The 109953-nt window shown below is 37.5% G+C and overlaps 2 protein-coding genes and 1 pseudogene across 2 annotated transcripts; 1 reads left to right on the forward strand and 2 right to left on the reverse strand.

Annotated features, from left to right (window-relative positions):
• Positions 1-916: 916 nt before the first annotated feature.
• Positions 917-101725, reverse strand: PSMD1 (proteasome 26S subunit, non-ATPase 1). The gene is made up of 25 exons (XM_068544251.1): positions 101551-101725; positions 97440-97483; positions 96730-96803; positions 96369-96538; positions 92830-93035; positions 89868-90011; positions 87504-87730; positions 84943-85003; positions 83756-83884; positions 82511-82599; positions 81957-82035; positions 81289-81462; positions 79308-79419; positions 78560-78756; positions 77487-77582; positions 75390-75454; positions 39026-39140; positions 29751-29867; positions 22729-22831; positions 17456-17625; positions 15620-15712; positions 14097-14183; positions 13381-13527; positions 3052-3207; positions 917-1133 (listed from the first exon to the last, which is right to left on the reverse strand). Exons 1-24 carry the CDS (start codon positions 101564-101566, stop codon positions 3061-3063), a joined length of 2862 nt encoding a protein of 953 aa, XP_068400352.1. The 5' UTR covers positions 101567-101725; the 3' UTR covers positions 917-1133; positions 3052-3060.
• Positions 52878-67705, forward strand: HTR2B (5-hydroxytryptamine receptor 2B). Its single transcript, XM_068543739.1, has 3 exons — positions 52878-53400; positions 62301-62501; positions 66816-67705. The coding sequence occupies exons 1-3, from the start codon at positions 52878-52880 to the stop codon at positions 67703-67705; spliced, it is 1614 nt and encodes a 537-aa protein (XP_068399840.1).
• A 6980-nt stretch (positions 101726-108705) lies between the features above and the next one.
• On the reverse strand, positions 108706-109308 carry LOC137764698 (ATP synthase F(0) complex subunit C3, mitochondrial pseudogene; annotated as a pseudogene).
• Between the last annotated feature and the right edge of the window lie 645 nt (positions 109309-109953).

Raw genomic sequence — 109953 nt, forward strand, 5'->3', positions numbered from 1 at the left:
AAGGACATAGCTAATGAGAGGTTAGGAAATGAGATAATCTCTTTTAGAGAATCATCTGATATTGAGGAAACAAGGAATTTACAAAGGAGGGGATACAATGAAATTAACCAATGAGTGGAGCCATCCTCTGGGATCAGTAACCTTTAGACCTGGACCTAACAACAAACCTGTGGTAGATGAACGGATAGAGCTGATCTACCCAGGAGTTTGTTTCCTCTAAAAATAGGTGTGTCTTTTTTCAGACTCAGAAGGCTATTATCTTAAATTAAGAAGTGAAAGAATCAAGGTTGGAATAAAGAACTATTCGTGTATAAATGTTGGAAACTACCTACTTTTACTTTAACAGTTGAAGGCCAAGGCACAAAAGACCCTACATAACCAAATGACTGCATTTTTTATTACCTTTAAATTATACCTCAATAAAAAAAACTATGAAAAAAAAAAGTCAGAAAAGGAGAAAAAAAGGGTGCATTATTAGATCCTGTGGCTAAATAAATTGAAATAATTTATATCTATTGTCCTTAACAGGATCAAAAGCAGGAAGCAATAAGCAAAGCTTATATACATTAAAAAAAAAAAAAAAGCTTCCGAGCTGCCTAAACAGACTACATTTCCCTTGGATCATTAAAGGGACTTCCTCAATAAGTGATGCCACCCTACACCCTCAATCCCATTAATAAAAATGCAGAGAATTCTTGGAGTAATAAACAAGGGTGGTTGTTCTTCTCTCTTCTTTTTTCCATTATTTCTCAAATAATCTATAAAATAGTTTAACTCTCTCACCAATATTAAAGTCATGCATACTCATCCCAGCAATCAGAGATTTAGCTCTGTGGGTTTAGGCGTTTCATGGTGGGAGGACAGAGTACTAGATCCATTTATTGAAAATCCAGGCTGAAAAACAAACAAGAAGTCCTTGTCCGCCTGAAGATCTTAATATATTTATTTGAAAACCAAGTTGTGTGAAAGAGAACACTAAATCGTCATATACCATCTCTTCAACCAAAGACTTGGACACAAGGTCAGCACAGAGGCAATGATACACGCGGTGAACAGCAGGTCTCAGCGTGAACTTCCTCACAGGCGTTCCCAATATGAGCCTGGACAGTCTTCTTCAGGTGGGCAATAAGATCCTGGGGAAGGGGGGAGAGGGAGAAGCTAGGGTTATTCGTTATTTTAAAAACATTAAAAGAACCCAAAACAAACTACTAGATGTTGAAGTCTAAAACTAGCCTATAGACTTCCCTGGTGGTCCAGTGGTTAAGACTCCACGCTTCCACTGCAGGGGTAATGGGTTCGATCCCTGGTTGGAGAACTAGAATCCCATATGTTGCACAGCGTGGCAAACAAACAAACAAACAAAAAACCACCCAAAATAAAAAACCAAAACAACAAACAAAAAAAACAAACTAGCCCCTAACCCTGCTGATGCAGTCCTAATATGACAGTTTGTGCTAAGACAGACTATAGTTTTCGAATTCTCATTTGACTGGATATTTTACCCTTTTAAAAACTAACAAGGGGAACTTCCCTGGTGGTCCAGTGGGTCAGACTCCACGCTCCCAATGCAAGGGGCCAGGGTTCGATCCCTGGTCGGGGACTAGATCCTGCACGCATACTGCAACTAAGAGTCCGCATGCTGCAACTAAAAGATCCTGCATGCCGCAACTAAGACCCGGCGCAGACTAAATAAATAAATACAAAAGTAAATAGATACATAAATAAATACAAAACAAAAAACCTAACAAGAATCCAATTTCCAACTGAAAACTTCTAAGCCATTTTGTAGTTAGCTGTCTTGAAAGACTTAATCAGGGGGTTTTCAGTAAGGTATTGTGAAAGGCTGAAGAAGGCTAATGTGAGTTCAGTTCTGCACACAGACTGAGAGCTCAGGGTATTAATATTGTCATGTGCTGGTTGGGTAAGGCTTAGGAAACCATCAAGAGCTGGAAGACAATTTTCAAAAGCAGGAAGGGAAGTTATAAATCTCCAAACTGTCTCTTGGGAGGCTTGAATATATTTTTTCTACTAATAGCAGGGTTTCTGCCTTAACATTTATCTGAGATTTCTATAAAAGCTTTCATCAATTGCTACTTAGTGTGTAACACTCACAGCGCTAGATTTGCAACTTGACATTTCAAATGTATTTTTCTTCTGTCCTAATGTAATAAATGATACTGATCTTACTTTCTTTAACGAGTAGAATAAATTCATATTTGTTTGACAACGTACTTGTAACTTGTAGTAGGGTGGAATTAGAGAACCTTGATTATACAGTTTATATGCATCTTCCGACACGTGATGACCATTCAAAAAAAATTGGAGGAAACAGAACGACAATTTCGTGAAATTGCAATCTTTTGCATCTAAAAACCCCCTTCAACGTTGTTAGGACACTGGCATAATAATAATCTTTTTCAGCTGGACAAAACTTTGTGTTACAGTCTAACTGACCCCAAAGTACCTATAAGCACTATGTCTTATACATATTAGATGTTCAATAGCTTCTCGAATAAGTGAATGGTAAGGCTTTTAGTGCCAAAAGTATCGCCAAAGGAAAGGGAGAGAGAGAAGAATCAGTGAGGAATTTAGACCTGTGCTACTCAAAGTGTGATTTACCGACCAGTGCCCGCCCACAAACTGTAACGGATCCACAACAAGGAGCTTACATCAAAATGGAAGTCACCTCCATCACAGTTCAGCTGACTTTTTTGGGGTTAGTGGGTAACAAGGCTTTTTTGATGAGAGAGGCACTGAGTTACATTCTGGGGCAAGCTCCCTACTTCGTCATGGACCTATGAAATCAGTTTGCGGTCCAGCCACTCTGAATAGCACTGGCAGAACACTAGAGGGTAGAGAGTCAAAGAAGGAAAAAAGAATTGGTAGTTTCCATACTCACGAAGAGGTCAAAGAAGGGAAAATTTTAATACCGCTTAGGTAAACGGGGAGTAAGTACAAAAGGGAAAAAGTGAGACCACGTCTCTGTATAAAACATTTGCGAAGAACCGACTAAGAGATTTCCCTTGATATACAGTTTTGTTCCACACACACCTCTGGTCCTTAGTCATCGATATACTCAAATGGTTCTGGGGGTTCCGGCTCTTGCTCCTCCTCCTCAATTTTCGGGCCATGGGCTGCCACAGGTTCCACCAGCTCTTCAATGTCTTCACTGGTATCCTTCAGAATGATGATGCCTCCAATGGACAGCTATTAAACAGAGCAAGGAATGAAGAAGCACAAGCTCCACTCATATTTCCAGAATGCTCCAGAATCTTGAGCGCATATTTGTTAAATGGTACCCCAAGGCTACTAGAATGGTTTGGAAATAAAGAACTGGGATGGAACTACACTTTCCTAGATGAGAGTCAGGAAACCTGGGCATTTGTGCTTGTGTGATGCTACACTAGTGACTTAACTGAACTGTTCAAACGTAAGAAGGGGCTAATAAAATCTTCCTGATCTACTCCTTCAGGTTGATCTGAGGACTGAATGAGGACATCATTGCCAATGTGCATAAGAAAGGATAAAGATAACTGTAATCTATAGGAGTACCTACAAATTTAACCCAGTGGCTCTGGATGGTAGAACATGTGGTGTTGCTGTTTGGATGACGCATCCCAATTTAAGAAGTATTTCTCAGTACCGTACTAGCCTCAGTTGGACTGCAGGGAGAATGTTTACTATCCAAAGACGGGATTCTAATGCCTTGCTACTCAGGGTGTGGTCCTGGACCAGTAGCATTCTCATTACCTCGGAGCTTGTTAGAAATGCAGAAAACTTGGCCCCGCTTTAGATCTCTGAATTTGTGTTTTAACAAGATCCTCAGGTGATTTATATGCATGTTAAAGTTTGAGACGCACACGAGTCTAACAGATACTTTATCATTTGTGAGAAAACCATCATACTGGACACAAGAGACAATCTAGAAATGAAAAGCCAATTTTTCTCCAGCAATTCCAGAATGATAGAGCAATATGAGTATCACAAATATCTGAGTGTTTTTCACTATAATCTACAAATCCTTGTGATGTGAGACGGTGAAAAACTAGACCGGAAACAAAAGGGAAGTAGAGTGTAGAAGCAATTCTATTAAGCCCTCTCCCAAACATATTAGTGAAAGGTAAATTAAAAAATCAAACTGTCTGCCCATCTCTGGTGTGTTAATCTTATTCTATTTGCTTGCCTGTGTCAAAGGAAATGGAAAGCTGCTCTCTGTAATTAAATCAGTCAACAGTGGAGGGAACATCTGGAAAAAACATATTTCTACCAAAGCACATTACTGGGAAGGAAAAGAAGCCCAAGCACGTTAGGCAAATGATTCATATATGTATAAGCATCTCTGCAGTTCAACCTAATCTAATTTTTACTCATTAGAACTCTGCTCTGCCACGCCATAAAACTGGTGTGCCTTCATGAATTTCTAAACTATTTCCCTTCTCTCAATACATACATATTCAAACACATTAATCTATAACCCTTTCACTTAAAAAGCTTGCTTTCCTTGAAGAAAAGCCATTTTATGAATGGACCCTCCCTTTAATACCAATATTCATCCAAGAACAGAGTAACATGGCCACTATCCTAATACTCCATGGTCTAAAAGTTTATTTGAACCTTCTAAAGGACCAAATGGAGATCAATCTTTTACTCAACAGAAAATACCCATCCATGTTCACTAAAGGACTTCCTGCATTTTGGAAATACATGGCTCCAGATCATAGTGGTACTATTTCATGCTTAACTGGAACGCTCCAGCCCAAATCCTGCAATATAATCAACATATGGGAAGAGCTTTTTGTAGCCAAATGGTTTAGATTTATTAATGCCTTATATGTTAGAGAGAAAGTTCACACTCTCTAAGCAGAGAATAAGATATATGACATTCTGTTTTCTGAGAAGGCTAGTGACAATGGAAGACAGAGGCAATGGGACACTTCCGGGTGCCAAATGTTCCACACTCTCTATAAGACTTCTTTTAAGATGGACAGCAAACAGAGTAGGAATGCCACCCATTTTCAAAACTAAAGCTGCTGGAACTTCCCTCGTGGTCCAGTGGTTAAGAATCTGCCTTCCAACACAGGGGACGCGGGTTTGATCCCTGGTCGGGGAACTAAGATCCCACGTGCTGTGGGGCAACTAAGCCCACGCACCGCACCAACTGAGCCCACGTCCCACAAACTACAGAGCCCATGCACTCTGGAGCCCACATGCTATAACTACAGAGCCCACGCGCCGCAACCAGAGAGAAGCCCACGCACCACAACAAAGAGCCCGCGTGCTCTGGAGCCCGTGCACCACAACTAGAGAACAGCCCGCACGCCACAACGAAAGAGCCCGCATGCCACAAAGAAGATCCCGTGTGCCACAACTAAAGACCCGATGTAGCCAAAAAATAAAAAATGAAATAAATAAATATTAAAAAACAAACAAACAAAACAACCCTAAAGTTGCCTCTTTCAAATGCAATGTCTGAGGAAGGATCTGATGACCCTGCCATTGAGGGTTCTGGAGGGAATGAGTCAGGGGGCACCCCTTTCTTCACTGCACACAGAGGCAGTCTTTTCTTCCTTGTTTTAAAAATTGAGATATAATTCACATAACATAAATGAACTCTTTTAAAGTATACAATTCAGTGATGTTTTTTTAGGATACTCACAAAGTTGTACAGCCACCTCCACTATCTAATTCAAGAACACATTCATCAACGTAAAAGAAACTCTGCACCTGCTAGCCGTCATTTTGCATCCCCCACTCCCAGCTCCTACAACCGCTAAAGCAACTTCTGTCTCTATGGATTTGTCTGTTGTGGACATCTCAAATAAACAGAACCATACATTATGTGGCCTTCTGCATCTGGTTTTCTTCACTTAGGATAAGGTTTTTAAGTTTCAAACATGGTGGAGTATATATCAGTATGTCATTTCTTTCGGCTGAATAATACTGCATTGTGCATATCATATTTTGTTTAACCATCCACCACTTGATGGACGTTTGCATTGTTTCTACCTTTTGGCTATTATGTATAAAGCTGATATAAACATTAGTGTACAAGTGTTTGTGTGGACATAGTTTTCATTCTCTTGGGCATATACTAAGGAGTGGAATTGCTGGGTCATATGATAAGTCTACATTTAACTTTTCGAGGAACTGCCAAACTGGTTTCCATAGAGGCTGCAACACTTTACATTCCTACCCATACTTTATGAGGGTTCCAATTTCTCCATATCCTTGCTAACTTTAACCTACAAACCTATTGTCTTTTTGATTATAGCCATCCTAGGGTATTATGAACTATCTCCTTGTGGTTCTGATTTCCATTTCCCTAATGATGAATGATGTTGAGCATCTTTTCATGTGCTTTTGGCCATTTGTAAATCTTCTTTGGAGAAATGTCTATTCAAATACTTTGCCCATTTAAAAAATACATTTTTTTTTAAATCATTGAGTTTTAAAAAATGTATTTGGGTATAAGTCTCTCATCAGGTATGTGATTTGAAAATATTTTCTATTCTCTGGGGTTTTTTCCCACTTTCTTGATAGTGTCTTTTGTAACACAAAAGTTTTTAACTTGATTAAGTCCAATTTATCTTTTTTTGGGGTTGCTTCTGCTTTAGATGTCACATATGAGAAAACACTGCCTAATCCAAGATCATAAAGATTTACAGATAGGGTTTATATAGTGTTAGCTCTTACATTTAAGTCTTTGATCCATTTTCAATTAATTTTTATATATGCTGTAAGGTAGGGATCCAATTTAATTCTTTTGCATATGGATAGCCAGTTGTCTTAAGCACCATGTCTTGAAAATATTATTCTTTCCCCACTGAAGAAAATCAGTCGACCATAAAATGGATTAAAGACCTAAATGTAAGACTGGATACTATAAAACTTCTAGAGAAAAACACAGGCAGAACACTCTTTGACAGAAATCACAGCAAATTTTTTTTTAGATCCATCTCCTAGAGTAATGGAAACAAAAGCAAAAATACACAAATGGGACCTAATTAAACTTAAAAGCTTTTGCACAGCAAAGGAAACTATAAAACAAAAAGACAGCATACAAAACAGGAGAAAATATTTGCAAACGATGCGACTGACAAGGGATTAATTTCTAAAATATATAAACAGCTTATACAGCTCAGTATCAAAAAAACAAACAATCCACTCAAAAAATGGGCAGAGGACCTAAATAGACATTTCTCCAAAGAAGGCATACAGATGGCCAACAGACACATGAAAAGATGCTCAGCATCACTAATTATTAGAGAAATGTAAATCAAAACTACAATGAGCTATCATCTCACACAGATGAGAATGGCCATCATCAAAAAAACTACAAATAATACATGCTGGAGAGAGTGTGGAGAAAAGGGAACCCTCCTACACTGTTGGTGGGAATATAAATTGGTGCAGCCACTATGGAGAACACTATGGAGGTTTCTTAAAAAACTAAAAACAGAGTTACTATATAATCCAGTAATCCCACTCCTGGGCATGTATCTGGAAAAGACAAAAATTCAGAAAGATATATGCACCCCAATGCACATAGCAGCACTATTTACAATAGCCAAGACATGGAAGCAACCTAAATGCCCATTGACAGATGAATGGATAAAGATGTGGTATATATATGTGTACACACACACACACACACACACACACACACACACACCCTGGAATATTACTCAGCCATAAAAAAGAATGAAATGATGCCATTTGCAGCAACATGGATGGACCAAGAGATTATCGTATACTCAGTGAAGAAAGTCAGATAGACAAAGACAAATATAATATCATATCACTTATCTGTGGAATCTAAAAAAATGGTACAAATTTATTTACAAAACAGAAGTAGACTCACAGATAATACTGTAGAAAGCAAACTTATGGTTACCAAAGGGGAAAGGGTGGGGGGGGGGAGGGATAAATTAGGAGTTTGGGATTAACAGATACACACTACTATATATAAAAGAGATAAACAACAAGGACCTACTGTATAGCACAGGGAACTATATCCAATACCTTATAATAACCTATAATGGAAAAGAATCTGAAAAAGAGTAGATATATACACAAATGTATAACTGAATCACTTTGCTATATACCTGAAACTAACACAACATTGTAAATCAACTATACTTCAATTAAAAAAAAAAGTCAAATTGACCATAAATTTTTGGACTCTCAATTTAAATTCATTTATCTGGATGTCTATCCTTATGCCAATACCAGTTTTGATTACTGTAGCTTTGTAGTAAGTTTTGAAATTGGGAAGTGTGATTCTTCCAACTTTGCTCTTCTTTCTCAAGATTGTTTTGGCTACTCTGGGTCCCCTGTATTTCCATATGAATTTTAGGATCAGTTTGTATATTCCTGTGAAATAAGTCAAAGACAAATACTGTATGATATCACTTATATGTGGAACCTAAAATATAAAACAAACTAGTGAATATAACAAAAAAGAAAGAGACACAGATATGGAGAACAAACTAGTGGTTACAGTGGGGAGAGGGAAGGGGGAGGGACCAGATGGGGGCAGGGGATTAAGAGGTACAAACTACTATGTATAAAATAAACTACAAGGATATATTGTACAGCACAGAGAATATAGCCAATATTTTATAATAACTAGAAATGGAGTATAACCTTGAAAAATTGTGAATCACTATGTTGTAACCTGAAACTTACATAATGTTGTAAATCAACTATACCTCAATTAAAAAAATTAACGGAGGAAAAAAAAAGAGGAAAAAAAGAGTTACAAACAAAAATACACTTATACTATCGTTTATATTTATATTTATCTATATAATTATGTTTACCAGTGCTCTGTATTTTTTCATGTGGATTCAAGTTACTGTGTCCTTTCACTTCATCCTGAAGGGTTCACTTTAGTACTTCTTGTATGGCAGGCTGGCTAGCAACAAATTCTCTTAGTTTTCATCTGTGAATGTCTTAATTTTGCCTTCATTTCTGAAGGATAGTTTTGTTGGATACGGCATTCTTGGTTGAGACTTTTCTCTGAGCACTTTGACTATATCAACCTTCTGCTTTCTGGCCTCCATAGTTTCTAATGACAAATCAGCTGTTGATCTTATTGTGGCTCTGGCTACATGATGAGGAGTTGTGTTTCTCTTGCTGCTCTCAAGATTCTCTGTCAAATCTGTTGCATTTCTGTACGATAACAACAAACTAGCAGAAAGAGAAACTAAGAAAACAACCCCGTTTACAATTGCAACAAAAAGAATAAAATATCTAGGAGTAAGTTTAATCAAGGAGGAGAAAGACCTATATACTGATAACTGAATAAGACACTGTTGAACGAAACTGAAAATACAAAGAAATGGAAAGACATTTCATGCTCATAAATTAGAAAAATTAACAATATTAAAATGTCCATATACCTAAAGCAATCTATAGATTCAATGCAATCCCTATCACAATACCAATGACATTTGTTTTTACGGAAATAGAACAAAAAAAATCCTAAATTTTAAAATGTAAATACAGAAGACCTGGAATAGCCAAAGAAATCCTGAGAAAAAAGAACCAAGCTGGAGGTGTCACACTCCCTGATTTCAAATTATACTACAAAGCTGTAGTAATCAAAGCAGCATGGTATCGGCAGAAAAATAGACACAACAGACACACAGATCAATGGAACAGAACTGAACATTCAGAAATAAACCTACATATACAGACAACTAATTTATGACAAAGAAGCCAAGAGCATACAGTAGAGAAAGTAAAGTCTCTTCAATAAACCGTGTTGTGAAAACTGGACAGCCAAATGCAAAAGAATGAAACCAGACCACTCTCTTACAGCATACACAAAAATTAACTCAAAATGTATTAAAGACTTGAATGTAAGACCTGAAACTGTAAGACTCCTAGAAGAAAACACAGGCAGTATGCTTTCTGACATTGGTTTTAGCAATATCTGTCTGGATATGTTTCCTCAGACAAGGGAAACAAAAGCGAAAATAAACAAATGGGACTACTTTAAACCAAAAGTTTCTCCACAGCAAAGGAAACCATCAATGAAAAGAAAACCTACCAAATGGGAGAAGATATTTGCAAATCATATATCCATCATACAAGAGGTTCATATCCAAAATATATAAAGAACTTTTACAACTGACCAACAAAAAAACAAATGACTAAATTTAAAAAAAGGCAAAGGAGTTGAATAGATATTTTTCCAAAGAAGATACAGGTGGCCAACAGGCACATGAAAAGATGTTCAGCATTGCTAATTATTAAGTAAATGCAAATCAATCAAAACCACAAGATATCACCTCATACCCATTAGAATGGCTATTATCAAAAAGGCAAAAAATAACAAGGGTTGGAGAGGATGTGGAGAAAAGGAAACCCTGGTACACTGTTGGTCGAAATGTAAATGGATGTAGCCATTGTGGAAAACAGTATGCAGATTCCTCAAAGAATGATCCAGCTATTCCACTTCTGGGAATATGAAAACACTAATTTGTAGTGTTAACATGTACCCCTATGTTCATAGCAGCATTATTTATAACAGCCAAGATATGGACACAACCTAAGTGCCCATCGATAGAAGAATGGATAAAAAAGATGTGATACACACACACACACACAATGGAATACTTACTACTCAGCCATAAAAAAAGGATGAAATCTTGCCATCTGCAATAACATGGATAGACCTTGAGGGTATTATGCTAAGTGAAATAAGTTAGATGGAGAAAGACAAATACCACGATTTCACTCATATGTGGACTAAAACAAAAAAATTAATGAACAAGCAAAACGAAACAAAGCAAAAACAAAACAAAGCAAAAAACCATAGAGAATACAGTAACTTCTGGGGGGGTGCGGGAGGGTGAAATGGAGAAAGGGGGGTCAATTGTATGGTGATGGATGGAAACTAGAGTTTTGGTGGTGAGCATACTGCTGTGTATACAGAAGGTGAATTATAACGTTGTATACACAAAACTTACACTTGTTATAAACCAATGTTACCTCAGTTAAAAGAAGAAAAAGAAGAAAAGAATCCTTCTTTGTCTTTCAACAGTGTGATTATGATGTGTCTAGGTGTGGATCTCTTTATCTTACTTGGATTCACTGAGCATCCTGGATATGTAGATCAATGTTATTCATAAAATTATGGAAGTTTTCAGTCATTATTTCTTCAAATATTCTTCTATACTTTTCTCTCTCTTTTTGGGACTCCCATTATCCCATTTCTGTGTATGATGGATGGTATGCTTGGCTTTTAACAGGTCTGTTCATTTTTTCTTCACCCTTTTTTTGTTATTGTATTTTTCAAATCCAGAATGTCTATTTGATTTTTTACAATTTCTATCTCTTTACTGATATTCATGATTTGTTAAGACCACATTCTTATACTTTCCTTTAGTTCTTTAGACATAGTTCCTTTAGTTCTTTGAACATATTTTAGTTGATTTAGTCTGCCTATTATGTACAACATCTAGGCTTCCTCAGAGACAGTTTTATTAATTGCTTTTTTCCTGTGTATGAGTCATGTTTTATTGCTTTGTATGTCTTGTAATTTTCTGTTGAAAACTGGACATTTAAATAATATAATGTGGCAACTCTGGAAATCAAATTCTCACCCCTCCCTAGGGTTTGCTGTTGTTGTCTGTTTTGTGACTTTTCTATAAAGTATTTTCTGTTGTATGTGACCACTGAAGTCTCCTCTCAGTTACCTGATTGGACAGCTAATGACTAGCCAGGGATGTCCTTAAACACCTGGAACAATAAGTCTCCGAGTCTTTGCCGAGGGGCTATGTGTGTGATTGGGGCACACCTTCAACAGTCAGCCAGGCACAGACAGAGGAAATCTTTTCACTTGTAGATGAACAACTGTTACAGCTTCCTCGGATTTATTTTGAGCAAAGGCTTAACAATCATTTAAGTTCCAGCTGAGGAAAACCAGTCTCCTCAGATGGCCTCATGACACTGAGCATATACTTTGCTCTCTTTAGTTCTTCATAATTGTCAAAATCACTAGGTGTTTTGTGTGCTTAAAGTATTCACTAGTTGTGTACTAATGTACCTGTTCTGGCACGAGCAGTTTTGAAAGGATGCTGTTAGAATATATTCTCTGGAAACATGTCACTTTAGCGAGCTGGGTTGCAGATTAGATAGTGACTACATTTAATGTGTCCACTGGTGGTTCTATTAATTCATTCATTCGACACTACAGACCAAGCAGTATTAGGTCCTGGTAATGCAAAATTAATAGGAGATGGGAGAAGACCTGCAAGCTATTCTGTCTTTCCTGGCCTGACTGCCTGCTGCCCACAGATGGCTGATGACTTGTCACCACCACCAAGTAATATTCACTGACTGAGGATTTACCATGTTGCACATGTTGTTTTAAGTGTTTCACATCTAACAACCTATTTAATCTTTACAATATTCCTAGGCAGTAGGTAGTATCACCATCCCAATTATTAGATGAGGAAACTGAAACACGAAGCAATCAAATGACTTGTCTCAGTTACACAGCTAAGAAACGGCAGATCTGGAATATAAACTCAGTTCCGCCCAATTCTAGCTCTTCCACTAAATATCTTCCATCCTCTGCCCTTGTCTCCTCTAGCTGATAATCTAGTCAGGTAAGAGCTTGACTCACAATTGTGGGTAAGAGTTGTCACCACCATCAGGGACCACCTTCAAGCTGATGAGAATGGGTTTACTTTTCTATAAGGATCTAGAAATCTTGTCTATGACATTTTAGACAGGTCCAGGATTTGAATGTATTAAATATGTCTACTAATGGTTCTCTAGTTTTCGAGATACAAGAACCTAGAAAATAAAGACATTATCACGGCTCAAATTTCTGATCAGCATTTGTTTCTAACATGAAACATTCTGCCCTAGAATAAATTAAATGGCATGAAGATCCTTTTCTAATTGTAAAATAGAACACTCTAAGTGCGTATGTATTAACTGTATTACCTTGTTCAATCACATTCTTATGAGTTAAGGACGATAATTCTTATTTTATAGTAGTGAAAACTGAGGAAGAGAGGATTAGTACTTGGCTTAAGGTCTCACAGGCTGAAAGTGGTAGAATCAGGATTCAAACTCAGGATGTCTGGCTCCAGAGTCTGTGGTGCAAATCACTATGCTGTATTAGAAACTTCCATGATGTGAGCCTTTGGTAGATGAAGGATGTTTGCAGGGTCACACAAAGAAAAGTCTCCCCAAATCTACATGGAATGGAAGGGAATGTTCTCTTTTGCTAAGAGATTTATTAGTACTACAGAGCTTTTCCCAATACTTTGGAGATTTATCCTTCTCTATAAAGATTCCATTGCCCTACAGATTAACATCCTACTGGTATATAGCTAAGGGCCACTGGTGACTTACTGGTTTGAAAGGCTGGTATCTGCAGGTCTCTGGCATGCTTAGGACCTTAAGTTGGGCAGGCATAACTCGGGCTGGGTTATCCAATAACTGGAAGTTTGGCTCAGGTTCTTTTTTCTTCTCTTTTTCTTCCTTTTTCTCTGCCTCATCCTAGGGGGGAAAAAAATAGCCCCATAAAGGTTCACTTCTGTTCTACATCACTGAATAATGTTTAATAAATTTACTGAGCAACTATTAGGTGCAAAAGGTAGTTAGGATTAGACATAACGGAAGTAGAAGTAAAGTGATACCAGACTCAGACAAGAGAGATGGTAACTCTGCTTGGGGGTGAGAATGATATTTAACTTAGTTGTAAAGAGTAAGGTTTTTCTATCATCAGAGATATTCAAAAATAAACGATGTTCCCTTTGCCTGAAAGGGCTTTTCTCTCTACCACCATCATCTCACTGTCTGATGAAAATCCTACTAGCCCTTCAAAACTCATTTTAGTTGTCATTGCCTCCAAGAACTCATTTTTGATTTGTACCCTTCTATTCTTCCCGTGAATGGGTATAACTTCTAAAGTCTCTTCCAATTAAAATTTTGAGTCTCCATGCTTGGAACAGGATAATGATTTAAAGGAAGCCAAGAGCAAGGTATAACAATGTTCAACTAAGGAAGAATCTGGACCATGACAGAGAAAGCTACATCAACCCAAATGACCACCAAGTTATACCTACCACTTCCATTTTCTCCTCCTCCTTTTTTTCCTTTTCTTTTTCCTTCTTTTTAGCCTTGGCAGTTATAGATAACACAGCAGTGGAAACCTAGAGGAGTGAACAGGGTAAATCATTGTAATCCCTTACTTACACGCAAATGTACAAGCCCAATGAGAATTCAGTTCTACAGTACTATTCTGTTTCCTGGTAGTAAGTATCATAAAGAACAAAATAATCTGGGAATATAAAGATAACTTACTGTTACAGTCATCAGGTAAATCTTTAGTTCCTAGAGGCCTGTGTCCAATATAACTCTAATTTTTTTTGATCTGTAGTATACCTTGGATGTGAATTTGCTATGATAAGTTTCTAAGATAGAGATTTGGGTGCCACATCCTTTTTTACTTCATAGGGAAAGCACTGGAAAACAAAAATTTTCTCCAAACGTGGTCGTAAAGATCTCTCACTGGACTAGATGCCCTACAATGGTAATCCACAGTGGGTGGGTGGTTAACCTAGAATTATCCTCCTTGATGGGTCTCATTGAAATCAAAGGTGAAACAGGTACTTCGAAAGGCTGGGCAGTAATGGTGTAAAGCTGCCTTTGTTTTAGACTCAAAAGGGAGGGGGCCCTGAAACACAGCTGATGAACAAGATACTGTCGTCAAAGGGTATCATCACCTACCACCCGCAAATCTGGTCAGTTATATAATTATCCCTACCTAACTATAACATTTACAGCAAATAGTCAACTGGCTAATATGGAACATTCTCTTGAGGGAAAAAATCATTTTCCTAAACCTCAAGTGTCATAAAGGATAATTTTACTGAGAAAACTCCAGGGGCAAGCACAGCTCTCAATTTCACCATACGTTAACTTAACACGTATCAATGAGTGTCTTCATGCTGGTTGGGAGGAGTATAAATTGGTTATATCCATTTTGAAAAGAAATTTAATTAACACTTATAAATATAAATAATGTGCATTACTTTTGATCAAGCAATTCCATATCTAAGATCCTAACCTATAGATATACTTGTACAAGTGCACAAATATACATGTATAAAAACTCTATTCCAGTCCCATTTGTAACAGTGACAAATCAGAAATAACCTTAAATGTCTATCAGATAAAGAACTGGTAAGACAATGATATATATATAAAGGGATTGCTCTGCAGCTTTGGAAAAAAAGAGATCAATACACATTGAAAGTTTTTCAAAAAAATTGTTAAAGTGAAAACAATAAGATGCAGAACAGCACACAGAGAATAATTCGATTTGTGGTATAAAAAGTATAGCTATGTGCAGAAAAAACATTTGGAGGGATTCACAAATTGTGATCCCTGCAACACGGGACTTGGATGACCAGGAGAGAAAAGGGCTTTCACTTTATATTCCTGTGTAACATTGGATTTTACTATGAGAAGTATTAGTTTAAAAATACCTACTTTAAAACATAACAATATTTAAAACAAATCCAAGTAAAACACTAAGCAGCTTCTATATAGGTATAAATGATGCTCAAAGTAACAAAAAACCTACCTTTTCCTTTTCTTTTTCTTTTGGTACTTCCAGAGGGGCAGGATATGCAAATGTTGATGGTTTACAGTTTGATTTATACTGAACTTTCGGCATCTGAAGAAATAAGAGAATTCCCCCCCTCTATTAAAATAATCAAAATCAAGATTTAAGTATTATATGCTCTTAACAAGCATACAGATGCCAAGGGGTGCCAGAAGTTTCAATCCTGGCTAAATTACACAGTTATTCAATTATGTTACCACTCCTCCCTTAAAGGCATCTCTCTTCTTTCACTGAATTAGTTTTGAGGTGCTTTACAGAACTACTGTGGTTCCCTATACTTTCTTGAAGCTCTGTGCCTTTGAACAGGCATCCCTTTCATTTTTACTGACCACACACCCTGCTTCAGAGGGTTAAGTCCCACTCATGGTGTGAGCGTCAGATCAACTGTTACCTTTTTTGTAAAGTGTCATCTGATTATCTAACCTGCATACCTAACTTCCATGTCCCTTCCTTGTACCACAGTAACAACCTATACACGTCCATATACAGTTTCTACACCATATAATCACACCTTACAAGAGTCTAGCATGAGCCTAATGGAAAAGTCGGCTTTGCATTACTTACTGACCAGGTTTAAAGTTCTCTAGTCTGAATTTTTCTCTATTTACCCAAGAGAATGGTAATGAGCATCACATTTACTAGGATAAGCAATCTTGTCTTTTCCATCCCACTTTCACTGTAAGGAATGGAAACAGAGATCATAAAATTGTGTGCCAGAGGAAAAAGTCCCTAAAGATTATACAGTATGTTTAACCACAATGTTAAATGTTAGGGATTGGGAAAACAAAAGATTCTTGCTCTGAGAGATAAAACTGCTCAATATTTACAAATGTGAGTAGTTTAATACTGAAACACTTAGAGGATAATTAATTGGTTATACAGCTATACCGAAAAAAATCAATTCAATGAAATACTCAATCTTTACCAGCCATTTTTTGGCCTAAAATTTTTCCACTCTGAAAACTTAACAGAATGTTTTAACAATGGCGATGACCAAATGTAAGAGTTATTTAAAGATCAAAAGCCTCTGAGAGGATGCAAGACCAAGAAAGTGAGTCATCAGGCCACAGGACTGAGAGAAAAGACATAAGCAAAAACCTCATTTAAAAAAAAAAAAAAAAAAAAGTATAGTGTGATGACAGGGAATGTATCACCTTAAGTCTTTGACTAAAGTGACTAGTTTCTTTCTGTCAGTGTCCCTGGCTCCTCACTGCTGGTCTTGCTTTCTGCCACTACCAAAGGGACATCCTCCTATCTTGTTTTCCCTTTAGCAACAATCCTTTCTTCCATCAAATGCTCTAGCATCACATAACACTGAAACATATCCCTGTCTCAAACCTTCCTTCCTTAGTAAGATTTAGTTTAGGTCTTCCTTGCCCAGATTATTGCAATAGCATTGTAACAAATTTCCACTGATATCAGAATGTTTCTAAAATGCAAATCTCATCATGTCACTTATCTGCATGAAATCCTACAACAGCTCTCACAGACCTCCAATATTAAATAAAATTCATCAGTGATTATAAAGCCTTTTCATATTTTTCTATTTTGCCCCCCCTTACCAATCCCTCTCAGCTGATTTACCCAAGGTTACACAGTTATAGTGAAAAGACTTGATTTTCAAAACTTCCACCAACACACTCCTCTTAATAAGGTGATGACTCAGTCTGAAGGGAAAATACTTTATTAATAAGATGCCAACTGATCTTTAAAATTTTATGAAAATCCTCGTGAGTGGGTGGCAAATAGGATACGGTGAAGATACAATATAAAACTGAGGTCTCACAAACATACCTTTAAGTCCTTGTTAAGGCCAATGACACAGGTAGGGGTATAAGCCAATGACAGGAAGTGTGAAAGAGGAAACCAGAACCAGAACTGGGTAAAGACAAGCACGCCAACCACAGAAGGCATATGGGTGTGCCCAGTTCTGGACTGCAAGGAGATTGTGACATTATGTCCACCTGTAGAAAAGGAGAGAAATCATAAACATGAATCTAGTTGAGCAATAATAAAGATTTCTAAGTACTACACTAGGGAAGAATTTGGTGATTATTTCGAGAGTATAGTTCTAAAATCTAATATGAAGTCACTGGAATTAGTTAGCCAATGAGCTATCTAGGGTCTCCAAAATTGGAAATACTGGACTAAGGGTAATTTAGAACTTCTTTCTATATAGGTAGGCATTTTTCAAAAACTAAGCCTGAAGGATATCAGAACTTGTATGCTAAATTAAATATTAATCTATATTGTACATTGGCTTTTAATGTGCAAACAAAAAGTAAAATTTTAGTACATATTTGTAAACAATGGCAAAGAGACAAGAGGTAAATACTGTTTGCTTATTTTTATTCTTTCTGCTTTAGTCATGTCTGAATGCAGGCAGCTCCAAGATTAACTAGCCTTGTGATCTTGGACAAATCACTTTACCTCTAAAAGTTTTTTTTCCCATTGGCAAAATGACAGTTTGAACTTGAGCATTTGAACTAGAGCACTACCACTAACAAAAGAAAAATTTTAATATCCAATCCTTGATTCAACTGAAAAATTTTTTTGAGGAAGCACAATATGTAAAATAATGAAATCAGAGCTAATTCTGTTAAATCAGAAGAGATTTTGGGCTTGAATCTGACCTGTTAATCTACCTCTTTCCACGTCCCCTAGACTACCCCTTGAGGGAGTGCAGAGAAACACAGTTTGAAAGCTAGTGAACAAGAACTAAGATCCAAGTATCAGTTAGCTAGATCTCTACTGGGCCCTCATAAGGCTGAGATTCTAGGAGGCTTCAGGGGTTGCAAACGTGAATGTCTTTAGGAACTGGTCAGGTAAACAAATGAGAAAAGTTGGACTGAAAGCAGTGTGGATTGAAGCAAACTGAAAAGTTCATGTCATATTTAAAGAGGACATGTTACTAGGGGTGTTAGATCCAGGGTCACTACGTAATTTTGTTTTTAAAAGTACACTTGAATCTGGATTTCGGACAAAATTTTGCTAGGCAGACAAAAACGTGTTTAAGGCAGGTATGGCCCACGGGCTGTTGTGTTGCAGCCTCTGGCCTACAGTAACAGTGTCCGTGTTGGACCCCAGAACTCTGAGACACGAATCTTTTAGTTTATATAATATATAAAGCCCATACAAATAAGGCTTGTTTGTGCCCAGTCACCATCCTAATATGAATTCCAATTCTGGATCTCCACTGCTCACATTTCACTTCTCTTCACCTCAATATCACACAGACACCTTCATGTTTTGCATGTATTTATTTATGGCTGTGTTGGGCCTTTGTTGCTATGCAAGGGCTATCTCTAGTTGCGGTGAGCAACTATCTCTTTGTTGCGGTGTGCGGGCTTCTCATTGCGGTGGCTTCTCTTGTTGCGGAGCACAGGCTCTAGGTGCACGGGCTTCAGTAGTTGTCACACGTGGGCTCAGTAGTTGTGGCTCACGTGCTTAGTTGCTCCGTGGCATGTGAGATTTTCCCAGACCAGGGCTTGAACCCGTGTCCCCTGCATTGGCGGGCCGATTCTTAACCACTGCGCCACCAGGGAAGTCCTCCCTTCATGTTTTGCTTGGAGTTAGGAAGTGAGTACTAACTTTACTAAGCCAAAAAGCATTTTTTATAAGAATCAGGGTTCTACTGTTCAACCAAATAGCCTAGATTTTCTTAATACTCCCTCTACAGATATTTCATTTAAGATTTTACCTAGAAATAAATCAGGTATACTTTAATTGTGTTTTTCCAACAGGAATGAGTTATACTTCTACTGTCTGCTTACATTCTTCCCTATTCTAACCCCTATATTCACAGAATGCTTACTATATATTAAGAATTTTGAAATACTGAAAAAGATTCCAAGGAGCCTCCAATCTAGTGAAGACAGATAATTAGATAATTAAAATAAGGCATAAAAGTATTATGATAGATATAACTGGGTACTAGGCCCACCTAACCCATGGTGGAGGCTGAATACAGTAGAAGAAGAGGGGGGAAAGGCTTCCTAGAGAATGTGATATTTGATCTAAGTTTTGAAGCTGAATTTTATTTTAATGAAACCTATCTTCTTCAGACTTAGAAACTAAACTAGCCTTTAGTTCTAATAGTTTGAGATTTAATATAAAACAAGGGCAAGTTTATTCTATTGATAGTGTTTGCACAGTTTTACAAACTTCACCATAAACTTTCTTAATCTTCAGGTTTTCTCCCTGAAGAAACCAAATCATTGAGTGAGTTCTCATAAACTTCACTCATTCCTTTGAAGTTGCCCTCTCCAGATTTTCTCTACTACCATTAACTTCTGAGAGATAAATTACAGGACCAAAATTTTTTCTAATGCAGTTGCAGAAATGTTTTCCAGGATGAAAGGATATTAGCAAAGTGAAAAAGGGTAAGAAAATAATCTTATGCTCCTAATAGCAAATATGGCAGTACACAACTTTTATGTATTTAATAACACTAAAAAGAGAAATGGAAAGAAGCATCAAAACTTGATTGGTTCATCACAGATCAAATAGAGACTCACAAAAAAAAAAAGATGGAAGGAGAGAAGGGCTCAAAGAGGAAGGAAGGGAAACCAGAGAGAGGACTTCTAGTAAAGATGGCAGAATAAAGCTAAAACAAAGAATTATTCTCTCCCCAATTTCTTAACAAATGACTCTAATTTAGTAGTACTGAATGAATGAGTAAAGGGTTGAAGCCTAAAACCACAAACTTCAAAAACTAGCAGCTAAAAGAAAACATAAAAGATTATGGAGTGGTAAAATGTTACTTCTAAATCCTATTTAAAAACCAGTTACCAAAAGTAGCCAATCTGAAAAGGTCATATACTGTATGATTCCAACTATATAACATTCTGGAAAAGGAAAAACTAAAGCTATAGAGACAGCAGAAAGACCAGTGGTTGCCCGGGGATTGGGGGGGTGGGGAGGGAGGGAGGGAGGGATGAAAAGGTAGAGCACGGAGGATTTTTAAGGCAGTGAAAGTATTCTGTATGATACTGTAAAGGTGGATACATATCATTACACATCTATCAAAACCCATAGAGAGTGAACCCGAATGTAAACTAGAGACTGACAATATCCAGTCAGTTAAGTGTCAAGTCTTAGTATAGATACCTTGGAAAAAGAAGCAGCAATAAAAGAAATGGTGGTGAGCACTGAATCCCTTTAAATATGAAACTAAGACCAAACTGTGAGAATTATGATTTCACAAGAGTATGTAAATGTTACGAGCTATGACAATGTAAACATAATATAAAAATTTTGGAAGGTGGCAAAGAATGAGAAGGGAGAAACTATGGCATGTCAATGTCTGTATCATTTATACATGGGAGAGAATCAATACCATCAAGAACTGAAATGGTTTACTTCATCTAAAGTATCTATAGAATACTGTCCTTATTTATATACAGCTGCAATGACCTATCTTTAAATTAAAAAGAGAGAAAAATATAAATTGTACGTCAAACACTAAAAATTTAAGCAGAAAACTCTCAACTTCTTGGAAAATTAAAACAAAACAAACTTTACTAGACAAATGGATTAAAAGAGAAGGGTATTTGCCTCAAAAATTTAGAAAACGAGGACTTCCCTGGTGGTCCAGTGGCTAAGACTCCATGCTCCCAATGCAGGGGGCCTGGGTTAGATCCCTGGTCAGGGAACTAGATCCCACATGCATGCCACAACTAAGAGTTCGCATGCCACAACTAAAGATCCCCCATGCTGCAACGAAGATCCTGCGTGATGCAAATAAGACCCAGCTCAGCCAAAATAAATAAATCAATGAATTAAAAAAAAATTTAGAAAACAGCACCAACATTCTAAAAAAAAAAAGAAAAAGCACGTAAGAGTCAAGCAAAAATAAAGAATTTAGGGGAAAAAAAGACTAGCAATAGCATATAAACAAAAAGAGAAATCTCTAGCAAATCTAATTAAGAAAAAGATAATATAATCAAATTAGAAAGGAGACAGATTTTTTTAAAAAGCCTTATATATAAGGGAGATTACCTAAAATTAAAAAATAAGGACACTGAAAATCTTAATATGACTAAACAATACTCTAAGTACAAAACCTGACAAGGTTAACAAAAAAACTTACTATATCAAAAACTTCAGCTTCTTTCTCTGATTTCCTTCACTAGAAATATAAACACATTTCTAGTTGACCAATAAAAGAATGGTTGCAATAAATATGACTAACAGTGTTTTTATTAGAAGAAATTAAGATAACCAACAAGTTTTAGAAAAGCTCATCTAGTAATAGAATTACTATGAAAACCTTGAGATACTATTGTTTTACCTTCCAAATTAGCAAAGATTAATGAAAAAGATTATATTCTACATGCCTAGGGTACAGTTAGAAAAAGAATCTCACACTTGAATAATGAAATAGTTATGCTTCCTCCCTTCTACCCTACCGAGGGAGATATCACCAGTAATAACAGTTAAAGAATAGGTTGAATGAACCCCAAGTCCAAGGTACTAAAGCACACCATTCTATCTTGAAAGGGTAGCCCATCTCTTTCTAAATAAACCATAGTGTAGTGGTGAAGAATGTGAATTCAGGAGCCAGTTGGTACAGTGTGCTATGCATTTACTAGGCAAATATTCCATGTATCTTATTTTAGGATGATTTAGCTGCTAGAATTTGTCTAAAACTTAATTTTTTCCTCAAAAAATTTCCGATGTCAACTTGTTTAAAACTGATATATACTAAGAAAATTAAAGGAAAAGAAATCAGCCAACACTCATTGACCACTTTACTAAGTGACTGGGACTGTTTTAGTTGTTTTACATATATTTTTAATCCTCCCAACACTATGAGGTAGACCTTACGAAACAAGAAAACAGACATGAAGAGGGGAAATATAGCTAGTACTGTAAAGGGACTGGGATTCAAACCGTAATAGTCTGCAGTCTTAACTCTACTAAATTATTTCTATGAACTGCAGGGTCCAAATTTTCTCCAGGAATAATTTGTCCCAGACTAAATTTCTACTTTGTCATATAGTTAGAACAGATATTTCATTAGATTTAAACAGACAAATTAATCTGGAAGATTTAAAAACATTTACCTGCATCCAGTATGCCCTGGGCCAGAATAGCGCCAAACTTGGCCATGACATCATCATGTTTATCATTGATGACTTTGGAATACAGCTGTCTGAACTGATTCACCTGAAGGAACAAGAAAAAGAATTATAGTCTAGTTCTATTCACTTGCCGTGTCATTTTCGAGCGGGGAATAGACTGCTCAAATGGCAATGAAACCTGAGTTCTGATTCACAACATTCAAAAAGAGAGGGATCTGGACCAGATTTGAAGGGAGAACAGTCCCATGATTGAAATCATGGATGTCATGACTTTTCTGGTATGGGAGCACCAGCTCTGTTTTCAATCCTCATTCCACAGTGGATGATTCAGACTCAGGGGAATGCTGAGTGTGATTTCGTATTGCACCACTGTTAGTCAGCAAGCTTAAACAGCTCAAGGGAACACTAAGGCTTTCAGTGAGCTTTGAATTACACCTCTTCTGTTCACCATCAACCTACAGATTTCCTAATGGGCACAGTCCTTCAATTCTACCTTACAACAAATTACCTTTCACTGCAGCTGTGTGAGGTATATTTTGGATTTATATTCACATATACAATAAAGATTTTCATTATGCATACACATTAATTTTCAGAGGACACATCACAATAATTACTCTTACCAAAAGAATACATCAAGGGACTTTCCTGGTGGCGCAGTGGTTAAGAATCCACCTGCCAATGCAGGGGACACGGGTTGGATCCCTGGTCCAGGAAGATCCCACATGCCATGGAACAACTAAGCCTGTAGGTCTCAACTACTGAGCCTGTGCTCTAGAGCCTGCGAGCCACAACTACTGAGGCTGGTGTGACAACTACTGAAGCCCAGGCACCTAGAGCCCGTGCTCCGCAACAAGAGAAGCCATCGCAGTGAGAAGCCTGTGCACGCCAACGAAGAGTAGCCCCCGCTCGCCGCAACTAGAGAAAGCCCACACGCAGCAACGAAGACCCAATGCAGCCAAAAATAAAATTAATTAATTAAAAACAAAAAGGGAAAAAAAAATCGTAAAAAAAAAAAAAAAGAACACACCAAAATGGAATACATGCTGACTCATTCAGGGAGGGATTACTGGTAATTTTTGTTTCTTTATTATTTTCTGTATTTTCTAAAATTAACATACATTACTTTTATAATTAGAAAATAATATTTATAAAATATATGTTCTCATCAAAATATCGGATTTTTGGGTGACAATAAGGGAAATATTTTATGCTTCCTCCATGTCTTACACTTCTCTATTTTCCCACCAAGTGCTTTTCAAATGGTAAGCACCCAGAAAGAAGTTGGCTTGTTCAAGAAGCACATGATCACAGAGCCCCCCCAAATCTGCCAAAGGCAGGAAATATTGAATTTGAGTTTCCCAATATAATGATTTCATCTGCATTACATATTCTTTCAGAATCTCTTGCCCTTTTCATTTATCTTGGTCCAGGAGGCCACACTGTGATACAGTGCAGAGTTAACATAGGGTCAGACAACACTGGCTTATAAATACCTCTGCTCTAATAAGCTGTTTGGGTAAGTTACATGGCTTTTCTGAGTCTCAGTTTCTTCGTCTCTACAGGGATTACAACACCTACACGGTTGTTGTAAGGACTATATGAAGTAATACATATGTAAAGTAATGTGTAAAAGGCATTTTATGATTCAGTAAGCATGGCTGTCTTACCATATCAGAGCAGAGTCCTATCAGTCCTCCATGACTATCCTCTCTGCAACCTAAACACTGCTACCAAAATGATATTCCTTAAAATGGTTCTCACTTATTTATTCATAGGCAACAACAGAATGTGACAGGGAAAACAATGAACTAACTCTGCCACTACCCAGCATATGACCATTAGGCAAGCCACTCACTTCTTTACATCTTACTTTCTCTAACTATAAAACCCTGCACGATGAGATCATCACAAAATTCCCTTCTAGTTTTAAAAATCCTAAGGTTTGATGCTTTTACTCTGGTTCAACAGGTCAAATTCCTTTGATTCTTAACTTATTTTAGATGAACACTTACATTACCTTATATAGGATGGAAATTTTATGTGCTAACAGTTTACGAAATAGTTCATGAACTTACAAAAAGAAACGCTGGACAAAGCACTGTATGTACATTATAAGGAAGAATTTAAATATAAAACCACACCCCAAACAATAGGATAACATTTGGTGAAACTGAAAGATGGAATTAAAAAAATCAATGCAAATACATAATGGGTTTATCCAATCAATATTAAGTAGACTAGTACTTTAAAAAGCTAGTTTTTGTTCATCACTTAAAAATTTTTCCTCACATTACTTATGCAGCAGTAACTTAATTTTCATTATTATGATTCTTCATAAAGAATTATTATATTAGTAGGTTAGGATAGTATCTTACATTTGGAAGGTGACTTTGAGCCCATCTGGTCTACTCTGCCTAATTTACAGATGTGAAAAATGGAACCAAGATAGGTAAAATGACTGGCTTGCTTGTGATCACAAACAATTAATTGCAGTCATGGCTAAGGATCATTATTTTCTGACTCAATTTCATCGCTATGAATAGTATGGCCCCCACATAAAACAAATTAGAATTTGTAGGAGAAAATAATATTAATTTCCCATTTTATATTATGATAATCTCACAGAAAAGAATTAAATTTCAGACAATGCTGTGAACCATGCCTTCTGCTGTGCCTGATTATCTAAAATCTACCTTCTCCAAATCCTGCATTTTAAACACTCATCATGTTTTTAACTCTATACACCTTATACTGTTGGAAAAAAACAAAACCCATACATCTACGTCAGAGAGAAAAATAAAGGATGGGAGAAGGGCATAAAGTTCCGTAAACGTTTTTTCTGTGGTTACTTATCACCTAGGTATGTCTCTTCCTGTTTTTTTTTTTTTTTTCCTGTTTTCCTGGATATAGAAATGACGCTGTACATCAGGGATCAGTTTTAGAGTTTTTTTTTCCCTTTTCTCTTTCTATGACATTACATTAGCTCTTATGACTTCAACTAGGTATATAATTCCTTCCACGAACTCACTGAGGCCAGATGAATTTTGGAATTCAGAATTTAGAAAGGTGACATGGTGCACACACCATAAATTATGCAATATCCTCAGTGGAGCGTGGGGGTAATATCCCGTAATCAACCAAATTAATATTTCTGAAGCAGCAAAATGAATATTTACTAAATGGGATAAAGGCTATAAATGAGTTCATAGTGGCTCAGATTTTACAGCCAAACGAGTCCTTAAAGACAGACAAAACTCTTAGTTTTCAGACCTTTCTGTAAATTGGAGTTGCAGATAAAGGGGCATGAACTTATATAATTTATCTGGGCTAGCTCCCATCTCTTTCTTTAGTTCTGATTTTTTTCCTATGCTCTCATCTTGTCTCCAACTGACTTGCTATAATCTCAAACTTAACACGCCTAATGTGAAAATTATCTTTATTCTTTTTCAAGATTCCTGGCAATGCTATCATGATTTCCCCACTATCAATATCCCAAGTGATGTTTTCAGCTCCCTCCTCAATCTTATTAGTATTATTTTGTTCATGGTAGTTGGTTGTGCCTTTTCTTTATATTACCACCAACACTTTTAGGGTCCAAATCCCTGTCTTACTTAAGGCAACAGTATGGTAATACAAATTACTACTTAAAAATGTGTTATGCTGTAAAATAAAACCTTATAATATAAAAGTTCATGCTGATTTATTTTAAAACTGCAAAAGCTGATCAAACTTTGCCAAATATGATCCTACTTCCAAAAAGGGTACATATCAGTGGTGGGAGAAGCTTCCTTGTTAACAGGCCTCAGGCTAGATGATATTAGGCAAGGAGGAGCACAGGATCCCATTCTTACACTTTAATATTTTTATCTGATTCTATATATGATACTTGTTATATACATGTTCAAATAACTGCTAACAGTGGAGTTCATTTAATAAGAAAAACAGAAGACAGATCCTTCATAAAGAGTTGGGTTCTGGAGACAAAATAACTCCAAGGACCTATAAAAGAACAGTATTCTAGTTAAATGGTTCTGAACCTCTGGTCTAAGAGCCTTCTAAATTGGGTTTGTAATCACCCAAGGGTGTATGCGTGTTCTGGGGTCTATGTTTGTGAGAGTGAGTGAGCAAGAAACTGGCAGAAGAAAAGCAAAGATGTACTGGAGTTAAACTAAGACCACAATGTGTAGAGCTTAGTGTTAAGACAGCGTTTTGTAAAAGGATGTGAAGTAGATCATGACTGCATAAAAAACATTTCCTTTGGAAATTTCCATTAAAAATCTCACAAAATATCTGAGAAATGTCCCTTCTGTATTCCTTTGAGGAGGGGTTATAGTCTTGAAATTAACACTTGATCTTTGATTTCAAGGCATTTTCATGGACTGGTTTGTAACCTTGTGACTAGGACTCTGTAGCCTTGAGAACTTACTTCTCTTCAAGCTTGTTAACAGCTTTTTCTTTTCAGCAATATCACATACCATCCCAAAAGAATATCAATTTTTTAAATTTTGGCCATGCCACGTGGCTTGCAGGATCTTAGTTCCCGGAGCAGGGATTGAACCCGTGTCCCCTGCAGTGGAAGTGCGAAGTCCCAACCACTGGACTGCCAGGGAATTCCCAGAATGTCAATGTTGCCTTCTTCACAATTATCAGGTAAGAGAGAGATATAAACTATAGTCTACAAAGCTCTTGATCACATGCTTAAGAGCAGAAAACAATGAAACAGAACTTAAAGTTTAAGGATTCATGAACTGAGTAACAATTTTACTCTAAGGGATAGCGTTTCCAGAAAGAACATTTGTTGTATACACTTTTGCTTTTGTAGTCACTGGGGTACACATTTAACTTTCCCCATTGAGTTTATATTAATGGCACAGCCTACCAGCTATAACTGCATTTTAACATTCTTATCAATACCCAAGATTCTGATACAATGTGAAGATGCAAGTGTACACCACATATTCACATCAGCTAAGACTTCATTCAACAAAATTTATGGAATGATTACAAAATACTAATTATTTAAACTGCTGTATTTTTTACATTTTCTAAATATGAAAAAGTTTTATTTGTTTATTAGAATAAATAGTTGAAAGGTTTTTGAAACTATACAGCCTACCCTAACCTAACCCCACCCCCATTACAAAGTACTCTGCCATTGTTGGTGCAGAGCTTATGGTTATAAAATCAATGAAATCCTACAGCAGAGGATGGGAAGATGGCAAAACATTTGTCATGTTCACAATACATATAACAAGAAAGCAACATGCAAGGTCAAAGTGAATAAATATCTATATATTACTGTTAGGGGACGTGCATTCGATGGCCAAACTTCCTTCTTTAATGACATTACTCAGTTGGATAACCTCCAGCTGATAAAGCTCAACAGAAGATCAAAAGTAGAAATAAAAGATGCAAAAGCTACTCATAACTGTTCTATTTAAAAACAAAAACCAAAAAGAAATGTGGTCTGTTTGAAAAGATGTTTATATTCTAGAAGATATAATATATTAAGTAATGTATTATTAAAAGAGGATGAGAAGTTTGATTCTATTTTTGCAATAATCCAATTTTTATAAGTCTTAAAAGTGATTTTAGGAGAGAGTAGGACTGGATTAAAAAAAAAAAAAAAAAAAAAGACAGCAACAAAAATGATAGCAACTGCTCAGAAAAGGAAATCTACTAAAGTTCCACAGAATAATCAATGAGTTCTGAAATATTTTTCTCCTCCCCCCCGCAGTCTATCTATTGATACTTTGCTAAAAATGAATCTGCTTAATGAGGCAGAAGACAGTATACCAGTGGCTTTTTCTGTTGTCAATTTCTTTGACTGTTTCTTATATAGGAGCAGAATTATACAAGGTTGTTAAATGCCCTAACTTTAAGAATTAAAGATCTGAAATTACTGCATAAGCTATATACATCTATTAAACATGTCAAACATGGTAATTTTTAGTATATGTAATAAGATTTATGCATTTTCTGGTTCTCAACAAAATGAGAAGTTCTGGGTGAGGTGCCAAGATACATTAGATACCAAAGTCTGAAATGAGGTCTGAGAGACTATCATGAGGAAATTTTAAAACAGATGCCTCAAAATCTGTTATGGGGTCATCCACACGGTATATATGAGGACTTGATTGTATCAATAGAAGGATATGTGAAAAGGATTTCTCTACGGGGAAAACTGGGCTTTAAGTCTTTCCCACTAACTCTAAGCCTAGAGATGGGCTTCAGAGAGACCATGTGGTGAGCATGTGGTGAGCCTAGTATGATCAGTGGTCACTGTGCACTGACATCTGACACATGAGTTATGAGGCATTAGCTACTGACTGAGGCACAAGCAATGAGAGAGGGAGGGAGAAGAAGAGAGGGAGGGGGAGAGAAAGGGAGACGCAGGCAAAGCTGCACTGAGAGCCTATTATACTCCTACCTACAAGAAGGGCAAAAAAATGCAATAGTGTTTCTGTGGACAGATGTGGGTCAAAGAAGAAAGAAAGCCTTCCTGGAGCCATCTGAAACCCTGCCCAAGGGATCTCCAATGAGGGCAATGACATTCTAACAGAGAATCTGGATGTACTCATTTCTAAACTGAGACTGTATATACTATATAAAGTTTTTATTACCTCAGAAGGATGGCTCCAAAAAAAATCACAGACCACTTAGTTTGTATCTTGTATCACAGGAACGAGTTATCCTACCGAATACATTTTAAAAGGACAGCAGGAGGCATAAATTCAAGTTGATTTTTATGATTTTGTCAACCCATGAGTTCTAATTTTTCAAGTATGGCTATATAACTGAATTAACAAAGTGACCATACATTTATAAAAAATGCAATCAAAGAGTATTATATACTTAAAGTTTTCCCATTCTCCTACCTCTTTACTTTCTGTGAGTTCAGTGTACACCATATTTGAGGTAGAAATGTCCTCAAAAGAAGATAAGCTACCAAAGAAAAGCCTGAACCAGCTCTCTTCTAGAGAATTCTTTTGTTTTCTCACCTTGGGACAAGTGATTTCAGTCTGCTGGATCATGATGAGAGCCGAAGCTATGAGAGCTCCTTGCCTCACATAGTTCACAGGGTCATTTGTCATTGGTTCTAGCAAATTAATTGCTTCCTGAAAGCATTAAAAAAAAAACCATTTAATAAAGTTTATATAGCTAAATTTTCAGATTAGTTACTGTCTTTCTAAGTCAATATTTTCATTTAACATTGTAATCACAAGTTAATTTAAGACTACTTGGATGCAACAGTCAGAACTGAGTATGCTTTAAGTTTCAATATAATTGATGGTAAGTGAAAAGGAAGCTTACAACACAAGTGCTCCTGTCTTGGGGTAAAAGAGATAAAAAAGAAAGTAGAAAAAATGAGATTAATGTTTGATAAACACCTATTATTTTCCAGGTGCAGTGGGAGGTATTTTATATATATTATCCATTTAATCCTCTTCATCCTAAAACAACAACAACAGCAATACAAAACAATCTTTATAAACAAAGAAACAGAGTTAGGTAAAGTAAATTGCCAAAAATCACATAAGTGTAGCAAACTCAGGCCAGTCTGACTCTAAGTATCCAACTTCCTTCAAATACTAGAGTAAGATAATATCTTAAGATGATTTTACAAAACCTAATTTAAAAAATTAAATAAATCGAATGTAAATTGAAACAAACAAAAAACAAAGAGAAACAATACAAAACAAAACAGAAAAGATTTTACCTGCTAGGAGAATGGCAACACAAATTAAGTCAAATAGGACTAGAAATGATTCCATGGTTACACTTCCCACGTATGGTGGGATTTTCCAAAATGTTTACCAGGATATCCCCAATATCATATTCTTCAGAATACCAGTTCTATGAAAACAGGATCCCTTGATTAAATAAGTTTGGGAGCTCCTGCATACTGTATATCATCCCCTCTTGCAATTCAAAAATGTACCTAGCACACCAAGGGCTCCAGGAGTGTACATATCATAACAAAAGGTTCAAGAAACCCTATTAAAGAAACTACTAGACCTTTGCATAGCCCAGCATCTGTTCATTGTATTTGACCAAGAACTCTTTTACTCCATATAACTTCTATTACACACCCTGCAGGACCTTTGTTCAGTGCCCCTTACAAGATCGTTAGGTAGGTATAAATTTGGAGGAACAAAGCAATTAGTTTATATGATTATCAAACTTATTTTAATACAGTATGTCATTTCTCAAATGTCTTTTGTTCCAAAGCCAAGTAAAGGAAGAATAAATTGAATCCTTTTTTGGGGGACATGGGGGGAATGACTTCAGCTTTCCTTTCATGTCAATTTATTTATTTAAAAAAAATCAGAGCGAGAGACTGGTTCAAGATAGCGGAGTAGAAGGATGTGTGCTCACTTCCTCTTGCGAGAGCACCGGAATCACAACTAACTGCTGAACAATCATCGACAGGAAGACACTGGAACTCACCAGAAAAGATACCCCACATCCAAAGACAAAGGAGAAGCCATAATGAGATGGTAGGAGGGGGCCAATCACAATAAAATCAAATCCCATAACTGCTGGGTGGGTGACTCACAAACTGAAGAACACTTATACCACAGAAGTCCACCCACTGGAATGAAGGTTCTGAGCCCCACGTCAGGCTTCCCAACCTGGGGGTCCGGCAATGGGAGGAAGAATTCCTAGAGAATCAGACTTTGAAGGCTAGTGGGATTTGATTGCAGGACTTCGACAGGACTGGGGGAAACAGAGACTCCACTCTTGAAGGGCATACACAAAGTAGTGTGCACATTGGGATCCAGGGGAAGGAGCAGTGACCCCACAGGAGACTGAACCAGACCTACCTGCTAGTGTTGGAGGGTCTCCTGCAGAGGCGGGGGGTGGCTGTGTCTCACTGTGAGGACAAGGACACTGGCAGCAGAAGTTCTGGGAAGTACTCCTTGGCGTGAGCCCTCCCAGAGTCTGCCATTAGCCCCACCAAAGAGCCAGGGAGGATCCAGTGTTGGGTCGCCTCAGGCCAAACAACCAACAGGGAGGGAACCCAGCCCCCCACCCCCCACCCCCGCCCATCAGCAGACAAGCGGAGTAAAGTTTTACTGAGCTCTGCCCACCAGAGCAACAGCCAGCTCTACCCACCACCAGTCCCTCCTATCAGGAAACTTGCACAAGCCTCTTAGACAGCCTCATCCACCAGAGGGCAGACAGCAGAAGCAAGAAGAACTACAATCCTGAAGCCTGTGGAACAAAAAACACATTCACAGAAAGATAGACAAGATGAAAAGGCAGAGGGCTATGTACTAGATGAAGTAACAAGATAAAACCCCTGAAAAACAACTAAATGAAGTGGAGATAGGAAACCTTCCAGAAAAAGAACTCAGAATAATGATAGTGAAGATGATCCAGGACCTCAGAAAAACAAAGGAGGCAAAGATCAAGAAGATGCAAGAAATGTTTAACAAAGACTTAGAAGAATTAAAGAACAAACAAACAGAGATGACCAATACAATAACTGAAATGAAAACTACACTAGAAGGAATCAATAGCAGAATAACTGAGGCAGAAGAATGGATAAGTGACCCAGAAGACAGAATGGTGGAATTCACTGCTGCGGAACAGAATAAAGAAAAAAGAATGAAACGAAATGAGGACAGCCTAATAGACCTCTGGGACAACATTAAATGCAACAACATTCGCATTACAGGGACCCCAGAAGGAGAAGAGAGAGAGAAAGGACCAGAGAAAATATCCAAAGAGATTATAGTCGAAAACTTCCTTAACATGGGAAAGGAAATAGCCACCCAAGTCCAGGAAGCACAGAGTCCCAGGCACGATAAACCCAAGGAGAAACACGGCAAGACACATAGTAATCAAACCGACAAAAATTAAAGACAGAAAAATTACTGAAAGTAACAAGGGAAAAACGACAAATAACATACAAGGGAACTCCCATAAGGTTAACAGCTGATTTCTCAGCAGAAACTCTATAGGCCAGAAGGGAGTGGCATGATATAGTTCAAGTGGTGAAAGGGAAGAACCTACAACCAAGATTACTCTACCCAGCAAGGATCTCATTCAGATTCGATGGAGAAATCAACAGTTTAAAGACAAGCAAAAGCTAAAAGAATTCAGCACCACCAAACCAGCTCTACAACAAATGCTAAAAGAACTTCTTTAAGTGGGAAACACAAGAGAAGAAAAGGACCTACAAAAACAAACCCAAAACAATTAAGAAAATGGTCATAGGAACATACATATCGATAATTACTTTAAACATGAATGGATTAAATGCTCCAACCAAAAGACACAGGCTCACTGAATGGATACAAAAACAAGACCCATATATATGCTGTCTACAAGAGACCCACTTTAGACCTAGGGACACATACAGACTGAAAGTGAGGGGATGGAAAAAGATATTCTATGCAAATGGAAATCAAAAGAAAGCTGGAGAAGCAATATTCATATCAGATAAAATAGACTTTAAAGAGTGTTACAAGAGACAAGGAAGGACACTACATAATGATCAAGGGATCAATCCAAGAAGATATAACAATTATAAATATATATGCACCCAACACAGGAGCACCTCAATACATAAGGCAACTGCTAACAGCTATAAAAGAGGAAATCCACAGTAACACAATAATAGTGGGGGACTTTAACACCTCACTTACACCAATGGACAGATCATCCAAACAGAAAATTAATAAGGAAACAGAAGCTTTAAATGACACAGTAGACCAGATAGATTTAACTGATAGGACATTCCATCCAAAAAGAGCAGATTACACTTTCTTCTCAAGTGCACACAGAACATTCTCCAGGATAGATCACATCTTGGGTCACAAAACAAGCCTCAGTAAATTTAAGAAAACTGAAATCATATCAAGCATCTTTTCTGACCACAACACTATGAGATTAGAAATCAATTACAGGGAAAAAAAAAAAAGTAAAAAACACAAACACATGGAGGCTAAACAATACGTTACTAAATAACCAAGCGATCACTGAAGAAATCAAAGAGGAAATCAAAACATACCTAGAGACAAATATGATGATCCAAAACCTATGGGATGCAGCAAAAGCAGTTCTAAGAGGGAAGTTTATAGCTATACAAGCCTACCTCAAGAAACAAGAGAAATCTCAAATAAACAATCTAACCTCACACCTGAAGGAACTAGAGAAGAAGAACAAACAAAACCCAAAGTTAGCAGAAGGAAAGAAATCATAAAGATCAGAGCAGAAATACATGAAATAGAAACAAAGAAAACAACAGAAAAGATCAATGAAACTAAAAGCTGGGTATTTGAGAAGATAAACAAAATTGATAAACCATTAGCCAGACTCATCAAGAAAAAGAGGGAGAGGACTCAAATCAATAAAATTAGAAATGAAAAAGGAGAAGTTACAACAGACACCGCAGAAATACAAAGCATCCTGAGAGACTACTACAAGCAACTCTATGCCAACAAAATGGACAACCTGGAAGAAATGGACAAATTCGTAAAAAGGTATAACCTTCCAAGACTGAACCAGGAAGAAATAGAAAATATGAACAGACAAATCACAAGTAATGAAATTGTAAATGTGATTAAAAATCTTCCAACAAACAAAAGTCCAGGACCAGACTGCTTCACAGGTGAATTCTATCAAACATGTAGAGAAGAGCTAACAGCCATCCTTCTCAAACTCTTCCAGAAAACTGCAGAGGAAGGAACACTCCCAAACTCATTGTACGAGGCCACCATCACCCTGATACCAAAACCAGACAAAGATATGACAAAAAAAGAAAATTACAGACCAGTATCACTGATGAATATAGATGCAAAAATCCTCAACAAAATACTAGCAAACAGAATCCAACAACACATTAAAAGGATCATACACCATGATCAAGTGGGATTTATCCCAGGGATGCAAGGGTTCTTCAATATACGCAAATCAATCAATGTGATACACCATATTAACAAATTGAAGAATAAAACCCACGTGATCATCTCAATAGATCCAGAAAAAGCTTTTGACAAAATTTAACACCCATTTATGGTAAAAACTCTCCAGAAAGTGGGCATAGAGGGAACCTACCGCAACATAATAAAGACCATATATGACAAACCTACAGCAAACATCATTCTCAATGGTGAAAAACTGAAAGCATTTCCTCTAAGATCAGGAACAAGACAAGGATGTCCACTCTCGCCACTATTATTCAACATAGTTTTGGAAGTCCTAGCCATGGCAATAAGAGAAGAAAAAGAGATAAAAGGAATACAGATTGGAAAAGAAGAAGTAAAACTGTCACTGTTTGCAGATGACATGATACTATACATAGAGAATCCTAAAGATGCTACCAGAAAACTCCTAGAGCTAATCAATGAATTTGGTAAAGTTGCAGGATACAAAATTAATGCACAGAAATCTCTTGCATTCCTATACACTAATGATGAAAAATCTGAAAGAGAAATTAAGGAAACACTCCCATTTACCATTGCAACAAAAAGAATAAAATACCCAGGAATAAACCTACCTAGGGAGACAAAAGACCTGTATGCAGAAAACTATAAGACACTGATGAAAGAAATTAATGATACAAACAGATGGAGAGATATACCATGTTCTTGGATTGGAGGAATCAATATTGTGAAAATGACTATACTACCCAAAGTAATCTACAGATTCAATGCAATCCCTATCAAATTACCAATGGCATTTTTTACAGAACTAGAACAAAAAAGTCTAAAAATCTGTATGGAGACACAAAAGACCCCGAATAGCCAAAGCAGTCTTGAGGGAAAAAAATGGAGCTGGAGGAATCAGACTCTGTGACTTCAGACTATACTACAGAGCTATAGTAACCAAGACAATATGGTACTGGCAGAAAAACAGAAATATAGATCAATGGAACAGGATAGAAAGCCCAGAGATAAACCCATGCACCTATGGTCAACTAATCTATGACAAAGGAGGCAAGGATATACAATGGAGAAAAGACAGTCTCTTCAGTAAGTGGTGCTGGGGAAATTGGACAGCTACATGTAAAAGAATGAAATTAGAACACTCCCTGACTCCATAGACAAAAATAAACTCAAAATGGATTAGAGACCTAAATCTAAGGACAGACACTATAAAACTCTTAGAGGAAAACATAGGAAGAACACTCTTTGACATAAATCACAGCAAGAGATTTTTTGATCTACCTCTTAGAGTAATGGAAATAAAGACAAAAATAAACAAATGGGACCTAATGAAACTTAAAAGCTTTTGCAAAGCAAAGGAAACTACAAACACGACGAAAAGACAACTCTCAGAATGGGAGAAAATATTTGCAAACGAATCAACTGACAAAGGATTAATCTCTAAAATATATAAACAGCTCATGCAGCTCAATATTAAAAACACAAACAACCCAATCCAAAAATGGGCAGAAGATCTAAATAGACATTTCTCCAAAGAAGACATACAGATGGCCAAGAAGGATATGAAAAGCTGCTCAACATCACTAATTATTAGGGAAATGCAAATCAAAACTACAATGAGGTATCACCTCACACCAGTTAGAATGGGCATCGTCAGAAAATCTAGAAACAACAAATGCTGGAGAGGGTGTGGAGAAAAGGGAACCTTCTTGCACTGTTGGTGGGAATGTAAATTGATACAGCCACTATGGAGAACAGTATGGAGGGTCCTTAAAAAACTAAAAATAGAATTACCATATGACACAGCAATCCCACTCCTGGGCATTTACCCAGAGAAAACTATAATTCAAAAAGACACATACATGCACCCCAATGTTCACTGCAGCACTATTTACAATAGCCAGGTCATGGAGGCCACCTAAATGCCCATCAACAGATGAATGGATAAAGAAGATGTGGTACATATATACAATGGAATATTACTCAGCCATAAAAAGGAATGAAATTGGGTCACTTGTAGAGACGTGGATGGACCTAGAGACTGTCATACAGAGTGAAGTAAGTCAGAAAGAAAAACAAATATCGTATATTAACACATATATGTGGAATCTAGAAAAATGGTACAGATGAACCGATTTGTAGAGGAGAAACAGAGACACAGATGTAGAGAAGAAACGTATGGACACTAAGGGGGGAAAGTGGCGGGGGGATGGTGGTGGTGGTGGTGTGATGAATTGGGAGATTGGGATTGACATATATACACCAATATGTACAAAATAGATAACTAATAAGAACCTGCTGTATAAAAAAATAAATAAAATTCAAAAATTCAAAAAAGAAAAATCAGAGCGATTAACAGATAATACAAATACCATATAAATGTATTCTTTCTCCTCACTTCCCTGAAAAATGTAGTGCCGTTGTTTAGAAGAGAAAGTTTTGCAAACGTTACTCATATTGTCAATATTGTTTATAAAGTAGTCATGATAAAAATATAAGAAAATTTCCAACTTGTAAGTTAAAAGACACTAACTTGGCCTTTGAGGTATGTGATATGACCTCAAAGATACATTTTAGAATAAATAGGTGTTTCAGGCTTTTAAGAAACAAAATTAAAGTGCCAAGCTTCAGACAGATAGGTATTGATACGTAGATCATACAAACTATCTAGAAATAAAGCAGACTTGTTTAGTATGAGTAATGAAGAATTTTCATTGAATTAACTTGTCAGATACTGTGTCTCAAAGAACATTTGCTCCTAGATACCATATTAAGCTTAGAATAAACTGGAAAGAAAAAAATCTAATTTACATTTAACTTATGAGGTCTGACATAAATGTCTACTAAACACCGGAGGGAGAAAATACTTAGTAAAACATCCAACTATATTTTTCCTTTGTTTATAGAACAGATGTGCCCTAGAAAAAAATGAAGGCCAATTTCTATAAACTGTACTTTATACACACAATGACTTTTCTAATAAAACTGAAGATACATTCTCATGTAAGAAACTCTCCTCCAAAAGAAATGAAAGCATTTAAAAAACAAAACTGTGAGGACAGAGACCATGTCCAACTTGTTCATCATCATATCCTTAAAATGATCTTCCCTTCATCATTCATTTGACAAATATTTACTGAAACTCTACTACGTGCCAGGTCTGACTTTAGGTTTTAGCAGTGAACATTCTGTTCTCAGGGACCTTACATTTCAGTGGAGAGAAGACAGACAATAAATAAATAGGTGTAAAAATATGTCAGGTGGTGATAAGTGCTATGAAGAAAAATAAAGCAGGGTAAGGAGACAGAATGAGAATATTGGAAGGTCATGTCTCTATAAATTTTTATACAATTCTCGCCACATATAGTGAAAATGCCTATTTTAATTCCTAGCTTCAATAATGTTTTATGTGACTAGAAAAAAAATTATTTGTATCCAATACTAATACTATTTATTAGAGAAAAAGTCAAGCAAGTTAAAATCTAATTCCTGGAATCAATCAATAAACTAATAATTATGCTTTGCTTTACTTTAGTTTGGACAAGAGATGATTTTTAAAAAGTGGCTCCTTTCTGATGTAAAGACACTGGGAATATAACCATGTTCTTGTTCCCTCTCTCTCTCTCTTTCACACACACACACACACACACACACACACACACATGCCTGTGTGCTATTAAAAGAAAAGTGCACCTTTTGGGGAACTGGCCAAGGTGTGTTCATGTGCTCTATGAAAGGCAAAATGTGGTGATTTATGTTATTGCTGTGAATCAAGAATACTTGTTATTAAAGCATTGGTGCATTTCTTTATGACTCTCATGACAAACTGTTTTCAAATCATCAATGTACCTAACCCAACTCTTTATTTTGTCACTTTTGTGGGCTTAACAAATACCAGGTTATCTGTTATGTTCTTGAGGAGAAAACAGGCAAACAGCAGTTAAATATATACTTAAAACAAACACACAAAAAAATCAAACTGAGTTGACTGTGGTGGCCTCAAATAAGAACTTTGATTTCCACAATACTTATTATGCAAATTAAACATGTAAAATAACAATGTAAAATGGCCAGAGTAGCTCTTCAAAGAAAAAAATACTATTTCTTCTTTTTAAAGAAATCAATGCTTTCATAAAAAATTCAACAGCATTGTTTTCATTAGAGCCATCCATGTAATGTGGTGGTTTGTTCTTAAACGGCTTTGAGCAATCCAGCATAGTTAAGTGAGGAAGTTCTGGGAAGCTTAACTTGTGAGGCAAGTTAAGTCTTACAGATCACACCACACTTGTATTTTTACAACTGTTACATAAACTTTTCGGCTAGGGAAAACAGTCTGGCGCCAGAAAAGAACTGACCGCATTGGCTTTGGCCTTTACCTTGTTTCCTGTACCAGCACAGCAGATACCCAGGGCCATTGCAGCTCCATAACGCACATGAGGATTGTAACTCTCTGACAACAATGAAACGACACTGGGGCACTGTTCAGGGGTCCTGATGAGAAACAGAGAAAGTGAAGACAGTGTTATAGATAACATATTTTAAATCAAGATGGAAGAATTTTAATCAATTTTTTGAAAGTTATGGGAAACAACAGAGTTATATTTAACACAGAAGTTGCAGAATTAAAAATCTCCAACAGAATTCTAATTATTGATACTAGAAAGCTATCTTCAACATTCAGAGAATATATGCAAAGAAAGAGGAACATATCAGTGATCCCTCAACCACAGCTCTGCATCACAGCATTACTCATTCCCTTGTGTCTTCTCTAGGGTGGAGAACAGCCATGGGAGATGGGGCGGGCCGGGGCGGGGGGTGGGTAATGGGGACGGGGGAACGCTGCCCTACGTCCATTCTTATAACTCCTGCTTACTCTGTGTCTTGTTTCAGAAGACAAAAGTCACTTACAGAGACTCCAAGATGTTTCCAAAGCTGCACAAAAGATTTAAATATCCCAGTATTACTCTGATTGAATATTAAATTGTTAAATAAGACTTGGTATGAAAAAATTCTGATTTTTTTTGTCTTCAGCAATTATTTTTGTGTTGATAAGAACAGAGAAATTGTTCTTTTCTCATCTTCTTCATATTTGCAGCAAATACAGAAGAGAGGACAACCTTGACAAATGAAGTATCTGATCTCATCTTAAAGGACTATCCTGTTATAGTGGTCACTCCTGAGGGGGCAGCAGGATGGGGTAGTAACTAGAAGAGAGTGTAAGGGGAGTTTCTAGAAGGCTGGTACTGATGTTGAACTAGGTGCTGGTTACACAGGTGTGTTCAGTTGTGAAAATTCATCAAGCTGTAGGCTAATTATGTTCATGTTTTTAGATGTATATTACACTTCAATAAAAACTTAAAAAAGAGACTATTAATATATTACATTTCAATAGAACGTTTTTTAAAAAAAGTATCCTGTTGTGAATGAAAGCAGTTATTACCTACAGATCAATTTAAATCTATAATTCTATGTTGAAATTGCCCTCTAGCCTCAAACTCCAGTGAATGGTAAATTCAAATTTCAAATGGAGTAGAGCCAAGTTTATGCAACTGTCTATAAAGGTGGAATTTTGGGGGAAAGGCAAGATAGGGGTAGGGGATTAAGAGTACAAACTACTATGTATAAAATAAATAAGCTACAAGGATATATTGTACAACACAGGGAATACAGCCAATAGTTTATGGTAACTATATATGGAACTTAATCTTTTAAAATTGTGAATCACTATGTTGTACACCTGAAACTTATATATTATACATCAACCATACCTCAAAAAAGAAAAAAAGGTAGAACTCTGCTATCACTCTTTCTTGAAAATGTTCTTTCTCAGTTTGATGAAGCTAGTTCCTAGTACGAAAAATCTGTAAACAATCTAGTGGCAACAATACAGAAAAGTAGTATAAAGAAAGCAATGTACTAAGAAACAGAAGATCTGGGTTCTAGTCTTAGTTTTGTTAATTTCTTAGTACACGACATTAGGCAAATCACTTAAATTTTCTTTTCTGTAACTAGAGATAATATTTCTTGACTATCATGCAGGAATAATATAGAAACAAATGAGCAAATACACATATGCTTTCAGTTAATGAGTACTGAGGTAAATAACAGTAAGTTATATAAGAAGTAAAAAAACCCATGTTCTAGTTCCTGTTTTGCCTCTAAATAGCTGGGATAATTTTAGACAAGGTTCGATTAACCATACACTCTGGGATCCCTTTTCACATCGGAAAAAGAAGGAATTGGACTAAAAGTTCCATAAGGTCTGTTCCACTTTACGATTCTATGGCTTTTAAAAATGAACCAATCATCAAAGGTTTTAAATCAGTGTTCATTATTACAGGACATTTCATCAATGAGAAATATTCCTATGAAATAAAAATGAAATTTTAAAGGTGATATCATACCAAAGAGGTTGCTGGAGAATTACTGTAGTTGACAGCATCATTGTTTAACTTTTTAAAAAAATTAATTAATTAATTAATTTATTTTTGGCTGTGTTGGGTCTTCGTTGCTGTGTGCGGGCTTTCTCTAGTTGTGGCGAGCGGGGGCTACTCTTCATTGCAGTGCACGGGCTTCTCAATGAGGTGGCTTCTCTTGTGGAGCATGGGCTCCAGGCGTGCAGGCTCAGTAGTTGTGGCTCACGGGCTCTAGGTGCGCGGGCTGAGTAGTTGTGGTGCACAGGCTTAGTTGCTCCGCAGCATGTGGGATCTTCCCGGACCAGAGCTCAAACCTGTGTCCCTTGCATTGGCAGGCGGATTCTTAACCACTGCACCATAAGGGAAGTCCCATCATTGTTTAACTTTTATTTTTCACTTGCATTGGGCTAAGAACTTAAAAGTTCTGTCCATAATTTTTTTTAATGTATTTATTTTTATTATTTATTTTATTTTTGGCTGCGTTGGGTCTTAGTTGCTGCACGCGGGCTTTCTCTAGTTGCGGCGAGCGGGGGCTACTCTTTGTTGCGATGCGGGGGTTTCTCATTGTGGTGGCTTCTCTTGTTGCGGAGCACGGGCTCTAGGCGTGCAGGCTTCAGTAGTTGCGGCTTGCGGGCTCTAGAGCGTAGGCTCAGTAGTTGTGGTACGTGGGCTTAGTTGCGCTGAGGCATGTGGGATCTTCCCGGACCAGGGCTCGAACCCGTGTCCCCTGCATTGGCAGGAGGATTCGTAACCACTGGGCCACCAGGGAAGCCCAGTTCTGCCCATACTTTGATACTCAAATCCTCTGACAAACTCAAACATCTTATCACATAACAAATTATAAATAAAACCACTCAAGACTGCACGTGTCTCAAGGGGCAAGGATTGAGACTGTGTCTTCCGTACTTTTTCCCATAAATTAGTAGCACAGTGCTAGGTACCAAAGATAAAATAATTTTTATTACTTAATAAAAGACAAAGGCAGCCAAACTAAATATATATTTACAGACTTGACCAACAAGTATTTCCTACTAGGTTCAAGGCCTAAGGGTTAATCACTGGGAAAAATATCAGGCACTTCCTTGTTTCCCCTCCTCACTTAAGTTTTTAACTCAAAAAAGAGAGAGTTAACAAGTACCTCTGAGTTACTTCAAAAGGGCTAACTGAGTGTCTTTTAATTTTATGTGCTTTTAAGTTCCCCGCAGGGAGACCACATAAAGGGCTAGGGAAGGCCTACTTTAAAAAGTAAAACACTGGAACAGGTAACTAAGTTCTGATTTGTTGTTTCAATAAAATTTCTTGGCTTGTAGCTAACAGTCATCTTACCAACTTACTATGTGTACAACCTTCCAGAGAGCAGGAATTGTGCAAGGGCATATGCACAAGTCACTGCCATGTTATCCAACCATAAAGTGCGCATATGAATTCCTTTTTTTTTAAACATACTGGCTATTAACTACTGTTTATTGAATATTTTGTGCAACCTCAATATTAAGTCGTATTAATAAATCAAAATGCTTTCGAGAATATGTGTCTTTTTTCTAATCTATCTTCCCTAGAAGAGGAAAAAATATAGCACTATACGTATATAGGCAGAAACACTGTTCTAAGCACATGGGTTTGGTCCCTCGCAGTGGGAATTTGGTGAGGACATAAACCTCATGGTAGTCCCTTGGTAGAGTTATGAATTTATATTTTCATTAGGTAAGTGACACAGGATTAACGTAATGACGCAGGAATTAAGAGTATTCCCTCTGTTTAATTCCCTTGTACTCCCTACCAACAGACTCCAAATAATCTGAGCAGCATCCTGAATTTTGAAGTGCTTGTTGAACGTCTTTAACTAAATAGTCCACAAATACCTCAGTCAGTACACAGAATTCTGTACAGAAAGAGGAATAAAGGCACCCCTCCCCTAACTGCTTCTCTTTCCACCGTGACTATTCATCTATACACCAAGAAAACTCACATTTTCATTCTATTCTCTCATTCCCCACATCTAATCTGCCCAATCAAGTGAAACTGTTAAATCTTGTTTCTGTTTGCACTGCTTGTTTTAGGCCCTGATCATCTCTCACTTGAAATAATACAGTGATTCCTTAAATGATCTCTCTGCCTCCTCTCCCTTTCGTTTTCAACATGCTGTGGTAGAGAGAACGTGGGCTTGGAATTTGAAAAACCTGGATTCCAATTCTAGTGCAGCCATTTATTAATAGAATGGCAATCACTAAGTCTCTCTGAGCCTTAACTGTTTCATGCATAAAATGATATCTGCTCCACCTTATTTACACTGGGGAGTTAGTGGTGTGGTAGAGTAGAATACTATACTATAATTACTAAAATCTAAATGCATAACCAGAAATTGCCTTTGGGTCAGAACCAGGAATTTGGTTACTAGTATGCTGTAGTTTGGGCTCTTATTTTTTAAGAAAGGTAAGGCAACTCATACCCAAAAGTTCATTCAAAACAATGTAAAACAAGCTGGGTATTAAACCTAGAAAGCTGGTTATATTCAGGGTTCTGACCTCCAGATTTCCTCACCAACTTTTAGGGAGCTAATGGCACAGAGAACACTTTACTTACCTTGCCCCTCAGCTGCAGCAAGGACAGGATATTCCAGGGAAAAGTGACTCACAAAGAGCTTATCCTAAACGTATCTTAAAACTTCATTTATTTTATGATCTCCCACTTGTTAAAAAGTATTATACTTAGAATAGGGCATTAACAATTTCATGAGGTTTAGAAAAAAGTTTTGCCTGCGAACATAAATACAGAGCTTTGCCTGGGAGCCTAACGCAGAGAGCTTTACCTAGTTGATTACCATAAAAGACTGAGATAGGTTGTGAGGGCTATAAACTCAAAAGCACATAAAAAATTCTTTTATGTTTCTCAGTCTAATAATAGTTCCAACTGTGACACCTTCTTCAGAAAATTTGTTAAGACAAGGAACGACAAATTCTTTAATTAGCTTAGACATTCAACCTCTTCAAGAGTACAATAAAATCATAATATTCTAGGTTTATTTTAATTTTTCAACAGGCAGCCCTAAAAGGACAAAAGAATTTTTCTAAGCAATGATCGCAATGCAAACATTCACTGAAAGCTAAATTTACATTAATCTTTATCCAAATACATACATACATGTTGGTATATATATATAATTTTTACAACTAAGCTAATAAATGATAAAATTATACCATCACCATTTTGAAACTGGTAATGAATTAATGGACAACAGCATCATTATCAAAGACGCTAACATCATGAAAAGAGAAACAACTAGACCTTACACCTTATGTGCACTGCCAGCCCCTTCTTAATAAAAAAGGAGGAGGAGGAGGAGGGGGAGGAGGGGGAGGAGAAGGAGGAGAAGGAGGAGAAGGAGAAGAAGAAGAAGGAGAAGAAGAGAGTGAAAAATTGAACCTGAATGTGACCAAGCCTCTAGATCTAACTATCAATTTACAGGAAATATAGAAGACCAAAAAACACATTATATTACACACAGGGATGCAACTGAGAGAGAGGGGGGCAAGGCAAGGGAAGGAGAAAGAACCTGCAAATTAATAGAAAATACACTAACTCTTTAATAACAATTCATAAGGCTTTTTTTCAGTTATTTTAAATAATTCTGACTCTCCCTGAATGTTAGCTTTTCTATGTAAACATTTATGTCTTTAAGATAATGTCACAAAATAATTCCTGTAGTTTGTTTTAATGGCTTTGGATCAGCATTTAAAACTAAGTATTTAAATGACTAATCCCTGATCAGCAATAAAAGTTCATCTCTATGTCTCTGTGAACATATTTAGAAAAATAAATGTCTAGAAATGTTCAAGTCACAGGAAAAATAGTGGATTTTGTTATATTGGCTGGGGATAGTTAGCAAGGAATTCAACACTTTGATTAGCACAAAATGTGTTACCTATGACTTAGCTTTTCCTCATATTTACATTTTGATATGTTAAATTTAAAAAGTATATTTACTCAGACAATTACAAATTTGCTAGCTGCATTTGTTCTCAACAATGGAGCTACATGTTGTGGGAATTCTAGCAACATTTCTTGCTCTCTTTATTTCTTGGCTAGTTTATAAAAATTTAAAAAGTGAATACCATTAAAAGAGGGGAGATATTAAACATTTTGAATTTTGTCTTCATAACAATATAAAACATACATAAAATATTATCACAAAAATAACTGAAAAAGAAGAAAACAGTTTCATTTCCCAAACACCCTTCTGTCCCATGAAACTCTGTATCCTAAGCTACTGCTATTTGTAGTTTTTTACTACAGTTTTTATGGTAGTTTTTTTTACCATCAATTTAGTATTTACTGAATTATCTATCTACTACATGTAAAGTACCACCAGGAAAACAAAACCACACAGATCTTGCCCCAAACCTTACAAATTTAGTCCGATCTTTAATATTTCTTTTTTAACATCTTATTGGACTTCAGAAAACTAAAAATAATTATAGTTTCAGACAAGCTTTTGGTATGTTTCTAAACAGAGTAATTTCTTTCAGGTGCTGCCAAAATGGAGTGAAAATATCTCAAATAGGTAAGAAGAAAGTAGATTGAAAAGATTTATATAAAGAAATTGCTACTTCACCATAATAAGAAACATGGCTCTTAAAAATCTCAGATTGCATTCCTGAACCTAGAGAAATGTGCAACATTCAGAAAGTTACAGCATTATCAGCATGTTTCCCCCTGCCCTTCAAATCATCAAACTAAGAAATGAAAAATTCTCTAGAGGGGCTCAACAGCAGAATTGAGCAGGCAGAAAAAAGAATCAAATCAGGTTAACTGATAATATTAAGTTAGGTTAATTGAGAATTGAAGTTAGGTTAGTTGAGATTATCCAATCTGAGGAGCAGAAAAAGAATGAAGCAAAATGAACAGAGCCTAAGAGACCTGTGGGCAACACAAGACATACCAACATACGCATAATGGGAGTCCCAATGGGAGAAGAGGAAGAGAAGGCTGAAAGAACTCTTGAAGAAATAATGGCCAAAAACTTCCCAAATTTTGATGAGAGACTAGAAACTTAACAAACTCCAAGCAGGATAAACTCAAAGAGAACAGTGAACAAAAAAGACAAACACTACATTCTAGTAGGAGAAAGACAATAAACGATAAATGATAAAGTAAGTAAAGAGGTGAAGTTCTAAGGAGAACCAAAAAAGTAAATCAAGGTAAGGCGTATTGGAAGAGCCAAGAGGAGGGGGCATTTTGCAGTATTCATTAGAGTAGTCAAGGCAGGCTTCAATGATAAGGTGATACTTAAGCAAAGAAAAGAAGGCAGTGAAGAAGTGAGCCAAGTGGCTGCCCAGAGAAGGAGTATATTAGGTAGAGGAAACAGCTCATGCAAGGGCCCTGTGGGGGAATGATGCCCAGCATGTTTGAGGAGTGGCAAAGAGGTCAATAGTTCGAGTGTAGTGAAGAGGGGAAGAGTAGTTGAAAACAGGGCCAGATTATAGGAAACTTGGTTTTTACTATGAGTGAAGTGAAGGGCAATCAGGATTCTAAGCAAAGGAATGATATGATCTGACTTGTTTAAAAATGGTTAATTTTGGCTGCTCTACTGAGACCAGAGGGCAAAGGTAGAAGAAAGAAGACGCGTTAAGGGGCTACCTCACAAATCTGGTTAAGATATAACTGTGACTTGGTGGTAGTCATGAACATGGGGGAAAATGTTTGAAATTTGGTACATATATTGAAGGTAGAATAAACAAGATTTCCTGATGGTAAGACGTGAAAAAAAAGAGACTGGAAGAATGCAACTGCCTTTAACTGAGATAAAGAAACCAATAGATAGAACAGATTTGGAGGGGAAGAGCAAAAGTTCAATTTTGGACATTTTGAGTTTGAGATGTTTTTAGACACCTAAGGGAAATACTGAGTAGGTAATTGAATGTAACAGTCTGGAGTTTGAAGGAAAGGTCTAGGCTAGAGATACAAATTTGGGAGTTTTAGTATATAGGTAGTATTCAAAGCCTTAAGTGTGTCTGAGATCACCAAGTGTGAGGGGAGAGGAGGTCCAGAAATGAGCCCCAGAGGAGCCCCAATATTAAAGAGGTTGAGATGAAAGAGAACAAGTAAAGGAGACTACAAAGGAGTAGTAATGAGGTAGGAGAAAATCCAACAGTGTGGTCTAGTGGAAGCCAAGCAAAGAAACTATTTTAAGGAAGGCGAAGGGGAAATGATCAACTGGGTCAAATGCTGCTGTGAAGTCGGCAGAGCAGGTTACATCACCTCCTTTTTACAAATGTAGAAATTAAAGCTCAGAGAAATTGGTTTGTCTGAGGTCTCCTAGCCCTTAAGTATGCTGCTTGTCTCATCTTATGACCACAAGATCACAGTCATTGGGCTGGAAATAGAGTTTTAGGAGTTTTTTTCAACAAGTCAATGGGAAACCATAAGAGTGAATGCAAGGAGAAAATGAAGAGGGAGAAAAGTTAACAGGATAGGAACCTTGGAAGATCTACATATTAAGAGGGTAGAATAAGACTTAGAAAAGATTCTGTAAGAAAGACAAAGAACCCAGGATAGGGTGTCTTTGAAGTAAAAAAAAGATACAAGTTTTAAAGAGAAATGCTCAGTCAATAGTGATGAATATTGCACAAAATCAACAATTGGTGTTAATTAGTGACTTTCTAAGAGTTATTTTAATAGAATATTGGGGATAAAAATCTGATTACAAGGGTTATATATTGGGTGGGTAGTAAGAAGGAAAAAGGATAGGCAATTCTCTAAAGAAGTCAAATGATGAAGGAAAGAGACTTAAGGGACAAAGAAAGGTTTTATTTTTCATTAACTGTAAACCTGAGCATGTCTGCAAGAAAGAAGTTAAAGCTGAGGAAATGAATATTTAAGGCATGGATTCTATGTGTGAAAAAGAAAATATTTTATTCAGCAAGATTGCAAAGAATTACCATAAAGAGTTGGGACTAAGGATTTAAGTAGAAGTTAGTTATGGTAAAGAGGAATGACAACATGATCCCAAATGACAGGATGGATGAAAAGAAAGACATTTTAAGAAGTTGAAAGGTGACAGAGCTTTCAGATTGGTCTAAGTCTTTCATTAAAATAAGATGTAAGGGACTTCCCTGGTGGCGCAGTGGTTAAGAATCTGCCTGCCAATGCAGGGGACATGGGTTCAAGCCCTGGTCTGGGAAGATCCCACATGCCTTGGAGCAACTAAGCCCACGTGCCACAACTACTGAAGCCTGAGTGCCACAACTACTGAAGTCCGAGCACCTAGAGCCCGTGCTCCACAACAAGAGAAGCCACCGTAATGAGAAGCCTGCGCACCACAAGGAAGCGTAGCCCCCACTCGCCGCAACTAGAAAAAGCCCGCACGTAGCAACCAAGACCCAACACAGCCAAAAATAAATAAATAAATAAATAAAAAATAATAAGAGGTAAATTCAGTCATCAGGGAAGAATGAGCGAAGTTTTAGCTCTTTCACTGATCTCATCAAAGAGAGTGAACAAGAAAGGAATTAAAAAAAAAAAAAAAAGCCAAGAAATATTTGAGCTGCACTGAGGGCCCTGTTGAAGTGAGTTAGTCTTAGCTGCACCATATCTATATTATAATTATCAGTATATGCGTTTGCACCCCTCATAAAATTATAAATTATATTGATATAAAGGCAGAAAATGTTTATCTTGTTCATCACTGTATCTCCACAAGCTAACGGAACTCAATGAATACTTCGCAAATGAATGAATACGTAATGGACACAATCCACATATTGTCAAAAATTCCTTAGTGTGTTAGTGTTTGAAAGATACTATGACTGAGAGATAAAAAATATCTTTGACTGACATTTAAGTTGTCTTCCTAAACCTATAAAAGATACTAGACTGCCCCTTTAAGTAGAAGACAGAATCTGTTCAATAAATTAAAAGGCATCAGGGATAAAAGTAAGTATTTTAGAAAAAAAAGGCACCAATTAGGTGTTTTGTTTACGGTCAGATTAGAGTTTGAGTCTGACCTTTAAGCTACTTTAGTAAGAATTAATTTATCTGGAGTTCTTGGTAAATGAGATATTCTACACAAATAAAGTTTCCAGATATTTGAAATCTCATTCTACCATTTAGAATCATACTTTTATATTTTTTGTCATTTTGGATGAAAATTTAAAAAAAATGCACTTCATGTATTCTTGTTATCCAAAACAGAGCTGAATAAAGATGATTTAACCTTTATTAAATATATGGTAGTCAACACTATGATATCAATTATTATACCACAGAGTTGTGGAGGGCTGAGTTATGAGAGCTGCAAGTCTCTATTCTGAGTAGACCTACACGCCTACACTTTTTAATTCCTGTTTTTTTAGTTGGCCCTGTTTGCTATTACCAAAGTGCTTGTCCACCTCTTAATTTGTTACTCTACTCTGGAGAAGGGAGGGAAACGTGTTTGTTAAAACTGTCTCAAATATTAAAACAACAGCAACAAAAAAAACCGTCTCAAGAGTGAATTTATCAACGGATATTCTTTTGTACTATTTAGATTTACCACCACGTGCAAATGTTTGTTTTCATTAAAGATGGGGGAGAGAAGTTTTTGTGAGTGTGTTTAGAGCAAAAAGATTTGGAGTGGGGACTTATAGACAGCCTTCTGCCTAATGTACGTGAAGTTTTACAGCACAGGTTTAGTTATTTGCCTACTGAGAGATTCATCTACCCTTTTATTATTATTATTTTGCTTTCTCTCTGATTATCAGCTATGCTTCTAATGACTCAAGGTTGCCAAATAAGTAGCTGTTCTAACTAGTTATGTCCTTTAGCCATTAAACTAATTAAAAATACAAAAATAAAATAAAAACATTCCAAGAACCAATTTTAACTACTTTTAGTTAAGGTTTAAAAAAAAAAGGGAGGGACTTCCCTGGTGGTCCAGTGGTTAAGAATCCGCTTTCATATGCAGGGGACGCAGGTTCGATCCCTGGCAGGGGAACTAAGATCCCACATGCCGTGGGGAAACTAAGCCCATGCGCCTCAACTACTGAGCATGCGAGCCACAACTAGAGAGCCCGCGTGCTCTGGAGCCTGCGTGCCACAACGAAAAGATCCCACATGCTGCAGCCAAGATCCCGCGTCCCGCGTGCTGCAACTAAGACCCTATGCAGCCAAAAATAAAATAAATAAATAAATATTAAAAAAAAAAGAAAGTGAGTGAATGTGGGTGAGAAGGTTCAGTATTGGCACAGTATTATAAAATAATAATGTTTGGTATTTTTGTAATATACTCATTGAATATTTTAATAAATTTATCTGTAAACACAGATCAATGAAGGTTTCTTTCATACAAGTCTTTTCATTAAATATAATGATGCTATTTTCAATCTGACATTACTTGTTTTGCAGATACCTATCTGCCTGCATGAGCATAGGGGTCAAATTGTGGTTCAGAATAAAGCAGTATTTTAAGATATTTTCATAGTCTTGAAGAGAAATTCTGGCACATTAAAATCCATCTGATTGTTCTTGAGGATTATTTCATTCGTTTTCACCCAAAATTCTTAGTAAATATTTTTTCTAAAATATTGAATTTTGAGTTAAAATAAAACAGCAAATATTGAATAAAATCTGAAGTGCTCAGTAGAACTGAAATGAACAAAATATTTTCCAGTAACTTTCACACAAGGTAAGGAATATAAATTTGAAACAGGGCATAAATGCTGTTGCCAATGTAGAAGTAATTAAATAATTTAAAAATATGAGCAATCTATGATGATCTTTATTTATTTTTTGCCACACGGCATGCGGGATCTTAGTTCCCTGACCAGGGATCGAACATGCGCCCCCCTGCATTGGAAGCGCAGAGTCTTAGCCACTGGACCGCCAGGGAAGTCCCCTATGATGACCTTTTAAAAGGAAACCTTGAGAATGCTGAAGTCCTAGTACTAAGCTAGTCTTACAGTTCAAGGAAAACTCAGATAGAATAGCTGATAAGACTTTTACACTAATTTTCTGAAATAAGGCAGAAATATATTTTCATTATATATCACATACTTTCCCCAATATATCTGTGAAAAAAAAAAAAAAACTGCCAATGAACCAACTCCCAAATCCAGAGGCCACCTTTTTAAAAGCAAGCAATGAAAAAGTCTCTTCTAAAACTTATGTAAGCACGTAGAATTCAAACCTTTCTGTGTTCTTCTATATAAGGTTGTAACCAGAGCAAATTAATTGTGTTCCACAACAAAGGCATAAAAGCTGGATAAGAATCTTGTTTCACTGGTAGAAATTAGAGCTCTGGAAATCACTCTAAGGTTCACTGGGCAGAACCTTCACAGAATTAAAGCTCTAGTATCTCTAGATTGTATCTTATTCTTTCTCAAATGGGAAAAACAGCCTAGGGTTAATCTAAAACAAAACTACCTTAAGCTAAAATGACAGAGTTTATTACAGTCCCCCCAATATTAAAGAGAGCTCTTAAGAATATAACTTGAATAAGGGTCATGAACTGGTTCAACATACTTAACTAGTGATTTTATGAATTATAATGAATGCTGCTACTCTGTAAAAATGAATGTATCAAAGATGAAATAACCTCCTTGGCACGCTTACAGCTATACAACACATTTGTTTCATTGCTTTCAAGCACCAGCGCTGGAGGCTCAGAATAAGTCAATGGGAGGAGGACTGCAGTCACAGCAGCAAGCAGGTCTACTGAGCAGATAAGATGACATGCTTGGGAGAGTAAAGAGCAAGCAAGAGGTAAGTATTTAACAAATAAATATAGAGTTGATCTAAAGAGTTTTCTTTTTTTCTTTCTTCACAAACTCTGCTACCATAATCTTTTATTTCTATTCAGTGGTTAAAAAAACCAAAATGAAAAATTTACAAATGTTAAAGGGGAGATTTTTAATGTGGGATTTGTAGATTTTATGAATAAATGATTTAATCTTCCTCTCAGCTTCCCCTCCTTCCCTCGGAAACTGGGAAGGTTAAGAAAAAAATTACTACTTAAAACCAAAAAAGAACTGGTTCAAATTTGGCATAAAGCAATAAACATAAAGTGATAAATTTGGAAAATATTTGTTGCAGAAACATGCTTTCTTTGAAAGATGAAATAAGTAAAAGCAATTATCTGGATTCTAGTAATACTTATTTTCTCCCCTTCTTTCAAACTAAAGGAGTTCTAAAATGTTTTACAAAAATGGCATTTATATCAGTATTAAAATAAACCTGCTCAGACAAAACCCAATTACAACAAATAAGGATTCCTAGCTGGTAAATCATTTACTTATACGTTAGGGGGGCTTGGAGTGTTTCTAGGTAGATGGCCAGCGTGTATGAAAAGTTCTATTCAGAACTATTTGGTGCTCTGATGTTTCTAATCTTCTGCACATATTCTAAAGTAAAGGTAAAAAGACATCCAAGGGTCAGAAACACCTAGGTTTTTATTATACCACTGAAAAAATTAATATATCTCGTTTCATTAATTGGAGCCTACCAGGCATACGTTTATGAGAACTGGCTGCATTGTCACAAATGCACAAGAGACCTATTGAGAAGGGAGGGGCTACTAATAAATTCAACTGTTTTTTTAAACTGGGTTTTGAAAATAAAGAAATAAAATAATGCAACTGGCATATTTTATATCTAGGGGGAACTCTCTGGCATTCAAATTCAAACTCGACTCCACCACTACAAGAAAAAAAAAAGGGAGAGAGAGAAACCAAAAATATAGTCTTTTTTTCACAGCTATCAGTTTCTTTCACTAAGCCTTCTGAAACCTGAACCTCTGCAGAATACTAAACACTCGGGCCTTACCTACAGACATGGACAAATGTATGTATGCTCTCATTTTATAGAACTTGAAATTCTTTTTTTAAGGAAGGAGTCAACTTTGGCCTTGAGTTTTTGGCATGGGTACAAAGGCTTAAAAACGCAGATGACCAGCTTAGCTACTGACCATGCTGACCACTGTCTGGAATTGGATCAAATGAAAGAAAAACAACGAATGGCTCTCTCTTACAGAATATTCGAACAACGCACAATTCCTGAGCACATTTTGCAGAGCTCATTTGACCACTTAATCTCTTCTAACTGGTCTGGATTACAGACAGAATCGATACCAGACGAAATGAAACAGATTGTTGAGGAACAGGGAAATAAGCTGCGCTGGGCAGCTCTTCTGATACTCATGGTGATAATACCCACAATTGGTGGAAACATCCTTGTTATTCTGGCTGTTGCACTGGAGAAAAAGTTACAGTATGCTACCAATTATTTCCTAATGTCCCTGGCAGTGGCTGATTTGCTGGTTGGATTATTTGTGATGCCGATTGCCCTCTTGACAATAATGTTTGGTAAGTATTTCACTTTGTTCCTGCCATCAAACCACCGAACTATGGTATACTATTAGAGAAATGGATACTCATTTAATCTTTAAATATGGACTTGGACTATTTAAAGGTACAGTGAGGAAACAGTCCCTCATTTTTCATCATTTTCTATGGCTGATAATCAGTTTTAAAGAGCAAAAAATAATTTCTTAGAAACAATTCCATTCCCTCCTCAGCCACCTAACAAAATCATTTAGAAAGTCATCCAAGTTAGCAATACTCATATATTCTGCATACATTACCTTAAAAGTATTGTGAAGAACAGACCTATACTTTACCCCATTACTAGTACTTTTTTTTTTCTTGATAAAGCAATATCTAGGACACTGCTGTGACAGTTAATGTGCTGGGTTAATTATTAATAATAAGGTCTTTGAATCACTAAATTCCAGTATAAATCTCTAAACCCCAATTTAAACTGGAATTGTTCTAAAAAGTCTTGTTGTATCTCTTTATAGTTTGTGTACTTAAGACTTAAACACAAGTCTTACACATGTGTCTTGTTAACAAAAAACTATGTTTGGTTGCTGAAGGAACGGTCTGGCTCAGAGCATCTCAAGAGATGATCTGTCTGTTTAATTTTTATGATTTCTGACCATTTGTGTCCTTGATATATGTTAGAAGAATCAGACCTCTAAGTTACTAAAATAAGGGATCAAAACCTGAGTTATTACAATAATTTAAAATATAATTAGAACTGAAATCTTAGTTATAATATCGATAAAAAAGATAACGATATTAAAATGATATAAGTAGTTTCCTATCCATGCATATCATCTCTAGTTAGAGAACTTGGGTAAACACAAATAATTCTGATGATGAATTATGAGGGCTCTGAAGAATCAGCATTAAGAGAATATTTAACTTATTTAATGCTTGACATTAATTGATATTCCATTCATTAACTGCTTAAGAAAAATGGTTATTTGTAGCAGACAGGGCTTCTTGGAATTGCTTATATGGTGAAGATAAAAATATTTCAGGTTATAGAAGTAAAATTTATTAACTAGAATATATATGAGAAGGTGAAGAAAAACTGCCATTCCAACTATTGTATTCAGGTTGAAATGTTACATTTTTATAAGTAAGTACAGAAAGATATCTAAAATTAAGTACTTGATCCCCCATATATAATCAGATGGTGACGGGCTAAAACTTCCCATTCTAAATCAGCACTTACCCAGGCTTTAAATTCTGTGGCAGGACATGCAGTAATGAATAAGGTTTTCTGCTTTAAAGACTCTCTAATCATTAATATTGCCTGTCTGTACCCCTCCCTTTTACAAATTTGCAACCTTTTGAATAATCTAGTGCTACACATAACCATGGAAAATAATTAAGAAATCTTACTCTAAAGGAGAACCTAAACAATCTTAATTCTGAATAAAGTTTAAAAGAAATAAATGAGGATTATGCAGGAACATTTATGCATATATGGTAAAGACTGTATAGGCGTTGATTCAAACTCTTATCTCCATGCACACAATAGTTTAATGTGTCAAATCACTCTTTAAATTGTGCTTTGCTAGGTGTACAAAAAATGTTAAAATGCTCGTCTCATACTACCACAAAATTTAATTGATGTTATGTTGAATAAATGAGATTGAAGTGAATTTTAACTTTAAAATCCATGAGTCCGTCAAACATCTATTAGTCTTTGCAAAATACTGTGGTAGATACTTAAATCAACAGCTAAACAGTTAAGGAATCTTAAAAGGCAAAGTTTCATGGCATTAAAGTAAGCTGACAAACAAAACACAAAAGCAGACAACAGTGATAATCCCATGTATTCCACAGGAAAACAGTAGGTATATAGCAGCTGAAAACTAAGTTTATATTTAAATATTTGGGGCCCAAGATATTCTTAGCTATAAGAGTCAGCAGAAAATCCAACATATTTTAACATAAAATATGTAGAATGTCTTCCTATCTATGTCTGAAATAATTATTACATTTTTAACCTCATTTCCTTCTTTCAAATGTAAATTTTTAATTACAAAATAAACTCTTTCATAGACTGAAACACTTCTACTATCAGTAATTAAGCTATATAGAAAGGTTAGCAGATTTTTAAAAATAAACTAACCTGGGAACTTAACCACTATTTAAAATGTTACTGCATTAATTCATTATTGAAACCATTATTCTACTTCTATGAGAAAATGTATGAGAAAATGCATGTTGCCCTCTAGAAAGCTTCAAAAGGATGCATTCATAAATTGGGAACTGCACATATTATAAATGGGGACCTGACTTCAAATACTAAGATTTTTTGATAGCTTTTCATGTGTTAACAAATACTAAGACTTTCTAAATTAATGCATTTATAAGAATTTCTGTAATCTTAAAATGCAGGAGTAGATTTTGTGTATTTTTCTCTCATTATAGGGATAATCTTCAGAACTTCTGAAGTCTGTACAAACAAAAGTGTCCCTGGCTCTGTAAACATAAACAAACTAATTACCACTATGAATGACATGTTATTTTAGTTATCTCAGGGAAATTCAATGAAAGTAACACTGAAACTTTATATTCTAATAAAATGTAGTTTTTTTAAAAAAAGGAGAGCACTGAAAATTTTAAAGTGGCTTTTACACTGAGAAGCATTTTATTCAACCAATAATTTGTATAATATTTGATTATATATTATTTGAATTTCTATTTTTCCAAGATTATTATGACTGGCAGGCATAACATGGTCTTTCAAATAAATTGTGCTACATCAACTTTTCTGTCACTTCTTCCTCCTTGGGAGCATTGGACTTAACCTTTACTTTCCAGTTTTTTACTGTCTTGTCTATAATTCTTAAAAATCATGATCACAAATTAGTAGCTTATACCATAAGGCTTGAAGTTGCCTAGGTTAGAAATACTTGAGTAGGACGCAAAGGAAAACAGAACATCATATGCCAATATAAAAAAGACAGATTATTCACAGTTTAAGAACGTCTCTGAACTTTGCCTTCTCTCATGAAATAAACGATTAAAAATGTAAAGGGAGAAAATACAGTATTTGGTCATTCATTGGTCATTACTGGCTTATTTACAAGTTTTAATCCATGTCTCACGATCTGTAAGTTGAAACAGTGTCTGTGGTACAGTTGAAAGAGGGTATATAAAATGGCTGGAAGATGGGGGTTTGAAGCAAGATACCCTAGGCTTTGAATCCTGGTTCTCTTGTATTGGCTTAGGCAAGTCACTTAACAACATATCAGAGTTCAATCACCTTGTCTGTAAAATGGTTATGCTACATCTTCCATTGCCAATATCTTGTGAAATTGTCAAGTAGGTCCCAGCACGTTTTAGGCACTAATAATTGGCAACTATCAGTACAACATGCAAAGGGTTTATATACTTAAATATAAGATTTAGTTTGGATGTGAGTTTCACCAGAGATGAGATAAATGTATAGCAGTAAAAGAAAAAGAATCAGTTATTCGTTTATGCAGTGAAATGCTGCTCTACCTAATTCTTAAATGAGGGAGCAAAGCAATTAAAGGCACCTCTTCTTGGAAGGTGGAAATTTTAAAAAACCAAGGAAAAATTTTCATAAGTATTAAATCACTCAAAATGCTTAAAACACTATATTAGACATCTAACCCCAGGATACCTCATATGCTTAAATGTAATGAAAAAAGAAGAATAACGAATACAAAGCAGAAGCTTCGTAATAAAAATTTAAGCACCGATCTAGGTCTGTCTTTTCCAGAAGATAAATATATAGAAACATAAGAATTTCTGAGATTAAAAAAACCGTGTACTTGAAAACTATGTCCTTTTTGGACATTAGAGCCATTTAGGATTTGTCCTGCTCCAATACATTCATGAACTATTTACCTCAATGAACATAGTCCTCTTGGAATGGCTTTAAAAATAGTCTTTAAATCCTCAAAAGGGAAATCTTTTATGTGCCAGATTCAGAGATTAATGTCAATTACTTTCCAAACTAATGACATAACTCAGCTTTCCAAACTAAAAACTTACCCAAAGGATAAGCAGGTTTCAGACGAAAATTAGTTTACCTCATCAAGAAATGGAGTTTATGGTTTAAAAATTCAGGTTTTTATACCAGTTAGAAAGAAAGCCAAACAAACAAACAACCCAAAACAAAAAAACAAAAAACAAACAAAAAGGCATGGCAATGTCTGGCAGTGCACATCGGTTACCTATGCTTCTTTGCCACATATATAACATAGTTAAAATTCAACTTTAGTAAAAGGCATACTTTCATGACACATTTACTTAAAAGTTGAACAGTTAACCATGTTCTCATGCCCTTTTTTTGAAGTACAGTTTTAAGTTTAATTGGATGCACGCACTCTTGCTACAGCAGGCAGGAAGACAAACATACCAGGTTTTATACTGATGATACGGCTCACTGTTTCTAAGTGGGAGTGTTTTAATGGTTGGGCTAGTTGGCTAGTTTCTGTCAAACAATAAGAGTAATAAGAACTAACATTTATTGAGTGCTTTCTCTATGCCAGATATTGTTTTAAACACTTTACGTGTGTTACTGCATTTAATCCTCAAAGCAACTCTATAAAACCAGTATTATTATTATCATCCTCATTTTACAAGGGAGGACATAGGAATAAGTAAGTGGCAGAGATAAAATTTGAACCTAAGAGAACTGATTCTAGAATCCACACTCTTAACCTCTGTTACTCTGCTTTCTCAAATGAAATGAGAAATCATATCAACCAAAACTATAATATTTGGCAAAGACAACATTTATATCTTAAATAACTCGATCTAACAGGAGGACCATAGAATTTTCTCTAGGGACAAGGCAGAACCCAATATTTTTTTAAGGTTATATTTCATATTACATGAAACAGAATACGTGGGTCTTAACCAATACTTGCATGAATCCTTGAAATGATTGCCAGACATCTTTTCTGAGGAAGATATTAGACATAGGTCTAAAAAGTTACTGAACCTTCCTTGGGAGACAAATAGCAACGTATGTAACTGAACGGCAATTCTACCACCCCTTATGTATGATGGTACTTACAGCATACAAGTCTTCATTTTAAACAAGATATTTGTGCTACTAATATTTTTAGATAAATAACAAACTGTCCATGATCCAAGACTCATCTAAGACTTTTTTGCTCCTATAATTATCAATTTGTAATTATTTTAGGCACTCAAAGAAATGCCATTATTCAAACCTTATTGGAAGTAAATTCCTCTTTGAGTTTAATGAAGTGGATAGGGCAATGAGGTGGGAAATGGGATTTGTTTTTCAGAGAAATTTTGTGTGCTTTCTTTTTGTGGGACAACAAATACTATATAATTTAAATGTCTTCCCCTTTCTGTATTAGCTTTTATTAAAAAAAGTCTAATTTAGAGCCCCAGCAGTAATTAATTTAGTTTAAGTACCTGATAACTTATTTCCCTTAGATTCTTTCTTTTTATGTTCCATTTAAAATAATACGTTACATACTTATGGAAATAAGTTAGACATAATACATTATAACAAATAAATGAAATTATAAATCCTTAAAACAAATTAAAACTCCTAATAAAAATAACATATAAGTTTTTGAATAGCTAACCTATCTCACCATACCAAGTTAACCTTTTTCAGTTACTCTGAATAGTAAAAAACTTTTCTGACCTTGAGCCTATCAAATTAATACTATTTAGAATGAAAATATCTCGACTAGAGAAAGTCCTTTTATAAACTGAGAATGTCTAGAAATGTTTTTAACTTGTATAAATTATTGTATTACGTGATTTCTACTTAGGCAATTATTTTAGCTTTGTATAAAAGATTTCTATTTAATGCAGTCATCTGTTACTTTTATATTAGTTTCATAAAAACAGTCTATTCACTAGTATTTCATGAAACTTGGAATCATAAAGGTTAATCAAGAAGATCCATCACTCAATTCTAAACCTCAGTCTCTTTCTTTAAGAAATTGCTCTATCACGTTTCAACATCTCTACTGTTATCAATTAAGAAAGCACTCAAGTAATAAAGTTTTAATGATCTGCATTAATTTTAATATCCACTATCCACTTTCTGTTCCAAAATTGGAGTTTATAAAATAAATTCATTATGTTGGAAAAGGAGGCTAACAAGGTTTCACAGGCTTAACTAAAACCAGCACTGAAGAGCTTTCCCTCTTAGCTCACAACTAGAAGTATGTGGGTCAGGCAGTTCAATTCCAAAGCCATGTACTTTTCATATGAGAATGCTATTGTGGCTTCCTACTCACGGCTACTAGATTTATGACTAGAATTTTCCAGACCTTAATTAAAAAAAATATAATCCGTAATTAGAATAGCTAAATAGGCAAGTTCAAATTTATTAGCAACCCACTTTAAAAGATGATGGAGAGCATGCATTTAAAAAAAGGAAGCCTAAGATATAAGACATTAATTATCTGCCTTTTAAAATCCTTAACTATGATTAACATCTCTGGTCGTAGCTCTAGGCTTGACTATTTTTCTACTTCCTACTCAGTTCTAAATCTGGACTTCAGGATAGTTTAAGATGAAGCCTCACTTCAAGCAGCTTCCACTGCAAAACTATCTGTCATATATGACTCTTCCCACTCTAGACCATAAGTTTGCTTAAGCTCAGGTCAAAGAGTACATTGTTGCCTTTGTTCAAGGTCCTTTTACACTAGTTAACAGGAAAACTGAACACTACGGCTAAGAGGGAGAAAGTCTGATTAGATTCATTCTAAACCCAAGTTTCTCTGCCATACTTTATTTCTTTGTTTATTTTGAGCGGTCTTCCATAAGTTCGTTTCTATGAGGAATTCTGAGTGCCTATCCTACGCCAGCAAACTCAATACACAACCTTTTCAAGAAAGCAGTGCTTCTCAAACGCTAATCTGCATACAGATCACCTGGGTATTTCCTTCAACTGCAGTATGATTCAGTACCTAAGGGATGAGGCCCAAGAGCCTGCAGTTCTAACTAGTTCCTAGGTGATGCTGATCCTTGCTGATCTGACGAGCACACCTTGAGCAGCAAGGTCCTAAAGAACACTTTCAATTAACATTTAAATTTTGATAAATAAATGCTCCCTCTCATATTCAAAGACTTAATTGTACCAGAATTTACTCATCTGCAAAATCAATGATATAATCTCTAAGGTCTCTTCCAGCTCAATGACTATAATTTATCATCTCTGTCCCTTATCCCCAACCCCAATTCAGTGAAGCAGGAAGAGTCTGATTAAAGTAACTTACTTAAAAGTATGAATTACTCCTTCCACCTAATGCTTTAAATCCTTTTTAAAGAATCTGCTGAACATGGAACCAAGTACCAAGGAATCATTTATCCTTTTTCAATAAAAAATTCATACTGATTTTGTTTTAAAAAGAAATATTTTAATATTCCTATTAAGAATGCCACATACCAACTCTGGAAACAGAAGGCACCAAAAGGTGCGTTTGTCAGCCTTGCTACCTACCTTTTTTTGTGAAGTATCCAAATATTTTTCACTGAGATCCTACTTGAGTCTTGAAAAAGACATATTCAAGTCTATCTAAAACCTCTTTCCCTAAATTATGGTCTTTTTTTGGTCTGGGATACTAACCTTTCTCCACTCCCCCCAGGCTTCCTGAATTTAAACAGTTTACAACTAAAGGGTCTCTTGGTGCTCTGAAATCCTGAGATAGTTATCTTGGTTCCCCCTTCAATTATCTCAATCATTTTATACCTGTCAAAGTCAGATATACTCGCAAAAACCAGGAAAAGAAAAGTAGTTCACATGTCAGTGGACATACAATTAAACCATAAAAAGGGTTTATATAATCTCATATGTATGACATTTGTTCTATACAGGAGGAATTTGCTTTTATAGCAAGTTCTAAAATCTGTGTGTGTTTGTAAAATGGATTCTAACTGAAATACTCTAGGACAAACGCTATAATAAATTTTAGTTGTTTTAAGACTGCAAAATTTAGTAGTGAGTATATGTATAATGCATGGTGTATCACATTCATATATGTATGAATACTCGTCTAAGTAAATTTATTGGAAAACTATCATACCCCAAACCTGAAATTTTTTAAAAAGTTAATATTTCTAAAGTGTTTCAGACTGTATGAGGTATAGAATAAATGCTTTTTAAATAAGAATTTGTTAAATAAAGTACTATGCTTAATAATGAGATTTTCTTTTTAAACCAAAGTCTGTACTGCTTATTACATCTCCTTGTTTGGAGTGAAGGATGGACTATATTGGAAGGGTAACAACCCACTTTTCTTTGGAATCATCTGAAGCCATTCCTTTTGCAAACTTTATTTAAGAACTATTTCTGTCAAAAGGAAAACTCAAGTCATTCCACTTAATTATATCACCAAATTAGAGTTTGCTATAAACAAGGATCATACTGCTAGTTAATGCTAGAAGTGAGCCAAAATCCCAGGCCTCACTGAGACTGCCATGCTAATATTCTTTTTGCCACATTATATTGCTTCCTCTATTTGGTAAATGTTTTTTAAAAAAAAAAAAATACAATAGCAGCTTAAAAATAAATTTTATCTGAATAGTAAGGTTAAGTTCCAGTTGCAACACTGTATACATTTTTAAAAGATCACAAAAGGAATACACAAAAGAGCAAAGGTCAAAATAATGCTAAAAATGCTAAACTGATTTAGGAAAAGAGCTGTAATTATTATACAAAACAGAAAATGTATTTAAAGGGTACCATCTACAGAAATGTATTTAATATTACTGACTCCATTATCTGAAGTCAAACATTACCTTGCAGCTTAAGTCATAAAATTTCAGATGAATACAGAAAAAGGTTAAAAAATATGTATCACTTAAAAAAGAAACTGCAGATTAAAGGTTGCCATTTTGAGAATATGCTTTTTTGTTTTTCTTTCTTTCAGAGGCTATGTGGCCCCTCCCACTCGTTCTATGCCCTGCCTGGTTATTTCTTGACGTTCTTTTTTCTACTGCATCCATCATGCATCTTTGCGCCATTTCAGTGGATCGTTACATAGCCATCAAAAAGCCAATCCAGGCCAATCAATATAACTCACCAGCTACAGCATTCATCAAGATTACAGTGGTGTGGTTAATTTCAATAGGTATGTGGGGAATGTCAGGGTGTGTGGTGGTGTATATAGCCTTTGGTTCCATTTGGCTAGGAGATTACCAGGCCTGGTAGACACTGTTACACCAATACAAGCTCCTCATACCATTACATTCATCATATAGCTTCTAAAGCACACTATCAGCAAAAAGTGTGAAAAAGCAGAAAAGTTCAAGGCTTGATTTTGACATGCAGGAAGACTAAGTCTGAAAACAGTTTTCATATTTGTCAACCGATCATTAAGGTCTGGGTAGCATGCAGAATCTTGAAATTTTACTAAAGTAACAACAATTTTTAAAAAAATGAAATGCATCTTAAATCACACCTAAGAAGATAAATAGGAAAAGAGGAAACAAAAACAAAAACAAAAAGAAACCAAACTTTTTGTATGCAGGTATCGAAGTTCATATATTCACCTTGGAAACCAATATGTACGCAGACTAAAGGCATTACTGTCTGTTTAAGTGTTTTGAACATGCTTAATTACAAGTTTTAAGAGAGATACAAATGATGTTCAGAAATAATTTTTGGGAGAAATCATATTTCTTCTGAACTGTTTTATGCCCCTGTGCCCATGTTTAATACTCAAAGATAGCTGCTATATTAGAGTATCTTAGCATGAAGTACAGCATAAATGATAACTCAAATCTTTTAAATAAGTTAGTATCAGAAAAACAAACAGATTCACAACGGTTACTATGATCATTAACAGTTTGCCAGCAGATTCACTTTCTCCTAATAAGGAAAAATTCAAAGAGGAAAAAAAATCAAGAGAGACCTGAAAATGCTAAAAGGAAGAAAGAAAAAGATGTAACTTCTCTCCCTAATCAGAAAAAAGAACACTGGGGGAAAAAAACAAGAAAGCGAGACATTGAAAATGACCTTTATATTCCTGGAATAAAGATACGAAGGCCAACCCTCTTTTGAAAAGTTTGGAGGTAAAAGTAAGGACTGTTACTAGTCTGGCTTGGGAAGAAATTAGGGTCAAGGAAAACTCTATTCAGAATGGAGATATCTGCAAGCAGAGAGAAAAGGTTAGCTTTGGGGACAGAGGCTGATGGATAGAAGAGGCCCCTAAAAAAGAAGCTACGGAAAGGGCATGGATGGGTGACAACTGCCAAAATTTAGAGTGGAGAGAAGGAAAACTAAAGTAGTTCATGTCAAACAACCTACACCTTTTTGGTAAGCTCAGTGTGATAAGGGAGAAGGAAAGGGAAACAGTGTGTGTTGGGGTAGGGTGGAGGCAGGGGGTGGGCGGGGGGAGAGAATAGGGCAAAGGTAGAGGGAAAATAGGAGAAATGGCTCCTTAAGAGAATTAAAGCATTGAAACTGAAATTTAATCAAGCCAATAAACAGCCTGTTGGTACCTCAATCAAGGCTGGATAATCAAATTTATAGAGTACCTATGATATGTTAGGTACTAAGAATACAAAGATAAATAAGAAAAAGAATCTTTGCATTCAGGAAGATGGACTAATACTAAGTGATAAGTATACAGGACGAAAAGAATAAAAAGATGACCCCAAATTTACAGCTTAGAAGAACCTTACAAATCTACTTTTTCCTTTTACAGATGAGAAAAGAAACCTAAAGGTTTTAAACAGTTGGCTTAAAGACTTAACAGCTTTTTAGCACAAAGGCCAAGATCAATGCCATTTTCATTTCATCACACTTTGTGTTGCAGAACCGATGACAATTTGGTGACTTTGTAAAAGAAAAGGCAAATAATGAGGTTAGTTTAGTTTTTAAATTCTGCAAAGTGCTAAAAAAAAAAAAAAGAGCTCACTTTCTTCTTCTGGATTTAGTTATCCTAGGTAACATCTGACAACAGTAAGGCGAAAGGAGAATAAGAGGGTAAGGTATAAAAAATACTAGTGAAAACTTAACTGTCATTGACCAACAAGCTGGTTGGGAAGGTAACCTGAGCCTTGATGGGAGTTAATGGAATGTGAAAAAAGAGAAGGACGGATGCACTAGATGTCAAGATAACTGTAAAGAGAAGTAATGAAGAGTAGCAGGACAAGAAAGGGAAATATCAGAGTTCATGATTTTAGATATGGGCCAGTTTTGTTTTTTTTTAATTTATTTATTTTTGGCTGTGTTGGGTCTTTGTTGCTGTGCATGGGCTTTCTCTAGTTGCGGCGAGCAGGGGCTGCTCTTCGTTGTGGTGTGCAGACTTCTCATGCGGTGGCTTCTCTTGTTGCGGAGCATCTAGGCACACGAGCTTCAGTAGTTGTGGCACGTGGGCTCAGTAGTTGTGGTGTACGGGCTTAGTTGCTTCACGGCATGTGGAATCTTCCTGGATCAGGGCTCGAACCCGTGTCCCCCGCACTGGCAGGCAGATTCTTAACCACTGTGCCACTAGGGAAGTCCCTATGGGGTAGTTTTAAGTGGACTTATGGATCGATGGCTTCAGGAGTGCATTGGAGTTGAAGAGTTCAAGAAATATAAAATTAGGTGTTAGAAGAGTAATAAATGGGATGGAGTCATGGAAGATGATAGCAAGGTTAACAGTGGATAGAAAACTATAGCAAGGGGCTGAAACCATTAAGGAAGACAGACATATATCCTGGAGGTTGGTAGATGATCTGGATGGAGAATAGAGTGGTATAAGTAGCTTAAATAGACTTTAAAAGGGAAGTGCTTTGGGGTGGGGAAAGAACAGTGTAATGATTACCTGGAAGTAACAGGGTAGAGGAGGGGCCAGCCAAGTTTTTCTATAAAGGGCAAGACAGTAAATATTTTGGTCTTACAGATGCTATATGGTTCTGTCAGAACTACTCAACTCTGCAGCAGTAGAACAAAAGCAGCCATATATAATACATTAACAAATGGGTATGGCTGTGTTCCAATAAAGTTTTATTTACAAAAACAGAAGGCAGGCCAGATTTGGCCCTTGGGCTATAGTTTGCGGACCCCTAGTGTAGAAAAGAAAGTACACAGAATCCTCTTTCTGGTGTTATACCTGAGGAAAAGTAGAAAAAGCAGTGGCCTCCATTAGAAAGGGTTTGAGGAATATATTCTTGTCAAGGTCTCTTTGCTACCATAAAAAGGCTATGCAGATGACAGGAGTACTTTTAGATTCATAAAAGTGAATTCTTTCATGATACTTCCTAGAGGTGTCTAAAGATCAATTAATTCAGACTTATTTTAAAGTATTTGCTGTTTCAAAGGGAAAGGATTAGGGTTAACCCTTGTGTTGTCTTGCTAATAACCTACTTCACTAATAAGCAAGGTCATATTTAAATACCTACTTCGCGGTATTTAAAGTATAATAAAATTAGCATTAGGTACATTTCTTTCATTTTTATTAGAGGAACCTTCAATCTTGAAAATAAATTTCATGGCTTCCCTGGTGGCGCAGTGATTAAGAATCCGCCTGTCAATACAGGGGACACGGGTTCGAGCCCTGGTCCGGGAAGATCCCACATGCCACGGAGCAAATAAGCCCGTGCGCCACAACTACTGAGCCTGCGCTCTAGAACCCGCAAGCCACAACTACTGGGCCCACGTGCTACAACTACTGAAGCTCGCGTGCTTAGAGCCCATGCTCTGCAACAAGAGAAACCACCGCAATGAGAAGCCCGCGCACCACAATGAAGAATAGCCCCTGCTCACTGAAACTAGAGAAAGCCCGCGTGCAGCAACAAAGACCCAACACAGCCAAAAATAAATATATAAATAAATTTAAAAATCAAGTAAATTTCATGATCCACTCGCTCTCAAATTTTTAAGCAGCATTTGAAAAAAAACAATGAACCCTTAGTTTTCCCTAAGAAGTCAGAAAGAAAAGGTTAAAAGACATTCACAAATATCAAAAGATAAAACTGCCTGTTAAATGAAACTGTGTAACCTCAAAGATTATAAAATAGGTATCTACTCAGAATTAAGATATTGCATGAATGTATTCTTAAGTCTCTTTAGCTCAACTACACTGGATATTAAGATAAAAGCAGCTTCTCTTCTGAATTCTTTTCCTTAACTTGGGATAGATCAACAAACAAAAATAGATAATGAGAAATGGAGAATAAATGAAGACATTCTCTACTATTTCATGTATACACTATGGTTTTAGGGAAGCTTTAATTATAAAACTGAAACCAATCTCTTTAAAAACAGCAGGTTTGCTTACTTAGGTTCTATTTGTCAAATCTTCCATTGATTTATTTCTTGACAGATTCTGCATTGTGGGTACCAGGAATTATAATACACTAATAGGGTAAAGTCAGTAAGATAAACTTTAAAAGGACCTAATCTAAGAGTCAAAGGTCATAAAGTAACTCAATTTATCTTGTTTCTTCTTCCTTAGGCATTGCCGTTCCAGTCCCTATTAAAGGTATAGACACTGATGTGGGTAACCCCAACAACATCACTTGTGGGCTGACAAAGGATCGTTTTGGCAATTTCATGCTCTTTGGCTCATTGGCGTCCTTCTTTACACCTCTGGCGATCATGATTGTCACCTACTTTCTCACTATCCATGCTTTACAGAAGAAAGCTTACTTGGTCAAAAACAAGCCACCTCAACGCCTAATGTGGTTGACTGTGTCCACAGTTTTCCAGAGGGATGAAACACCTTGCTCATCACCAGAAAAAGTGGCAATGCTGGATGGTTCTCACAAGGACAAAACCCTGCCCAATGCAAGTGATGACATACTTATGCGAAGAACGTCCACAGTAGGAAAAAAGTCAGTGCAGACCATTTCCAATGAACAAAGAGCCTCAAAGGTTCTAGGGATTGTGTTTTTCCTCTTTTTGCTTATGTGGTGCCCCTTTTTTATTACAAATATAACTTTAGCTTTATGTGATTCCTGCAACCAGACTACTCTCAAAATGCTCCTGGAGATATTTGTGTGGATAGGCTATGTTTCCTCAGGGGTGAATCCTCTGGTCTACACCCTCTTCAACAAGACATTTCGGGATGCATTTGGCCGGTACATCACCTGCAATTACCGGGCCACAAAATCAGTAAAAACTCTCAGAAAATGCTCCGGTAATGTGTACTTCCAGAATCCAATGGCAGAGAACTCTAAATTTTTTATGAAACATAGAATGCGAAATGGCATTAATCCTGCCATGTACCAGAGCCCAGTGAGGCTCCGAAGTTCAACCATTCAGTCTTCATCAATCATTTTACTAGATACACTTCTCACTGAAAATGAAGGTGACAAAACTGAAGAGCAAATCAGTTATGTATAGAGTAATGGCACAGTTTTTATGTAACTAATATAATGATGAGTAAGATAAAGAAGATATAAATATACCAAGGATTACATAAAGAAGAACTTTATATCATGTATCAAAAATCATCTCTTTAAATTAAGAATTATGTATTAAGATTATCCAATTTTCTTTATTTGGGCAAAATTATTCTAACAAAAAAAATCATTTTTGTATAGTTGCAAATTAAAACAATCCAGCACACTAGTTAAATGTTAAGATAGTCAAATGAAATAAAATTAAATAAATCAATAAACTTCTGGCTTACAAAAAAACGTCACCATAAGAATTTATTTAGTTCCTAATTGTATGCAAAGCTACGCTAAGAATGAAATAAACAAAACAAGTATTAACCTTGTCTTCAAGGCGTTAAAGACATAAGGCATAACACAGAACAACAGTGATAGGAACAGAGGACTAAAAATAAGTGCATAAAATAATGATCACATCTGAAGGTAAGCTGAGATTGCCATTCATAATCTGGCTTAGTTAAATGTAGTCACAATTTTGCACTGATCAGGAAACTGTCTTGATGGAAGGGGTAGGGAGAGTAGTTGGATATCACACAAAGTGACACGGTCTTAGAACTAGAGCTGTTTGTTAGATGGCTCACACCAGGCATCTACTCAGCAGAGGTGGGTCTACCGGAGGAGGAGAAAGCAAATGAAACGAGTCTTGCGTACCTAAACCTCATTATGTTTCTCAAAGAGCCTGTGCATTGTTTCTCAAAGAGCATGCAATAAGGCATGGGACTTTATTAATCCAGGAACCTAAATTTTAATAATCTTATAAATGAGATCATGGCTGCCAAACTTCCCCAAAGACTTGGTTGAACTTCTGGTACAAAACTTTTTATTCATCCTTTTGTTACTTTACTTTGCACTACTAGATCTGGAATAAATCCAATCTATGCCATTTACTAACTAACTGATTGAATTTACAAAAAATATTTCTCAGTTTCCTCATCTATGTTTCATAGGGTTCTTATGAGAATGAGTTCATGTGGGTACTCTGTAAATAGTAGCCAATTCTATTTACTTTTGATATTTTATTTTAATGTTTTTATTATTTTGTTTATTTATTTTTGGCGGCGTTGGGTCTTCGTTGCTGCACGCGGGCTTTCTCTAGCTGCGGTGCGCGGGGGCTACTCCTCGTTGTGGTGCGCAGGCTTCTCACTGAAGTGGCTTCTCTTGTTGCGGAGCACAGGCTCTAGGCACGCGGGCTTCAGTAGTTGTGGCACGTGGACTCAGTAGTTGTGTCTTGTGGGCTCCAGAGCGCAGGCTCAGTAGTTGTGGTGCACGGGCTTAGTTGCTCCGCGGCATGTGGGATCTTCCTGGACCAGGGCTTGAACCCATGTCCCCTGCGTTGGCAGGCGGATTCTTAACCACTGCACCACCAGGGAAGCCCTTGATATTTTATTTTTATGCTACTCACATAAATGGTGAATAAATTTAGCCTGAGGGAATCTGCAGTGAAGACAGCCCATATCTTAGCCTTTCCTTTTCAGGTTGACCCATTCTTATGCCTCAACCTATTATTGCTCCATCCTTGCTCCCTTCCAGGCAACACAGTTTAAGAAAATTATCACAAGAAATATGCTGGCTATGGAGAAGCTCACTCAGCATAAGGGAACCAGGTATATAAAATTCAAATGGCAGAATCCTCTCCTAGAACATGGTTCTATTACAGATCTTATGGGCTCTACGTCATCTGCCAGAAAGAGTATACCTTACAAATTTAACTCCTAAATCATTAAAACTTTAGGCATTTTTGCCACAACTCTTTTTTCAGCAGTGTTAAGGGTGGGTTATCTCTGCATGAAAGGATGCTTAACATCACTAATCATTAGAGAAATACAAATCAAAACTACAATGAGGTATCACCTCACACCGGTCAGAATGGCCATCATCAAAAAAACTACAAACAATAAATGCTGGAGAGGGTGTGGAGAAAAGGGAACCCTCTTGCACTGTTGGTGGGAATGTAAATTGATACAGCCACTATGGAGAACAGTATGGAGGTTCCTTAAAAAACTAAAAGTAGAACTACCATACTACCCAGCAATCCGACTACTGGGCATATACCCTGAGAAAACCATAATTCAAAAGGAGTCATGTACCACAATGTTCATTGCAGCTCTATTTACAATAGCCAGGACATGGAAGCAACCTAAGTGTCCATCGACAGATGAATGGATAAAGAAGATGTGGTACATATATACAATGGAATATTACTCAGCCATAAAAAGAAACGAAACTGAGTTATCTGTAGTGAGGTGGATGGACCTAGAGACTGTCATACAGAGTGAAGTAAGTCAGAAAGAGAAAAACAAATACCATATGCTAACACATATATATGGAATCTAAAAAAAAAATGGTTCTTTAGAACCTAGGGGCAGGACAGGAATAAAGACGCAGACATAGAGAATGGACTTGAGGACACAGGAAGGGGGAAGGGTAAGCTGGGATGAAGTGAAAGAGTGGCATGGACATATATGTACACTACCAAATGTAAAATAGCTAGCTAGTGGGAAGCAGCCGCATAGCACAGGGAGATCAGCTCGGTGCTTTGTGTCCACCTAGAGGGGTGGGATAGGGAGGGTGGGACGGAGACACAAGAGGAAGGAGATATGGGGATATAGGTATATGTAAAGCTGATTCACTTTGTTATACAGCAGAGACTAACACAACATTGTAGAGCAATTATACTCCAATAAAGATGTTAAAAAAAAAAAAAAGGGGTGGGTTATCTCAAATAAGAGGCAAAATAATTTACGTTCCTTAAAAAAAAAAAAAAATCATTCTTATCTATTTTGGTTTCAGTCTCTAATATGAAGTGTTTGGCGTATGTTAAGATTTACATTCTTGCCAAGTCAGAGATTAAGTTTTCAGATAACACTCCAACAGTATTCCAAACTGTGTCTTAGGTATCTGATGGCATATAAAATTGTTTCAGAAAATTTAAATACTAGAGATGGCAATCTTACTGGCAAAGCTCTATCCCTAGACAATCTAGATTAGAAGGAATATCTTCCCACATGCTCTATACTGACTTCAAATTTGTGTATGTGCTTAAACATATGCACACCTACAGAATTAACTATAAGACCTTTAAACTGTTCAGCTTCAATTCCTGGAAAAAAATTCCTTGCTTACAGTTAGCTGAGAGCTAGTTAATGAGAGATCATTCTAGTATTTCCAGAAGATTCTAGAAAAAGAAATACAACTCCAATATAAACTATTCCTGAAAAAGTATAACACAGTACAAAATTTTTAGCATTTTGATACATAACTGATATTTCTATTTTAAAATATTTTAAGGAAATCTGTATTTAAAAGCAAATCTCGAAGTTAACCACTGCTATGGCAACAAAGGGACTCTCTTTAATAGTCCTACCTTCAAAGAAAAGGAATAGATTGTACCTATTTAGAAGGATAATTTTGAAAAAAATTTTTTTCACTCTATTCCATATTTATTGTTAATTGAATGCGAGGCGAAAACAAAGATGCAGATAGAAGGAAGAATTGAAAAAACAAGGAAGTTACAGCATGCAGACACTGAGGCAGAAACAGAAAACAGCACATAGAGAATATGTATCAAATTGATATAAAATTGTGAATGGAGATATTGTAAAGATAATTTATGCATTTGGTGGTAACTATTTGATTGCTAGGGTTCCTTCAAATGCTAAGGATCTATGATGATGCAACACATTTCTATTCAAGAAACCATTTTTTTGTGGTCTAAAAAATATCTGCACCAAGAATCTCCCTCTGATCTTGTGAGATCCATCCACATCTGCAAGTAAATTAATGTATAAATTGAGAAATATTTAGTGTTATATTGTAAGCTTAAGTCATAGCAAAGATGATCACGGATATCGAAGATTATCTAATTTTAAGAAAGGTCTATATTAGATCATCAACGTGTTCACCATTATAGCAACTTAATTTTAACAAGTATATAAAAACTAATACTTCTATTAGCCTCTTTCTTCATTTTCCTTTCCGATGTGAAGATGAAATAATTCAGATTGTTCAATTCCAACTGAGTTTTCAGTCAATGCCAAGCACAGTACTGTACAGAGTTGCGATAATACATCTGCTGACTAGACTAATAACAATGGACCCACGAATCACCTAATTACTGGATAAAAAATAAACTAGGTTCATTTCAACTTGGCAAGAATGTTTTTCAATTTAATTTTCTATTTTTATCATATAGATTATGAACATATAACCCACAAATACCAGGAGAAAGAAATAGTGAAAATACTACAACTCCCTGGACTATCCTAAGAATAAAGGAGATAATATACATGAAAATTTTTAGTTTCCTACAAAGACAATTTCACCTTAGTTGCTGAAGTACAAATACGTGTTTACTGATATGTTTTCAGTATTTGTGTCCAATAAGTACACTTTAAAAGAAGTTTTAAAAATTAAGAAGAAATAAATCCTTAAAACACGATTCAAGGGGGCCAAATGTCTGTGGTTATTTTAAAAGTGACATTTAAAAGGGAAGAAATGATAAAATGGAGCACACTAAGAAAGCAACCGATGACACATCAGAAAACATTTACTAATTCTTAGGATACAGGACAGAAACTTTCCAAATATTAAACTTAATAAGGAAATTTGAGAATAAAAATGTTCTATCAGAGCCACTCAGAAAGAAGGCGCTCTGAAGGAAAGGCATGGTAGAGAAAGCATTGGTCTCTCCTGAGACCTGTTTTGAATTTCTGTTCTACCATTCAGCTCTATGACAACAGGAAGTTTTGTTAACAATTTTGGAATTCAATTTTCTTCTCTTTAAAAAAAATGGGAATACTGTTTTATTTCTAAGGTTTTTTTCACCTTTAAAAATTATCACTCCAGGGAATTGACAACAATCTAAAATTAGAGAACTTGGTTTTAACTGCACCTCCTTAGACAAGTTGATTACATTTAATTTTCTTCATCCATGAAGTTTTAGACAAAGTTATCTCTAAAATCTTTTCCAGTTTCTACTTCTTATAAGAATCATATTATGAAGAAAAAAACAACAACAGCAACAGAACTCTGAATGGTCGCTTAGAAATAATGAGCACATAAGCAACTCATTAGCTGGATCTGAGTATCCTAGGTAGTAGAGATCTTAGCAAAGCCTAAAAGCAGCTCACGGAAGACATCTGCTGCTGAAACTGGGAATTGAGCACATGTGTCAGCTACAGTAAATACAAGGGCAGAAAAGAATTTTGATAATTAGAGAGCAAAGCACTGTCAGGTTAAAAATGGAAGAAAAACAGTTTTCACGAAAGCTCAACTTCCTGTGTGGCAGAATACACACACTAGGTGACTGATTTATATGATATAAAATATAAAGTGACTAATAGGAACAGTTAGCAGCCGACAATGAATAGATAAAACAAAGGAAGAGACCATCATGAGTACGATTCTTTATACAGGCCAATAGTTACTAAGGGTACACCTAGAAGAATATAGTTTCCATATACAAATTATCTAGTTTTCCAGTAAGAATTTTTAAAAAAACCTCCCTGAATAGCAATAATAAAACCATTTGTTTCTGGTTTTCAACTGTGTCTAAACTCTAGAACAAAAATAAGGAAAGGTTAGCATCACAGGTTGGCTAGAATGATATGCCAAAGATGACAGGAAGGAAACAGAACTATTCAACTTCTATTTTGCTTCCATCTTTTGTCTCAGGAGAATGCTTTTTAGACCAGAAAGATAGAAGGTAATGTTAAGACTGATCAAAATGCAAAACAGGTGAAGAGACTGGGTGCCTTAAATGAGTTCAAGTCTCTAAGCTAAATGAATCACTTCCCTGAAATGGAACTTGTGAATATAATTGTAGAACCACTGTTGACAAATCTGAGCAAAAACAGAAAATGGCAAAGATACAAAAGGACTGGGATTCCCTGGTGGCACAGTGGTTGAGAATCTGCGGTTGAGAATCTGCCTGCCAATGCAGGGGACACGGGTTCGAGCCCTGGTCTGGGAAGATCCCACATGCTGCGGAGCAATTAGGCCCGTGAGCCACAACTACTGAGCCTGCGCGTCTGGAGCTTGTGCTCCGCAACAAGAGAGGCCGCGACAGTGAGAGGCCCGCGCACCGCGATGAAGAGTGGCCCCTGCTCGCCGCAACCAGAGAAAGCCCTCGCACAGAAACGAAGACCCAACACAGCCAAAATAAATAAATAAATAAATAAATAACGTTCCCTTAAAAAAAAAAAAAAAAAAAGATACAAAAGGACTGTACGTGGCTAAATATTCCAATGTTCAAAAAGAGATAGGACTCAAGAAATTTAAACTATGGAGTCTGTTGTAGATCTTTTGAAAAAATGTGGAATAGCTTAACACAAATAGGTTTTATCAGATCTCAGAAAAGGAATCAATGAACACGTGATACTTCTATGAATTTACTAAAAACAATAATAACCAATTAACCACATAATCTGTTTTAGAGGTACCAGACTAGTAGATCTGTATAAATATTACATCTTTAGGATTCAGTGAAAGTTCTCTAGTGTCTTTGTGAGCAAGTTAGACAAATGAGGGTTAGAGGTAATACAGTGAAGGAGATTAGTATTTTGTTGAACAACCTCATTCAACAAAACTGACTGGTGTAAGGAGAAACCTATTAACATGCTATATGGATGTGTGCTTTGCTGTTTTATTCAACATTTTTATCCACAATAGGAAAAAAATATTTAGTGCCTGCAGTAACTTCCTATCTTGCATCTTAGAGAAGGTCCTCTAACCAGTTCACAGTGGATGTTGAGTAAATATTTGTTGGAAAAAATATATATATATACCTATACCAAAGATTAAAAGTACATGAAACTTACCTTACATGTACCTTCAGAACTTATTTTACTGTGTAATTTCATCACAAGTAAACTCTAATAAGCAGTGCCCAAAAACGAGCTGAAAGAAATACTTAATTTTCCTATGTTGCATTTTAAGATAAAGTACCTCAGCGAAAAGAAACAGTGTATATGAGATTGGAGAGAAGAACTATTGTAAGAAGTACTACTGCATCTACCAACACTAACTATTACAACTGCCACTACTCATACACACTTGAATAGCACTTACTAGTGCCAAAAACTGTTCGAAGGGCTTTAGACATATTAATTCACTTAACTGTCAAAAAACAGTCTTAGGTACTATTACTATACCCTTAGGAATCCGAAGTTCAAAGACGCTAAGTAACAAGCCCAAAGTCACTCAGCTAGTAAGTGACAGGGCCAATATTCAATCCTGGCAGATTGGTTTCAGCGTGTGTCCTCTAAATCACAACCATACTAGAATGCCAAGGGCATCTCCAAATCTGCAAATTTTTCACTCTTTTGCATTTAAAGAAAACCTAATACCTTTCACTCTCATTAAAGAGCTTCAAGAACTCTGCAAGTCTGTGTGAGAGATAGCATCCCATTTGAATTACCAATATACATGGGAAGAGGACTACTGCTTCTCAAAGAGCATCTCAGACTCTCAAAACATACTGGCTTCTTTTTCAGAGGAACAGTACTAACTTTATTGTTATATGGTCCTCACTCTGAACCTAGACATACTTCCTCAGATATTTAGTTTCTGTTTAATTACTAACTACAAATAGAAATGGAATATAAATAGAATCAGAAGTTAGAAATTATTACCTGAAGAGAATGAACCCAAGTGATTCTACTGCTGCCCTCCTGACATCGTCGTTAACATCACTTACCTAGGAAAAAATTTCAAGGATAATTACATTATACTACATGCATTCTATTACTACATTCATTACATTACTAGAATAAACTGATATGAGAGGCCCACATCATTTAAATGTAAACTAGATCTCATTAGCATATTACCGTAGCCACCTCCCTAATTCATGGTTTCACTTTCAGCAGTTTCAGTTACCCACAGTCAACTGTGGTCTGAATATTTATTAAATGGAAAATTCCAGAAATAAACAATTCATAAGTTTTAAATTGCATGTCATTCTGAGTATTGTAATGAAATTGCACGCCATCCCACTCTGTCCCGCCTGGGATGTAAATCATCCCTTTGTTCGGTGTATCCAAGTTGTATATGCTATCCACACACTAGTCACATAGTAGCCCTCTCAGTTATCAGATCGATGCGGTATTGCAGTGCTTATATCCAAATAACCTTTATTTTACCTAATAATGGTCCCAAAGCACAGGAGTAGTGATGCTGCAATTCAGGTATTCTCTTACTGTGCCTAATTTATAAGTTAAACTTTATTACAGTTATGTATGTATGTATGTATGTATGTATATGAAAAAACATAGTATATGTACTATCCGTGGTTTCAGGCATCCCCTGGGGGTCTTGGAACATATACTCCGTGGGTAAGGGGGGACTACTGTATTCCTCTATTAGAATGTCTTATCCCAATTAAGAAAAATTCATCTGAGAACTTCTTCATTTCAAGGCCTAGAAGCCTTTATAGTTTGGTGAAGTTTAAGATGCAGGGCTACTTGTAAAGACTATTTCAGCTCTACCATAGCTTTTGTGGGCCACGTTGAAAATCTAACCATTCCTTCAATGTTGTTTTCAAAACCATATGTCCTAAACTCAAGCAAAATACAACCATCTATAACATACCACATGCTGCACTGGTAAGTAATAAATTATTAATAAATACTGTGTCATGTGAATATCTCTAGGAAGAAAGAAAGAATGAATAATAGCTCTAAACCCTTTCTGCACGGGAAGATGACCTTGGGTCTACCATCTCCCAGCACCAAGATGGTAGAAACCTACTGGGTTAAGACATATGGAACGTCCACTGTGTTATCAGGCAACATTATTTATCACTGAAAAACTGTACCTGGATTGGGTGACTCTGAGTGGAAAAAGCCTGTTGGAAAACATGGGCACTGGCTTTCCTGTGCAACGTGTCTCTTGTCACAGAGCATGTCCCTTAGGGGTACCTGGAAGCTAACTTCACAGGCTGTAAAAAGAAGTCGTTCCTATTGTTCATTAGATTTCCCTACCTGGGGTGGCTGCACACATTCACATGGTCTTTTTTTTTTAAAACACAATAAAAGAGTTTAATAAGGTGTCCAGTTTACAAAATAAATCTATAAAAATCAATAGCTTTTGTTTTACACCAATAATAACCTGGCAGAAAATGTAATGGGAGGAAAATTCCATACACAATCATAACAATAAATATGAAATACCCAGGAACAATTCTCCTGAGGTGTGTTGAAGTCCTAGACGAATGCTTTACAATTTATTTGCAGACGGGAAGACATATCATGTTCCTTAAAGGGAGCAGCTGATATGCAGTTTGAATTTTCTGTGTTGTAACTCTCATTACACTTGTATTAATTTGTTCTGGCATCTGTATTCCCCACGACGCTGTAAGCTCAATGATGCCAAAGACTCCGAGTCATTCCCTGCTGTGTTCTAGTGCATGTCCAAGTTCCTGGATCCATTCACATGGGCTTGTCCCTTATAAATGAGGGTGCCGCTTGGAATAGAGTTTCAGAAGTTGCCCCTAAATGACTTTAAGGACTTTCATTCAAATAGACACACTGTTATCCTTTCCTGTATCCTTCTGAAAAGCTAAGTGAACTTGGCGCTAGGTTACGGCTGACTGTGCCCCATGAATGAGAATCTGAACCTGGGGCCGCTGGTGGTAGTTATGTGGTGTGGGTGTGCAGTCATCAGCACATTTAGTGTCCGTCTGCAAACTTTCTCTTCCCTGTCTATCCAAGAAAGGTCAGAGTACTTACAGCAACGTGTAGCAGGCGGCGAATAGCTTTGTTGTTACCTGAACCACAATAAGCCATGGCCACGGTATACATTCCAGATCGTCGAAGAATTGGATCCTAAGAAATAATTCAATGTCAATCATCAACTTATTTCAGATAGTAACTTCTACAGGCTTAGTTTCATCCATCAGGGGAGTTGGTTTTAGGTAAGAAATGATGAACTCAAGGAGCACCATTTTGTGGTTGGCAGTTCTCTAAACAAATGGAGAATTAAAAGACTCTAATATGGTAGTAGTTAACTGCTTTTAATTCCCAATATTCTGTGCAACATGCCTATGCTGCCTCACACTTTTTAGAAAGTATAAACTCAAGCCCAATACCAACACTCACTGCCCTATGATTCTCAACTTCCATTTGTCAAACAACAAAGAAGCTTGCTTCTAATTCTGCATTCTAACTTGCTTTCACCTTACCACTTAATTCTTGGGCACTGAGCATTGAGTGGAAGAGATACGGAGTCTGACAGTTGAGCAAAATAATTAGTAGTTTTCTCAATAAACTATAGCAGTGGATGTTTTTATCAGATTACAGAGGACAGTACCGTTTACCACTGACTACCTACCATATATAATGCCACTGTAAAAACAAAACAAAAGGCAAAGGAAAAAAATCTCACCCAAATAAATAAGTATAGAGATTGGCACTGTTTTTTGATGAAAAAACAATGAAATAAACTTTATATCTTATTAAATGATTATGAAATCATCCCCAAAACATTATTTCTAAAAGAAATCAACTTATATATTTCTAAAGAACTTTTCTAAATCTGCTTATTTGAAAATCACTGAAGTCTTGATTAAATTTAAAATTCTCAAATTAGCCCTGCTCACCTCTTTTAATCAGTGTTTTTCTTTCCTAAATTCTATTAGGCTTTATATATCTTTTGAGAAGTTTTATCAACAAATGTGCCTAAGAGTTCTGATAGGAATAGAGATAATTTCCAGTAAAGGTTAAGTGTTTCTGTAAATGCTGGATATAATAACCAGAGGGTGAGGAAATGCAGGGAAAAAGGGATGAATAATATGTGATCTTACCTTATCACGGCAGAGAGATTCAATGAGAGCATCAGCCTCTTCCATCCTCCCGTACATCACTAATGCTATGCCAACTGCAAGACCACGTAGAATCTTCTCATGTTGAGTTTCCTGTGCATAGCCAACCATGTCCTCAATAGCCTGGGCATTTTTAGAGCCCAACATAACCAAACCTAGGGCCAGGCCAGCTGCTTCCCCTAGTGAGTGAAAAGCAAAACATTAAAGAATAAAAGTCATGTATGTAAAGTAAATAAAACATATCCTATTGGAAGTGCTAACTATTAGCATCAACTATCAAAACAACCATTAGCTTCTGAGAGTCTTTTTTCAAGTCATCAGATATAAAGAAGAATAGTTTATGTGGAAGTACATCCATATATTTACAGCTATTTTCCTTTTAAATCTTGATAGGATACACTACCAAATCCTACAGTGATTTCAAAGGAGACATTATGGTAATATTTTTTCTACATTATCACCAGGCAGTATAGACAGCCCCAGGATACAAGCAGATCACTCTAATAAACTTCTATTTACAAAAGTCAGTTATACAGACATACACACAAGATATACCATTTTAAAAAGCCTATATATCACAAAACATATTTTTATAAGATGAGTTTGATAAATGGGGCAAATAGAGAAATCTATTAGATTTTTAAGAGACCACAAAATATAGGTAGAAAACAAATATTACAGTTACATTAATTAATCCTAGAGTTTGTCATCTTTGGAAAGAATCACTTACCTGTCACAGCATCATCCTGATAAAGGTTTGTTTTTAGCAAATCATACACGTCCTGGCGTGCAGTCCCCATGGCAGCCAAACCAAGGCCCAGACTGCCACCATGTCGAACAATCTAAAGAAAAAGGATGGGCTCCATTTATTTGGTACACTGCACTTAAAATCCAAGCTTTCATTCAAATTTCAAAACACATTGTGATATTAGGCATGGAAAGCAGCTGGCCTAGGAAGTATGATCAAAGGATACAGAGGGCCAGTGGTAACCTCACCAATTTCAGTTTCAAAAGAATGCTGCTTGCTGATGCAAAATAATAGTGAGTTGAGAAGGAAATGAAAAAAATGAAAGTGGAGACAGTACAGCTCTCTTTTAATAAATTTACATGAGAAGGGGAGGAGAAAGATGACAACAACTAAAAGGGAGAAGCAAGTGGTGAGGAAAGGTTTTTTTAGGATAGGTGAGACCTGAAGATTCTTGTGGACTGAGGGAGGCAGCACAGAAGGAAACTGAAGATAGAGGAGAAAAAAGTTTCTTCATAACTTCATGGTTATGAAGAAAGTGGGAGAAAATGGTGTCAAGACCAAAAGTTAGTCTTTATTTGAAGAACACTTTTGTGGTGATCTGTTACTTTTGAATGTACAGTATCCTCTTATTGGTGACAGCACCCCATTCCTGCTTGGGGAATATTCCTCCCCACTGGTTCGAGTCTTGGTGGGACCATCACTTAAAATAAGCTCCCATCTTCCCCTAGCGGAAGTGTGGGCCTGTGACCCAAGACAGGCCAATCAGATGCTCCTCCGGAATTTTAATCTTTCTTAGGTGGAATGACCCAAGGACCAAAAACATTTCAAGTTCATTCACCCTGACAGCAGTGCCCTGAAGAGATGATCCCATTAGTTCCTGTTATCTAGATTCCCAGAACTGCCCTGCCCTTAACCTTTGTGAGAACTGGTTCATCAGCCTTTCCTTTAATTAAATAAGCTACGTCCAATAAACTCCTTGTTTAAGCAGAGGGTTTTACTGCTGGTAACCAAAAAGTTTTATCTGACAAGAAAATTTTTACCTGAGACCAACAGAGGAAATGAGGTAGAGATATGTATAAACTATATGATTTGTGGATAGGGAGCTTATTAGCTGAGAAAGACCTTCCTACTGGCCTCAGTCTTTTCACTGAAGTAGGACAGAATTTTCTGGCTCACTTAGCTACTCTCCCAATAGCTTTCTAAAAGAGACTAACATAAAAGTTAAAGTCTAAAATCCTATGTGTCAAGGTTCCTTAAAAAAAGAACAGGGCTGCTTAGTAAGTTTTTCCAAAAGAGTTACATTTTAAAAGTCATCAAAGATCAAACAAGCAAGAATTCTGATTCCCAAAAGAGTACATGCAATTTCTTTGGGCTTTAGTTTCCTGAAAAATAATAGAATTAGGCTAAATGATCACTAAAGTCACTTATATAACATAACAAGACTCTGAAGTGTGGGAATACAGCACATATTTTATCAATATAAATATCTGGTACTTTATTTTGCTCCTCACACACAAGGTTTAAAGGACTGAGAAGCACAATTTTAGCTTATGGAGAAGGAGAGGAAACTACCTTCAAAAGAAAAGATTCTAGGGACTTCCCTGGTGGTGCAGTGGTTAAGACTCCATGCTCCCAATGCAGGGGGCCCGGGTTCGATCCCTGGTCAGGGAACTAGATCCCACATGCATGCCACAACTAAGAGTTTGTATGCCACAACTGAGGAGCCCATATGCTGCAAGTAAGGAGCTGGCCAGCCATAACTAAGGAGCCCACAAGCCACAACTAAGGAGCCCGCCTGCCACAACTAAGACCCACACAACCAAATAAAGAAAGAAAGATTCAATGAGAACAGTACTGGTTTGGGAATCCTACAAAATTTCTATTCACTAAAATAATTCGGCAAATATAATGTGTCCCTGGACTCTTAAGGAATGGGAATTTATTTTTCCATTCTAATACTTACATCATTGCTGGCATTCTTCAGCTGGTTAAGCAGATAGTCAATTATATCACCACCATGATTGGCATGAATGAGACCTAGTGCATAGAGACCTCCACCTTCCTGATAGGCTGATCCTGGAGAGGTGTCCTTGGGAAGATATGTTGCCATTAACTGTAATGCTTCCTTCTCATGACCCTGTAAATTTGAGCCACCACAAAGGTGTCAGTAAAAGAAAGTTAGAGAAAAGAAGATGTAACATTTTCTATGATTATTGCTTTTTCTCCAGAGTGAAGGGGGAAGTGGGGCTCTCTCCTAAGCAACTTTATCACTCACATAAGAAGACAGCCTTTATATGACCCAGTCACATCCTGGTTAGAAACAAATGCTGCAATTCCCATCCCCTCCTTGTTTTATAACAGTTCCCCAAATTCATCTTAGACAATGCAAATAACTTATTTCAATTCATTTTGAGAAACGTCTTAGCTAGTCTTCACAGGAAAAAGATTTCCACTTTTTTTAAAAAAAACAAACACACATTTCTTCTTTACTTTATCCTTCCCTGTATGAGGACTGATCCAATTTAACAAAATGTACCTGTCAATGAATTATAGTAAACTTTAGTTTTTTTCTGAACTCCAGGAAAATTGCTTCTGTTCTGATGCCTGCTCACAGTGATCGGTATATATTACCTTATGAATTACACCCAAACTGGCCGTGGCTGTAAATTTTGCCCAGTTAGTGGCTCTGGCTAACCATTCCAAGTTATCTCTGTAAGAAAAGGAAATTCAGCAACACTACTGAAATGAATTCCATAAAGCTTTTTATAACGCTAACGTCAAAGCATTAAAATGTTCACCTTGAACTGTTACAAATCATTTTACTTTATGGATCTCAAGTTTCTGATGATTCCATTTTACCTCCTAAGTTGTTCTTAATATTTTGAGGACTTTTTAAAAATGCATGACATGTAATTCCACTATGAACAAAAGCAAAACTGTATCAAATTTCTAAGCTTAATGTATTTCATTCAAAAAACTATATTCAAGGCAACTAATAAAGAAAATTAATTTTACCTCAAAACAAGTAGGCATATGCAATTAAAAAAATTTATAAAATAGAAAAGTAGAATTTAAAATTCAGGACTGTCAGGCAGGGAAAGTTCCCCACATCCATGTGACAATGTCAACAGAGTCTCTGTCAAAGACAATTTTAAACCGAAGTGGGAACCTACAAGCATATTTACCTAAGAAACTGGTCACTGGTAGTCCCACAGTGCATAAAAGAGTTTGCTATAACAGTTGCTGTGTGACACACAGAGTTCCTTACTGCATCCTACAAAAACAAATACAGATTTTTAATATTAGCAAAGTATTCATACAAACGCAAGCTTGCACGTGAACACACAGTAAGAGGCCCTGTTTTGTGGTGAAAACATGAATAAACTGAACTGGTATTTAACATACGAATCTTGGATATTTCTTTTATAAACATTAAATAGCTAGCTTATAAAAAACAAGCAAGTCAAACAAAGTTTTATTTGTGGTCTTAACTTGAGGTCAGTAGTAGATTTTAGGTAGGAGTTTACGCAGCAGATTTTCTAATTTTGGGTTTCTGAACAGTTTGCCATTTCTCTTCAGTATCTTGCTCAAGGTCTCCAAAGTATTGGGGTAACCTGAGGAGCAATGCTGCACCTCTTCTGGCACTGTAACTCTGGCAATCACCAAAGTTATTGTGTTTATTTTTAATGAGACTGCGTTATAAAGATAAACATCAGAAAATTGCCATAAATGCGAATTATATTATTCTTTTTGCCATCTGTAAAAATTATTTTGAAAGTCTGGAGAAGCATGATTACATATGCCTCAATCAAACAACTGTTTAGTAATGGAATAGCATATGACAATAAAAAATGAATAAATGACTTTGGGAAAGGATACTGGGTAAATAACACAGGCAAGGCAGGAAGATTTTTTTATACTATGTATCTTTTTATACAAAAACATTTTTTGAACCAGATGAATAGATAATCTGTTCAAAAATTAATAATTGTTACGATCAGTATCTCAACAAAGGTTACAATATCAAGGTAAGAACCCCTATTCTCAAGGAGTTTGCAGTTCAGTGGGAAAAACAAACACACAAATAACCTGTATTAATGTTCTGATTGTGGTATTTGTCCAAATGCCACATGTATACATTCAAATAAAAGCTAACTTTAAAAAGTGGGACTGGAAAAAAAAAAAAAAAAAAAAGCCACTAAACTTCCCAATGAGAGACTAGCACAAAAAACAGGAGCTCAATCAATATTAATTCCCTTTCTTCTTCAACAAGATCAAGCATTTCTCCCATGGTTATTTTTTTTTAAATACTTATTTCCTTGATCAGGAATAAAATGCAACGAATTATTCAATAGGAAATAAATATAAGTACTTATTAAAGAAAGAAATAAATATAAGAAAAAGGCCTCCATTACAGATGAATTTCCTACCTTTGTGTTTTTTAGAATCATGAGATCTGTGTTATTGTTTCGTATTAAAAACTGCAGATGTAACTCAATAGCCATTTCACCACTTAGAATTTTAATCATTTTCAAAGTCTGGTCCTTGGGCTCTGGACTCTGCCAAACAAACAAGAATGAAAATTATTGTATTACTGAAATACAGTAAGCTAACTTTATTTTAACAGCCCTAAACCAGTGAAATTCACAGTCATACAACAAAACCCGTATTTTAACAGTAGGATCTAGAAAACTCATGTATCATTTATTTGAGAGAAAGAGTAATTTATTTCTTTATTAGATGCCATTGAGATATGATACCAGCTTGATGGAAGAATGCTATTCATTCCAAACTCGCTTCCAATATAAAATATTTTAATATTAAAAAAAAACTGTAAAAGAGTTAACTAATTGCTGGTGATATGCAAGGAGAACTATTTTATACACAGCCAACTTATAGTTTAGGTGAGAAACTCCCTCCTCCAAATTGAGAAAAAGCACCTTTAACCAACACATATATATGATCTCATGAACTACCAAGCCATCAACACAACTCTCCAACCACGTGAAAGAAGAGTTGAAATTTATACACCTGATAACCAGAAACCGAAAATCCTGATGGAGGAAACAGTTACATCCAACAGACCACTGCTCTAATCCCTGCCCCACTCTTCCACACACCATGAAGACTAAAAATGAAGACAACTAAACTACCCCCTCCCCCTCTATGATAAGTTGCCATTTATTTGTTAGAAGCCATACTTTTTTTCTCACCCTGTGACAGGTAATTCAGAGTTATTCTGGACAGAGTTCATTCTTTGATAAGGATCTGAGGATTTGATTTCTTCTAAGTCAAGTGCTTTCTGGGATTGATCTTTTTTCTTTTTTGGCCGTGCTGTGTGGCTTGCGGGATCTTAGTTCCCTCACCAAGGATTGAACCCAGGCCCTGTCAGCAGTGAAAGCGCCAAGTCCTAACCACTGGACAACCAGGGAATTCCCTGGGATGAATCTTTAAAATTTTACTTTTTATAGAAAATCCATTTTTATAAAATAACTTTGATATCAAACTTAATAATAAACCTCCATAAAAGCAGGTATGAAGCACTTTTAAATAATTTACAGTATAGTGTGGAAATATATGTTTAAATGGCAACCTCAACTTCAAAAAGCACACTTACCGCTTCTGGTGTCTTTCCTACAAGTACACTACCTGTCTTTTCTTCTGTTTCCATTGAGTCACTAAAAAGAAGAGAACCAATAGTTACTAATGTGATAAATATTTTCTGAATAGTATGTGTGGGTGGCTTTTTTTTTTTCTTTTAATCAAATTGAAGGTCTGAACCATGTCCAAATTAAATATTTTGCAAGGAAAAAACAGTTAATTACTTCTTAAGTACTGCCATTAGGAAACAAAAAAGATTGTAAAATAAGATGGAGGCAACCCAGTTACTGAATTTCCACCAAATAAATTCATAAAAACACGCAAAGCAACTAACTAGGTTAGCAAAATATATGGACAACAAAACCAGGTGACAAAGTATCTCTCAGATTCCCAAAACACGGTCAGGTGAAGATACACCACCACGAGCCACAAAGACCAGTCTGAAGCACAGCAGCTGGAGCCTCAACAACTCTTAAACGAACCAGCCAACACCCTCTTCTAGGTCAAAGCACTACACTGAGGAGAAAATGCTGGGCACAGAATCCAAATTAAGACGGCAGAAATGAGGGAAAAAGAAGGCTGAAATAAAAGTGAGAAAGGAAACAGAGCCAGGAGATCTCAGAACATAAGACACCATTTTGTTTAAAACTCCACAAACACAATAAAAGAGGAAGTTCTAGAGAACAGGGAAATTAGAAAAACTATCCTAAACAAGCCTCCTTTGTAAATATTTAGGAAAACTAATTTCAGTAAAGATAAACCACAAAAAAGGATCAAAGTAAAATCCCATTCACTATTATAAGAAAAAATTATTTGAAAAGAGGTCAAAGATATGAAGAAAACTTTTACAAGATATAAAAGAATATTATATATCAGAAATGAAATAATATAACTAGGGAAAAACTGGGAATGGAAGAAGAAGGATAATTACTTCAGAAATTAAGATCAACTCAGAAAGAACATGAAAGCAAATAAACACAACACAAGAAAAGGAGAGGGTAAGGAGAAAGAAAATTTTAAAATCAAAAAGAAATAAATTAAATGCTATTACCCCACGATTAGGAACAAAGGAAGAATGTTTGGATTTCCTAACCAATGCAGAAAAAAATAAGGGGGGAAAAGATATGAAAGTTATAAAGGAAGAAGTAAAATTGTCTCTGTTCACAGATGACATGATTCCTATGTAGAAAATTCTATAAAGGGATCTATAAAAAAAATTTACTAGACCTAATAAGTGACTAAAGCAAGGTTGTGGGATTCAACATTAATATAGAAAAATCAATTGTTAATTCTACATATTAGCAACAAACAATTGGAAATTGAAATTTAAACGTACCACTTACAGCAGCATTGAAAGACCTAATATACTTAGGAATAAATCTAGGGAAAAATGTACGAAACTCCTGTACTAAAATCTACAAAAACACTGTTGAGAGAAATGAAAGAAAACCTAAATAAATGAAGATTACAAGATTACTGACTTACAGTAATTTTTATTAGTTCTAATAAAAGCGTTAAAAAAGCTGAGAATGGGGACTTCCCTAGTGGTCCAGTGGTTAAGAATCCGCCTGCCAATGCAGGGGACACGGGTTCGAGCCCTGGTCCGGGAAGATCCCACATGCTGCGGAGCAGCTAAGGCCGTGTGCCACAACTACTGAGCCTGTGCTCTAGAGCCCGTGAGCCACAACTACTGAGCCCGCGCGCCTAGAGCCCATGCTCCGCAACAAGAGGAAGCACTGCAGTGAGAAGCCCCTGCTGGCTGCAACTAGAGAAAGCCCGGGCACAGCAACGAAGACCCAACACAACCAAAAATAATAAAAATAAAGAAATTAAAACAAGAAGAAGAAAAGGACTAGTGAGAGGAAACATCCTTGTTTAAAAAAAAAAAAAAAACACTGAGAATGTTTCTAACTGTACAAATATCTAACCCAAATGCCTAAAATCTAGCCCAACCTACCCCATCCGAGATTTTTTTAAAAATTTATTTATTTTTGACTGCGTTGCGTCTTTGTTGCCGTGTGCGGGCTTCCTCTAGCTGCGGCGAGCAGGGGCCACTCCTCGCTGTGGTGCGCGGGCTTCTCACTGTGGCGGCCTCTCCCGTTGCGGAGCAGGGGCTGTAGGCGCAACGGGCTTCAGTAGTTGCGGCTCGCGGGCTCTAGAGTGCAGGCTCAGTAGTTGTGGCGCACAAGCTCAGTTGCTCCGCGGCATGTGGGATATTCCCAGACCAGGGCTCGTACCCATGTTCCCTGCATTGGGAGGCGGATTCCTAACCACTGCATCACCAGGGAAGCCCTATCTGAGATTTTTAATTTACTTGATTAGATAGCACACATGCTGTCTGGCAGGCACCCTCCCCATCAGACAACCACTTCCATTTCTTTCCAGAAGGGTCCATTTCTTTGGTTTTCCTTAATGTATGCAGCAGAGTGCAAAACAGAGCAATAGCTTTAGTAAGAGGCTAATCTATGAAAGCCAATGGTGAAATTTATTCTTAGATTATGTTGTCTATAAATATCTATTCTCAAAATGAAATAAAGATTGTTGAATTCGTTCTGATACAGAAAAAGATACTTATACCTGTCTTTCTCTGATCCTGGAACAGTACCCGTATTGGTGGATCCAGGCACAGAAGCAATAGGGGTGCCAACAGTTCGAAGATTCTGGATTACAGATGACAAAAACTGCTGGCTAGCGCTTTCATACAAATCAAAACAAATCTGATAAGCCATCAGGAGGTTGTCTTCCTTTACCAATTTTTCTAAGATATCACTCACGGCCTGAGGATCATCTAAGAAAATTAAGCACTGAAATGCAGATAAAGAACAATTACATAATAATTGAAAACTTTGTCTACAAGATACTTAGAGAGTGATAGTCAACAAATATAAGTAAAGGCAAACTGGGGCGGACTATCTAGTCTAGCATTCTAGTTCTGATCCTGGCACCAAAGTTTTCCTGAAAATGGAATCTGCCTTCCATAAGAAAATCCATACAACTTATATTCACAGCTCCTAACACTGTGCCTGGCAATTAGCAATATTCAATAACCGGTTGGTGAATGAATCTTGGCTTCTTTAAATCTTATCCATAAATCGCTATCAAGTGCTCTGTAACTTATTTTCTGCTTTACCATAAATTGTAGGAGTCGTTCATTCATTTAACACATTGTATTGTGCTGGGCCAGGACAAGAGGCACATTTTAAAATGACCGTTTTGAAGCATTTCTCTTACTACTCTTAGGATTTGCCACATGTTTTAACAAAAACCACCCAATAAATTTAGGATTTTTCTTTTAAGAATTCAATTAAAATGTTCTTGTTCCCTTAAGCAGCAAATAACTCAATTTCAAAATGAACACATTAACCAAAGTTATTATAAATTAAGTATAGGAAATTAAGGAAACAAAATAAATGACCAATACCAGGAGACTGGTTAAGAAAGGCAAAGTATATCCACTGAATGACTACTGCACAATCAAGAAAGAGTTTGTACAAGAATTTGTGAAACATTAAAACATGAAAAAATGTTAAATTGAAGGAAATATATAATTGATACTGTTTGCTTCCAGGGAAGGGAAATTGGGAGCCAAAGGAAAGAAGTGTCAAGAAGACTTTTTACTGTATATCCTTTGATTCTTCATGAATTTTGAATCATGTGAATGTAATATTATCTGTTCAAAAATGTATTTTAAAAATGTAAAATAAATTAAAAAAAATTTTTACAGGGACAAGGAATAAAATAGCTAAAAGAAATAAAATTACTTCTGAGGAATAAAACTGCAATACACAGAGGAAGAAGGCAGAGGACTACTGTTTTTCATGTAAGTTTTTAAAAACTATTTTAAAAACTATTAAAAACTATTTAGAAGCAAACAAAACTCCAGAAACCTATACAGAGAAAAGTGAAAGGAAATATACTAAAATGTTAGGTAGACTTCAGGTGATATAAAAGTGGATATTTTTCTTCCAGCTTTCCCTGTGTTTCACACTTGGTTTAAAAAGCATCAAAAACTATATATAAAACAGATAAGCAACAAGGATTTACTGTACAGCACAGAGAACTATATTCAGTATCTTGTAATAACCTATAACGGAAAATAATTTGGAAAAAAAATAAAAACCTGAATCACTTTGCTGTACATCTAAAATTAACATAATATTGTAAATCAACTATACTCAATTTTTAAAAAAAGCATTCAAAAAAAGGATGTATTAATCTAAATTTTAAATATGTATAGAGGATAGAAACACATATTGAGAACACATTATAATGAAAAAATAACAAACCAAATGCGTGATAAAATGCTGTGCTCTAAGCAGAATACAAAAATTTGTCAATAAAACACAATCTAGCCATTGAAAAGAATGAGGTAGCTCCACACGTGCTAGTAGGTGGAAGAAAAACATTTATGAATCTTTTAACTGGGAAAAGGCCAATGGAAAGGGAAAGATACACTTTTCATCTTATATATTTTCTATACTGTCTTAATTTTTTTTAAAGTGTGCAAGCAAGTCCATACATGAAAAGAGATAAAGAAAATATACCCAAAGGTCTTGGCTGGTGTTCGGGGAATGAAACCAAAGGTAATTTTTATAGCTGAAATTCTTTTTAGAATGACATAACATAGGTACCGTTTTTATCTTTTCTTCTACCTTTTTTTTTTTTAACCTCATTTTCAAAAATTTCCTTAAATGCTTGGATTATTTTCAAAATGAAAAAAAGAATACATAGAAATAACACATTATAACAAAACAGCTTTTTAGTTTTGAGAGATTGTTTCTTATCAGTAAAATGGAATATAAACGCATAAAGTATCTTCACAAGGCTGTTGTAAAGATCAATTGAGATACATGTATGAAATTACAGTGATGTGATGTTATATAATGTAATGTAGTGAGGCACGGCCCAGCAGTACAGTGTAAAGTAATGCAATGTTATTACCTGACAAACATTGATGAAATCAGGTTTCTCCAAGTTCATGTAGATTTTAACTAGAACTCTCAGTACTTTATTCCGAAACTGTTTATTCTGCATTAAAGACATGCAGAGCTTGAGGCTATAAGCCAGCATTCCTGGGACATCATTCTGAAAGAGATAATTTGAAGAGACATGATCATCTGGTTACTGAAGCATGTTTATTTAGAAATCAAATTATTTTAATCGATATTCTTTAGCCATTCTAGGCAGCTAAAGATTTATTTGCTACTTAAACAATAAAACTTAAAATTTTTAACCATTTTAGATGAAAATCTTAAAAGAAAATTACCTATTTCCCTGTCTTCATGAAAAAAAAAATAGGTGAAAACAATTAAATATTTAGTGATCATCCAGGATCATGACTATATGACCACAGTATACTATAACTGTGGTGGTGCTGTTAATTATTATAAAATGATCTATACAGCTGTACATATACCAAGTGGCTATGCTTTTCAATTGTATCTGCCTCTAGTCTTGCTAATCCTCATGACTTACCGCCTATACTCACTGGCCAGGAACACAGTGTGATAGAACTATTCTCCAGCTCTGAGTGACTCAAGCTTTGAGTGCTGTCACATCTAGCTGGTGCTCTCCCGAGGAAATTTTGACTCCAGATTATTTATTTATTTATTTATTTTATAAATTTATTTTATTTATTTATTTTTGGCTGCATTGGGTCTTCACTGTTGCGTGCGGGCTTTCTCCAGTTGCGGTGAGCAGGGGCTATTCTTCGTTGCGGCATGCGGGCTTCTCACTGCAGTGGCTTCTCTTGTTGTGGAGCACGGGCTCTAGGTGCATGGGCTTCAGTAGTTGTGGCACACGGGCTTAGTTGCTCCGCGGCATGTGGGATCTTCCCGGACGAGGGCTCAAACCCATGTCCCCAGCATTGGCAGGCGGGTTCTTAACCACTGTGCCACCGGGGAAGCCCCTCCAGATTATTTATGTTTACCTGTGGTTCTTCACAGCATACCCAATATTTGAGATACTAACCTAAAAAAGTCCTTCAGCATAAACAAGCATGCTGAAGAGCTACAGGAGTACTTCTCAAAAAGCCAGTTGAGAAATTAAAAATTCACAAAATTTACTAATTCGAAAAGATATACACACCCCAATAGCAGTGTTATTTACAATAGCCAAGATATGGAAGCAACTTAAGTGTCCATCAACAGATGAACGGATAAAGATGTGGGGTGTCACACACACACAAATGTATATACACAATGGAATACTACTCAGCCACAAAAAAGAATGAAATTTTGCCATTTGCAGCAACATGGATGGACTTGGAGGGCATTATGCTAAGTGAAATAAGTCAGACAGAGAAAGACAAATACCGCATGATATCACTTATATGTGGAATCTGAAAAATACAACAAACTAGTGAATAAAACAAAAAATAAAAGCAGACTCACAGATAGAACAAACTAGTAGTTATCAGTGAGGACAGGGAAGGGGGAAGGGAGCAGGGGATAAAAAAGTGTTATTATAGGATTATATGAAATCTTGTGTGAAACTTGTGAAAACTGTAAAGTACTATAAAATTTAAAGATAGCTTTGTTCAATGATTAAAAAAAATTTTTTTTTAAAAAGCAAGTTGTGACCTATCAGCGTATACATGATGAAATCAACTTAATGGGACTAGCATTTTTTAAAAAATGAAATACAATTTTAAAATATCAGGATTACATCATAAGTAGAAAAAGTAGGTATTATTTCATCCTAAGTTACATCTATATGTATATGTGCACTGGGATGTAAAGTAATACACATTTCTTACTCTGCTTTATTCTTTAAAAATTTATCACCCCTTTACCTTATAGGGAATAAGGCTTCACTGCCTATTCCTCCAGTGGATTATTCCATTTGGGCAGGAACTTTGTTGGTCTTGTTTGCCACTGTATCTCCAATGTCTAGAACAGTGTCTGACACATAATACGCACTCAAAAAATATTTGTTGAATGAATAAAAACAAATATTTTAGTTCTATTCACCTGAAGACAAGGGGAAACTACAACTGCACAAAAATCAAACAGAGCAAAATAAGGGCCGTTCTATGACATTGGGTCATTCATTCATTTACTCATTTAAACAAATCTTACCACTGCTGCTAAACACTGCCTTAGGCTTTGGGGACCCAGTGGTGAAAGTACCTATCCTTAAGGAGGTTATAATGTGGTGGACCTAGCTGGACCTAAGGGTTGAGGAGGGTATGCCTGGCAGGGATTGACAGAAGGATCTGTAAACAAATGACAGTTGAGCTGAACTGTGAATCTTGAACAGGAATACAGCAGGTAAAGAAAGAAAAGGAAAAAGATGTTTTTGGCAGGGGCAATACTTTTGGCAAGGGGAATGGGGTATGGTACATCTAGCAGAAGAGACAAGGTCAAAATGGCTGGAGTGCAAAGAGCTAGCTTGTGGAGAAGGATACGTAGTGAGGCAGGCAAAGTGGGCATGCAGATCAATGTCCATTTAACTCAGTCTTGCACCTCTCTGACCACTTTGGTTGGTAACTTACAACTGTCGTAATTATTTCAAAACCCCCCCAAACCAGGAATGTAGCTTATAGTTTTAACCATGGTAAATGCATTACAATAGTAGTTTACCAATATAGTCTCCTTAAAAAGGGCAGGGTAATTAAGACAACTTCCCCATGCAAGACCTCAAAGGAATAAATGTGGTAAGATAAAAGCAACTATTTGACAAACACAAAACACAGCCAAGGTTCATTTATAAACATAAATATAAATATAAAATACATATATTTTATATTTTATAAATATAAAAATAAAATTTTTCTCAAAAGAGCACCTTATTATATCTAAGTTAGATTTTCTTTTCACTACCCATGCAATTTTCAGTTTTAATTATTTGCTCTGCTGATTCTTCATCAATAGCAATCTCTAAAATTCCATCATCTACCTACCGACTCAAGTACAGTCTTCTCAAAGACGTCCAGTCTTCGTGTCTCCAGAGCAATGCCGATAGCTTGCTTATACTTGTGATCATCTAGACATCGTTGAAACATTTTATTCACGATGCCTTCCAATCTCTGGTCAATTGGTTTTTTTTCTCCTTCAGGCAAATCTGCATTTTCCACACATTGTTTGGTGTAGTGATCAATGCACTTTGCTATAGAGAAAATAAAATAACTCTGATCAGCTGGTAAATTGGGCTATACTACTAGAAAGGACAATGCCTACATTTATAATCATAAAAAAAACTTATGGGATGACTATGGAGTAATGAGCAAATTTCAAATTTTTTAAATGTTGTAAGTTATACCTTCAAGTTAATATTGTTCCCTCCATAACAGTTACACTGCAGGGCTACACACTAATTCCAGTAAGCTGACATTATTTAAAACATTTCTAGGACTTCCCTTGTGGCGCAGTGGTTAAGAATCCGCCTGCCAATGCAGGGGACAGGGGTTCGAGCCCTGGTCCGGAAAGATCCCACATGCCGTGGAGCAACTAAGCCCATGCACCACAACTGCTGAGCCTGCGCACCTAGAGCCTGTGCTCTGCAACAAGAGAAGCCACTGCAATGAGAAGCCCGCGCACCGCAACGAAGACCCAACGCAGCCACAAAATAAATAAATTAATTAAAAAAAAAAATTTCTATCTTGTTACTGTTTATTATTCAAAATTATGTTATTCAACTTGACTAAACTGCTTATTCTACAGAGTTGGCTACAAATAGCTGCTGTTTTCACTCTCAAAAACAAACACTTGCCATGACTGAGGATATTAACAAAAACCCTACTGTAGCAATTATCACATGGCAATAAATTACACTTCTTCACATTAATGAAACTATTAGATCCTTGACAGTAGAGAGTCTGTCTATGACCTGAAATGTGCCACAGGTTCTAAAGGCAATCCCAAGATTTCCAAAAACCTTTCCAGCAATCAGCTAAAATATTCACTGTCTCAATGTGAGGTAGGGTTGAACCTATTCACACATACTTCCCCTCTCCCCCAAACAGGGAGTCTGAAAATTCATGCAGTGGTGCATGTGCATAATTTGGCTTTCCCATTTCACGATGATTTGGGTGAATGGGGAGGAAGAGGCAACATACTGAAGGGTATCATGTTTACAACTTACACTGCTTTACAATCATACCTTAAACTTTTTAGGAGCAACCAAGAAAGGAAATTTCCCTAAACCTTCTTCCACCTTCTTAAGGAAAACAGCCACTCAAGCTGAATGACATATATAGCAGTTATCCTCTCTATAACTCACTGGCCTGTCACCCTCCCTTTCAAAGAGAAAGGTACAAGGAAAAGATTAATTAGTTGCCAACTATAGCCCCAGGAAACAGAAATGATTTGAACTAGGATAAAGAACTGCTGGTCTACTAGATGGCCCATGTTAATGGGTCTATATTTTGGGGGAAGCAGAGGACTTTTATAAATTGGAATATACCACATTCAGGGTCCATCCAGGCAGAATTAGGCAGGTTCAGGTATAGTTAGTAAGAACTAAGTGGCACTCACAAAGCAGACCTTAAACAATTTTGGTTGCAGAAAATCTTCACCAGGCCCTAATATGAGCTTTTTGAACCAAATGCAGTTGTGAGGAAACATTACCCCTACCTCATCAGAAAGGAATCTCAGATTTATAACATTTGGGGAGCTTTCCTTAGTTAATAACTGAGGGAGAAAAATGTTACCTCCCAGGTTTCAAATGAGACTTGTGCTCTCCCTTACCAGGTTTATGTCATAACTGTATTCCAGAACCGAGCCTCATTCCTAGCTGAAGTCTTATTACAATTGGGAGAAGATTGAAAATTCTAGCCTTGAATTTTCTGAGTGTATTGTTTATGACATTCATTAAGATCCTAGGAAGGCTTTCCTAAATTCTATTTTATATATCCTCTCACAAATCTCGCTGACATTTAAAAAAATCCATTCTAATAGTCTCAAGAAAACTAGAAGGGTGAACCCCATTTCCACACAAAGAAAAGCAAACAGAACTGGTCTACCAGTCAACAATCACCTTCTACAAGCTAAGACTAAGATGATACACAGGAAGGCACCTACCACCTCATAACCTCTTATAGACCAGCTGTCCTGATTAAAAGCATCATTTGTAAAATGTTAACATTGCAAGCACTTGCAGATCACCACTGGAAAAAATTATCAACATTCATCAAAAAAAAATCCTTCAAATAAGAGAAAAGAGATAAATGCACTTAACTCACCATTTCTAACTTAATGTAGGGAAAGTGCTCTGGTTTCAAATGATACGGTCTATTCTTTAAAATCATCTGTTCTTCCCACAGGATTCACAGATGAAAACTCCAATTCAGTGAGTTCCCAACAACAACAAACTTACTTGCAACATTCTCACACCATCATGGCAAAAAAATTTTAAATGTGAACACAAAATCTTACTTCAAACTTCAGGGACATTTGAAAAGTACCTCTCTGGACTGCCTTGTGCAGCATTTCCCAATTTCTGAAAGAGAATACCAATTTTCTCCTTTTAAGGGTTCAGGTGAATAATGCAGATCTCCTCTTAATCAGCAATTCAAAAAACTATACTATACACACTTGACAGAGAACACACTCTTGGGCTCTCTGTAACTATGATCTAAAGCTTGATAGTCAAAAAGACACGTCTGAAGGGTATGCAATCCCTTCTTTCATCTATTAGAACAGGAGTTTTCAAACATTTTTAAAGCTACAAAAGCTTTGAACAAACTCTTACAGAGCTGGTTCAACTTACAAGATAGAGAATCCCGAACCTTACCTGTGTGCTACCCTCTCACTTCAAAAATACAGAAGCAAATAAAAAAACAATGGTTACTAGTAGAAACAGTATGGATTTCGTAGTGAGTAAGCCTGGGTTTTAAATTCTGACCCTCCTATTTAATAGCCATGTGTCTTTATCATCTTGAAACCCAAGTTTTCTCATCTGTAAAACAAGGTTAGCTCCTTCTTCACAGGGCAGCTGTGGAATAAACTATGCTATGAAGAACGACCAGTACAGTGCCTAGTACAATGGAAACACTCAATAATGATTTCCTGTGTTAGAAACAACTCTATAAATTACTATCATTTAATTTCTGTTATTCACAATAATCAGATTTAATTTTTTCATGTAACAGTATGCTCATTGGAAAAGAGATAAACATAATCACTGAGATAACTATCTTTGTGTTAAGTTGGCTGTTTCTGAATAATTTCTTAGATTCATTCTTAAAATATTTTGTGAGTAGAGTGTCTTCATTATTACTGTTATTCATGTTACTGTCCATTACAACAAAAAAATAACAAAGCACAGAATTCTAAGGCACATCTAAAAACTCAGCCTGCATAAAATTACTGTAGAAAGATTATGAACTTTCAATTTAGATGAAATGTGGCAACCTCAAAAATTCAGGGAAAAAAATGCTATATGTACTAGAGCAAGAAAGAAGCCAACAAGATAAAGCCTTACTAGATGGAAGATAATTACCTATAATAGTCTCCACATATTCAGAGTTATCATTGACATTGAAGAGGTCACCTGCTCCAAGTGCATAATTCAGAGACTCCTCAAAAGCCCCCAGGTGATAAAATACTTTAGATGCCACTAAGGCTGCAAACTGCCGACTCCGGAAACCTTCATCTTCATACAAAACTTCTCTGAAAGAAATTAGGAAGTATAGGCCTAGTTCAAACTGTGGTTCTCCTTAAAAATTCCAAATCTAAATACTCAAGTCGCAATTTAGTGGCAGCAAATTTCTAAATGAATTAATAAGCCACAGACCCACATCCACAGATAATTAAGGTTGATCTACTTTATTCCAATTTATAGAAATAAAGTAAATTCTTACATTTTGTCTACAGACTCAGAAATTTCTGCCCAGAAGTCATTGACAACTGCATTCAATTTGTGTAGTGCAAATTCCTGTAGAAGATAAAACCAAAATTCGATTTTGAGACAGACTTACCATTATACTTCCTTAAAAAAAAGTTTCCAACAAATCAGTGGCCAAATTCTAAGTCATATTTACTAAATGACAAATACAAAAGTTTACCAACTGACTTATATTTTCCATTGGGCTTACACACTTCCTTTCTGTTTTCAATCATAAAACATAATGTCATTCCTTATCATACTGAACATTTTTCTTCTTTGACAGTATGTATAAGATTGACTCTAGGCTGCTGGTTTGGATATAAATGAATTCAGGTGCCTAGAGCCAACCAAAGTATATTCCAAATTTTTGTCAAATGAAAATAGTTTTAAAATATGTGATACAGAAGTAACTTTTTGTGATTTCCATTGATAAGAAAACTGGTGTGTGGGGGGGTGGTTTCCAGGTGCCACACTGAGATTTATTTGCCTCAGCTTTGTTAAACTCTAGGGAAAACCACTGCTGTTGCCAAAATACTGTCCTGTCCTCGGGCTAGATTTCAATGACTAGGTATAGACTAAGTAGGACGGCTATTTTAAATGGAAGAAGATATACAGATTATCACTAAATTCAAAGAGCTTCGAAGTACTCATATTAAGCCCAGTTAATTTTTATTCGACTCATACCTTAAGCTGTGGTTCTTCTTCATCCAGAAGAGAAATTATTCCAGCTATAAGACAAAAGGTATATGATTATGAAATATATATCCTAAGATAAACTAACGCTTAGTCAAAAATATATCAGAGTTGGAAAAAAAGTATTTTTTGAGGGGTGACTTCACTAGAGGAATCATTATTTTTCTTTAAAACTGAAAAGGTTTATATTTCAAATTTTAAGAATTAACTATGTTATCAAACCCTCATAATACCATATATATCACATTATTTGCCTAATTCAACAGTTTTCAAAGCTTGGTTCCTGGATCCATTAGCATTAGCATTACCTGGGAACTTGTTAAAAATAAAAATTCTTGGCCCCATCACAGATCTACTGAATTAGAAATTGTGGGGATGGGGTCCAGTAATGGAGCCATAAGCCTTCCTTGTAATACTGATATTCATTACAGTTTGACAATCACTGGCCTAATTTACTGACCAAAACGAGAAATTTTCCTACACAATTTTTGAATAAAATTATTCACACAAAATAAACCAAGAGTTATAAAATTATTTACAAAAGCAGGAGTACTTAGTCATCAACTCACAGAATAAAATAATTCGATTATTTCAAGATGCCTATGTTAAGGCACCTCTGTTGTATCACAAGTAACCTAGAAGGCTCTGCTAAATGATGAGCAATCTCACTTGTTCTGACTTCAATTACTGAAGCACAGCATTCCCCACGTGACCCTGAGGTGATTAGCACTAACACTGGAGAGTAAAGGAAATAACTGTCCTCTCCAAAAAAATGCACCCTGAAATACAGTCATATAGCAAAGGGATTATTAGAAAAAAAGATGTGGGAAATTACCGTCCTTGGACCATGAAGGAAACTAAACTGTGTCTCAGATATGTTTTCCATGTAGGTCTTAAAATCATTCCGGAACACTGAGTTGAAACTGTGAGCTGATACAAAAAGTGTCAAGGCAACTTTCCTTAGGAGATGTAGCCATTTCTAACAGGTAAGTGTAGGTTCGCCAAATAGCTTCGTCTTTAGAGAGCCATACAGGAAAAGATATAAAATTTAGCAAACAAAACTATGCCATGGTTCTAGCTAGGGCATACTACTGTTCAAAAAGCATGAAAGCAGATAAAAGGAACTTCTTGGTACTCTAGGTTGGTATAACAAACACAGAACAGACAGGTTGAACTGACAGCATGAAGAGAAGACAGATTAAAGAATGCAATCAGGGGAGGGGAGGGGGATTGTGAACTAGTGACATGGAAGAGCTGATAGACAAGAGTACCTTAAATGTGGTAGAGATCATAAATGGCAGAATGCTTTATCAAAATACAAAAAATGCTACCCATTCCCTTACCGTCAATCAACGGTATGTCTGAACTGCTTTTACCAAAAGAGGTGATGGATTTCTGTATACTCTCCTGTTTGGTTTCACTTATGACTAATGTATTAAACGGTTGTCCTGGCTTAGAAATGCAGCCGTTGTCCATGGAACACAACTGAATCAAATACCTACACTCCATACACAAATATTTCTCATCTTAAAAACAACAGAACTCACCTTTAGATGGGGGACGAGGTGCACCTGGGGAATGGGGAAGGTTTCAGGATGCTAAAAAATCTCTTATGCCATAATATGAAATCAGCAGATATTACCTAAAGTTGCTCTATCGATTTACAACATTATTTTAAATAGCGTATTATTTATAAATATAAAGGTATGCTCCAGAAGACACAGCTTAAAAGTTGAAAACAGTTGCCTCAAGGAATAAGAAAGGGAAAAGAGGAGTGGGAGACTATTGTTTTAAAGCTTTTACGCATAATTTTCCTTTATTATGTTAAAAAAAAAATTCATTCTCATGTCTCCCTCCAGCAACCACCTATCTCTATCTCTCCGCTCCCTTTCACAGCCAAACCTCTTGGAAAAACTTAACAGTACATGTTGACCTCTTATTCACCACTGTGTTCTTAGTGCCGTGCAAGTGCCTAGCCAATAAATGAACAAATAAACTGACTAATCCAAACTAGTACCTGTTAGGTTCCGTTTAGCACCCGGGACAGATCCTAAGCCATAGAGAGCCAAAGGACAGGAAACCAGGTGACAAAAGGTTTGGAGCAGAAGCTGATAAGTAATCCAGTAAATGTAACCAATGACAGTAACGAATACACACTATGCTATCACCACCGAGTCTCAGAGTAAGACCTCAAAAATCATTAGGTTTAAATTCTATTAAATCCCCACCAAGTGGTGTTTCAGCCTCTACTTAAAATACTCTGGTGACTGATTTATTGATTTGATCAGCTAACTGATTTCTTCATTCGAGAAATACTTTTGAACTTCTGTCATCTGCTCGGCAGTTGTTCTAAGAATTATGAAAAGCTTCCCGCCCAAAATTCTACCACAGAGAGAAAAACAGTAGTCAGGCAAGTAAACAAAGTAATTACAGGACTGTAATGAAGAGAGGGGACAGCTGAGGGGGAGAGATGCAGCATGTTTTAATAGAATGATCAGGAAAGACTAACATTTGAGCGGAAGCTAAAGATTGAGAAGCTAAGGGAAAACTTGAGGAAGAGGAGTTTAGAAAGGGGGAAAAGAATGTGGCAGGGCCTGAGGTAGGGGAGAAAAATTGACATATTCAAGGAACAGAAAGGCCAGTATGATTAGGGTATAGTGAGGAAAAAAGTAGTACAAGACAAGCCAGGAATCAGATCATGTAGGCCTATAAGCCTGGATTTTATTATAAGCACAATGGAAACCACTGAAGGATTTTAACCAAAAAAATAATATTATGTGATTAAGGTTTAAAAAAGAATACTCTGACTACAACACGAAGAATGGACTATACGGAGGTAACTGTTGGAAAAAACAAAATCTTAAGGCTGTCAAAGCAAGCCAGGCAAGAGATGAAGGTGGTGTGGGCTAAGTAGAGGGATCTGAAAAACAATGAGGCCTACACTTACAAGCAGCAAGAAGTTTAGTGCTAATGTTCTCTTTAGAGAACTCTGACTGGATGGAAAAGCTTTTCCTTACATTGAACTAAAATTCATCTCCCAATCATCTGCACCCACTGGAGACAAAACTCTAATCCCATGTACAGGTGACGGCTCTTCAAGTCTTTAAAAAGAACTATTATGTCTCCCAGGGTCTCCACCAATTTCTTTAAGCAATCCTTATAAAACACATGGTTTGGAGCTCCTTACAAGTTACTGTCCTCTGATTATCAGTTTGTTTATAGCAAAGCACTTGTGGGGCAAGTGTGGAGTAAAACAGGACGAGAAAAAGGTTTGTGAGCAGAGACGAAAAAAGGCACCAAGGCTGAGGACAGCTACGTGCACATCAATCTGCAGCCCGGGGCTTAAAAATCTCCACTTGAAACCTGACTTCTACAGCTTATGCCGCTGCAAACGTCATTCCACGATCTACGCACACAACGGTTAAGTGCAGGAAACCTGCCCCGCACACCCATGAGTTCTTTCTTCAAGGCAGCCTAGTTAGCATCTAGCCTCAAAACCACAGTTGGATTCTCAGTATAATGTCTGCCTTCAGGATGCTGTCTTCACCGAACACGAAAGTTCTCTGGGTGCTTTAACTAAATATCCTTAGAACAGACCCAGAAACGACCCGCCTCAAGCCTAATTTAATTTCGATTTCCCTCTAAAGAGAAAAGTGCTAAGTCAGGTCGAGAAGTACTTAAGTAGCATGGGCTCCCTTACAGTCCGGCTGCACGGGGGGACCATCCCACCCTAACCACCTGCAAGGAAGGGCTGGGCTCGGACGGCCCCACATGGTCAACCGCCGGAGGAATGGAATTAAGAAAAACCCGTCGGGGTCAGAGAAGGGCCCAGGAAGCCCCTCGTGTCCGGGCATGGGGGTGTGGCTGCGGAGGAAGAACGAGCCGGTCAACCCAGCGCGATTCCCCCGAGCCGGAGGGGGTCGCGGGGCCCCCGGAAAGCCCGGGCCACACTACCAGCCCCCGGCACGGGGGGTGAGCCTCGCGCAGTGAGCAGCCGCGCAGGCCGGTGCTCCGCCGGGAGGTGCCCAGTCACCGGCCCTGACTCAGCTGAAAGCCGGCGTGGCGTCTCCTCCCTTTCGGCGCCGGCTGCGATCCCACTCACCGGCTGAAGTGATCATGGCTGCGCCCCGTACTAGCTCGCCCGCTCGCTCGCTCGCTCGCCGCCCCGGCCGCGCCGTCTATCTGTCAGCTCCCTGCCCCTCGCTCCGCCGCGCCGCCTGGCTCCCCGGGTGCCCGGCTCAGTCACTCGCCTCTTCAGGCCACCGGCTCGCTTCTCACCCAGGACCCCGCCCGCCTCGGGGTTGCCCGCTGTCCCGCCTGCCGCCTGGCACGAATTCTCCCCAGGCCTGTGTCTTCCATGCCGCCACTGCCGCCCCGCCTCGCGCGGGAGGGTGCACGGAGAGCTCCATGGTGTTCTCTAATCCTCCTCGAGGTCAGCGCTCCCGCGGGAATGGGAACCCTCGTCCGCACCTGGGATCAGGCTTCAGAATAGCCACCCCTAGAGACAGGACCCACCCCACCCCACCCCCGCCCCCACCGTCACCCGCCATTGCTGAGAAAAACGGGTTGAGGAGAGGTGCTCGCGGGGCTCGTAGCGCCACCTGCTGCTCAGGAAGTCTCCCTGCAGCGCCCACCCCGCGCCCCAGCCAAGCCTTTGGGGATCCCGAGAGGGCGAAGAGCGTTTTCTTAGAAGGGTGATTTTCCATTATTTTTAAAAACCAGGGCCCAGCTTCCAAAGAAATCCAAACATAAATGCTTTACAATCATAGCACGATGAATCCCTAAGTAAGCACTGGTTTATAATAAAGTTGAACAATGAAGGGTTTTATTTACATTTGGAATAGTTAATACTGTACATGGTTTAAAAATCAGAAATATAAAAAGATATACAGTGAAAAGTGTTCTGAAGGAAAAACAAATTTTCCATTCTTGTCTTACATCTGACCAGTTCCTCTCTCCCTCTGTAGCGACAGGTTCCTGTTTTTTATGGTATCTAATTTGGAATGCCTGTTGTGACAGCCATCTGCAGTCTTATACCAGCTTTAATAAACAATTTAGCTCCGACAGTGTTGCAGTGCCAAATGCAGGGCTACTGTCGTGAGAGCTTCTGATTTTTCCAAGAAAAGCCAGAAATCAGAATTTTGTGTGAAATCCTCGGAATTTTACATGTTGGCAAGTTGGGTGAAATGGGTGAAGGGGGTGGAAAGGTACAAACTTCCATTTATAGGATAAATCAGTCCTGGGGATGAATGTACAGCATGACGACTTACAGTTGTATATTAGAAAGTTGCTAAGAGAGTAAATTTTTAAAGTTCTGATCACAAGAAAAAATTGTAACTTTGTGCAGTAACGGATGTTAACTAAACTTATGGTGATAAGCAGTTCACAGCACACACAATACCAAATCATTAGGCTGTACACCTAAAACAAATACAATGTTATATGTCAATTATATCTCAAAAAAAAATGTTGGCAACTAATTCAAAATGTTTTAAAGCAGAGAGGTGGCCAGTTTGCCATCTCTGCTCTTCAAAAAGAAGACATTCTCTATGGAAGGACGATTCTGTCTCTGGCTGGGACGCTGAGCTTGTAATTGCCACAGTCTCATCTGAGCCCCATGGGAGCCCTGAGAGAGGTCCCTCTCTTCTTGGACATTCTGCTGTCCCAGGCCTCTGGCTTCTCCCTCTCCATTCCATTCTGCACTCTTTAGTCAGAGCAATCTTTTTCAAAACTCAGCTCTGACCACTGCCTCTGCTCCTTGAAACCACGAGTCCCCATCTTGGGCTCTGTTCTTCTGCTTTGTTCTTCCCTGTTTCTGTGCACAGCCTTCCTCTCACTCCCCGTTCTCCCTGTGGGAGTGCAATGCCTCGGATTGCCATGGACAAGGTGGTGGCCCTACAATGTACCCCTGCAGCCCTGCCCTCTCTCCAGGGCATCAGACACACACCTACCAGGCATCTCTGCTTGATGCTCCTTAATTCAAAGACCTCAAAGCTGCATACATTGCGGCCCCCCCTTGCCCCCGCTGCATGTGTGTCTCCTGCCTTGATCCCAGTGTGATGAAGGGCATCCATCAGCTACTGAAGCAGGGCCCCCCAGGGAGAGGGTGGGTAGAGGGCACCATTGACTGTTCTGTCCCCCCTTACCTGGTCTGCACCAGATCTGGTCCTCCCTAATCTCTCTTACACCAGCCCAGCCTCCCATCTCACTCCATTACCCCCTAGTCATCTCCCCCTCTTCTCTCCTGGCTGCAACAGTTCCCAACAGCCTTGACTTCCTGCTCACCATCCCACAATTCTCCAGGCCATTCTTCACAGCTAGCCTGGAGCACTACCCAAAACAAGGAAGGCAGGGACGGTCTCCTCCAAGCTTCTCCAGGACTTTCACCCAACCCTGCTTACCCTCCATCTTTATGTCCCACCCCTCTGCCCTGTGTGCCACACTCCTGCCATCCTGAACTGCTCCGATTCCCCGGAAGGCTGTACGGGCATGGTACCTTGTCTCTGACCTCAGCACCTGCTCTCCGCTCTGTCTTCAAGGCCTCTCCCCCTCATCCCCAGCACCTCCTCCAGGAAGCCTTCCTTGACCACCCCACCATGTGTCCCCTTACAGCCTTTACCCCACACAGCTATAATCATGTTTTCTTGCCTATGTCCCAACTGGACAAGGAACGACTCAAGGGCACAGCCACATCTTATTCATCTCCGTGTCCCCTAGAGTAACTAGCACAGGGTCAGGCACATAGTTGGTGCTCAATAAATATTTGTTGGATGAATGGATGAACACAGGGTCAGTTAGTTATTGGCACAAGGCTAGAACTCAGACCAATGTCTCAGAAACCCCTGCCCTCTCCAAGACTCTAAAATGAGCTCTTTTTAGAGGACATTTCGGACACAGTAAAACCACAGAAAGAATTCTTACCCAGTGCTCTGTTCATAAACAACTATCTCCCTCCAAATATAGGAATAACACAAAAGATCTCAAAACCCAAACGAGGTCAGCTGTGGGCTCACACAGTTACGCGCTAGGCGGGGGCCTCTGTCAGGGTGACGGGAGGAAACCGTGACCCTGCTTTTTCTTTGCGGATGTGCCCACCTTGAGCAGGATTCAGTCCGAAGCTTCGCCGAAGCACCTCCCTGGCCCGCGCGGCGCTCTCTAGTGGTCACAGCGCTCCCCAGAAGGCGGGGCACATGGGAAGGGGCGAGCGCTCTATGACCACCCACCTCTACCCACCCCCATCCCCTCAACCCGCGAGCCTTCTGGCATTTAAATCCTGGGTCTTAGGAGGCCTCGGTCTCCTGTCAAGAACTGGGCTTGACTGCTTTTTGAGCTGCACAGTGATAAGGTGGAAAGCGCGGGTGTCGGTGCCAGGACACCAGGGATCAAATCCCTGTTGCACAGCAGCCCTGGGGTCACCTGAGCCCTGCTGTAGAGGGGGCTGGTCTACCTACCTGGCGCCGCCTGTGAGGGGAGGTGCTCTAATCAAGGGCTTGGCATAGAACAGCGCGGAATAAAACTGGCCACGAGGCTAGTGGTTGCTTCCTGTACAGCACTCAGGCCACGTGCTTTTAGAGTAAAAGCGTTTATTCAGGGAGCAGAAACGTGAAACGCAGACGGTGACTCGGGCCTCCCGTAGGTAGGTGCTTGGCTGGAGGGAAACGCCCGGCTGGGGCTGGAATTGTTCTGGATGGACTGAGGCACGAAAGAACCCGGAAGCCATCGGAGACGCTGGGCTCTCTTCCCTCTAAGGACAGTGTCCAGGAGGGCAACGCCTATCGTGGGCAACCGGAAATCTGCCCTGGATGAAGTGATGCTGGAAGCCACTGTTCCCTCGCGGGGGGAGGGGTGGTTGGGGGCGGGGGGAGGGTCTATAATGACCAACCAGCTCTGGGCACGTGGCCAGGGGTGGGAGGAGGCACAATGAACCCCCAAGCGAGATCTCCTGCACTCTGGCTGTCCTGTCTAGTGGCTACTAGCCCCAGGTGGCCACTTGAAATGTGGCTAGTGCAACCCAGGAAACTGATTTTAAATTAAAATCTTACTTTATTGAAATTTAAAGACTGGTACCCAATTCAGTCATTGGGAAACTTTTAAAGTATCTTTGGAACAATTTGAGGATGTGAATCTATTTTTTCAACTATAAATTTAATGAAATCTAAATACAGATTAAGTATATTGGATAAAAATTTAATATCTGAATTGGCTGTAAGTGTAAAATTCTCACAGGGTTTCAGAGATGCAAAATGTCTCATTAAAAAAATTTTTTTTATATTTACAGTTGAAATACTATTTTGGACATACTGGGCTAAATAAAATGTTAGTAAAATTAATTTCACCTGTTTCTTTTGATTTTTTTTTCTAATGTGGCTACTAGAAAATTTAAAGCTACATATGTGCCTGGTAGGTTCTTCTGAGACAGGTCTGGTCTAGACTCACCCCGAGGTCTCAGTCCCTCTGCCCTCCTATTCAGGCCTAGCCCCTTGGCCTGCTTCACAATCATGGCTGCTCTTTGCTGGTGGCACATACTGGGCCAGACCAGATCAGGGGGCAGAATCTGCAAGTGAGACCCACCTCTGTCGGGGATCAAGGGGCTGGGAGTGGCTGCCCTCGCAGCTAGGAGTTCTGGAGAGGGCTATGCGCCTGGGATGGGGGAGGGGCGGGAGGTCAGGGTGAAGGCATTCTGGGGTTAGGGTAATGATCTGCGGCAACACCCTGCTCTGAGAAGACCTTGTTAACCAGTGAGGGAGAGAAAGAACTCCTGTGACAAGACAGAGACCCAGTTTCTGCAGCCAGGACTCATTATGAGGGCTTGGCTCCAAGGACTAAGCTAAGCGCCTAATTACTCCACGTAAGTGCAGAGCAGGACAGCAACAAGCCTGACTTGAGACTGAAAACCTGAATTTCTGCCTGAGGGTCTCTGAAATTCACTGTCTGCACTTGCAGCAGGAGCCCTGGCTGGAGCTGAGCAGCTCAGGGAGGAAGCCAGACGAGATTCTCTCTCTTGCCAGAGCCTTGGACCCACAGCAGCCCTAGCGCCCAGTGGCACACCATGGTCCCTTGGAGTCGAATTCCAAGATCCCTGTGAACCACAGCATGGCCCAGTGGGGTAGTCTCTGTTTCTGCTACGTATTAGGCAGCCTCAAATAGAAGGCAACCAGAGGGCTCTGGCCCAGGGGCCAAAGGCATCAGGGGCATACGTGTGGGATCCTGGGAGTCACCCCTGCCTTCTCCATTTCCCCTTGAACTTTCCACGTGTAAGCATATGGCAGGCTGCCCAGGCCAACTTCCACGTCTGTCCCAATCCTTGATCCACTTACACACAAAACCAGGTCAGAAGGGGGTTATTTGGGTACAAAATAACCGGCTCCTCTACTGTGCTGGCTATGTTTGCCACCCAAACAGGACAAAGTGCGGCCTCCTGACCACAGGGACAGCCCTGCAGCATGGATCTGCTACACTTTGAAGTATAGACTGCTTTCAGGTTAACGTGGCCACTGTCAACCTTCCCCAGGGAGGTGGGGTCCTAGGTGGTCTGCCCCCGGTAAGAGGGGCTTGTTTAGACCACAGGTGTAGGGGCCTCAGCCCTTGACCCCTTTGCAGCTTTGCCTTAAGCTTTGGTTTGATAACCAAGGGACTCTTGTGCAGAAGGTCTTGTGAACAAATATTTTGAGAGGAAACTGTGACGCACGTAGTATAAAGGGTTCTCTGAGACTCAGTTAAGGCCGTTTTATCTCCTTAAACATTTGCGTGTGCAGACACACACCCTAATAAATACCAAGTTAAATGCTATCTCTTAAAAAAAAACTCTTTTTAAATATCTACTTACACTTTCCAGCTACATGTTTTCCAATCCCAGCCAACAGGGTTGTGGAGATGTCACCCAGGGCAGGACTGAGGGACTTTAGGCCAGACGATTCCAGAGGTCCTGCCATTTAACCAGATGCCTTGCTCCCAAGGGTCCCTTCAAGGAACACTTTTATGAGAATAAAGGGAAAGATCCATTCCGTTTCCAATTAGCCAGCAATGAGGTACTGTTTGGTTTTATTAGATATTAGGAATTATTGATTCAAGTCAGAAGTAACACAACCACTGCCATATTAGAAAGATTAGCACCCAAGAGCCCACACGGGGACCTGACTGGAGGCCCCTCACCGATGGCTCCTGGTACCACTGACCTAATTCTGCCCTCAGACAGGCCCAGCCCAACCTTTGTGCCTTGTAAAGGGTCCCTAGAGAAGAGACCCACTGCCAAAGCCATCCCTTCTGCTACCTAACTCTTCTGTCTGCTAGAAGACAGCAACAACATTTCCTAAAAGGATGGGGCTTATCTTAGCCATTTCTCAAGGAAGCAAAGATGGGTCTCAGTCCTGTTTAACATTTGGGAGGCAGAACCCAAATCTCAGTAAAGAAAGACCTTCTCTCTTCAACTATTCACAGCAAATACTGAAGGTAAGGAAAAAATAATGAGTAAACCACGCTTTATACCAGAGGCTTGCAAACTCACTTGCCCACCGGGACCAGGACCAGGCATATGGCATATTCAGATGAAGAGAGGCAGAGGAGTGGGAGAGGTGGGTGGGAGGGATGCAGGAAACTGGAGGGGACAACATGCCCCATCCTTCACCCAGAAAACCAGCTTTTTTACATGCAATCTCCCAAGTTTCAAATGTTGGCAACAAATACAAAAGATTTTTAAACACAGCAGAGGCTACTGTCTTGTGACTTCTGCCTTAGACAATTTCCTAACTTAAAAAAAGCTCCCGCCCCCCCATCAAATAACAAAACTTCAACCAAATTATTACAAAGAAATTAACAGAGAAATAGAAAAATATAGCAGCTTCAAAAATACCAGTCTTGGGGCTTCCCTGTTGGCGCAGTGGTTAAGAATCTGCCTGCCAATGCAGGGGACACAGGTTCGATCACTGGTCTGGGAAGATCCCACATGCCGCGGAGAAACAAAGCCCGGGTGTCACAGCTACTGAGCCTGCGCTCTAGAGCCCACAAGCCACAGCTACTGAAGCCCACGTGCCTAGAGCCCATGCTCCGCAGCAAGAGAAGCCACCGCAATGAGAAGCCCGCACACCGCAATGAAGACCCAATGCAGCCAAAAATAAATAGATAAAATAAATAAATTTATTAAAAAAAAATACCAGCCTCCCCGTTTTATTTTATTTTTTATTCTTATTTTTTAACGTTTTCATCTTTAATGAAATGACTTTGGAAATAACATTCATTTCCATGAAACCAATACTACAGTTTTCAGAGTCACAGTAAGATACACAGAATTACCTCTGCAATTAATATGAATGCCAACATTTCAAGCAGTAATTTCTGTTATATGGCAAACAAAATCAAGAAAGCAACCATCAAACAAGAGACCCATAGCTTCAGACAAGGCAAATCCCAGGATAGCGTATGAGAACAGCTGCTGCTTCAGCGAAGGGTTTCTGGCAAAACCAATGATGAGGCTGCCAAAGACTGTTCCAGTAACAGCACCAGAATCAGCCACTCCTACTGCTGCAGCACCTGCACCAGTAAAATTGGCTGTAGTATCAATGTCTCTGCTGAGTGCACTGGTCTAAAACTCCCTTTGGATTAACTGAGACACACCATTCTGGGCCCAGTTAAGTACTGAAGAGCCCTCTCCAGTCCTAGCCTCTGGTCGAGATAACACTGATGCAGAAATTGGTCTGTATGCAACTCTGGATCCAACTCGGATCAGAGCGGGGTGCAGGCGAGCGTGCACAGGTGGACATCTTGCACTCTTCAGGGCAGCTGGAGGACTTGGTTGACAGGCAACGTGGGCTCCTGTCCTGCTTCCTCTCTTCCCGGGAGGTGGCAGTGGCCGTGGTGGTAGAGGTCAAAGGAATGGGGCTCCCCGTTTTAAAACAAAGTCAACAGCAATTCATTGAGTCCATTTTTGCGCAGGAGGAAGTCAGCTGTATCCTTCCCGGCATCCTACCTGCCCTCACACTGATACGGACTAGGCTTAGGCTCCCTATTATAGAGAATAAATTATAGAGAAAAAAAAGGCACGGAGCAGGGAGGGCTCCTCCTTAACATCAAAGAGCTCCTCGGCCACAGAAGGTTTCCCGTTGCACATTTGGTCGCCATCACAGCAAGAGCTGAAATAACTCATACAAGTTATGTAGCAACTTTTTTTTTTTTTTTACTTTTCATTTTATATTGTATAGCCAATTAACAATGTCGTGATAGTTTCAGGTGCACAGCAAAGCGACTCCACCATACATATACATGTATCCATTCTCCCCCAGACTCCCCTCCCATCCAGGCTGCCACATAACATTGAGCAGAGTTCCCTGTGCTATATAGTAAGTCTTTGTTGGTTATCCTTTTTAAATATAGCAGTGTGTACATGTCAATCCCAAACTCCCTAACTATCCCTCCCCTCCACCCTTCCCCCCTGGTAACCATAACTTTATTCTCTAAGTCTGTGAGTCCGTTTCTTTTTGTAAATATGTTCATTTGTATCACTTCTTTTTAG

This window comes from Eschrichtius robustus, chromosome 5, assembly GCF_028021215.1.
Source record: "Eschrichtius robustus isolate mEscRob2 chromosome 5, mEscRob2.pri, whole genome shotgun sequence".
Taxonomy (NCBI): Eukaryota; Metazoa; Chordata; class Mammalia; order Artiodactyla; family Eschrichtiidae; genus Eschrichtius; species Eschrichtius robustus.

Coding starts and splice junctions, on each gene's coding strand:
- PSMD1 (XM_068544251.1), bottom strand. Junction 78,757..79,307: donor TCAGGATGATGCTGTGACAG/GTAAGTGATTCT, acceptor TTCACTCACTAG/GGGAAGCAGCTGGCCTGGCC. Junction 75,455..77,486: donor GCCGCCTGCTACACGTTGCT/GTAAGTACTCTG, acceptor ATTTTTTCCTAG/GTAAGTGATGTTAACGACGA.
- HTR2B (XM_068543739.1), top strand. CDS start 52,878: ATGTATGTATGCTCTCATTTTATAGAACTTGAAATTCTTTTTTTAAGG. Junction 53,401..62,300: donor CCTCTTGACAATAATGTTTG/GTAAGTATTTCA, acceptor TCTTTCTTTCAG/AGGCTATGTGGCCCCTCCCA. Junction 62,502..66,815: donor GGTGTGGTTAATTTCAATAG/GTATGTGGGGAA, acceptor CTTCTTCCTTAG/GCATTGCCGTTCCAGTCCCT.